Source organism: Hemiscyllium ocellatum, chromosome 11, assembly GCF_020745735.1.
Source record: "Hemiscyllium ocellatum isolate sHemOce1 chromosome 11, sHemOce1.pat.X.cur, whole genome shotgun sequence".
NCBI lineage: Eukaryota > Metazoa > Chordata > Chondrichthyes > Orectolobiformes > Hemiscylliidae > Hemiscyllium > Hemiscyllium ocellatum.
The window spans coordinates 61,959,224-62,061,085 of record NC_083411.1 but is presented as its reverse complement, the minus strand read 5'-3'; the positions used below and the strand labels follow the sequence as shown (position 1 = coordinate 62,061,085).

The following is a 101,862-nucleotide window of genomic DNA, read 5'->3' as shown; positions in this document are numbered from 1 at the left end:
GGGGTATCGTCTTTGAGGGATGGGATGTCTGAAAGCTCAGTGATTGGCTGGTCCTTCCTGAGTGAGTCTGAATACATTAACAATTACATGGCTAGCACAGACCAAGTGGATCTGAAGGGACACATTTGGCACCCATGTAGAAAGTTCTTTACTCATTTGTCTCTTCTGTTTGTGCTCCACAATGCTGACATTTCTGTCAGCTTCAAACATGGTGTATGAGACACTTTTCTTAAAATCCCTAAATGATGCTGTCATTAGTGTGAACTAATGATGTGGAATACAAGGAGGGAGCTCAGTACATGTACCCAGCGTGTACAGTCTGGATAGAATGAAGGGCCAATTAAAACCATTCGCAACCAATGGTGACTCAATGGAAATTTTTATCCACACAGCAAGAAGTTAGGATTGCATATGTATTGCCTGAGAGTGTGGTGGAGGTTACTTTTATTCAAGACATTCAAATGGGAGATCGATCATTGTTTGAAAAGGAAGGAGTTCAGAGCTACTGAGTGGAGGAACTAGGTGAAACTCTAATTTGGATTTTCACAACAGTTTGCATCGTCTCATTCTGTGCTATAATAATTTAGTGATTCTCTGTGCTGTTGCAGACTGGTGCTCAACAAAAAACATTGTGTCTCAGTCCCTGTGTGATTTCTTTCACATGCAGGATATGCTATTGAGTGTCATAGGATGCATCTTCATGAAGTGGGAACCTTCACTGTTGATGTACCTATTTGTGTGTTAAGGGAGCTTTTGGGCCACTTGCATCTACCACTAGTACCAAACACTTTATGGAAGCCAGTAATTGAACAATGCAATTTTCTTCAATGTCATTGGATACCTCTATTGGGCACCCACCTGAAAATCTACCCTCCTAGGAAACAACAGACCAGATAGAGTGAACCCACATATTGTGCCGCTTCCCCACCCCCACCCTTCAACACATACATAAGAATGCCAATGGCAGCCAGCATACCCATTTAAGACATCTCTTAGGGAGTCAATTTACGTCTGGCAAGAAAGGCTGTCCTCAAACCATCCTACCCTGGATTCAATGAGTGGACACTGGGAAGAAGAGAGGCTCTTCATTTTATATATTCCTACTTCAGTCTATGCCTCTGATTCCACCTTATGTAATGGATGAGGTTGGGTTGGGTTGCCCAGAGACCCTGATTGTACCACTAGAAATGGCAGCATTGTTCAACAAGGAGCAGTAAAGTTCTAAAACACATTCAACATTTTCTAGATCCATTATGCAATCTTACTCTGGATGATGGATATTTTGAAGTCATTAATACAACATGGCTGCAGACGTATAATAACACTTGCCTAATTGGATCAGAAATCTCCATTCCTCACCAGGGTCCGTGTGAGCAATACTGGGAGTAAGTACATTGTTGTTTAGTAAGACAGACTTTGATTAATGCTGACAAAAGAAACATTAAGTCAAAACTTCCTGTCTTCCATTCATTCTGAAAATTTGCAAGAAATACTAAAGTGAAGGGAAAATAACAGGAACAAAAAAAAACCCAGAAATTGTTGGAGAAACTCAGCAGGTTTGGTAGCATCTGCAGAGAGAAAGCAGAGTTAATGTTTTGGGTCCAGCAATCTTTCTTCAGAACTGGACCTGAATCATTGACTTTGCTTTCTCCCCATAGATGCTGCCAGACCTGCTGAGTTTCTCCAGAAATTTTTGCTTTTGTTTCAGATTTCCAACATTTGTTTTCTGTTAGTGGAAAATAACAGATGCTGAATGAGAGGTGCATTCCGATTGGTTGACAAGTGAACTCTGATTGGTTGAGTTGTTACACTGAGGGATGTGCCCATTAGAGCTAATTGACATTTATCTGGCAGATTTTGTTTAAATTTAAACCAGGAGGTTGATAGATTGGCCAGAGCATTGTCCGAGTTAATGGCTGTCATCTATTCTGTTCATTTGAATCGGGGCAGAGCTCATACACAGTTTTTCTGACTACAAAGATGATCCCTGTGTCTTCATATACAAAGTTTCCAGTGCATGCAAGTGTGCTACACTGGAAAATCATAATTGTAGCTTTATCCTAAATTTAATGCAAGTGTAATTACATAGAACATAGGAAAGTACAGCATAGAACAGGCCATTTTGCCTACCATGTTGTGCCAAGGTTTAATCCTAATGTAAAATAAAATAACCAAACCTACGCACCCCTCAACTCACTGTTATCCATGTATATGTCCAGCAGTCACTTAAATGTCCCTAATGACTCTGCTTCCACTACCACAACTGGCAATGCATTCCATGCATTCACAACTCTCTGCGTAATGAACCTACCTCTGACGTCTCCTTTATACCTTCCTCCTAAAATCTTAAAACTATGACCCCTTGTGCCAGTCAATCTTGCTCTGGGGAAATCTCTCTGGCTGTTGACTCTATCCATGCCTCTCATGAGGGATATGGCCTCCTCTATATTGGGGTGACAGGCCACCTACTTGCGGAACGTTTCAGAGAACACCTCTGGGACACCTGGACCAACCAACCCAACCACCCCGTGGCTCAACACTTCAACTCCCCCTCCCACTCCACTAAGGACATGCAGGTCCTTGGACTCCTGCATCGCCAGACCATAACAACACGGCGGCTGGAGGAAGAGCGCCTCATCTTCCGCCTAGGAACCCTCCAACCACAAGGGATGAACTCAGATTTCTCCAGTTTCCTCATTTCCCCTCCCCCCACCTTGTCTCAGTCCCAACCCTCAAACTCAGCACCACCTTCCTAACCTGCAATCTTCTTCCTGACCTCTCCGCCCCCACCCCCCACCCCCAACCCGGCCTATCACCCTCACCTTATCACCTTCACCTTAACCTCCTTCCACCTATCGCATTTCCAACAACCCTCCCCCAAGTCCCTCCTTCCTACCTTTTATCTTAGCCAGCTTGGCACACTGTCCTCATTCTTGAAGAAGGGCTCATGCTCGAAACGTCGAATCTCCTGCTCCTTGGATGCTGCCTGTTTGCTGCGCTTTTCCAGCAACACATTTTCAGCTCTGATCTCCAGCATCTGCAGTCCTCACTTTCTCCATGCCTCTCATTACCTTGTATACCTCAATCAGGTCACCTCTCTTCCTCCTAATCTGCAGCGAGAAAAATCCGAGCTTAGTCAACCTCTCTTTGTAAGACAAGCAGCATCTTGGTAAACCTTCTTTGCACCCTCTCCTAAGCCTCTGTATCTTTCCTATAATAGGGCGACCAGAACTGGACACAATATTCCAAGTGTGGTCTCACCAGGGACTTGTAGAACTGCAACAAAACCTCGCGGCTCTTAAACTCGTTCCCCCTGTTAATGAAAGCTAAAACACCACATGCTTTCTTAACAACCTTATCCACTTGGGTGGCAACTTTGAGGGATCTATACACTTGAACACTAAGATCCCTATGTTCCTCCACACTGCCAAGAATCCTGTCATTAATCCTATATTCAGCATTCAAGTTCAACCTTCCCCTTCTAAAATGCATCACTTTGCATTTATCCAGATTGAACTCCATCTACCATTTCTCAGCCCAGCTCTGCATCCTGTCTATGAGGTGTTGCAACCTACAGTAGCCCTCGATACTATCAACAGTACTTCCAACCTTTGTGTCATTTGCAAATTTACTAACCCACCCCTCAACCTCTTCATCCAAATCATTTATAAAATTTACGAAGAACAGAGGTCCAAGAACAGAGCTCTGTGGGACCCCACTCAACATTGACCTCCAGGCAGAATGCTTTCCGTCTACAACCATTCTCTGCCTTCTGTCAGCCAGCCAATTCTGAATCCAGACAACCAAATCTCCCTGTAACCCATACCTCCTAACTTTATGAATGAATCTACCATAGGGAACCTTCTCAAATGCCTTGCTGAAGTCCATATACACCACACCCATTTCTCGACCTTATTAGGATGGAGCTACCGTCCCCGGTGTTCGTTTGAAGGAGAGAAACACTGGATCTGATTCAAAATATAAGCTTTTACTGAGAGAGAGACGTATACAATACAGTGAGATGTTTACTGCTCACTGGAGAAAGCGCCTTCTGATCTATTGTTCTCTTTGTCTAGCTTTTAGCCCCTCGCATCCCAGTGCTACATCCTTATTTGGTAAGAAGCGGTATACTCTAATAGGATTGGTCCCAAAAGTGATAACATTCAGTTACCTCAGTATGAGCTACGTGCAATCTAACACGGTTTCAATGTCCTGTTATCTGTTCACCCTCCCTGGGGCCTCATTATGCCATCAGTGTTTCAGTCTGTTCTTAGTGTAACATAATGGCTTACTGTTGTCTAGTGAAGCTAACAATTTCCAGACTTGCTAATACTACCTTACGTGAGCACTACCTAACAATAAAGTTTCTGAACACAACCTAACCTTAATAATGCTTCCTAACAACCTTCATCGACCTGCTACGTCACCTCCTCAAAGAACTCAATAAGATTTGTGAGGCATAACCTTCCCTTCCCAAAGCCATGTTGACTGCCTTTAATCACACTATGCTTTTCCAAATAGTCATAAATCCTACCCCTCAGAATTCTTTCCAAAACCTTGCTGACCACAGACGTAAGACTGCCTGGCTTGTAATTGCCAGGGATTTCCCTTTTCATTCTGCCATGTTTTATCGCCCACTCTTTTACTCTGCCTGTATCCCTCCAGTCTCTGTGTGTCATCCTCACCATTTGCCTTCCCATCTATTTTCATATCATCCACAAACTTGGCGATAGTCCATTCACTTTCCTCATCAAAGTCATTAATATATTGTAAATAATTGTGGCCGCGGCACTACAGCACTCCATTAGTTATAGGCCATCCTGAAAATGCCCCCATTATCGCAAATCTGTCTTCTATTAGTTAGTCATTCCTCTGCCTGTGCTATTATCCTTCCTCCAACACCACAGGTTCTTATTAACGAGCCAAGTGCATAGTATTGAATGTGTTTTCAAACTCCTCCTCCACAAATGGTGGGATTGTCCTGTGAGAAAGTGAGCACTGCAGATGTTGGAGATCAGAGCTGAAAAATGTGTTGCTGGAAAAGCGCAGCAGGTCAGTCAGCATCAAAGGAGCAGGAAAATCGACGTTTCGGGCATAAGCCCTTCTTCAGGAATCAGATTCCTGAAGAAGGGCTTATGCCCAAAACGTCGATTCTCCTGCTCCTTGGATGCTGCCTGACCTGCTGCGCTTTTCCAGCAACACATTTTTCAGGATTGTCCAGTGAGGAATTTTGTGTGTCTGAATGAGATAATCTTTCATTCTTCTAAACTCTAGATCCTAAAACTACCTCTCTGTTTTAGGAGCAACCGTTTTACACATCTAGCATTTGCCAAGATTTCTGCAAATCTGCCTCAACTTGAAAATAAACAGCATTTTTCCCCAAACCCAAAAGACTTCAGAATCTTCAATCTGAGAGACCAATATACGGCTGTTTATTTTGTTCCCTTGTAATTATTTGAACACTCAGGATTATCCAGTAAACATAATTCAGTTTTAGAATCTCAATTAATATTAAACACTGTATCGTGAATTTGTATTTGCAGGCTGGCTTGGTACAGTTAGAATGTTTTTCTTGGGAACAGTTGAGTGAATTATTGATACGATCCATCAGTCTTTAGGATATATAACATTGAAACATGGCATCACACCAGCACTAAAATTAATATACCACATTATTTATTAGTTCTAAGCAAAACATCTTGTTGGTTTAATATCAGCATCATGTTCGTAACAAAAATAGTAACAATGTGAAACAGTTGACTTCAACTCTTGATCAAACATTGGAGATACCTTGCCCTTTCAGACCTGAAGAGGACTGGGCACTTCCAGGCCTGCCTTAGGGCCTGTAATGTCTGTTTGGAACATACATTGAGGGATTATCTGATCAGTGGCCATTACCTGCAGGGTGCTTGAGAAGTGCCATACTTCAACATTACATTTACATGGTCAATAAATTTACAAGGTTGCTGATCATGCCCATTTTGCAGTATATGAAAGCATAGGAATCTCAACATGTGTACTGACTTCTGAAGGTAGATCTTTGATATATAGGAGTAGAGAACCCCTGGCTGATTTCCCAACTAGAACTCTAGCTAAGGAGATTAATTTGACTGTTCCATTTCAAGTGTAAATTTGAGCATAAGATGGAGCCCATTAAGACATGCCACGAATTTTTTCATGCAGTTGCAGATTCAAATATAGCAAACGCACCCACATTCTGTTTGAATAAGATGTAGAAAGAGAAAAACATAAAGGACATCAAACTTCAGTAACCATTCTCTTATTTAAAAGTAGGACTTATTCTGTAACAACTGAATATTTTTAAAAGCCCTGTATATTGCACTAAATACTCAGATGCATTGAGCACATAGTATCTATGTGTAATAAACAGTACCCTTATGAAAAATATTTTCTCTTTTTTTAACTCAGTCAAGCAGTTTTACACCGTACAAGTTCATTGGATGAGACTGGGGAGATTGTCTGGCATTTAGCCCTCTGTCTGCTTCTAGCCTGGCTGATGGTTGGGGCAGCATTTTTGAAAGGAATCAAATCTTCAGGAAAGGTAAGTGACTGGTGATGAAGACAGTTACAACTACTGACAAAATACAGATTCCCTGTAAGAATAAAACTAGAATTTATGGACTGTTGTGAAGTGCATAGTTTATATCCTTGGTGATGTTAACAGTTCCTGTAAGGTATAGAGAACAGAAAATGAACTAGTGTGTAGTAATCCTTTGTAGCTTCCACAGAGCATGGTTACCCTTTGAGGGGATACAGCCTTGAAGAGGAGCAGATATGACACCTCATGCTGCTCAATCACCTGCCAAGTGTTCAGCCACAAACTGTGTGGGTCCTGCTCTGAACAACACAACAATCAGAGAAATGACGAGGCTGAAATAAGTGTGAAAAAAAGTGTGAAGAACAGTCACAAATTGTAATATCCACAACTGAAATTGAACATAACTAATTTCTAGCCCCAGCAATGCCCCCAAATTCCTGAATGTGTCCCTCATTCTAAGGGTTTCAGTCACTGACACAGGGACTCTGGGGGAAATTCCAATTGCTGCGGAAGGCTGGGCAGGACTGGGGGAAGGGACTGAGCAGATTAGGGTCAGGGTTTTATTTACCATTTGTCTGGATTATTAGAATAGTAAAGAATCATGAAATATGAAGTGTTGCATATATTTGTGAAGTTCTCATCAATTCTCCTGAATACATCTGTCATTTCCCTGAATGTGATTAATTATAAAACTAAAAATAATATTGTAGAATTTAAACTTATTTCCAACATGTAGCTCAGTGTTAAATATCCCCATCATGTAGCCAACTGTCTTCTGATTCACTCTTTGTTTATATTCCTATCAGTTTACAATCAGCTGGATCCAATAAAGTAAATGTTGTACCACTAATACAGGAAAATCTTCCAATTTATTCTCCATTCTCAGGTTGTTTATTTCACTGCAATTATCCCGTATGTGGTTGTGACGATACTCCTGATCCAAGGGGTTACCCTGGAGGGAGCCTCTAAAGGAATTGAATTCTACATCGGAAGCCATTCAGACTTCTCCAAACTGGCTGATGCTCAGGTAAGCTCAACAACAGAATCAATTGAATTTCAAAAATCACTTTGTTTTATTTAACGGTTCCTTGTTTTATTTTGTCTGATTGAGGTATTAAAATTTAGAATTGAAATGTACCTTTCAGTCTTTTGTTTGTATTTGGAAAGATCATTTTGCACATGTTGCGAAAAGCTAGCTGAGACTTTGTGATGAATTGTAATGAGTTAGTTTATTGTTGTAATCATCTTGGTATGAGCAGGAGGGAATCAATGCTCAGGGCTAGGATGATGAGATTAGATACAACTGGATGAGATCGGCAGTGGGATGCAAAGGATTGTTTATTGTCAGTGCCTCTTTCTTTCTGAAATCATGGATTGATTCAGTAATCAGATTTTCAGTTACAATCACTTATGAGACTATGTCATCAATATTTGTTCAATATACATTGGTGGGATATGGGCATTGCTGGCTGGCCAGCATTCATTGCCCATCTCTACTTGCCCTTGAGAACGGCAAAGCTGTGGTAATCCATTTGACAATTCCTGACCTGTTTAATGCCAATGATATTTGGAGTTTATTGAGAAGTGGGAGATGGCATTGTCACAATATCATCTGTACCTGAGATGTGACTACAGAGAGAAAGCAACTGAGCATCTGCTTAACCAAGTAAATTGTTTGATTGCAAAATTAACAGCACATGAACTGTGATAGTGAAGGAAATGTAACTCTCAATGAGTGAACTTAGAGTAGTTCAGAAATAAAATGCAGAATTTTATGCCCTTCCAAATGACAATTTGGGAGCAATGGGACATGAAATTGGGTGGGAAAGCATTAGTTTGTAGCTTCTTGTCACTCATCTATCGTGGTGGCAGAAGATTCATGGATGGATTTTGATGCTCTGCCATTACTTATGGTGTTTAAGTGGCCAATGAATGGCCATTGAAACATCTCCTCCCTGGTTCTGCACCTACTTGTGGAGACCAGGGGACAATCATGAGGAAAAGCGAAATCAAAATCCTGTGAATTCCTATCGGGCTTCCAAGAAGGGGGAATTCATCTAAAGGCATCAACACTTTTTTGAAGGACTCTACTTCATGTAGATGGGAGGACCTGGGGGAGCTGCTGAGAGCTAAGATCCTGCCTTTCAGTTGATCTTCTCCCCCTTCCCCCCCAAACCCTTCTTCCACATCAACAATAATAATGTGACTCTACGCATGTAATAGGTAATTTCACACTGAGCCAAGTTTGTAAATGTCAGGAGATACCATTTTTATAACAGCAGAGTGGTGCATATCAGAGATATTTCTCTGAACCTCTGAGTGCAGTCAGAAATTGCTGTGGAATTTACACATAAATAACAAGGAGCATCTGGAGCCTCACCATTTAAGTATAAGATGGTTTGTTACAAATGTGCACTTAGTTTGACATTCATACCTATTTTAAATCTAATTTAAATCATTTTTGTGATCCAAATTAACCCCAATGTGTGCAGTTTACATTTTGCTTAACAGACTGCAGTGCAGAAAATAGCAATGTCTTTGCAGAAGATCAGATTTTTGGTCCAGTGGGGTTTTATTTCTGCTATGAGTCAATTTTGGAGGGAAAATCTTAAAGTTGGCAGCAAGTAGTCAAAGGAAAATCAAATGATGGCCCTCCTATTAAGTGAGATGGTGTTGATCAGAGCTAGTTTAATTCAGTCAGATCACATTGAGCTGCTGGACTAACTCACACTATGCTTCTTGTGGTCAATGTAGTTTTTCAGTTGAATGAGTTCAAGTGAAATCGTTCAGCGCTGATGAATTCTCCCTTCTATTTATCAGGTCTGGAAAGATGCTGCAACACAAATTTTCTACTCGACATCAGTGGGTTGGGGCAGTTTAATCACATTGTCATCCTACAACAAATTTCACAACAACTGTTACCAAGATACCATCATTGTCTGTGTTGTTAATTGTGCTACGAGTGTGTTTGCGGGATTTATCATCTTCTCCACTCTTGGACACATGGCTCATGTGCAAAACAAGCCCGTTTCAGAGGTTGCACAGTCAGGTAAATACAAAGTTAACCATACTATTCTGCTGCAGGATAGCACATATGTGTCATTTGTTAGACATCGATGGGGTACTAGAGGACACCTGGGCCTGAGTGTAATTTGCCCAAAAGAGCATTGAGTCAATGGGATTAATGGAATGAGAAAGGAACAGAAAAATAATTGAGAATGATAGTAACAGGGCAACAGGCAAACATAAGACAGGTGCTCAGAGAATTCAGTAACAGAAAGATCAACTTTTCCTACATTATTGGAATTGGTGCACAATGAAGTTCTCATGGAATGATTGTGTTTATTAGTGGCTTCTATTTCCGGATTTATTTTGATGTTAAATAAAAGTTGGGTTGATAGCTAGGGAATGGTAGAACAATTATTGCGTGGCAGTGATTAGATTACTGAATAACCTGGGTATCTGTCCAGGGACAACCATGCCAACCACCACCACCTGCCTCCTCCTATTCATTCTCCCAGGATAACTCTGCCATCCTGGAAGCAAGATTTGAGAGATTCAGCAAACCTCTAGTGATTTTGAGATGTACTCCATTTGAACTTGATTTGATACCTTCAGGAAGCCAGTGGTTTGATCCACCATGTTCCTGTTGATAGCGAGTGTTCCATTGTACACCAGCTTGAGTGGCAAGGAAAAACCACCAGCAAGGACAGGTCTGGATATTCCAGTTGTTCTGAACTCCTTGTCACTGCCCTCTTGTTTGACTGAGGCTGGAGGAGTGCATTATCTCCCACTCATCCACTACTCCATTGATAACAGCATGCATGTAAATGTTTTACCCAGTAACCACCTTGGGCAATGATATAACTTAGCTAGAATGGGTTTAAACTTAGAAGATCTATAAACCAGGTTTCTTTGGGAATCCAAGATGGCAGCGACCCAGCAAGTCTGAGTCTACAGTGCTCCTCCCAAGACTTGGGCAAAGTGGGTCGCCCACCCCCACCACACTCACCAAATCATTTAAAATAGTTTTTACTTAATGTAATTAGTTGTTTAGTATTGAATTTAAACAATTTCATCTCCAGTAAAAATGACTAAAGGGGAGCCTGCAGCTCTCAGCAAGCAGGAACCCCTCCCCCACCCTCTCCAGCTGCAGAAGAATTTAAAATGAAGTGCCAGGGGCAATACAAATTCAAAATCCCATATTTCTCTCCATTTATAAGGGCTTTAATCAGAATATATCGTCCAGATTCGTCTTTTATCTGATTTAGGATTTTGAAAGGGAAATTCTTCCGAATAAGAATAACAACTCCCCTGCGTTTTGAGCTAAAAGAAGAAAAAAAGGCCTGATCAAATCCACCCTGTCGTCATTTCAAGTGTTCTTTATCCAATAAGTGTGTCTCCTGTAGGAGAGCTCTATCAACCCTTTCTTTCTTGAGGTTTGATAATATTTTCTTCCTTTTGACTGGTGAATTACTCCCCTTGACATTCCAGGTGCACCACTTAACCGACTGATCAACCATAATCGTCCAGGCAAATCCGAGACCCCTCGGGAGGGGAAACCCTATCCTGAACATCCCGAGCAAAGAGCATATAAAATTCACAAAAATAAAGGCTCTCTAATACACTCACAACAGTAAAATAAAAAACTATTTCGAAATAAAAAAAATATAAACCGTATTTAAATGGAGATTTTCCCCCTTGTTCCCGGGGGTATCACTTCCTTTCCAAAAGTCTATTGTATCCCCTCCAAACCAGTGCCCCACCCTTGACCCAGGCGCTCCTCAATAGGATGAAAAAAATTCAAATATACTACAGAACTAGAGTTAACAGTGAGCACCCTACTCGCCCCACCCCAACCTACACCAACGCCTGGATATATTTGGTAATGTTAATACCATGTATAAACATATATAACTATGAAATTACAACCTCAACAAGTAATAATTAAATATAATAATACAAAATAACAAGGGAAAACAACCCCGCTCCTAGAGACAGGTAAAATAGTATAAGGTAACCACCTCCCCCCACCAACATTAACTAGACCCCCCAGCCTATATATATGTATAAAATAAAAAACACAAGGAGGTGGAGAAAATCGTTAAGTAGAGAACAAATAAATAAATCCCTCTCCCCACCCCCCAAGATAATATTAAACAGTAAGGTAAAAAAATGATTAATATATTAAAAAAAAGGGAGGGTGGGATGTAAACCGGAGTGGGGGGAAAGCAAACCAACATCAATTATCTCTTACAATTTATCTAAGAGAGTCCAAAAATTCCTTGGTCTTTTCCAGCGATCCGAAGTTATACATGGACCCTTTTGGGAAAATGCCAGAAGAATCACCATCCTTAACAGAACTCAGGCTATTCAGCTGAAGATACTTCATAGGGCCCATATAGCACCGGATCGATTGGCAAAATTTAAGGCAGGAACATCTCCAATGTGTCCCAAATGTAAAATAGAGGTGGGCACTTTTGTACATTGCCTATGGACCTGTCATAAGATCCGTAGATATTGGACTAAAGTAGCAACTGCTATGACAGAAATCTTAGGAACGGAAATTAGAGTGGAACTTGTATCTCTCTTTTTGGGCTTTTCGAACTCACCCTCCCTGGATATGCACGGGAAGAGATTATTTTCTATTCTCTCTTTCTATGCAAGGAAAAATATTTTGGTAAACTGGGTGGCTGAGGGCCCCCCTGGACTTTCAATTTGGCACAGATTAGTTATGGAATGTATTCCCCTTGATTTCCTTACAAATATGGTGCACCAAAAGACCAAATTATTCCATAAAATATGGCAGTCCTTCTTGAATTATATAAATACATATATTTCGGCCGTCCTAACAAGGGCTTTTATTTAATTGAAATGGCAAACCTGGCTGGTCCGTGGCCCCTTGGGAGAGGAATCCCACACGAATACGGGTTTTGTTACATATGATGTTAATACATTCCCAGCATGTATCTCAGTACCCAATTTCTGTGTTATCCGTTGGGTTTTTGTTTCTCTTAATTTAATAATGTAAGAGACTTAATTCTGCACTCTGGTTAGTTGTCGGTTAGATTAGTAGTTAGTTGAGTTTTTTTTGTCGGTTTTTTTTGTTAAATTTTGGTTATTATTTATTTAAGATTTAATTGTATATCAATGTTTATGCTTGGGTTTTTTTTATTTTGTAAACTTGTAAAAATGTTAAATTTTCAATAAAAATACCTATAAAAAAACAAGTTTCTTTAAAATTATTGATTCCCATTGAAAGTAGGCACTATTCAACAAATGTACAGAACTGATTTAACATAGTTTCAGAGATGAAATTACTGGCCTTCGACATATCCAGTTCACAATTAAGATGTCACAATCTCACCATTCTGAATTACTGATCTCATGTCCATACATTCATCCTTATATTCAGGGTGTGCCACATGGTATGTTCCAAAAGTAATTGGAATGTCTCAGCTGAGACTTTTTGAATTTGCCTCAACATCAGTGACTATACGGAATTAAATGTAGCAGTGTGTGTTGATTGTACGCAGGACTAATATTATCATTTGTTTTGTATCCATTGTTCAGGGTTTGGTTTGTCCTTTATTGCCTACCCAGAGGCCCTTGCACAGTTGCCATGGGCAACTTTATGGTCCATTTTATTTTTCTTCATGCTGCTCACTTTGGGACTTGACACATTGTTTGCAAGTTTTGGTCAAAATGACATCTTTTAAGTTCAACAATAATGTTACTTAATTTAACCAATCTCTTTCTACTTCTATAAAAGGAACTTATCTAAGCTATTATGTTTGGAACTACTGCTGATGATTGTAATGCATGAGAAAACAATGTTACTCGAGAGTCAAATTCTCCACAATGTCTTAATGAAACCTCAGCTTGGTTGAATGAAGCGTGTTCCAAGTTGTAGGAAAGAAATATTCAGGTCATTGTTACCTAACATCTGGAAGATTTACAGTGGAATTCATGTTTTTTAAAAATCTGCATTCATGTTCAGTCGCTGTTCACAATTTTGTTTTTCTTCATTCATTCATGGGATGAGATCATTGCTGCCTAGGCAGCATTTATTGCCCATCTCTAATTGCCCAGATGGCAGTTAAGAGTCAACCACATTGCAACGGGTCTGGAGCCACATCTAGGCCAGGCCAAGTAAGGATGGCAGCTTCCTTCTCTAAAAGACATTAGGAAATCAGGTCAGCTTTTCCAACAATCAATTCATGGTCATCATTAGATTCTGAATTCCACCAACTGCCGTGGCAGGATTTGAGCCTGGGTCCCTTGGATATAATCTCTGGATTAACAGTCCAACGGTAATACCATTAGGCCATTGCTTCCCCTTTCCTTGTTCTTTCTGTTGTATCATACAACTCATATTTCTGTTTCTGCTGCCAAGTTCTAGGTGTCTCAATATAATAACTATCATTTTTGATGTACATCTAGACCCTTTTCATCAGGAACAGGATTTGTTAAAATGTACTGAGCAGCAATTATGTTGTGATTCAGTTAACAGACTAATCTGGAGGCCTGGATAAATGACCTGGAGACATGAGATCAACCCTCACCTCTATGTCAAAAAAGAACTGCAGATGCTGGAAATCAGAAATTGCAGGAAGAACTCAGCAGGTTTGGCAGCATCTGTAGAGAGGAAGCAGAGTTAATGTTTTGTGTCCAGTGACCCTTCTTCAAAAAACAGCATTCTGAAGTAGGGTCACTGGATCTGAAATGTTAATTCTGCTTTCTCTCCACAGATGCTGCCAAACCTGCAGAGTGTTTCCAATAGTTTCTGGTTGTGTTTCACGTCAGTGTCTGAGGAATTTGAATTCAATCAAATAAACCTGGATGAAATAACATTGCTGTCAGTAATTTTGACTGTAGAGCTATCATTGTGTCAGAAAAACCCATCTGACACCTAATGCCTTTTATAGAAGGAGATTGTGTGTGAGAGACCTTCTTGAAAACCTCAGAACCATAATCATATGTTAGACCCTGGAATCCTTGATGTGCATTTTGCTTCAATGCTTTATGTTATTAAAGAATCTAACAGAATATTTATTGCAGCTCACTGTTATATTCAAACATTATATTCATGTACGCTTCTCGGTGAGTATGAAAGTACTCAATTACAACATGCAGCACAGTTTGTCAGTATGTCATGCTTGAAGTGGCCCAAGTCAAGATAGTTTCTGAGACCTTTCTGCTCTTAAGTCACATAATTATGCAGGGTTTATATAATGTCTTACAGGTTATTATATTAAATAAGATTCCCTACTGTGTGGAAACAGACCCTTTGGCCCAACAGGTACACACCGACCCTCCGAAGAGTAACCCACCCAGACCCATTCTCCTACGTTTACTCCTGACTAATGCACCTAATACTACAGGCATTTTAGCATGGCCAATTCACCTAATTTGCACATCCTTGGATTGTGGGAGGAAACCAAGCATCCGGAGGAAACCCATGCAGACATCACAACCCACACTCATTCCACACAGACAGGCACCCAAGGCTGGAATTGAACCTGGGTCCCTGGCACTGTGAGGCAGCAATGCTAACCACTGAGCAACCTTGCTGCCCCACAGTGCTGTGGTAACATATTAATTGTGAGGCATGAAACAACAAGCCTCTCTGAAATAAAGTGGCAAGCCACTCAGTTGTGGCTCATTGCTCCGATAGGAAAAATAAACCAGATGAACTGCCTGGCATCAGAAACAGCAAAGGTACAATCTTCCCAATCAGTGTTGCAAACTCTTCTGCAATACAATCTGAGAGAGTTCTCCCACACATTGTTGAACTAAATGTCTAATATTGTCATTCCCACTGAATCACAGCCTATAGCCCACATCTCAGAATCTTCTATCACCCACCCTGAGATGGTGAGTTACTTTCAGGAGACATTAGCAAGCCTCCATTTTCCAAACATTGCTCTTATACAATTCTGCCCATAGACAGAGAAATCTCTCCCCATTGGCTCCTTTAGTTCTCTTGGCTGCCATTTCTCTGGTGGTGGATTTATCTAAGACTTGGTATAAATCATTAATTAATCACTGATAACTTTTGTTTTCAGTAGAAACAGTAATAACAAGCCTGCTGGACCAGTTTCCTGAGTTCCTTAGGCCAAAGCATCTTTATCTGACAGCTGGTCTTTGTTTGTTATTTTATTTCCTTGGCCTTCTGTTTGTAACACAGGTAAGTTGTAGCTTAGTCATTTGCTATGTTTCCACATGAGCAATCAACCCTCTCTAGACAAGGATACTCAGTAAAATGAGACACTGTTTCATAAATCACAAAGAATTAAGTTCAGTCTAAAGAAGCTCCCAGCATTTAGAACCCCACTGCTGGTTTGGTTTTGGACCAGGGATGATGATAAAAATGGATAATTGGCAGTCCAGAATAAGAAGAATTAACTGGAGGAGAGCTGACTTCAATGGGCAAAGAATGGAGCTGAGCCAGAGAGACAGGAACAAAATTATGGTGGGAAAAACAGTCACTGAACAAAGGGCTATGTTTAAAATAGACATGATTCAGGTACAATCAAGGTATGTTCCCTCAAAAAGCAAAAGGAGAACAAACAAATGCAGAGCTCTGAGGATGAACAAAGGAGATAGAATACAAAATGAAGAAGAAAAAGTGAGGTTATGATGAGTGTCAAGACAAAAACTTCAAGCAGAACACTAAGGTTCAAAGGGGAAATGAAAAGCATATTGGAGAAGTGAAGGGGGTTTAATAAGAAGATTAAGGTCAGAGGTAAAGCCACCATGGGCCTACTGGGCCACAGAGAGGCGACGAGTGATGGTTTAATGTGAGAATCACCACACCTCAGGGAAGGGGAGAGGTTGATACTTCGTGGTATCTTCAGCTGGTGCAGGAATTGAAACGCACCTCTGACATCTCTCAGCATTTCAAGACAGCTGTCCAGCCAAATGTACTAACTGATGAGAAAGCACTGATGAGAAAGCACTGTCAGCCAAACATATCAAGGAATCCCAAAGTCTTCTATAGGCACATTAATAGCAAAATGAGGAGTTGAGTCAATTAGGGTAAAAAAGGTGGTTTACACAGTGAATCATAGAATCCTATAGTACAGAAGAGGACCTTTGGCCCTCAAGTCTGTACAACCAAAATTATATTAATTCTACATTAATCTCACTTTCCAGCACTTGGCCCACAAGTTGAAATATAGGACATATGGAGACAAGAGACATGACTAAGGTGTTAACTGAATATCTTGCATCTGTCTTTACTAAGGAGATGGAAGCGACACCAGTTATAGTAATGGAGGAGGAAGCTCTATCACGATAAAGATCAATATTCACCAGGAAGAAGTTTTGAGTAGGCAATCAATATTTAAATTGACAAGGTCCAGAAGCAGGTGTCATGCATCCAAGAACATTTAGGGAAGCAAGTGTAGAAATTAAAGCACCACTGACCATAATTTTCCAGCCTTCCCTAAACTCAGGGGAGGTGCTGACTGGTTAGACAATTGCAGACGTTACGCCTTTATTTGTAAAAAAAACCTGTGAAGGTAAGCCCAGCAATGACAGACAATTCAGTTTAACTTCAGTGGTGGATAAAAATCTGGAAACAAATATTAATGACAGAATCAGTTGAGGCATAGATAAATATGTGGGTTAATTCGGAACAGTCAGCGTGGATTTCTAAAAGGCAAATCATGGCTGACAATTCTTGAAGAGGTAATAGAAAGGATCGATGAGGGTAATGTCATTGATGTGGTGTACATGAACCTTCAAAACTCACTTTAAGCAATGTTACACAGCAGACTTATGAAGAAAGTTATAGCTCATGGTATAAAGGAGATAATAGCAGTCTGGATACAAAATTGGCTGGGTGAAATAAAATGGAGAATAGTGATCACCAAATATTTTTTGGGTTGTAGGAAGGCTTGTAATGGAGTTCGCCAGAGATCGGGATTGGAACAAAAACAGAAATTGCTGGTGAAACCCAGAAAGTCTGGCAGCATCTGTAGGGAGAAAGCAGAGTTAATGTTTCAAGTCCAGTGACTCATCATCGAGAAATGGTAACTCCACTTTCTCACCAGAGATGTACCGTAGCTGCTAGGTTTCACCAGCAATTTCTGTTTGTGTTTTTGATTCAGATGTCCAACATCCATAGTTCCTTGTTTTACATCAGTTGTGGGAGCCCTGCTTTTCCTGCTTTATTTGCAGGGTATAGACCTTGTCTTGTAAGGGACAGTTTCAAAGTTTGGAGGTGACATGAACCTTGGAAGGATTGTAAACTCTAAGCAAGAGAGTTGAAAAGTCCACAAGTTCACAGACATGTTGGTGGAGTGAGCAGGTAGCTTCCAGGTAAAGCTCAATGCAAGAAGTTTGAGACGATCCATTTTGGGGAGAGAAAACATTTGTAACGTCAGGGGTGCAGTACTTAAGAAGTGCAGGAGTGGTCTGGGCAGCTTTTCACAGATCATTGAAGATAGTAGGATATGTAGAGAGAGCATATGGTATCCTGGGCTTTAATAATAGAGTTATTAGGGTATAATAGCAAGAAGGTTATGTTGAACTTGTATAAGAAATTTGTTAATCCTCACCAGGTGTGCTGAGCACTGTTGTGAATGCTACAATATTGGAAGGATGTGAACACTTTGGAAGAATGCAGAAGAGATCGACAAAAATGATTCCAAAATGAGAAACTTAATGTATGAGAATACATTGGACAGATTGGGTCATTCTCCTTAGAGAGGAGAGGAGGGGTCAAGAGAAGATGTGACAGACATTGCCAAACTCATATGAGGTCTGAATAGAGTAGATAGGGAGAAACTGTTCCCCTTTGTGAAAGGATCGAGAATGAGATGGCTCAGATTTAAAGCGATTTGCAAATGTAATGAAGAAGATCTTTTTCATGTTCAGGTCTGGAGTGCACAGCTTTGAAATGTGATGGTGAGTCAATTGAGGTATTGGTGATTATTTAATTGGAAAAAGGGTGTGAGGAAGGGGTGTGTGGCAGGAGTCATAATGCTTGCTGGGGAGCAGTGTGGACATAATGGGCTGAATGGCCACCTTCTGTACTGTAACAATCTATGATTCTGTGACTCTTTCTCTTGTTTGTTTGTGGAATGTGAGTATTGCTGGCTAAGAAGACAGTCAACAGGATGTGATTTATCCATTCCCTGCAGCCTTACAGTGCAGTGGGCAGGATAAATTTCCTAATAATGGGGCTCATGCCAATCACCAGCAGGAAGAGGTGCCATCCTTAGCAAGAGTATCCGATTGACCAGCCATTCCACCAGTGTCAGCAGTGCCACAAGCTCAGTGGTGGGCACTGCTGGTACTGCAGGCAAGGCCACATGTGGGACCAAGGAATCTATAAATCCTGGATATTGGGTCGAGGAAGGTTTGTAAATCTTTGGTTGGGATGGATTTTGCAGAGCAGTTGAGCATGATGCTATGTGTAATTGGAGTGCCCCCAAGTTGCCCCCTGAAAACAACACCCTCCCTTCTTTCCTTCCCACCATTTTATGCATGTCTTTATAAACAAAATGTGGATTCCTACCGACTTGCTTTGCAAAATCCATTTCCAACTCTCCACCCTCAGTACCCTTGTCCCTTGATGAAGATTTCCAATTCCTTCCTGAAGGATCATCATTGAGCTGAAATGTTAATCTTATTCATCTCCCTGTTGAATATGTCTGCCCTGTTGAATAATTCTAGAATTTCCTGATTTCCATCTCAACTTTCCAGCACCTGAAATTCTTTGCTTTGTAAATCAACTTTCTTTTGTGCCTGGTGCCTGCTTTAGCTTGGTTGTGGGGAATGCAGTTTTGTAAAGTGCTCTTGCAGGACCCTTGCCGAAGTGGTGAATGTTGAAGGTGTTCCTTGGTGAGTCAATTAAACAGGCAGCATTCTCTTGGATTGTGTCATGCTTTCTGTGTTTCACAAAGTCCATAAGCCTCATCAATTGGATCACAAAACTGTAGAATAGAAATCAGAAGGAATGGTCATCAAACTTTACAGCACTGTGGTCAGACCTTACCTTAACTACTGTGTCCAGTTCTTCCCAACAAGACAGACAGACACATGGATACTGGAGACTGTAATGCTAGGAGCCACAAGACTGACCCCTAGAATTGGGGTTTTGAGTTATGAGGAAAGATTCAAGAAATTGTACTTTTCAGGCTGCAGACCAGTTCATTTTGAGAGGTGATCTTATGCGGTTATAGAATGTGATTTTACTCAGAATATTAAATTTATGAGATTGGAGAGCTTGGTTTAAAATGAGGAAAAGCAATTTGAGAATTTATGTCTGGAATTCTGCAACACATGAAGAATGATTGACACACAGCACTAATTTCTGCATTGAGCAGTGGAGGCTAAAATCTAGAAATCATTGATGAAGCAATCAGACGTTGCAATATCAGGGTGTTCACCAATTATTAACGTCTGTATGAAGATGGAGTGATGACCTTCCTCATCCAGGATAAAGCTGTGGTCTCTATATTTATTGCTGCCTTTAATTCCCACGATCGCAGTAATAAAAAGAAAATATTTTGACTAATGTTGCAGATTTAATTTAATAAAGACGATTGCAATTTGAGCAGAGGGAAAGTTGATGAGGAATATGTGTCATCTGAGAATGTAGTAGAGGTCATGGGAAGGGGAGATATCTAGAGGACTTTTGTGAACATTTCATAAATATCATTAGTACAATGTTCCCAGGAAGTTAAAACAGTGAATAAAATATTGAAAGGCATGGAAAGATCATAATATATAAATCCAGAGAGGTGTTGCACCTGACCGAGATCACATCTGGACAGAATCATAGACTCTCTGCGGTGTGGAAATACCATTTAGCCCATCAAGTCTGCATTGATCCTCTGAAGAGCTGCGCACCCAGAACCAACCTCTACCCTACAACCCTGCGTTCCCCATGGTTAATCCGCCTAGCCTTTGCATCCCTGGACACTATGAACAATTTAGCATGGTCAATCCACCTAATTCACATATTTAAAGTCTGGTTGAAGATTTGTAGCTCGGGTGTCCGTTGTTGTGGTTCTGTTCGCCGAGCTGGAAGTTTTTGCTGCAAACGTTTCGTTCCCTGGCTAGGGAACATCATCAGTGCTATTGGAGCCTCCTGTGAAGCGCTGCTTTGATGTTTCTTCTGGTATTTATAGTGGAAGCGGCAAGAACAAACCACTATAAATACCGGAAGAAACATCAAAGCAGCGCTTCACAGGAGGCTCCAATAGCACTGATGATGTTCCCGAGCCAGGGAACGAAACGTTTGCAGCAAAAACTTCCAGCTCGGCGAACACAACCACAATAATCCACATATCTTTGGACTGTGGAAGGAAACCAGAGCACCTGGAGTAAACCCACACAGACATGGGGAGAACTTATAAACTCCACACAGACAGTCACCCAAGGGTGGAATCAGACTTGCATTCCTGGCATTGTGAGGCAGCACTGCTAACCACTGAGCCACCGTGCTGCTCCATGCAAAATTGATTGTTTATTTCAAAAAAGAAAAATGGAACACAACTAATTCCAGCCCTTCAAGGAATGAGAATAAATCGAGGAAACAGGGTATTTTGCGGTTGAGAAAAGATAAATTCTTAAATCCTTTTAATGTCTATTTTAAAGATTTGAATGTTATGTTTTTTTCCATTTAATGCTTTCTAATTTTCCATTTCATTTTAGGTTGGGATTTATTGGTTACATTTAATGGATTATTTCTGTACTGGATGGATTCTCATTGTAGTTGCTCTGTTGGAACTCATTGGTCTCAGCTGGATCAATGGTGGGTATGACTGGAAAAAAAAATAATTACAATTGAAATGTATTTATGAGAATACTTTCACCTCTTCAGAGAACACTACAAAATCAACACTGGATATTGTGCAGATAACTATAGGGTTTGATCAGTTAGTGAGGATTTAGACTTGAGTCAAATGAATAATGACAGAGGCAAAAGTTTAGGATTATAAAATTCATGAACTAATTTTATTGAACTATGTTTCAAAATCACAAGGCTATGATTCAGATATAACAGGTGAACAACATCATGCATGTCCCACAGTGAAAAGCAAAATTTAGAAACTAATTGACTTGCTATTCAATCATGCCCTCACTTGATAACTACCCCACAGCAACTGAATCCTTCCAATCCAATTAACCTGTGGCATATTTGCCTTCATTGGAAGTGGCATTGATTGTAAGGGTAGGCAAATTATGCTGCAGCTTTATGGAACTTTAGTTAAGTCACACTTGGTGTATTACATACAGTTCTGGTCACCACAGTAGCAGATGGATGTGGATGCTTAGGAAACGTTTACCAGGATGTTGCAGGGTATGGCGATTTTAGCTATGAAGAACATTTAGACAGACTGGGTTTGTTTTCATTGGAATATGAAAGGTTGAGGGGTGACTTGATAGAAGTTTAGAAGATTGTGATGGCATGGATTGAGTGGAAGGGAAGAGGTTTTTTTTCCCAGGGTGGAGGGATCAATGACTAGGGGACACACTTTCAAGGTGTGGGGGGATGTTTCGAAGTGATCTACAAGGCATGTTTTTCACACAAAGGGTGGTGAGTGCCTGGAACATGCCTGCTAGAGGAGATGGTAGAAGTAGACACAATAGCAGCATTCAAGAAGCACCTGGACAAATACATGAATAGGAAGGGAATAGAGGGATACAGATCCTGTTCGTGAGGACAGTTTTATTATGGAAGAGCAAAATGTGTAAGCGCAGGCTTAGAGGGCCGATAGGCCTATTTCTATACAGTTGTGTTCTTTGTCCATTCTGACTGTTTCAAAACCCCCAAATATTCCCTTCCACCTTCATAACAGAAGCATCACATGGGTAGATTCTTAACATTGTTTCAAGACTTCTCACTTCCCTGACCACAATGATGATCCTACAGAATCAGGAGATTCCCTTAATGAGATTGTTCCTGTGAGTGTCTTGATCATCATAGAGATTAGGAACATTAATATGCTTCCTGATCCTTTATCTTGGGACACAGGAATAAGAGTAGGCCATTCAGTCCATCCAACCTGTTTCCTTATTTAATACCATCATGGTCAGACAACACTCCAATGTCTTTTATCTGTGCTATCCATATCCATTCATTCCATTGGACAAGTTTCTTGATCATTTTCTTGCCCTTATGGTGCCCTAAGAATACAGCCAAGGGAATACTATTTACTGATTACCTGTTTACAGGAATTAACATTAGCCATTGTTTCCATTCCCTTAACTATTGTTCACACAAAGATCAGGCTCATCAATTCTAAAGTGATGAATGCAATTTCTTAGCCGATATTTTACATTTCCAGATTTTGGGAGACCAGGCATTGGCTGGAAGCTGTACACCAGGATCAGGCAGATGTCCCAACACACTGGCTATATGGGAATTGCCTGGGAATGTATGATACTCATGGAAATACCCAGTGTCAAAAATCCTCTGAATAAGTTCCAACTCTGAGTTAGAGACAGAGACTTCAGAAAGTTCTGACTGACTTATAATTACCCAGGAAATGTTAGAAGGATTAAAATCTGCTCTCATTATAAAAATGACTCCCTCAATCATTCACGTTGACCTGACAATGAATAACATTAACAGTCTCCCACCAAGTCATTCACCTGTGACATCACTTCCCATGGGCATGTGACCACCCACCACTCTCTATTCCAGACAACACACACCTCTCATCTCCACTATCAAACACTCCCAACTCCATACCTGACCAGATCCAAATCTTCCACAACCCTGCTTCACAACCAACATGACTTCACCACATCATCAATCCCCACTCATTGGCACCTTTGGCCTCAACCTGCCACCTCACTTCATCTCCCATTTACCTTGAACACTTGTCTTCTCGAAACAGTGTGAGAGTTCCTTCAAGACCTTTAAATCTTGGAGTACAGATAATCGATTTGGTGATAGGGAACACTCTGTTCATCCAATTTGAAATCTTCAGCAATCCTTTCTCTGTTTAACCTGTTCATCAATGCCACCTGTACAAGATGAACTTCAACAGAAAATAAGCTGCCCTGAAGACAGGACAGTGTGAGTGATGGTGTCTCTCTGCTTCCTTGCCATTCACAGGGATAAACAGATTCATCAAGGACATTGAGATGATGATTGGGAAAAGGAATTGGCTTTTCTGGCTCTGGTGGAGAGCTTGTTGGATTCTGATCTCTCCGTGCATTTTAACCGTAAGGAGATGTTACATCTTTGAGTGATTTAAGCTGAATGTAAAAATGTACAGTAAGTCCCTTTCATCATGTTACTGATTTTACTTTCTGTGTTTATTTCATTCAAGCAATCTTAGTCTGGTCCTTAACAACATTTGCCCCTCCTACATATGGACCAGTTGAATACTCTGTCTGGTCAATAGCGCTGGGCTGGTGTATGATCATCTTGTGTATTATGTGGGTACCCATAATAGCCGTGGTGAGAGTTGTCCAAGCTGAGGGCCCCACCTTGTGGCAGGTGAGGAAATGTTTGAAAGATCAGGAAACAGTTTCTGTGACAACCTCTCAGACTCCTACTTTACAGCAACTTTTAGTAATACAGTGCCTCTACTGCTATATTATATCCCACTGTACTCCCAAGAAGTGTCATAAAGTAAAATCTTACACCAAACCTCACGACAAATTACACAGTAGAAGAACAGAAGCTTGGCTGAACCAGTCGGTGTGAAGATATGTTGAGAAGGAGAAAAGAGAAATAGAGAAGTCTAATAGTGAATATGTAACCACTGGTGATTGTCATTAAAATGCATTTGGTTTACTAATGTCCTTCACGAAAGGACATAATTGATTCTTACCTATTTTGAGAGCAAACAAAACATCCGACATCAACCTAAGCACCAGACAGGACAAACGCAGCCTTGCCGACACTGTGATGTCCTCCTTATTTACATCTGGGGACTTGTTGCTTAATCGGAATAGCCTCTCCTATCTCTGCAACATGCACCATTAGGCTAATACTTCCCAGGTTATTTCCTCATATCTCCCCATGTGATAGTAATGCTCTTTCAGGTAATTTCAATTTTTCTCAGGAAGATAACCCAATCATTTATCCCAATTTTTGACAACTTCCTCATTGTCCCATTTAATTTGAGGAATGTCCAATTCAGAAGCCTCTGAACTTGGCTCTTCCTTCTGTGCTGTAATCATTAACACCTTCTCTTGCTTTCCTTCCCTGTCAAAATATCTTTTGAGTATCCCACAAGACACACTCTGTGAGAGGTCCATCTCAAGTAGTTTACCTCACTCAATGTCCTTTTGATTTTATAAGTTCCACTAAATCCTGCTTTTAAAGGTTCACCTATTACTGGAAGTACCACAATACCTTATCCCTGATAGCAAAATAGCGATATTTTGATTTCTTATTCCACTTGCTGAGTCATTGTGAGCTGTGGTACTTTTAAATGCTGTTGAGTCAACTCGCTAGCTCAATTTAATCATTCTCTAAAATTTGACACAAAGTCCAAATGGGTGGTCTCTGAATTCTGACATATTAATTTCTCCTTAATCAATTTTAGTGGTCCTCTCACTTCATGTCCAAAAACTAATTCAAATAGACTGAATTAGGTGGATTCATTTGGTACATCTCTGATCATAAAAAGAACAACCAAATTCCCTTATTCCAATCATCTGGATAATCCTGACTATAAGCCCTCAACATGGTCTTTAGTGTTCAATGCCATCTTTCTAACGCTTCCTGCGATTCTGGATGGTACGCAGTAGATTTGAATTGTTTTATGTCTAAACTGTCCATAACTTCCTTAAATAGTTTGGATGTGAAGTTTGACCCTTGATTTGACTGTATCTCTGTTGGTAGTCTGTATCTAGTGAAAACTTTGAGTAATTCCTCTACAATCCTTTTAGCTGTGATATTGTGTAATGGAACAGCCTCTTGAAATCTTGTCGATGTATACATTATTGTTAACAAATATTGGTTCCCACTTTTTGTTTGTGGTAGGGGACCTACTCAATCAATTAAGACTCTGGTAAAAAGTTCCTCAAAATCTGGAATAGGTATTAAAGTTACAGGTTTTATTACCATCGGTGGTTTTCCAATCACTTGACATGCATGACATAGCTGGCAAAATTCAACTACATTCTTGTGCAGTCCAGTAAAAATGTCTTTGTATTTTAGCTTGTGTTTTCCTCACTTCTAAATGGCCTCCAAGTGGTGATTCATGTGCCACCTGCAACATTTCCTTTCTATACCCCACTGGCAATACAATTTGATGAATCTCTGCCCGTTTCTCATCTGCTTGAATATGTGATGGTCTCTGTTTCCTAATTAAGACATCATTTTTCAGGTAATAGCACACAGGGATAAATTCAGACTCCTTCTCTGTATATGCCTTTTGATACAATTGCTTTAAGTTTTCATCTTTCTGCTGAACCTCAATGAGTTTTGCACAGGTAAAGATATTTGCATGATTATTTATTTATTCCTGTTTTATCTTAACTAACTGATCGAATACAGTCTCTGCTAATGCCACTTCAGATTTCTTATCTGTACCCTTTGATCTCTCCTCCTTCAACTGGTGACTCTGTGACCTCATTACTACACAAACAGGGAAGATTCCCAAGTAAGATTCTTGCAGTGCTTTAGTTGCTTGAGTATCCACAGGTCTTTCAACTACAGTAGGCAGCACACCTACCAGTGAATCAGCTGTATCATTCACAAGGACAAATTGTTTTCCTGGAACCGATACTTTGTCCAGTACTCCTATACACATTCTCCACTCTTTTCTAGTCACTCTAGCATCATTTTACATAATTGAGCACTTTTTGTCTCACCATGAACTCTTGTTACCAGTAACTTTTCTGGCAATAGTCCTTCAGGAGTATATTCCTCCACATCCTTCAGCATCACAGACTGAGAGAATCCTGTGTCCCTTAATATTATAACCTCTTTACTTGCTACTCTAACATGAATAAACTTTACCTTTTCAGGTATATTTTTAAAGCAGATCTGGCATTTCTTCCTTAACCAACCTCTGATCAGCTTGTGCACTCTGATGCAGCTTTCTAGCTCCCACTGTTACCACTCCAACAACACTTCCAGGGTTATCCTGCTTTCCCATGCCTGGCTTTCCTGTGCTTTTCCTAGCCCACCAACACTGTGATTTCATGTGATCTACTTTATTGCAATAAAAACACTGGAGCTTTTACCTTCTTCGTCCCCTTCTGGGGTTTCCTTTTTACGCTGTGATAAGGTCTCCTTATGATCTTCACTGAGATCTATCTCACCCTTTCCACAGGAGGATTTCTCTTTTCCCCAACTTCTATTCCTCATGGATTGAAATTGATGCAGGAAGTCAGACCGTGATTTATGGACCAACTCATAATCATCAGCCACTTCAATTGCTAAGCTTGCCATTTTTAACTCTCTGCTCTGCCAAATGAATTTGCACTATGTCAGGCAGTGAATTTTTAAACTCCTCCAAAATAATTGTCTCTCTAAGGGTATTGTAAGTTTGTTCTATTTTTAAAGCTCGTATCCACCTACCAAAATTACTTTGTTTAATTCTTTCAAACTCAATATAAGTTTGACCAGGGTTCCTCCTTAGATTCTTTAAACGTCTATAGGCTTTCTGGTACCAATTCATATGCGCTTAAGATTGATTCTTTTCCCTACTCATACTCCCCAGATACCTGCTCTGATAGCGATGTGAATTCCTCACGAGGTCAACCCACAAGTTTGGTTTGGATCAACAAAACCCACGCACTGACTGGCCATTGCATTTGTTTAGATTCTTTTTCAAATGAAATGACAAGGGCTTCCACATTCTTCTCATTAAATTTAGGCCTTGTTTGAACATACTTAAACAGTTTCTCACTAGGCTTCTGACTGCCAGGGGCTTGCTCATCCTCACTCTCTTCCTCACTAAACCTACCTTCAGCCTGCATCTCCATCCTTTTGTGCTGACTTCCCTTTTTAAGTGTCAATTTCTAAAGTTCAATCTCTTTGCTTTTTCTTTCTCTTCTGCTAGAGTTTTTCATTATCTTTCTTTCTCTGTGGCTAAAGCCCTTAATGTGTTTGCTTTTTCTCTCTCTTCTGATTTTAATTGTAATTCAAACTGTTTCATTTCTGCTGCCCTTTCCTTATCTCTCCCCTCTAACTCAAGCTGCTTCATTTACAATCGAATTCTTGCCATCTCTACAGATCCTGATAGTGTTTCCAGCAAATTTGAATACTGAGCTACTGCTGAATTCATCTCATCTTTCCTCACATTAGGAGGTAAATTCAACCCTAGCTTGTCTATTAATTCCTGCAGTTTGGTCTTATCTGCCTTTTGCAAAACCCCCGAGGTCACTTCTTCCACCTCCAGGACCTCCTTGGTGATTGAAAGAGCCATTGCCATCCGAACACGGTTTAAACCAACCAAATCAACACCCGAAATAAAAGACACTAGCAACTACCACTCGCTGTTTAAATCCCGCAAAAAGCCCCCGGTCTGTCATGGACTAGGTCTGACTGTAACTTTGCTATTTGTTTAATGAGGTGTACAGTGGATATTCCTGGAGTACATCAGCTTGGTCAACTGCCAGGTTTTAAACAAACAAAATTTATTTGCAAAATTATAAAATGAACTACAAGGAACAGAAAACAGAATACCCGATAACTTATCCTATCCAAACCCTACCTAAGGATGCTGTTCTGAAAATTCTTGCAACAATCCCAGTACACAGATCCCTAAGCACAAACAGCAAACAATGGCACAGGCAGCATACAGTTCAAAGTCAGAAGGGCAGAAGGACAGAGAGAAGGCTTCCAGTTTCCCCCATGACTCTACTCCCTCCCGTACTGAACTGAAGAGCTAGAGAGCTGGCCACGTCCCCTTGACAAGACCAAGTTTTCAAAAGGTCTTTCAAGCTTTTGATCTGAAGCAGTATTTGTTTGGGGAAACAACAAGGCCCCAGTGAACCATTCAAAGTTCAGGCACGATGGAGCCTGGCCAATTATCCCCTCTCTAAAAAAAACTCAAGGGCAAACTAACTTGTACCAGACCATTACTGTGACAATTGTTGGGGGCTTATAATCCAATCCAATCAAAGTGATCACCCCTTTCTTATTTTTAGTTCATCCATATAGCTAGACAATCACCCAGGAATATTCTGTCTAAGTACAAGTTGAATTCCCTAATCAAAAACATCATTCCCTCACCTCTCTTGTGCACCTTTTTATCCTTCCGATAGCATCAACATGCCAAGCATTAAGCTGCCAGTTATCATCCTCCCTCAGCCAAATTTCTGCAAAGGGTATGATATCCCAGTCCCATGTTCCTATCCATACCCTACGTACATCTGCCTTACCTGTCAGTCCTCTTGCGTTGAAATAAATGTGTTTAATTCATTATTTTTCCTCATAGCCCGCCATGCTCTTGCCTGCCTTGTTTATTGAACTTTCTCCCTTTATCTTCTGTATCAGTTCTCAACCTTTTCTCTTTTCTCATTGTTGCTCCCATCCTTGACCCCCCATCACGGATTAAGAAAATGCAGTCAGAGAGGAGAAGGGGATTATTAAGCAAGAGAGGGGTCAGAAGGGATTTACCAGGATGTGGCCAGGTATGGAAGGTTTGAGTTATAAAGAAAGGCTGAAACGTTTTTTCACTGGAGCGTAGGAGGTTGAGAGGTGACCTGATATAGGTTTATAAAATAATGAGAGGTATAGATAGAGTTGATGGTAGTTGTCTTTTCCATAAGATGGGGAATTTCAAGACTAGGGGGACATTTTTAAGGAGAAAGTGAGGACTGCAGATGCTGGAGATCAGAGCTGAAAATGTGTTGCTGGAAAAGCGCAGCAGGTCAGGCAGCATTCAAGGAGCAGGAGAGTCGATGTTTCGGGCAATTTTTAAGGTGAGCAGTGAGAAGAGAGAGATTTGAACAAGATATGAGGCAATTTTTTTACACCAAGAGTAGTTTGTGTGTGGACTTACTGAGAAATGATGGATGTGGGTACAATTACAGCATTTAAAAGATATTTTGATGGATACGTGAATAGGAAAGTTTTGGAGGGATATGAGCCAAGACCAGGCAGGTGAGACTAACTTAGTTTGGGATTATGTTCAGCATGGACAGGTTAAACCAAAGTGTTTCCATGCTGTATGAGTCTATGACTCTATGACCAATCAGAAAGAGGCTGGCAAGAAGTCAGGAAAGCTCCAGAGTGCATTGCGATCCGGAACAGATTAGTGTTGGATCACCACATTTATTTCTGGAGAAGGTGGGACGTACAAGTGTTCTGGTTTTCTGAAGGTATTGCTGAATGTGATGGTGGGATTTAAAACTAATTTTTGCAGGGGTCTGGGATACTAAATGGAGGTTCAGTAAAGGTTAATGTACTGAAAAGTATTGAAGAACCCACCATTGCAATGCAGAAATTCGTGCAAATATATTCAAGTTAGTGCAGAATGGAGTGTGGCAAAGATGGATGGTATTTTTTAATGCAAGGAGTCTTGTGAGTAAGGCAGAGGAGTTGTGCGTGTTTATTAATGTATGAGGATCTAATATCATTGCTATCACAGAGATGGTTGTGGTTGAGGAAAGAACATGATTGTCAGCACAATATTCTGGGTTATAGAATCTTCAGGTGAGATAGGGGAGATGGGTGAGGGTGTAAAAGAGCTGGTGTCACCACATTGATCAGGGAGTCAGTTACTCCAGTAAGCAGGAATAATATCTTAAAACAAACACAAACAATGCTGCAGAACACAGAAGGTCTGGCAGAATCAATAGAGAGATAAACAGAGTTAATTAGTTGAGTCCAGTACAAGGCTTCTTCAGAGTTGAAAGTTGTAGGAAAATGGGCCTTTATACTTTTGTCAGAGACAGAGGAGGGTGTAGGGGCCAGAGGATCAGTGCAAAAGACAGGGGGCAGCAGCAGCAAGAGAGAACAGCTCCTTCGGGTGATTGATGGCGGTTGCAGCTGCCATGGTGATCGGTCTTCCTGTGTTTTTTTTGTTTCTGCATGGGAGTCGGTTGGGGCAGGGCCCCATGCAGTCCCAGATACTTGGCTGGCTCTGGCTCTAGCACTGAGGTCACAGATGAGGCCTGAGCCAGGATCCCGATGACTGGTGGCAGCTTCACAGGGAGAGCAGTAGGTAGGAGATCAGGCCCATGGCTCCAGCTCAGACATAGAGGCTTGTGGGAGACGTGGCAATGGCAGGGGTGGGTCCATAATTAAGAACTCAGAGCCCAATGACAAGACCCTGGAGCCCGTTACAAAGACCCTGGCTGATGTTAAGCAGTGAATGGAGGAGGAGCGGAGGGTATTAAGAAGAAGAGGGAAAGATGAACTCAAAAGCAGTAAAATTTTGCATTAAACTCAGTCTTTCAAGATGACGCTGAATGTGGTGACACATTGCATTTTGCACAAGAGAATACACTTTTTGTTGTATTTTTGTATGCAATCATCACTCTTCCAAACCCACTGGTGTTTGTGATTCAGCCAAAAGATCATGCACCTAGCAAAGCTTCTAATGATCCAGCCAGATGGCTAAGCTGACCAGTAAATAACATTTGAAAGCAATGGAAGTTTTTCAGTAATTAGCTCTGGATCTCACACTGAGAGAGCCCTATCTAATCATACAATTCAGAATATTGCTTTACCCTATCAATAACCTACTCCAATACAGATGAAGACTTTTGAATATTAATGTGCTGCTCTTTCAATTGGTGACTTGCTGATTGTCAGAGGCAACAGTGTAGGAACCATACTATTTAATAGTTACTTAACTTTTCCAACTATAGAACTATTACACCTCACTTTAGTAAGCATAGTTATAATTTAGGCGATAACATTTCATGATGGAATGCTAAGAAAGCAATACAGATTTACTTCTGTCTTATAATCTTCTAACTTTAAACATTTGGTTAGAGGTGAGACTGCCAGATCAATGGACAAGCACTCATGTTTTTCCCAAATCCATGTACATTTCATCTTATATAGGGATTACAAAACTGCAGCCACACATTCAAAACTAATTAAAATTTCATTACGTAAAATGAACTCGGGTAGCAGGGGATGACAATTATATTTCTAATATGGGAGAAGACCCGTTCATTTTTAGAAGAAATCTTAGATAGCTTTTCTTTGGCTGAAGTTCAACTTGGTTTGGATTCACTTGGAAGCTATTCCTTTTAAAACCAGCGCTTTGCCCAAACCCTGAGGACAGGGAATGAATGCCCTTTGATTGTAACTGTTCTGAAAACAAATCATTTAACTCAATAGAAATGTTTAGTGTGGAAATTGAATGATTAGCTAAGTAGAGTTACACCTGTTATGAAACACAGTAAGAGGCTGACTTCTGACTCAACAAGAATAATCCATTCATGAGAAGTTGAAGGACTTTTGGCCAAAAGGAGTGTCCTCATTTTACTTCCAATTCTTGTGCAAGTGGAAGAATAGTTCATTGATGTCTGAAAATGGACCGAAGGCATTTATTTCGGTTCTTACTGAATGACAATCGGCCAAACCCTCCACAGGATACGGTGAGTATTTCAACAAAACAAAACAGTAAAAATCCATGTAAGACAATTTGAGATACTGTTGATTTGTAGATTTTGGTCATTGTGAATTGTAGACTCTCTGTGGACATCTGGCTGTTTCTAACCTGACAGACATTGCTGCTAAATAGAGAACTGCACCATTTTCCGATAGTTGTGGGAGTGGTGACTATACATTTCACTTGAGATCTAGTCTGAGAAAGATTAATGTCTGAGCTTGCCATTTCAATTCTTTCTCCCAGGATACCGCCAATGAACATGGTGCTGTGGGTGATGAGAATGTGGAACGGGGTAACTGGTCTTCGAAGACTGATTACCTGCTCTCAATGATTGGTTATGCAGTGGGTTTTGGGAATGTTTGGAGATTTCCTTACCTGGCTTACAAAAATGGAGGAGGTATGGTAGAGAAATTAAAAATATCGGAGAGTAAGAAAGGCAGAACTAAATGGATCGATTTGTTGACTTATCCTGAAAATTGTAGTTCAGTAAATAACAAATGTTTATTGCACTAAAAATGATATAGTAAATAATGCAGAGTTAAACAATTTCAATGTGAACTGGTAAATTCAATCCCACAGCTAACAAGTTTGACTACTATTTTCTTATGAAGAGAGAGATATGTCAAGGTAATAGTTTAAAATTAGCAATGTGATGCATCAAATATATGCTATTTATAAACCAAAGTAAATGGTTCATTTATTAATTTGCAATGTATTTTCAACTGATATTGTTTAGAATGCGAGCCATCCACCTCAGATATATTTACTGCACAATGTGTGAAATCCTCAGAAGAGCAGGCTCCTCAGTCAGGCCCTGTGTTCAGGTTTGTACATTATCATCAAAACTGCTCAAATCAGGACTCTTCACAACCCACACCATTGGATTGATGGAAACCAAGCGCAAATGTATAAGAAATGTCACAACATGGCTGTGTAAAGTGACCTGAAAAGATATCTGATTGTGTTAGAGAGTGAAATTCACAAAACGGGAATTTGGACATTCGTAGAAATTTCAGGGTAAATTTTAATCCACCCACATAGTGTAAGCATGGAGTTTCACTTGAAAATTGAAATCCTTTCCGCTATTTTCCAGGTGCATTCCTTATTCCCTATTCTGTCATGCTGACCCTTGTTGGGATACCATTGTTTTTCTTGGAGTGTTCCTTTGGTCAGTTTGCCAGCCTTGGGCCTGTTGCAGTGTGGAGGGCTGTGCCTATGTTACAAGGTGAATGTTTATTTTATCGATACAGTCGCAGCAAATTCGGAAAAGTAATAGTGTTGATTTAATAAATAATAATAAACCTCCCTTATCTGACAAAGGTTAAAGCAAAGCTTGTGAAGTAATGTTGCACTCTGATCTGCCATACACGTTATTAGATGTGGTACATGCTGTCTATTGGTTTTTGGCTCAGAGTTTGTCAGGTTTTTTTTAAAAAATGATGAATTGAAACCCAGGATTCGGGACCTAACACAGCAGAGTGACATCACTGGTAAGGCATAAGTTCATTGGTTGATAATAGCTACTAACATGACTATTATTGGCTACTTTCAGGTTGAAGGTAAATAAGGGAAATATTTAAGGTTACAAATTAAAAGATCAGTTGGAATTTTTTGAAAAAAAACAAATTAAGAACTTTTTAAATAAAATCGAGATGTAGGGCTAGACAATATCTTGTAACTGCATGAAATTGGAGTTGATGGACCCTACTGAGGAGCTGAAAATGTGTTGCTGGAAAAGCGCAGCAGGTCAGGCTGCATCCAAGGAGCAGGAGAATCGACGTTTCGGGCATGAGCCCTTCTTCAGGAATGAGAAGAGTGTGCCAAGCAGGCTAAGATAAAAGGTAGGGAGGAGGGACTTGGGGGAGGGGTGTTGGAAGTGCGATAGATGGAAGGAGGTTAAGGTGAGGGTGATAGGTTGGAGTGGGGTTTGTGGCGGAGAGGTCAGGAAGAAGATTGCAGGTTAGGAAGGTGGTGCTGAGTTCGAGGGTTGGGACTGAGACAAGGTGGGGGAGGGGAAATGAGGAAACTGGAGAAATCTGAGTTCATCCCTTATGGTTGGAGGGTCCCTAGGCAGAAGATGAGGCACTCTTCCTCCAGCCATCGTGTTGCTATGGTCTGGTGATGGAGGAGTCCAAGGACCTGCATGTCCTTGGCGGAGTGGGAGGGGGAGTTGAAGTGTTGAGCCACGGGGTGGTTGGATTGGTTGGTCCGGGTGTCCCAGAGGTGTTCTCTGAAATGTTCCGCAAGTAGGCGGCCTGTCTCCCCAATATAGAGGAGGCCACATCGGGTGCAGCGGATGCAGCAAATGATGTGTGTGGAGGTGCAGGTGAATTTGTGGCAGATATGGAAGGATCCCTTGGGGCCTTGAAGGGAAGTAAGGGGGGAGGTGTAGGTGCAAGTTTTGCATTTCTTGCAGTTGCAGGGGAAAGTACTGGGAGTGGAGGTTGGGTTGGTGGGGGGTGTGGACCTGACGAGGGAGTCACGGAGGGAGTGGTCTTTTCGGAACGCTGATAGGGGAGGGGAGGGAAATATATCCCTGGTGGTGGGGTCCGTTTGGAGGTGGCGGAAATGATGACGGATGATATGAGGTTCAATGTGACCACATCTGTGACAAGTGTTGGTTTCTCTTGTGTATGACCTGTCCTTCTTTGCATGTGGCTGCATCAAGCTGTGTGTAGCTCCTCAGTACACAAACACTAAATCTGACTATGTACTGAGGTTCTACTTGTCCCTGGTGTTGAGAAGGATGGGACTGGTCTTGTTGCTGCAGACTGCTCCAAGGAATTTTACTATTCCATATCGCTTTTCCTTTGTGAAGAATTTCAAAACACTTTTCATCACAGGTCTATTAGGAAGAGGTCAGTATGTAGCATCCTCAAGACCCTGTTGGAAAAGGACAGGTGAGTCAGCAGACTGTCAAAGTCATTTCGCAGAATGCCTCATCGCCAGAATTTTCCAACAAGCACCATGACATCACTTGGCTCATGGTGAGAAGGGCAGTACCTGTGAGATTCTTCACGTACGCCTGGATTGTCTGCGCCACTGCATGTTGCCTACAAATCGGTTTAAGGAGGGGGAGTTTGTGACTGTCTCACATCTCCTGCTGGAATATGCCTTTGCAAAGAGAGACTGGAGAGAGATGCCACAACTGTGTCACTCGCCCATCTCCACTGACTTGCAGCTGTCTGCACTGGACCCGCTGTTATAGGAGTCACCATTCTTCAGGCACCATCTCATCACTGCTGGGCCCATTTCAATGCTGCCTCCAATACTGGGTAGACTGTTGGGCCCCACAACCAAGAGTTCCCACTCCGGGCCTCCCGTGATTCCAGCCAGGAGTCTCCTGCTCCGCTGATGCCTTGGTGACACCAGGTGTCCCCGCTCTGGGCCTACTGCGAGCCGGAGTGCCTCATTCCACTGACAGGCCAGTCTGCTGGTGTGCCAAGATTCCCACTCCAGCCACCGTCCTCCAATATGCCAGCACTGGCACCTTAAAGAGTCCATCACCTCCGTCTCCGATTGCTGGAGGAGCAGGGGAATGTCCTTGCTACCATCACTGCCACCTCCAATTACCGGAAGGCTGTCACCACTCCGTGTAAAGCCTGCTCTTGTTGCCTCTGACCAACCCACCAAAGAAACGAGAAATGAAAAGAAAAAAAATCAAGAGAGAGCAGAAATTAAAAGATTTTTAAAACGTAGCTGGAAGTGGATGAGCTCTAGATAAGAGTCTGCATGCAGCCCTGCTACACTGTCGCCATCTTGGAAAATTGAGGGTTTGCAGAGCAAAAATGACCCTGACGAGAGTTATGTCCAGGCCTCCCAGCAGCAGTCAGGATATGGGTCAGAAAATAAATCAGGAGGTAGAAAAGGCATGTAAAAAATGATGCACAATTGCAGTAATCATGGGAGTCTTCAATATACAACTGGACGAGGAAAATCAGGTTGGTAGGGGATCCAATAAAAAAGGGATTTGCAGAATGTCTACGAGGTGATTTGTTGGAGCAACTTGTGATAGAGCCCTCCAGGGGACAGGCAATTCTGGATTTGGTGCTGTGTAATGAGGTAAACTCGATTAAGGAGCTTAAGGTGAATGATCCATCGGGGGCAGTGGCCATAATATGATAAAATTCACCCTTCAGTTTGAAATGGAAGAGCAGGAATCTGGTGTAAGATCTTTACAATTGAGTCAATGCAACCAGAAAGCCATGAGGGAGGGGCTGAGCTGAGTTGATTGGAAGGGGACCATAACAGGGAGGACGGTAGAGCAGCAATAGCAGGAGTTTCTGGAGGTAGTTTGAGGGGCAAAACAGAAATTCATCCCAAGGAAGAAGAAACATAGTAAAGGGAGGATGAGGCAACCACGGCAGACAAGGGAAGTCAGGAATAGCATCAAATCAAAAGGAAAAGCATCCAATGTGGTGAAAATTAGTGGGAAGTCTGGAAATTTGGAGGCAGTTAAAAACTAGCAGAGGATACTTACAAAAGCAATAAGGGGGAAGAAGATGAAATCTGACGATAAGCAGATTGTAATATAAAAGAAGATTGCAAGAGTTGCTTTAGATGCATAAAAGGTCAGAAAGAGGTGAGAGTGGACATTGGACCATTAGAAAATGAGGCTGGGGAAGTAGTAATGGGGAACAAAGAAATGGTGAAGAAAGTGAATAGGGACTTTGCATCAGTCTTCACTGGTGGGAGGCACCATTAGTGTGCCAGGATGTCAAGAGTCAGGAGGCAGAGGTGAGTGTAGGGGCCATTCCTGTGGGGAAGGTGCTGGGGAAGCTGCAAGGTCTGTAGGTGAGTAATTCAGCTGGGTCAGATGGACTACACCCCAGGATCCTGAAGGTGATAGCTGAGGAGATTGTACAGGCATTGTTGGTGAACATTCAGGAATCACTGGAGTCAAGGAAGTTGCCAGACAACTGGAAAATGGTTAATGTAACATCCCTGTTTCGGAAGGTATGGAGGCAGAAGGGAGGAAACTATAAGCCGGTTAGTCTGACCTTGATCATTTATAAGATTTTACAGTCCATTATTAAGGATGAGATTGTGGAGGGTTTGGAAGTGCATGGTAAAGTAGGGCTGAGTTAGCACAGCTTCATCGAGGGTAGGTCATGTCTGACAAGTTTGTTAGAATTCTTTAAGGTGGTAATGAGCAGGTCAGATGAAGGAGAACCAATGGATGTGATCTATTTGAATTTCCAGAAGGCCTAAAATCAGGAGCCATGTATGAAGCTGCTAAATGGGATAAGAGCCGGTGGTGTTAGGGGCAAGGTCCTGACATGGTTAGATTAGTGTGGAAATAGGCCCTTTGGCCCAAAGAGTCTACACTGACCCTCCAAACAGTAACCCATCCAGACATGGATAGAGGATTGGCTGACTGGCAGAGGGCAGAGATTAGGGATAAATTCACCAGTTCCACAAGGACTGTTGGGACCACAACATTATACATTAACAATCTGGACAAAGGGACTGGGGGCATCGTTGCTACGTTTGCAGTTGTCGCAAAGATTGGTAGAGGGACAGGAAGGGCTGAGGAAGTGGGAAGGCTGCAGAAGTACTTACAGTAGTGAGGAGAGTGGGCAAAGAAATGGCAGATGGAATACAGGATGGGAAATTGTGAGAGTTATGCAATTTGGTAAGAAGAATAGAAACAAAGACTATTTTCAAATTGGGGAAAGGCTTTGGAAAACCGAAACATAAAGGGTAGGAGTTTAGGATTCCCTTAAAGTTAACATGCAGGTTCAGTTGGCAGGTAGGAAGGCAAATACAGCGTTAACATTCATTTCAAGAGGGTTAGGATATAAGAGCAGAGATGTGCTACTGAGGTTCTATAAGGCTCTGGTCAGACGGCATTTGAAATATATGAAAATGTTTGGACCCCATGTCTCAGAGAGGATGTTCTGGCCTTGGAGGGGTCCAGAGGAGGTTTACAAGAATGATCCCAGGGATGAAGGGATTGTCAAATGAGGAACAGTTAAGGACTCAAAGGAGCCTAGGAGGATTTACAGAATAATGACATTTACAGAATAATGAAATTTACAGAATAATGAATGGTCTGATTGGGTAAACCTGGAGAAGATGTTTCCACTAGTAGGAGAGACTGGGACATGAGGGAACAACCTCAAGCTGAAGGGACAACTCATCAGAACTGAGATAAAGAGGAATGTCCACAGCCAGAGGGTGGTGACTCTGTGGAACTCATTGATGCAGCAGGTTGTGGAGGCCAAGTCATTGAGTATACTCAAGACAGAGATAGATAGGTTCTTGGTGGTAAGGGGTTCAAGAGTTATGAGGAGAACTCAAGAGAATGAGGTTCAAAAAATATATCAGCCATGACTGAATGGCAGAGCAGACTCAGTGGGATGAATGGCCTAATTCTGCTCCTATATCTTATGACCTTATGGCCTAAGACTGGGCATGTGTGATTATCACCACTCACAATGATAATGGTGTCCTAAAGAATTAGTGAGAGGGCATATAAAGGTGAAGACAAGGAGCATCATTCTTGTAATCTAGACAAAGAACTATAACATAATTAACATTTCCTGTTTAATACAAAAAGCCTTTGAAATCTTTACTGTTGGACACTGAATGTTGAAGCAGCCAACATAATCGATTAAACAAAACCGATATTTCCCCAAAGGTGTGGTCAGCCAGGGCAGTCTCCCTGTTCTGTCCTGTGCTCACTGAAAGAAAATCCAATTTGGTTGAATGACCAGCCAAATGCATGTCAAATACATTATTTTAAATCAATAATTCACAAACCAGACTCCCCTGTTCTTTCTTCTGTTTTCAGGTGTGGGGATTGCTATGATGCTTCTGATTACAATGTCCAACATTTCGTACAACTGCATCGTTGGCTACAGTCTATACTACCTGTTTGCTTCCTTCCAATCACCCCTACCATGGGCAGACTGCTTCAGTTGGTGGGGAGCAGATGAAACATGCAGCAGGACCCCCAAAGGTACAGTGTTAGCTTCTACTGGGGAAAGTGTACACACTGACTGTTCATTGTTCATTCTGTCAGTCTGAGTGAGGGAGAGAGATGAACAATAGTTTCAGTGACCATCCTCATTGTGGCCATACAGCAGAAAGACTCGGATAGAAAGCAGCAGCAGGAATCATGGCACTGAGTCACTGGAATAGCAGGACAGTCAGTCAGAAATAAATAGTGAAACATCAGAATTTAACAGTCTTTCACATGTCTCACGTTTACTTTCACCTTGTCAATAAGTCTGTGTTGTGTTCTTTCTGACTGCGTTCATTGTTTGTATCTCTCTCCATCCCTGTATTGTGTCTCACACTGACTCCCTTCTCTGTCTGTTACTGTGTTTTTTGCAGCTATCATTTTCTTAACTTATTCTCTTTCTCTGAGTTTTTCCAAATATCGATCATCTCACATATATTTCTTACACAGTCTGACTCTAAGACACACAGAGTTTTTGTTGCAATTATTTAAATGTCTCATCTCTTTAATTTCATCTCATCTTCCACAATAACACTATTTAACTCAGGATGTCTCATGTCACTATCAAAGGTTCATGTTGTGTGAATTGACAAAACTTAATGTGAAATCTTGATGTGAGTCAAGTTGAAATTTCTGAAACAGAGGACAAAATACTTCAGCTTTGAAAGAAAATCTACTTTTCAATAAACTGGGATTGTGGGTGTTCCCCTGACCATACTGTACAGACTGGGGCTGTGGGGGATCCTGGACATCAACTACAGTCTGCACAATATGGTGATAAATCACCCACAGTCCCAGTCTGTACAATACAGTCAGGGATCACCCACAGTCCCAGTCTGGACAATACTGTCAGGGATCATCCACAGTGCCAGTCTGTACAATACAGTCAGGGATCACCCACAGTCCCAGTCTGTACAATACAGTCAGGGATCACCCACAGTCCCAGTCTGTACAATACAGTCAGGGATCACCCACAGTCCTAGTCTATACAATACAGTCAGGGATACACCTACAGTCCCAGTCTGTACAATACTGTCAGGGATACACCTACAGTCCCAGCTTGGACAATACAGTCAGAGATCATCCACAATCCCAGTCTGCACAATACAGTCAGGGATACACCCACAGTCCTAGTCTGTACAATACGGTCAGGGATCACCTACAGTCCCAGTCTGTACAATACAGTCAGGGATCACTCACAGTCCCAGTCTGTACAATACAGTCAGGAATCACCCACAGTCCCAGAGTGTACAATACTGTCAGGGATCATCCACAGTGCCAGTCTGTACAATACAGTCAGGGATCACTCACAGTCCCAGAGTGTACAATACTGTCAGGGATCATCCACAGTGCCAGTCTGTACAATACAGTCAGGGATCACTCACAGTCCCAGTCTGTACAATACAATCAGGAATCACCCACAGTCCCAGAGTGTACAATACTGTCAGGGATCATCCACACTGCCAGTCTGTACAATACAGTCCGGGATCATCCACAGTGCCAGTCTGTACAATACAGTCAGGGATCACCCACAGTCCCAGCCTATATAATACATTCAGGGATCACCCACAGTCCCAGCCTGTATAATACAGTCAGGGATACACCCACAGTCCTAGTCTGTACAATACAGTCAGGGATCACCCACAGTCCCAGTCTGTACAATATACTCAGGGATCACCCATAGTCCCAGTCTGTACAATACAGTCAGGAATCACCCACAATACCAGCCTGGACAATACAGTCAGGGATCACCCACAGTCCCAGTCTGTACAATACAATCAGGGATCACTCACAGTCCCAGAGTGTACAATACTGTCAGGGATCATCCACAGTGGCAGAGTGTACAATACAGTCAGGGATCACCCACAGTCCCAGTCTGTACAATACAGTCAGGGATACACCCACAGTCCCAGTCTGTACAATATTGTCAGGGATCACCGACAGTCCCAGAGTGTACAATGCAGTCAGGGATCATCCACAGTCCCAGAGTGTACAATGCAGTCAGGGATCATCCACAGTCCTGTATTTTTGCATTGAAGAGCTTCATATCTTTATTCCAAAAAAAAACTCTCGAAATTTTAGGACATTTCCATTATCCAATATTCCAGAAGAATAGAACTCAGTTTTTCTCTGCCTCAGACGAAGTGATGGAAGCTGGTACAATTAAAACATTTAAAAGTTAGCTGGATGTGTATATGAATGTGAAGGGTTGAGATGGATACGGGCCAAATGTTGGCAAATCGGACTAGATTAATTTCGGATATGTTTTTTAGCATGGACAAGTTGGACTGAAAGGTCTGTTCCTGTGCTGTACATCTCTCTGACTCGATGACTCTTGATGTTATTTGTTCCATTTAGTATTTCAAAATCCGTGACAAAGTCATCTTTTTAGTTTTTAATTTATAAAGAATAGAATCATTGTCTGTCTAATACCATACAGTTAGGGACATCTATCAACACCCAGAAGACATGGATTTTCCATTATACACCCACAGAATTCAGTGATGGAAGTCCTTATCTCCATAGGCTAGGACTCATTCAAGTCGCGATCAATTTCCACATCTTCTACTTCAGAATTTGGAATGTTACATCTTGCCAAAAATAATTCAGATATGAAGAAGTTATTTTTGAGCTAAAATTACAATGTAATTTTTGAAAACAGTTGTTTCATCTTATCCTTGAGATTTATGTTATTTGAAATTTCATTTTTACATTGCTAGTTTCTGAAAGTGAATTGATAAGAGTACATTCAACAATGTGGTTCATCTGGGCTCAGAGTAATTATGGATGTCCGTAAGATCATAAGACCATAAGATATAGGAGCAGAATTAAGCCAATTGTCCCATCAGGTATGCTCCACTATTCGATCATCACTGATATGTTTCTCAAACTCATTCTTCTGCCTTCTCCCTGTAATGCTTGATCACCTTACCAATTAAGAACTATTTTATCTCTGCCTTAAATTCACCCAATGACTTGGCCTCCACAGCCCTCTGTAGCAATGAGTTCCATAGATTCATCACTCTCTGGCTGAAGAAATTTCTCCTCACCTCAGTTCAAAAGGGTTATCCCTCCACTCTGAGACTGTGCCCTAGGATCCTGGCCTCTCCTATGCATGGAAACAACTTCTCCACATCTACTCTATCCAGGCCTGTCAGTATTCTTAAAATTTCACTGAGATACACCCTCAAGGAAAGACACAGAGTCCTCAACTGCTCATCATGTGATAAGCCCTTCATCCCCAGGATCATTCTTGTAAACCTCCTCTGAATCTCTTCCAATGCCAGCACATCCTTCCTTAGATACAGGGCACAAAACAGCTCACAATATTCCAAATGAGGCCAGACCAAAGCTTTACACAGACTCGACAGTACATCCCTGTTCTTGAGTTCTAGCTCTCTTGAAGTGAGTTGCATTTGCCTTCATAACTGCCAATGAAACTTGCATGTTAACCTTAAGGGAATCCTGAACCAAGACTCTCAAGACCATGTGTACTTCAGATTTCTGAAGCCTTTCCCCATTTAGAAAATAGTCTATGCTTCTATTCTTCCGACCAAAGTGCACTTCCTCACACTTTTCCACATTGTATTCCATCTGCCACTTCTTTGCCCACTCTCTTAATCTCTGTAAGCCTTCTATAACCTCCTCACTTCCTCACCACTACCTGTCCCTTCACTTAGCTTGTCTCATCTGCAAACTTAGCAACAATGCCCTTAGCTCCTTCATCCAGATTGTTAATGTATAATGTGAAGGTCCCAACACTGATACCTGCAGAACTCCACTAGTCACCGGCTGCAATACCCAAAAAAGCCCCTTTATCACCACTCTCTATCTTCTGCCAGGCAGCCAATCCTCTATCCATGCCAGTACTATGCCCCAAATGCCATGTGCTCTTATCTTATTTAACAGCATCCTGCTTCAGTCACCAATCAGCTCAAAGGCTTTTAAAATTAAATGCATCATAAACAAAATATAAATGCATTCTTTTTGTGTGTAACCACAGCTAGAGAAGGAGATCTTCTTTATGAAAATCCTCCACCTCACTAAGAAAGCTTCAGTACAATCAATAATTAACAATCTGCTCTGAAAACCCTGCACATGGTTTCACAGCTGTGACACCCTGCCCCCAACTTCCTCTGGAAATGTGATATCACCCCCAGTTCTCTGCCGATATGAAACTTGTCCCCACCCTCCCATTCACTGTTACCATTGGACTCCATCCCCCTCCACCAATGTTGTTGCTACTGGAACCGACCAACAAGACTGCTCCCTTCCCCCCAAAAATTCTCCTATCATCCTCAAGTTACCCTCAACACTGGACTATTTAGCAAACTCCATTGGTATCCTGCACCATGGCATCGTACCCACTTGGCACCCTACACCTCCTCAGCTGGCACCTTATCCACCTGGCAACCTGTCACCCTGCTCCTATCCACATGGAATTTTACATAGCTCTCGATTTGCATATCTGCACCCTACCTACATGCACCCTATTTAGCTGGCACCCTTTTCCTATCAGTTTAGCACCTTCCCTCCCTGCACCCTAACACACATTTATGTTATGAACTTCCTGTTTGACAGCAGCTGTCAGGAACATTAAAATGTGAGAAGACAGCAGTTGTGAAAAGGGGTTTTGCTTTCCCCTGGCAGGCTCTGTGCTGTGAAAGCACTGTCAGATTGAAAATGTGGCTCCCCATTTCTGAGAGAGCCCTGAGTTGAATCTACCGCTCAGAACTGTGGAGCTCCATTCATTCATTTTGTAAAACAAGGAGTGGTGTAGCAAGGTATGTGAGACTCTCCTTCCCTGGATAATCCAGCCCATTATAATCCTTAAAGTCTTCTCCAATAACTACTAGTGAATACTTTTGAAGTAACTTTTTATATACAGTACCATTTTAATTTGGTTTTCTAATTACTTTTATGCAGACTTTTATCCAACAAGAGATTAAGCAGATTGAGCACCAGAGCAGGACTGTGCTGAGAGTGAGTGCACGGACTGTACCTCTGTGTTCTGATCTATGCATAACCTTACCCATGTAATCAAAAGGATGAACTAATTCAGTCAGAGTGAAACAGTGACCCTGGTTATATTGAAATGGAATGCAAAATTGATGTATAATACTGAAACATATTTTCCAGAGACTCTCTGCAATCTCACTCTGACTGATGGATATTTTGAAATCGTTAATATAACACAGCTGCAGGAAAACAATGGATCTTGTCCAAATGGATCAGAAATCTCCAATCCTCACCAGGGCCCGAGTGAGCAATACTGGGAGTAAGTACCTTTCTGCAGATAGCTGCACCACTAACCTACACAGTTGGGCCAGTAACTCCTCTTGGGTTGGTTAGTTTGTTTATATGTGTTTAATGAGAGAGAAGTCGTTTCATTTTGATTGAGGTATTATTTACATTGCACACTTGTTACAAAATGGCATCATGGAAAGGAAACTTTTACTATTTAATAATCCTCTGGTTTCTAAGCATTGTAACTTTGACAATATTTATAAAGCAAAACACTTTTCTTTGTTTTCTTGCTCTTCAAGGATAATATTCATGACCAGAATTCTTAAACATGAAATGGTTAGAATCATGTGTGACTGATGTTCATTTCTCTGCTTTTAATTGTAATAAGTTATTATTTTAACACACAGTCCTGGGACTGGATTTAGATTAACTGTCTGGAGGTAGATACCATGTGTAGGAAGATGAAGGAGCTGAATTCATTGGAAGACATAGTGACTAAACCAGATAGGTTTCACAGTGCATTGTGAAGCAGTCAGTGAAACATTGTCAGAAACAGCTCTGCAGGGAATCTCCGAGTAAAAAGTGAGGTCTGCAGATGCTGGAGATCACAGCAGAAAATGTGTTGCTGGTTAAAGCACAGCAGGTCAGGCAGCATCCTGTTCCATGGATGCTGCCTGACCTGCTGTGCTTTAACCAGCAACACATTTTCAGCTGCAGGGAATCTCATCAACTTGTTTGAACAAAGCTTTACATTGAAAAATATCAATACACACGAGGAAAAAAATGTCATACAGAATTTCAAACTTCAAATTTATTTCTGAGTGCAAGAATCAAAGCTTCTATAAATCAAAAATTAATTTAGATATTACACAACTCTGTTTGTTAAATACATTGATGCACTATGTCTAAAAACATCTGTGTGTAATGAAGAGTGTCCTAACTTACTACATGTTTTTGTTCTTATTTTCTGTAGTAAAGCAGTTTTACGCCGTTCCAGTTCAATGGATGAGCCTGGGGAGGTAATCTGGTATTTAGCCCTCTGTCTGCTTCTTGCCTGGCTATTTGTTGGGGCAGCATTATCAAAAGGAATCAAATCTTCAGGAAAGGTAAATGATTGGTGATAAATAGAGTTAAAACTCGTGACAAAGTAACTGTAAAGCTAGAAACGATAAATAATTTGTGAAGTGTCTGGTTTATCTCCCAGGTGATGTTAACAGTGTCTCTATGGGAAATGGGAGATTCATAATTCATCAACACTTCAGGCCTGAGGGAGATCTGAAGAACGTTCTCCTGAGGGAAAGAACAGCAACTTCCCCAAACCCCTGCAATGTGTCCCTCATTCTAAGGGTTCACTCACTGATACTGGAATTCTGGATGAATTTCCAATTGCTGTGGAAGGCTGAGGAAGGATTGGGGGTTGGGGGGGGGATTGGGGGTGGGGGGGGGAGTGGTGTCGGTGATGGGGAAGGATTGAACATGATAGGATCAGGATTTTATTAGAGTGAAATGAGATTTGTCTGGACATGAGGATGGGACTGAGACCTGAGGAACAATCATTAGGTAAAAACAATAAAATGCTGGTAATGCTCAACAGCTTGTGAAGCACCTGACAAGACAAACCGAGCTAATCTTTCACTTCCATGGACTTTCATCTGACCGAGAGAAATAAATAGCAGTTTAAGAGGTTTCTTAAGACAATGGACATGGGGAATATGGTTCGGTGAATAAAAGGAAGATTCTGTGATAGGTTGGTGGACAACAGAGGTTTAGTAACAAAGCTCTGACCTTCATCCCCGTTGTATTGTTGGATAGGTTCCAAACCAAAGAGCAAATGTAATTTTAAGGCTGTTAGAAGAATCACAACATGTAACATTCCAGTGTAATGTGCCTTTAGTAGTTATTAATGTTGAAGGAATATGTTGTAACAGCTGTGGGTGGAATCTGTTAGTGACATGAGCAGCCTTTGCTAAGGTGAGATTTAATGCAGAATCAGGTGAGAAATCTCATAAGGTCCAATTTGACGTCAGGAACAACTTGCTGTGTCTTTTATGTACCTACCCAGTGAGGAGGTGAGCTTCTTGGGTAAGAATTACCTTTGAGTAAAAAGTGAGGTTTGCAGATGCTGGAGATCAGAGCTGAAAATGTGTTGCTGGTTAAAGCACAGCAGGTCAGGCAGCATCCAAGGAACAGGAAATTCGACGTTTCAGGCCAGAGCCCTTCATCAGGAATGAGGAGAGTGTGCCAGGCAGGCTAAGATAAAAGGTAGGGAGGAGGGACTTGGGGCGATGGAGATGTGATAGGTGGAAGGAGATCAAGGTGAGGGTGATAGGCCGGAGTGGGGTGGGGGCGGAGAGGTCAGGAAGAAGATTGCAGGTTAGGAGGGCGGTGCTGAGTTCGAGGGAATCGACTGAGACAAGGTGGGGGGAGGGGAAATGAGGAAACTGGAGAAATCTTATCTTCACGATCCTTATCTTCACGATGGACATCCAGTCCCTGTACACCTCCATCGCCCATCACGAAGGACTCAAAGGCCTCCGCTTCTTCCTTTCCCGCCGCACCAACCAGTAACCTTCCACTGACACCCTCCTTCGACTGACTGAACTGGTCCTCACCCTGAATAACTTCTCTTTCCAATCCTCCCACTTCCTCCAAACTAAAGGAGTTGCCATGGGCACCCGCATGGGCCCCAGCTATGCCTGTTCCTTCGTAGGATATGTGGAACAGTCCATCTTCCGCAACTACACTGGCACCACCCACCACCTTTTCCTCCGCTACATCGATGACTGTATCGGCGCTGCCTCATGCTCCCACGAGGAGGTTGAACAGTTCATCAACTTTACCAACACTTTCCATCCCGACCTCAAATTCACCTGGACTGTCTCAGACTCCTCCCTCTCCTTCCTAGACCTTTCCATTTCTATCTCGGGCAACCGACTCAACACAGACATCTACTAAAAACTGACTGATTCCCACAGCTACCTGGACTACACCTTCTCCCACCCTGCCCCCTGTAAAAACGCTATCCCATATTCCCAATTCCTTCATCTCCGCCGCATCTGCTCCCAGGAGGACCAGTTCCAATACCATACAGCCCAGATGGCCTCCTTCTTCAAGGACCGTAGATTCCCCCCGGACGTGATCGACGATGCCCTCCACCGCACCTCCTCCACTTCCCGCTCCTCTGCCCTTGAGCCCCGCCCCTCCAACCGCCACCAAGACAGAACCCCGCTGGTTCTCAACTACCACCCCACCAACCTCCGTATACAGCGTATCATCCGCCGTCATTTCCGCCACCTCCAAACGGACCCCACCACCAGGGATATATTTCCCTCCCCATCCCTATCAGCGTTCCGCAAAGACCACTCCCATTGTGACTCCCTCGTCAGGTCCACACCTCCCACCAACCCAACCTCCACTCCCAGCACCTTCCCCTGCAACCGCAGGAAGTGCAAAACTTGCGCCCACACCTCCTCCCTTACTTCTCTCCAAGGCCCCAAGGGATCCTTCCATATCCGCCACAAATTCACCTGCACCTCCACACACATCATCTATTGCATCCACTGCACCCGATGTGGCCTGGTCTATATTGGAGAGATGGGCCGCCTACTTGCGGAACACTTCAGGGAACACCTCTGGGACGCCCGGACCAACCAACCCAACCACCCCGTGGCTCAACACTTTAACTCTCCCTCCCACTCCACCGAGGACATGCAGGTCCTTGGACTCCTCCATCGCCAGAACATAACAACACGACGGTTGGAGGAAGAGCGCCTCATCTTCCGCCTGGGAACCCTCCAACCACAAGGAATAAACTCAGAGTTCTCCAGTTTCTTCATTTCCCCTCCCCCCACCTTGTCTCAGTCGATTCCCTCGAACTCAGCACTGCCCTCCTAAGCTGCAATCTTCTTCCTGACCTCTCCGCCCCCACCCCACTCCGGCCTATCACCCTCACCTTGACCTCCTTCCACCTATCACATCTCCATCGCTCCTCCCACAAGTCCCTCCTCCCTACCTTTCATCTTAGCCTGCCTGGCACACTCTCCTCATTCCTGATGAAGGGCTCTGGCCCGAAACGTCGAATTTCCTGTTCCTTGGATGCTGCCTGACCTGCTGTGCTTTAACCAGCAACACATTTTCACCTAAGAATTACCTTTAACTGATTCTTTTCATCGTGTAATTTCTGTTATTATGTCTGAAGACCTGTGTCCCCTTAAGAAGGGTTCCCGATCGGTCAAAGGAATCGACAAATGCGGTCTATTCAAAAAACAAGGGTCATTAGTTGATTCAGTTAAGGTACCTTGATGCAATTCTATCCAGCAACACAGAGATTGAAGCTTCTGTGTTCTGGGGAAAAGTTGCGCAATTACATTTGAAAATTACATATTATTTACATGTTTTTAAAGAAATAGTACAGTCTTAATTACAAGAAAGACCAATCACATATGATTTACAGCGAATTAATCTAATGATATTTTCTGGGAAAGGATTCTTAACTACAAAAAAATGTCCAATCAATTGTAATATGGTGATATGATTGAAGACAGGCTAATCCAATGGTATTTCCTTTAAGAAGGATATCTAATTTACGTAAATTGTCATGCCATGTATTAGTTCAACGTTTGTTCAAATGGTCAATTAATGTATCAGTGTTTATCTTATGAAAACTCTATTGTCCTCATCTTTCAACTGCAAGTTAATTCTGCAAATCAGCAGTATGTTCAGCAGTATGATTCACAGGCCATTTTATAGTATTCTTTTAAATCGAGAAACCATTTTGTTGTAATAAAAATCTTCATATTTTGTTGCCTAAATTCAAATTTTAGATCCTCATGTCTATAGGTTTAGCAGTGTTTAAATAAGCACATTTAACAAGGTATCACAAAACAAAGTCTCAACATGCAAACCCTGTGAACTAGATGAAAACGCAATCCTTGTGTACATCCTCCATGTTACTATTCCTCTTCAGTTTGTCATCTGTTCCCTTCGATGCATTGATGAGAATCCATTTAATTTGCCATTTGGTTGGATAATATTGTCTTTATTCCAAGGTGAATGATGTATAAAAGTAGGCAAAACTTGCTACAAAGGTACAGCAGCTACTGTTTTGGTCTCCTTAGTTAGGGGGTATATTTGTATTGGAGAAAGTTCAGTGAACATCTTTGTATTAATTCTTTTGAAAATATAAGTTTGAGCCTGTACTCACAGGAATTTAGGAGACCGAGAAATGATCTTCAAAGATTTCGAATGGTCTTAGAAAGCTTGACCTTCTCAGAGAATCTCGAACAGGGAGCACAGTTACAAAATAAGGTTCTCCAAATGAGGTAGAGATGAAGTGGAATTTTTAATCTTTCAAATACTCTTCCTCCGAAAGCAGTAGAGGTCAGTCCATTGAATATATTCAAGGCAGAGTTTGACAAATTGTTGATGTACAAGAGAGTCAAAGGTTCTGGAGAGGGCAAGTGTCAGGGTGATCAGGCAGAATCTTATTGCATGGTGGGGCCACATGGCCTTGTACTGCTTCAAGATTTTATTTACTTTTTTTGTACCAGTAATACAGGAAAATCTAACAAGGTGCTCTCCATGCTCAGGTGGTTTATTTCACTGCGACATTCCCTTACGTGGTTCTGACCATACTCCTGATCCGAGGGGTTACCCTGGAGGGAGCTTCTAAAGGAATTGAATTCTACATCGGAAGCCAGTCAGACTTCTCCAGACTGGCTGATGCTGAGGTAAATACAGCAATATGAATGATTGAGTCTCATTAGTATTTTTAGTTGAATCGATTCGTGCCTCAGCACATGTACTTTGTTAGCTTGTCATCATTGATTTAAACTGAAAATGTGTTGCTGAAAAAGCGCAGCAGGTCAGGCAGCATCCAAGGAGCAGGAGAATTGACGTTCCTGAAGAAGGGCTCATGCCCGAATCGTCGATTCTCCTGCTCGTTGGATGCTGCCTGACCTGCTGCACTTTTCCAGCAACACATTTTCAGCTCTGATCTGCAGCATCTGCAGTCCTCACTTTCATCATTGATTTAAAATCAATGTATTGCTTTTGAGTCCTTAATTCAATTCTTGGAAATTTTTAACAAAGCTTGTGATGAATTCAAAGAGTCAGTTTAAGGTCTATATCATCCTGCCATTAACAGGAAAGAAGGTCAGGGCATCAGCTATGATGGACGAGAGGATCGAAATTGATGAGGAATTATGATAGGGATTGGGATGCAATAGAATTCTTCCTTCATGCCTCCTCCTTTCTGAAATCTTGGAAATGATTTAGGAGTTTCAGGTGAAATGCCTCATTGACCTACAAAGCAAATACTGACCCACATTTTGCTGTATCAGGGCAATAGAAAGAGCCACTCTTGATGAGCCTTGTCCTTATCCATTCTATGTCAATGATATTTGGTTCTGCAAGTACCTGGAAGTGGGAGATGGAAATGAAAGAACATTGTCTATATCTGAAATCTACATTGGAGTGAACATTGGAAAGCAACTGATTATATCTTGAACCAGTCAGATTATCGTACTTGGAATATAACAATGCAAGGACTGAGACAGAAAAGGAAGTGTAAGTTTGAGTGGGTGACTTCCAAGCTGTGATTCCATTCTTCCAGTAGGTAGTTTAAGTGCCAGAAATTGTGACGGGCAGTAAGTAAATGCTTGGCACGTCATTAAAAGGCTATTTCAATGTCATGTTTCTTGAAACAAATCTCCGAGGTGATTCAGTCAACAGCATAAGGACAGAAACATCATGGAGCCCAGTGAATGCAAATAGGCAGACTAGGCAATACCACATTTGTGAAGCTGACAGTGTCCTCATGCATACTGGATAATGATGGCTGGAATTTTGTATTCAGTCCAAAGATACAGCAGTCTTTGTGAATAGACAATGGTGAACACTATTTATTGCTTAATTTTTCTGACAGGAATTGGATTTTGATTTCCATTTAAATCATTTAACCATTGTTTACATAATCCTAGAAATTACAGTGTAATTTTACTGGTTCCTGTTGATATTAAGCTACTGTGATATTATTACAATATGAAAGTGATCATTATTTATGGTAAAAGGTGTTCTTTGTTGTTACTTTCACGAAAAGAATGGAATTAACTATGGTCAGTACAATACTGCAAGTGAGTCAGTCACTGAAAACCATGGCTGGTGAAAGTGTATACAGTCACGTCTTCGATAGTGCAGTAGTCACGTTCCGTGTGACCCTGCGCTATGCAAGAATCACGCAATACAAGGAGCACTTACAGTGTTGCCAATGTAATCATGTTCTAGCCAACATACTTTTTGAAATTTTGCACTTTAGAAAAGCGTCCCCAATCGTCAATCACGGTACAGGTAATTTGTGTTAATGAAACGTTCATTATACCAGAAAGACCTGTGTCAGATATCCCAGAGGAAATTTAACTGTAAATAATCGACTGTAGTGATGACTGTTCTGTTTAAGAAGAGTTACTGTTGACCAGAGGGAGCTACTTTGCTCAGTTCACCATGGATTAACCACACGAGTTCTCATTATCTTCACAATTAATGTCGTTAATCTGTTGTACATGTTTGTGTTTCATTTCCCTCCAGACATCTATTCTATTTTGTATTTACCAGGTCTGGAAAGATGCTGCGACTCAAATTTTCTTTTCTATCTCAGTGGGTTGGGGCACTTTAGTAGCATTGTCGTCTTACAACAAGTTCCACAATAACTGCTACAGAGATACCATCATTGTCTGTGTTGTTAATTGTGCTATGAGTGTGTTTGCTGGATTTGTCATCTTCTCCATCCTGGGACACATGGCTCACATACAAGATAAGCCCGTTTCAGAGGTTGCCCAGTCAGGTAAACTAGAGCTGTTAAAATTGTCAAGGGTCAGACAGCTTTAATGTTCTCTCTGAAGTGATTCAACCCAACATTCCAGTGATTCCAGTGTCCAGACACAATAATCAATCCTCAGATCCAAACTGATAGCCAGGCTCTGAAGACACATTGCCATGATGTTTGGTTTATACTGGACAGGGATTGGAGCTGAATAATGCAATGGTATGCCCAGGGTTGAACCCTAGCTCTTAAAAGTGAGCTTTTGAAATAATCACAGAATAGTAAATTTCAAAAGCACTCAGTTAACATTATAATCCGCTGTAAGATTTGCTATTTACCTTAGAATTACATTTCATATGAGCCACATTTTATATTTAAGAAGAAAATTTTGAATGAATTCCATAATATTGTGCTTTTAGGTGAATCAGAGACAGTTTTTATTTATTGACGATTAGTTACTGATCATATTATGTGCTCAAATATTCAATTTGACAGTGGTACATTTTAAAAAATGTTTAATATGAAGAGCAAGAAACATGGAAATGTTCTGTGCTAAGCCACTTGTATCGGTTGATGATGCTGTGATAAGTAATTAATGACCAAGTAAAGTTACAATAAAACACAGTTCACACATTCTGATTACTCCAATAGTCTGAGCACTGAGTGGTTTGACAGCCTGAATGGAGGCAGGAACATAGGAACAGGGGTAGGCCACTCAGTCTGAGTAGTTTGCCTCACTACTCCATGTAATAATGAAGGATCAAACATTTCGATGTTTTTTACTCATTCCATTCCCTGACCTTGTACACCACTGAGAATCAGAAATATAATAATCTCAATCTTAAATCTACTCAAATCTTGACCTCCACAGCCCTCTGTGCTGGACAATTCCAATGTTTCACAACACTCTGAATAAACTAATTTCTTGTCAGCTTGGCCCTCAGTGGCATCCCCCTTAGTTTTAAATTATGGCCGCTGGTTTTAGATTCTGCAGACAGAGGAAATATCTTACCTGCAGCTACTCTGTTGTTCTCTTTAACTACGTTGTAAGTTTCAATGCAATTGCCTCTCATTCTACGAAACTCTAGAGAGTAAGGCCCAGTTTTCCCAATCTTTCTTCATCGGACAGTTCTACCATTCCAGGAGCAAGTCTGCTGAACATTTGTTGCACTCCCTCTATGCAATGACATCTTTCCTGAGAAAAAATGACCAAACTGTGCACAGTTTCCAGGTGTGGCCTAACCAAGCTGCTATACAACTGAAACAAGACTTCACTATCCCTGTACTCAAATCCTCTTGCAATAAAGGATGACATTCCATGAGGCTTCCTAATAGCTTGCTGCACACACATGGTAACCCTCAGTGACTTAGCACCAAGGAGACTGAGGTCTCTTTGTACAACTACACTTTACAATCCCCAACCATTTAAGAAACACTCTAAATTATCCGTTCAATTATTTCTCCCCATTCCCTACTCTCCAACATTATTCCCTGTTTTAAAATGCCAGTTTCACCAATATATTAGAGAGATTCTTTTTTGCTTAGATTGCAAATGTCACTCTGAACTCAGTGTTCACTGCTTCTAAATATTATAATTTCTGAATTGAAAGTGATTAGTATTACAAATATATAATAACTAATGTTTTTTATTGTAAACACATATCCGCACAACTTTGGTGACATGAATAGTTTTGCAAATGTTGGCTAATATTGGCAACTGTAATAAATTAAATGAAATGAATGTCAACAACAAGTTAATAGCAACATTCATTGTGTCATTTCAATTCTATTCACTGTTCAGGTTTCGGTTTGGTCTTCATTGCCTACCCAGAGGCCCTTGCACAGTTACCGTGGGCACCATTATGGTCTGTTTCATTTTTCTTCATGCTGCTCACTCTGGGAGTTGACACACAGTTTGCAGGTTTAGGTAAAAATGGCATTGCATCACTTAAAAAAATCATTTCTTTTGAAGAAATTATGACAGTGTTGGGCAAAAAAGTGCTGTTGGTGATGTTAGTGGACAAACGCACAACATTTCTTTGTAGCAATTGTTCCCTTATTGTCTGAAAGAAGAATGCAGCTATTTGTCTTAAATGATTAGCACCTGCATCAAAATAAAAATTGGGGAAAAGTTGCATCGGCATCCAAATGATTTCACAATACAATTTGCACTAACAGCGATGGTGAGGGAAGGCATCATAGAAGATCAAAATGTGAGTTGGAGTAAATGAGAGAGATGAGGTTCAGTGTTATTAGTAAGTAAGAACGGAGAGTGTATGAGCAAATATTAAAAGAGAAAGACAAACCAGTAGAACTTATTAGCGAAAGCATGCAGCATTCAGAGTTAAGTTGATAAGCTGACAACACAAATAGAGACCAGTCACACCACCTGGTGAATACTATTGAAATGTGGTTGCAGGAAGATCAGTACTGGGAGTGAAATGTCCTAGGGTAATGAGTATTCCAAAGGGATAGGCAAGTAGGAATAGGAGGTGGAGTTGTTTTATTGGTTAAGGGAGTTATCAAGGTGCATTAAGAAAAGATATACGAACTAAGATGTTGAATCAATATGGGTGGAAATAAAAGGCAAGGGAAGAAACCCCTATGTAGGAATAATTTACAGATTCTCAAACAGTACTTCCAAAGTAGGGCTTAGTATAAATGAGGCAGTAATGAGGGCTTATGAGCCAGCCACAACAGAAATTATGGGTGATTTGTACATAGATATTGATTGGATTCATCAACTTGGCAAGGGTAGTATTGAAGGAAGATTCATAGAGTGTCTGAGGGATTCTTTCTTATGGCAACGTGTCATGGAACCAACTGGCTGCTTCACATTTGGTATTGTGTAATGAGGAAGGATTGGTAAATGATCATGTAGTTAAGGATCATCTTGGAAGGTGTGATCACAACCTTCTATAGTTTCAAATTCAGATGGCAAGAGTGAAGACAGAGTCATATACAGGAGTTTTAATGTTGGCCAAAAGTCATTATACAGGCCTGAGAAAGCAGTTGGCCCTGGGGGACTGAGGAAAAATATTAAAGGAGCAGGACATTTGAATAATGGTGGCAAATGCTCAATGAGTTACTAAATATCTGTCAATTAAAGTATATTCCTGAGAGGAAAAGGAATTATAGAAAGGTAAAAGATAATCCATGGCTTACCAAGGAGGTCGAGGATAACATAAAGACAAAAACTAGGGCATATCATACTGCAAATGTTTGAGACACTCTGGAGAATCAGGAGATCAATAAAAGGAAACTAGCAGAAACCATAAGCTCTGACACCAAAAGCTTCTATAAGTATATAAAAAGGAAGAGAGTAGTGAAAGTAAATGGTGGCCCTTTAGAGGGTGGAAATGGTGAGGTAATTATGGGAAACTCAGAAATGGCAGAGGCACTAAACCAGTATTTTGTGTCTTTTTGCAGTGGAAGATTATAATTTCTTCCCAAAATCTGCAGTTACTATAGAGGAACTTGGTGAAATTACTAGGGAAAAGGTATTAAGTAAACTGATGGGATTAAAGGCAGATTAGTCCCCAGGACCTGATGGCCTGCACCCTAAGGCAGCAGAGTTAGTGGATATATTAGTTACTACATTCCAAAGTTTCCTCGATTCTGGAAAGGTGCCAGTGATTTGGAAACACTTTAATGTGAAGCCTGTATTTGAAAAAAGAGATAGGCAAATCATGGAAAATTGTAGATCAATTAGTTTGACCTCGGTCGTGAGGAAGTTGCTGGAGTCAATAATAAGGGAGAGAACTGACCACTTGGAACAACAAAGCTCAATTCCCCAGTGGCAGCATGGTTTCATACAGGACAAGTTGAACTTGACAAAATTGTTGGAATTTCTGAGGATGTAACTATCAAGTTGGATAATGGGGACACAGTGGATGTGTTATATCTAGACCTCCAGAAGACATTGATAAGGTGCTGCATTAAGACTGATACAAAAGGTTAGACCGGAGGGTGTTTGGGGTAGAGTATTGGTTCGGATAGAGGATTAGTTGACTGACAGAAAGCAGAGGGGCGGGATAAATGGGTCCTTCTGGTGAACTGTAACTATTGGGGTAGCACAGGGTTCAATCCTCTGACATCAACTGTTGACAATCTATATCAATGAGCTGCCAGGAGGGACAGAATGTAACAAAACAAAATTCACAGCTAGAGAATGAACTAGAATCTGGCAGATGGAATTTAACGTGGATAGGTGCGAGGTTACATATTTTGGCAAGAATAATGAAAGAGCAAATTATTAATTAAATCAGAAGCAGATTCAAAGTGCCTCAGTGTAGAGGGATCTGGGTGTCCTTGTGTATGAATCACAGAAAGTGGGTATGTAGGGGCTGCATATAATAAGAAAGGCAAGTGGAATCTTGGCATTTATTGCAAAAGAACTGGTTTATAAAAGTAATGTTGTCACAATTGTATGAGATGATGTTGAGACCATACTTGGAGTATTGTATCCAGTTCTGGTTTCTTTACTTGAGGAAGGATGTGGTGGCATTAAAAGCAGTTCCGAGGAGGTTCTCCAGGTTGATTCAAGGGATGAAAGGGCTGTCATATGAGGAACAATTGAATACGTTGGACTTGTACTCGCTGGAGATCAGAAGAATGAGGGATGATCTGATTGACACACATAAAATGCTCAAGGGGATTGATAAGGTAGATGTGGAACAGATATTCCTCCTTGTCGGACAGTCTTGAACAAGAGGTCATAGATATAGCCTGAGAGGAAGTAGGTTCAAAACTGGGGTGAGGAGAAACTATTTCTCTGACAGGGTTGTGAATCTGTGGATCTCACTGCCCCAGAGTGCAGAAGAGGCAGAATCAATCAACAAATTCAAGAAAGAAATAGATATGTTTTGATGAAAAATGGGACAAAGGGCTGTGGGAAACAGGCAGGAATTGCGACCACAATAAGAACAGCCATGAATGTGACAAATGGTAGAGTGGGTTTGAAGGGCTGAATTGTCCACTCGCTCCTAATTTCTATGTTCCTCTGCCCAATAGCTATTGTGGTGATTTTCAATCTCAGATGTTAATGTTCTATATCTTTTCTTTGCTCTCATGCCTAGAATTTATCTTTTCGTTGAGACAGATCTTGCTGTTCAAGAGATGGGGATTTAGGGAGCAGGATGGTCAGCAAACTTATTCACTCATGTTGAAACTCACTCATGTTGAAACTCACTCATGTTGAAACACCCTACGTGATATTTGAGGATAACGATGATGCAGTTTTCCTCTGCATCAGAGCAACAGGAAAAATACAACTGGGGGAAAAATACATATCTCAGAGCCAGAAAAATGGATGCAGAAACCTTTTACTCCAGGGCTTTGGTGTGTCCAGTGATGTTTTGTCCTGTCATTGTGCAAGTTATTAATTAATGTCTTCATTTGACATTTTCTTCCATTAGAAACAGTTATGACAGCCCTGCAAGACCAGTTCCCTACATTGGTCCAATCAAAGCGCCTTCTTCTGACAGCTGGTGTTTGTTCATTATTTTATCTGCTTGGCCTTCTATGTGTGACACAGGTAGGTTGTATTTCAGTGGTATCAGCTGTTTTCACATGTACTCAGTAACTGTAAAAGGTGATCAAATTCACAGGATGAAAAAATAAAGAAGGCATTAGTGTTCTGGTCCTTTCTTTTTGCAGTTGTTTAATGTTGTGTAGTGATCATGTCATATTGATATCTTGCTGTGATTCTGAGTTTATTCTCAGATAATCCACTCTTACAATAGGACTGGGAAACAGGACCACGGTTCAGTTTATTATGTCATAAAATTGCTCAGCAGACACATTCGTTATCGCGGTTAGTTGTTACAGGGAAGCATAGCTGCTCTCCCTTCGCAATATGTACTGCACACTGAACAAGTCTATAGCTGTCAGTGACATGTATTATATCAAGGTTATATGCTCATCAGCATGTTCTTCTTCAAATGATATTACTATATTCCTATAACATACATGAATGAAAATAAATATGTCTCAGACTGGTTGTGAGAACTATCACTCCAAAAATAGGTCACTGTGCTTAGGAGTTTAAGAATTGAACTGTTTAAGACTTTAAGTGGTTGTACAATGAATCAATAATTTAATAATCCTTCCAGATCTCATGATCTTCTTTCTGTCCTGTGATCTAGATTTATCAACTGACTGTTCTTGGCTCACTGATATTTTGGTGACTTTCCTTTTGTTAAAGAGGAGATTATTTTCATGGTTGCGTTCAACATTTTCATTCCCTGAGTTTACCTCTGGTGGTGTTCTGTGCACAGTCAGAATGCTCAATGTTAGAATGTTGTACAATTCCCCAAATTATTTTCTATTCCTCTTTCTCATTGTTCCATTAGATATTGTGACTCCTTGGGTTTAAGGCTCACTGCACTTTCTGAGTACTTCTGTGGGTGACCATGTTCCCTGGATGGGATGTATGATTCAAACCTTTTACCACTCTCACAAACTAGATAATTCCACACCCAGATGTCAAATGAGTGCTGTTTTTATTCTGCCTGAATGTTCAAGATGTTTATCCCATATTTACAGGAAATTGGACTGTTCATGACTTGGCAAATGTGTCCTGACTTGCTTTTTAATGTGATTGTTGCTGGTAATAGAAAGCCCATACCTAGACGTATTGTTATGAAGTGTGACATGGCAATATGGAGATGGTGTCCAGTTGCTCATTTCATGACGGATGGCTGAATAGTATGAACCATTTCATTCAGCAAAAATATTGGGTCTGGGATAATGTGGTGAGGCTGTCACATGATTTAGACCCCATGTAGTACACATCCAAGGTATCCTAGGTCCATAAAATATTTATCAGTGCAGTATGATCCAATTTCAGATATTTTCTCCAGGTACACAATGCACTTTATACTTATGGTGATTACCATGGGTGTAGTTGAGTAATCCTTCCAATGTCTGGTGGTTGGAAAATTGGAATATTACTCAGTGACTTGGTGAAAATTGTCACCGTGGATGGTAAGTAAATCTGTTACAAGCTTCAACCAAAGATATATTGGAATCTTGTGAGGGTAGAGAAATTTTTTTTCTGTTGATGTGGTGGCTGACTTTGACATGCCTGATACACCCTCACAGTCTTCTCGATTTTTCTGTTGTGAACTGAGCAATACACAGTGAGCTGTACAGGGGCCTTTTTCACCCTATGCCCATATGCCCCTGGTATAATGAGGCAATAGAGTTTACTAAAGAGCTTCAGCTACAAGCATCTGTTTATGTTTGAAAAGCATGCCTCTTGAGGGTCCCTGGCTCATCCTTGTCTGGCTAAATCCCTTGGAGCACATCTGGCACGTTTTGTATCCCATCAGGCCGGACTTTGATAATAACTTTCCAAAATGCCCTCAGTTGTGAATCATTCATTGTCTTTTTTCTTACTGTTGACCAATATTCATCTGGATTGATATTGATGATGTTTTCTTATGTAATTTTTTTGTAAGTGCAGCCAAACAGCCATTGTCTAATTTGGCGTTGGTACACCTCTCATTGTGTCTGAAGTAGCCCAGATTGTAACAAATATCAAAGTGGTTTATGTCAAATCATTTTCAATGTTTTGTTCCTACAATGAATCATTTACTAAACTGGTACATATGGAAATTTGTGATAGTGCATACCAGAAGAAATGTTTTCTGTCCTATGTTCAAACAGTTAGATTGTTATTATGATAGAATATTGGATCCAAAAGCAATGAATTTACCATTATGTATGCCCCAACACTGTTTTGACAAGGTCAGGCCCAGTGGGAGGGATGACATGGATGAAGGTGCTCAGGCCCGAAAAATATTGAACTTGATATCGAGTCCTGACAACTGCAGGGACCCCAAATGGAAATGGGATGCTGACCAGAGTTTCCAGATGACCTTGGGCTCCTTTCATCGCAGCTAACCCATTTTCACTCACTAATGGTCCCCATAAGCAACTTTTCTTTCGCCCAGGCTCAACAGTATCCATTCCTTTGTCTGCCCAACAAGTGTTCTCTCTTTGTGTGGGCTCCATCTCCACCTGTTGTTCACTCCGTTCTCCCAATCCCTGTCTTCAGTGTATATCCCATCTTTTCCTAGCTACAATGAGTTCTGAAGAAGGATCACTGGTCCTGAAATGTTGACTCTGCTTTCTCTCCACAGAAGCTGTCTGACCTGCTGAGTTTCTCTGGCAAATTTTGTTCTTGTTTCAGATTTCCAGCATCCTCATTCCTTTGCTTTTAGAATTCCGCAGGTGGCAGAACAGCCTGATCCCTATGCCCTTAACTTCCAGATACATGTACCTGTGAATGCTCCTGCATGGCTGTATGTGGAATACTCTCTGCTTCCCACCAGCTCCACCACCATTGTCACTGTTGGTGCACCCAAGTGCTTCTCTCTGAGAGAAATTATGTTTGAGACACGGAATTGTTCATTCACTTTTAATCTGTAGCAAAAATTTCCCTTCATTGCCAAGCCTTCAAATGAGGCCTTGTGCAATCCTATTCTTCAATTTCTGTTTCTGTTGGGTATAATTGCGTTGTGCAGGAAGAGATCTTGAACCCTTCCCATTATAGTGCACATTCTCTGCTAGCCCTCTGTATGAGCCAGTTAAGAGAAAGATGCGGCCGTTAATGTTTCCTTTGATTTGTTCACACTCTACCCTCCTCCTCTACATTATATATCCTCCCCACCTCTCCTAGCCTTCTCCCTTTTCACCGATGTTCCTTCTGTTTCTCTTCAGTCTCCTCCTGTGATGATCAGCTCCTCCACTATCCCCTATGATATTCCTGCTTATCCACCACCACCACACTGTTTTCTTTTGGCTCAGTTGGCTGGATGGTTGGTTTTAATGAGAGTGATGCTGGAAAAGCACAGCCGGTCAGGCAGCATCTGAGGAGCAGGAGAGTTGATGTTTCGACCATAAGCTCTTTAACAGGAAGATGATTCCAGCACCACATCTGTAGTCCTCACTTTCTCCTGGATGGCTGATTTACAATGGGGGGGGGGGCGGCGGGGGGGGGGGGGGGGGCACCAACAACACAGGTTCAACTTCTGCATTGACTGAGGTTACCAACAAACAATAAAAATGTGAATTAAGAAGATTGATAATCCAACCATCAATAAATCGTTTTGGAGGTTTGACAACTCATTCTGACCTGGTGATTGTATACCGATTTGAAGAGAAGTGTGTTATTTTCAGTTGCTCTTGACTGGTAACTCAGTTGCCTTGATGTTAGATGCTGCAACTCAGCATCATGTCATGATCATCAGATCAGAATTTTCTCCCTCACTGTCTGCAAACATGCTTAGCTTAGCCTAGCCTTAGGGGAGACAATGGCCTACTGGTATTATCGGTAGACTGTTAATCCAGAGATCCAGGGAATGTTTTGGGAATCCAGGTTTGAATCCTGCAACGGCAGATGGTATAATTTGAATTCAATAGACTCTGGAATTAAGAGTCTAATGAATTCAAATGAATCCATTGTTGATTGTTAGAAACACCCCTTTGGTTCACTAATGTCCTTTACGGAAGGAAACTTCAATTATTACTTGGTCGGGCCGACATGAGAAAGTGAGGACTTCAGATGCTGGAGATTAGAGTCAATAAGTGTGGCGCTGGAAAAGCACGGCTGGTCAGACAGCATCTGAGGGGCAGTAGAGTCGACGTTTTTAGCTTAAGCTCTTAATCAGAAATGACGAGCTTGCGCTCAAAACGTCAACTCTCTCTTTTCGCAGCAGAGAGCGGCGGGAGCTGGGTGGACGTTCAGGCGGAGCGCAAAGTCGGTCGGGAAGGTAAGTGATTTGCTATTAGAGTGGGTGTGTTAAGAACCTAAATTAAGAGTCCACAGGCTTGCTACAAAACAAGGGTCTAAGGAAGTTTTTAATCGAAGAGTGAGGCTTCAGCTCAGGAGTCTTTGAAAAGGAGGTTGATTGAAGTGATTACGCCACAGTTGAAGAGGGTGAAGACATGACTGCCCAGCTGGTTCAGTGCTCTATGTGCTTGATGTGAGAGGTCAACGACTCTGGTGTGTCTGACTCGTACATGTGCGGAAAGTGTGTGCACATTCAGCTATTGACCGAGCATATTGCAGCGCTGATGAAAGAACTCGAGGACCTTAGGCTCATCCAAGGGAATGAGATCTTTCTGGACAAGACCTTCAGCGAGGTTATTACACCAATCATGCCAGAAGAGAGCAGAAGAGAGCAGACGATGAGGAAGGCAGAGAGGAGACAGGTGCAAGAGACCCCGGGAGAAGTACCTGTCAGGAACAAGTTGAAGCTGTTGGAAACAGTGAAGACTGATGACACTGCCAGTCCGCGAGGCGGCCAGGTGTGTCAATCAAAAGTTGGCGCAGAGGCAGAGCGGAAGAGTCGGACATCGCATAGAGCCGTGGTAATAGGGGACTCCATCGTGAGAGGAACTGACCGGGGTTTTTGTGGCAGCAGACGGGATTTAAAGATGGTGTGTTGTCTTCCTGGTGCCAGGGTGAAAGACATCGCGGACAGAGTGCAGGAAATCCTCAAGGACGAGGGTGAAGAGCCAGAGGTGGTGGTACATGTCGGCACAAATGATGTCGGGAAGAAGAGGAGGCACATACTACAGCGGGACTTTGGAGAACGAGGAAGAAGGCTGAAAAGCAGGACGTCCAAGGTGGTTATCTCTGGTTTGCTTCCAGTTCCTCGGGCTGGTGAGGCCAGAAACAAGGAGATAATGGACTTGAATGTGTGGTTGGGGAACTGGTGCAGGAAGCAAGGATTTAAGTTCTTGAATCACTGGGGTACATTTTGTGGCAAACATAAATTCTACAAGAGAGACGGTTTGCACCTTAACAGGTTAGGGATCAGCATTCTGGCAGGCAGGTTTTCTACTGCAACACCGCTACATTTAAACTAAGTAGCGGGGGGGAGGGGACAAACTGGATGTACAAAAAGGAAGTTGAAGGAAAAGTTAGAACAAGAGAAGTCAAGAAAGACAACTGTATCAATGAGGCAGAAAATTCAAAAAGGGATCATGCTGTAAGGTTGAGTGGAATAGGGGTTGATGGGAAGGGTGAGAGCAGTAACAAATTAAAAATGCTGTATATGAACGCACGAAGCATTAGAAATAAGATGGATGAGCTTGAGGCTCTTTTGGAAATTGGCAGATACGATATTGTGGGGATAACTGAGACGTGGCTTCAAGTGGACAGGGCCTGGGAAATGAATATTCAAGGCTACACGTGCTATCGTAAGGACAGACTGACGGGCAGAGGGGGTGGAGTGGCCTTGTTGGAAAGGGACGATATTCAGTCCCTTGCGCGGGGGGACCTAGAGTCAGGGGATGTAGAGTCAGTGTGGATAGAGCTGCGAAATACTAAGGGTAAAACGACCCTCTTGGGAGTCATCTACAGGCCCCCAAACAGTAGTCTGGATGTCGGATGTAAGTTGAATCAGGAGCTGAAATTGACCTGTGGTAAAGATGTTACTACAGTTGTTATGGGGAATGTTAACATGCAGGTAGACTGGGAGAATCAGGATGGTATTGGACCTCAAGAAAGAGACTTTATGGAGTGCTTCAGAGATGGATTCTTAGAGCAGCTGGTGCTGGAGCCGACCAGGGAGAAGGCAATTCTGGATCTAGTATTGTGTAATTAACCAGAATTGGTCAGAGACCTCGAAGTGAAGGAGCCATTGGGAAGTAGTGACCATAATACATTAAGTTTCAATCTGCAATTTGAGAGGGAGAGGGTACAGTCGGAAGTGACAGTACTTCTGTTGAATAAAGGGAACTATGGAGCTATGAGGGAAGAGCTGGCCAAAGTTCAATGGTGCAATACCTTAGCAGGGATGACCGTGGTGGAACAATGGCAGATATTTCTGTGTATAATGCAGAAGTTGCAGGATCAGTTCATTCCTAAAAGGAAGAAAGATCCCAGGAGGAGGCATGGGTGGCCGTGGCTGACGAGGGAAGTTAAGAAACATATAAAGTTAAAAGAGAAAAAGTATAACATAGCAAAGATAAGTGGGAAAACAGAGGACTGGGAAGCTTTTAAAGAACAACAGAGGATTACTAAGAAGGAAATACGCAGAGGAAAAATGAGATACGAAGGTAAACTGGCCAATAATATAAAGGAGGATAGTAAAAGCTTTTTCAAGTATGTGCAAGGCAAAAAAATGGTTAGGACTAAAATTGGGCCCTTGAAGACAGAAACAGGGGAATATATTACAGGGAACAAAGAAATGGCAGAAGAATTAAATGGGTACTTCAGATCTGTGTTCACTGGGGAAGACACAAGACTGGGGAAGACCCTGAGGTAGCAGTGACCGAAGGACCTGAACTTAAGGGAATCTGTATTTGCCAGGATTTGGTGTTGGAGAGACTGTTAGGTCTGAAGGTTGATAAGTCCCCGGGGCCTGATGGTCTACATCCCAGGGTACTGAAGGAGGTGGCTCGGGAAATCGTGGATGCGTTGGTGATTATTTTCCAGAATTCGATAGATTCGGGATCGGTACCTGAGGATTGGAGACTGGCTAATGTTATACCACTTTTTAAGAAAGGTGGGAGAGAGAAAGCAGGAAATTATAGACCAGTTAGTCTGACCTCAGTGGTGGGAAAGATGCTGGAGTCTATTATAAAGGATGAGATTACGGCACATCTGGATAGTAGTAACAGGATAGGACAGAGTCAGCATGGATTTATGAAGGGGAAATCGTGCTTGACTAATCTTCTGGAGTTTTTTGAGGATGTAACTCTGAAGATGGATAAGGGAGATCCAGTAGATGTAATGTACCTGGACTTTCAGAAAGCTTTTGATAAAGTTCCACATAGGAGGTTAGTGAGTAAACTTAGGGCGCATGGTATTGGGGGCAAAGTACTAGATTGGATTGAAAATTGGTTGGCTGATAGGAAACAAAGGGTAGTGATAAACGGCTCCATTTCGGAATGGCAGGCAGTGACCAGTGGGGTACCGCAAGGATCCGTGTGGGACCGCAGCTTTTTACAATATATGTTAATGATATAGAAGATGGCATCAGCGATAACATTAGCAAGTTTGCTGATGATACAAAGCTGGGTGGCAGGGTGAAATGTGATGAGGATGTTAGGAGATTACAGGGTGACCTGGACAAGTTAGGTGAGTGGGCAGATGCATGGCAGATGCAGTTTAATGTGGATAATGTATGGTTATCCACTTTGGTGGCAAGAACAGGAAGGCAGATTACTACCTCAATGGAATTAATTTAGGTAAAGGGGCAGTACAGAGAGATCTGGGTGTTCTTGTACACCAGTCAATGAAGGCAAGCATGCAGGTACAGCAGGTAGTGAAGAAAGCTAATAGCATGCTGGCCTTCATAACAAGAGGGATTGAGTACAGAAGCAAAGAGGTGCTTCTGCAGCTGTACAGGGCCCTGGTGAGACCACACCTGGAGTACTGTGTGCAGTTCTGGTCGCCAAATTTGAGGAAAGACATTCTGGCTATTGAGGGAGTGCAGCGTAGGTTCACAAGGTCAATTCCTGGAATGGAGGGATTACCTTACACTGAAAGACTGAAGCGACTGGGCTTGTATACCCTTGAGTTTAGAAGACTGAGAGGGGATATGATTGAGACGTATAAGATTATGAAAGGATTGGACACTCTGGCAGCAGGAAACATGTTTCCGCTGATGGGTGAGTGCCGAACCAGAGGACACAGCTTAAAAATACGGGGTAGACCATTTAGGACAGAGATGAGGAGAAACTTCTTCACCCAGAGAGTGGTGGCTGTGTGGAATGCTCTACCCAAGAGGGCAGTGGAGGCCCAGTCTCTGGATTCATTTAAGAAAGAGTTGGATAGAGCTCTCAAAGATAGTGGAATCAAGGGTTATGGAGATAAGGCAGGAAGCGGATACTGATTAGGAATGATCATATTGAATGGTGGTGCAGGCTCGAAGGGCTGAATGGCCTACTCCTGCACCTATTGTCTATTGTCTATTGTCTCCTGCTCCTTGGATGCTGCCTGACCAGCTGTGCTTTTCCAGCACCACACCTTTTGACTCTATGACTGGGTTAGAAAATATAAATCTTTTATTCAAAAAGAAAGAAATACAGAGCAGTTAACTTACTATCTATCATAAGTAAAATGTTAGCAATTATTATTAAGGAATTTGTGGCATGACAATGTAGGTTTTGAAGTAGTCAAATAGAGCCAGTACGGTCTTGTGAAGGGAGAGAACATATTTCACCAATTTGTTAGAATTATTTCAGAAATAATATGAGTGTTTGGATAATGGGGAAATGGTGGATGTACTTTTTCTTATATTTCCAGAGGCATTTGATAAAGTGTCACATTAATATTTATTGTAGAACATAGGAGCTCATGGTACAGGGGTTAGCATATTGACATGGACAGAAAATTAGCTGGCTAATAGTAAACAGAGAGTCAGCACAAATGTGGTTTTTTTTCAGGTTCTCATGATGTAACAAGTGGCGTGCCTCAGGGTCAATTCTGGCATTTGAATGATTTACAATTTACATCAATGACATAGATGAAGCAGTAGAAGACACAGTTACCAAAGTTGCTGATGACATAAAATTGGAAAGTAATTTTCAAGGAAGACATAAGGGGGCTATAAAAAGAGAAAGATGGTTTAAGTCGGTGGGCAAAGATGTAGCAAATGGAGTATAATGTAGGAAAACATGAAGTGTTTCCCTTTTAGCAGGAAGAATAAAAAATAAAACATCATATCAAAATGATTAGAGATTGCAGAACTCTGAGAGACAGAAGGATGCGTGACAATCAAAAGTTACTGTGCAGATGCAGCATATAGAGTCATAGAGATGTATAGCATGGAAACAGACCCTTTAGTCCAATCTGTCCATGCTGACCAGATATCCCAACCCAATCTAGTCCAACCTGCCAGCACCCAGCCCATATCCCTCCAAACCCTTCCTTTCATATACCCATCCAATTGCCTTCTGAATGTTGCAATTGTACCAGCCTCCACCACTTCCTCTGGTAGCTCATTCCATACACGTACTACCCTCTGTGTGGAAAAAAGTTGCCCCTTAGGTCTCTATTATATCTTTCCCCTCTCACCCTAAACCTAGGCCCTCCAGTTCTGGACTCCCTGACCCCAGGGAACTTTGTCTATTTATCCTATCTATGCCCCTCATAATTTTGTACACCTCTATAAGATCACCCCTCAGCCTCCGACGTGCCAAGGAAAACAGCCCCAGCCTGTTCAACCTCTCCCTATAGCTCAAATCCTCCAACCCTGGCAACATCCTTGTAAATCTTTTCTGAACCCTTTCATATTTCACAACGATGGCACAGTGGTTAGCACTGCTGCCTCACAGCGCCAGAGACCCGGGTTCAATTCCCGCCTCAGGTGACTCTCTGTGTGGAGTTTGCACATTCTCCCCGTGTCTGTGTGGGTTTCCTCCGGGTGCGCCGGTTTCCTCCCACAATCCAAAAATGTGCAAGTTAGGTGAATTGGCCAAGTTAAATTGCCCATAGTGTTAGATGAAGGGGTAAATGTAGGGGAATGGGTCTGAGTGGGTTGCGCTTCGGCGGATCGGTGTGGACTTGTTGGGCCGAAGGGCTTGTTTCCACACTGTAAATAATCTAATCTAATCTTTCCAATAGGAAGGAGACTAGAATTGCACACAATATTTCAACAGTGGTCTAACCAATGTCCTGTACAGCCGCATCATGACCTTCTAACTCCTGTACTCAATACTCTAACCAATAAAGGAAAGCATACCAAATGCCTTCTTCACGATCCTATCTACCAGCGATTCCACTCCAAGGTCTCTTTGTTCAGTAACACTCCCTCTGCCCTTACCATTAAGCATATAAGTCCTAAGATTTGCTTTCCCAAAATGCAGCACCTCGCATTTATCTGAATTAAACTCCATCTGTCACTTCTCAGCCCATTGGCCCATCTGATCAAGATCCTGTTGTAATCTGAGGTAACCTTCTTCGCTGTCCACTACACCTCCAATTTTGGTGTCATCTGCAAATTTACTAACTGTACCTCTTACGCTCACATCCAAATCATTTATATAAATGACAAAAAGTAGAGGACCCAGCAGCAATCCTTGTGGCACTCCACTGGTCACAGGCCTCCAGTCTGAAAAACAACCCTCCAATATATTTAGGAAAAACGAAGAGTGTGCTGCTGGAAAAGCACAGCAGATCAGGCAGAATCCAACGAGCAGGAAAATCAATGTTTTGGGTATGAGACCTTCATCAGGAGTGAGGCTGGTGGCCCAAGAGGGCTGACAGATAAATGAGAGAAGGAGTGGGCTGGGGGTAAGGTAGCTGAGAATGCGATAGGTAGATGAAGTTGGGGGTGAAGGCGATAGGTCAGAGAGGAGGATGGAGTAGATAGGTGGGAAGGAAGATGGACAGGTAGGACAGGTCAAGAGGGTGGTGTCCAGTTGGAAAGTTGCATCTGGGATAAGGTGGGGGGAGGGAAAATGAGGAAACTGGTGAAATCCACATTGATCCTATGTGGTTGGAGGGTCCCAATGTGGAAGATGAGGCATTCTTCCTCCAGGCATCGGGTGGTTAGGGTTTGGCGGTGGAGGAGGCCCAGGCCTTGCATGTCCTTAGTGAATGGGGAGTTAAAGTGTTCGGCAATGGGGCAATGGGATTGTTTGAGCGTGTGTCCTGGAGATGCCCTCTGAAACGTTCTGCAAACTGGAGTTCTGTCTCCCCGATGTAGAGGAGACCACATTGGGAGCAACAGACATAGTAGATGATGTGTGTGGAAGTGCAGATAAATCTCTGACAGATGTGGAAGGCTCCTTTGGGGCCTTGGACGGAGGTAAGTGGGGAGGCGTGGGTGGAGTTTTGCAATTCTTTTGGTGGCAGGGGAAGGTGCCAGGATAGGAGGGTGGGTTGGTGGGGGCATGGACTGAACAAGGGAGTTGCAGAAGGAATGGTCTTTATGGACCATGGATAGGGGTGGGGAGGGAGATATATTACCTAGTGCATTCTCAGCTATCCTCCCCCCCAGCCTCATCCCTCTCCCATTTATCTCTCAGCCCCCTTGGCCCACAAGCCTCATTCCTGATGAAGGGCTTATGCCCAAAACATCAACTCTCCTGCTCCTCAGATGCTGCCTGACTGGCTGTGTTTTTCCAGCACCGCACTCTTCAACTTTGATCTCCAGCATTTGCAGTCCTCACCTATATATTTGGGAAAGCTAATATAACTTTATCATTTGCTGCAAGGCTGAGTGGATACAAAAGTAGAGATGTTAAGCTTCAGTTATACAGTGCACTGATGGTTCCATAATGTGAGAGTCTGTATACAGTATTGCTTGTATTATGGAAAGAAGGACGCAAATATATTCAAAGCAATTCATAACAGCGGTAACCTTATTAAATTATGTGGAGGTGCCAGTGTTGGACTAGGATGTACAAAGTTGAAAATCACATATCACCAGGTTATAGTCCAACAGGTTCTTTTGGAAGCACTAGCTTTCAAAAGTTTGCTTTGAATTCTATGTCATACGATCTTATACTCCATAACCACCTGATGAAGGAGCGGCGGTCAGAAAGCTAGTGCTTCCAAATAAACCTGTTGGATCATAACCTGGTGTGTGATTTTAACCTTATTAAATGGTGGAGTAAGCCCCAGGGACAGGATGGCCTACTCCTGAGCCATGTTCCCTTATTCAGATATTTGTGTTGAATGGGAATGTAGTTCAGATACTGAGTGGGGAGAGTTGGTAATTTCACAAATCCCATTAATGCAATGTTCCCAGGCAGTTAAAACTGGAGGCAAAGAGTTAAGATGTACATGAGGGGTCATGATGTCTAAATCTAGGATGTATTTAGATTAGATTAGATTACTTACAATGTGGAAACAGGCCCTTCGGCCCAACAAGTCCACACCAACCCTCCGAAGAGCAACCCACCCAGACCCATTCCCCTACACCTAACACTACAGACAATTTAGCATGGCCAACTCACCTAACCTGCACATTTTTGGAGTGTGGGAGGAAACCAGAACACCCGGAGAGTGCTCACGCAGACACAGGGAGAATGTGCAAACTCCACACAGACAGTTGCCTGAGGCGGGAATTGAACCTGGGTCTCTGGCGCTGTGAGGCAGTAGTGCTAACTACTGAGCCACCATGCCGCCCATAGGGTCATAAAGTCAGAGATGTACAGCACAGAAACAGATCCTTCATCCATGGTATCAGATATCCTAAATTAATGTAGTCTTATTTGCCAGCATTGGGCCCATATCACTCTAGACTATTCCTATTTATATATCCATCCAAAAGCCTTTTAAATGTTGTAATTATACCAGCCTCCAAAACTTCCATACACACACCACCTTCTGCATGAAACTGCGCCCCAAGGTCTCTTTGTTCAACAACGCTCCCCAGGACCTTAACATTAAGTGTATAAATTCTGCCCTAACTTACTTTTCGAAAATGCAGCACCTCACATTTATCTAAATTAAACCCCATCTGTCACTCCTCAGCCCATTGGCCCAGCTGATCAAGGTCCAATTGGACTCTGAGGTAACCTCTTCACTTATTTGATCACGTGAGATCACATTTGGAACACTGCAGGTAAGTTCTGATCTCCCCATTTCAAAAATGACTTTCGAGTGAGAATGGAGAAGAGGGAACAGCAACATAATTGAATCCCACACACAAATGAATGAGGGAATATTGAGCATCGAGTTAGAATTGTGTTGGAACAGTTCTGAAGATGAGTTGTACCAGACTGGAATCAATATGTTAGTTTCTTTCTCCACAGATACTGCCAGACCTGCTGATTTTTTCCAGGAATTTCTGTGTTTGTTTCAGATTTCCAGCATCTGTAGTATTTTGCTTTAGTTATGATGTGGAAGTGACAATGTTGGACTGGAGTGGACAATTTCAGAAGCTATACGATGTCAGGCTATAATCCAACAGGTTTATTTGAAATCAGAAGCTTTCAGAGCACTGCTCCTTCATCATCTGATGAAGAAGCTTGTGATTTCAAATAAATCTGTTGGAATATAACCTGACATTGTGACTTCTGAATTTGCTTTAGTTAGAATTGTGCTTTTATTATAAGCACTTACATGTATACATTTTTCAAATCTCATCAAAGTCTGAATTTGAAAGTAAGAGTACGCTCATTTTCCTGTGTAACATTTTTGAATTTTCCATTTAATTTTAGGCTGGGATTTACTGGCTAAATTTATTGGATCATTACGTTACGGACTGGATTCTCGTTATAACAGCTCTCCTGCAACTCATCGGTCTCAGCTGGATCTATGGTCAGTCAATCATAAAAGAGACCGAATCAAATAAACAGATTAAATTTAAAGTACTTTGTGAAAATTAAGGTTTCTTTAATAAAATCAGACCAAATGAATCAGATGCTGGCAGACGTGTATCAGAATTCACTTGCTCTTCCTGACAATGAAACCTAATTGGTTCCAGAAACCAGCATGAAACACACAACATCATTTTTTGCATCCTTCACTCAGGATCCACTTGTTTTTGCTGGATTTCAGCCAATTTTACTACAGTCATCGTCTTGTTAATTGCTGATACTTGTATTATTGCACAAATCCAAGATCACATAGGGAGTTTATCTTTCTGCTGTTAGATTGCTTCACAAATATGTGATGTACAAAGGTTCCTGACTGACCTTCAGTAGCAGTGATAATATTAGCAGCCAGCTTGCAGTTACTGTATGTTTGTTGTATGTAGTGAGGCAGCACAGACCCTAGACTGTGTAAGTATGAGTTTTATAGCAATATAAGTACTTAAGACAATGAGACCATAAGACAAAGGAGTTGAAGTAGGCCATTCACCCCACTGATTTTGCGCCACCATTCAATGAGGTCATGGCTGATTTGACTATCCTTCACTCCACTTTCCTACCATTTCCCCACAATGTTTGATTCCTTTCCTGATTTACAATCTATCTTACATGAATAGACTTATATACCTAGCCTCAACAGCACTCTGTGGTAAAAAGAATACCACTGCACTCTAAGAGCAAAAAGTCTTCCTCATCTCTGTCTTAAATATGTAACCTCTTGGTTCTCAGGAGATGCCTTCTGGTCCCAGACTCTAGCATAAGTGAAAACAGCCTCTATTCCTATATCTGATCAAGCACAATCGTTAACAATCATATACTTTTCAAAATAGATTGCCTCTTATTCCACGAAATTCAAAAGAGCTCAAGCCCAAACTACTTGAACACTCCTGAAAACAAAATCTCTCCATATCCGAAATTAATCTCATGAACCTTCTTTGGACTGCCTCCAAAGCCAATATTTTTTTTGAGGGGGAGATGATGACCTGATGATATAATCGCTGGATTGTTAACCCAGGTACTGCCTTAGGGATCCAGGCTCGAATCCCATCATGGCAAATGGTGCAATTTGAATCATAAAATCTCTGCAATGTGGAAGCGGGCCATTTGGCCCAATGAGTGCACACCAACTCTTTGATGAGCATCCTACCCAGACCCAGACCCCTACCCTATCCCCGTAATCATGCATTTCCCATGCCTAACCAGCCTAGCCTGCACATCCGTGGACATTATAGAGGAAATTAGCACGGCCAGTCCAACCAAGCTGCATAACTTTGGACTGTGGGAGGAAACTGGAGCACCTGGAGGAAACCCATACAGACATGGGGAGAATGTGCAAAATCCACACAGACAGCCACCTGAGGCTGGATTTGAACCCAGGTCCGTGGTGCTGTGAGGCAACATTGCTCACCACTGAATCACTGTGCTGCCCCGTTTTATTGAATTCAATAAAAATCTAGAATTAAGAGTCCAATTATGACCTTGAATCAATGTCAATGATTGAAAAAACCCCTCTGGTTTGCTAATGTCCTTCAGGGAAAGAAACTGCTATCCTTACCTGGTCTGGACAACATGTGACTCTGGACACATAGCAGTATGGTTGACTCTTAACTGCTCTCTGGGATGGACGATAAATTCTACTGAGCCAGTGGCATCCTCATCCCATGGAGGAATAGAAACTGTTCCGAATATTCCAGCCATGGTCTCACTAGTGCCTTGAACATTTATAACAAAGCTTACCTATTTTTGTATTCTGTTTGCTTTGAAATAAAGGCCAACTATCCATTTTCCTTCCCTCATACCCATAAAATTTAAAGGCCAGGCTTTTCAGATTTATGCACAAGGAACCCCAAATCCTTCTGTGCTGCAGCTTTCTGCAGTCTTTTCAGTCAAATAATATTCAACTCCTCTATTCCTCCCGCCAAAGTGTATTACTCACATTTTTCCACTTTATATTCTACCTGGCTAGTTTTTGTTCTTTCACATAACCTGTTGTATCTCTCAATAGAATCTTTGTGTCATCCTCACCAAATGCCCTCCCACCTATTTTTGTGATCTGGAAACTTGGTGATTGTATATTTACTTTCTTCATTCCAGTCATAATCGAGGCCCTAGCTCTAATCTCTGTGATACAGTTGCAGGTTGCCATCCTGAAAATGTCCCCACTTTGGGCGGCACAGTGGCCCAGTGGTTAGCACTGCTACCTCACAATAATTCTGTGTTGTTTTGTATCTTGAGGACCACAATAGCACAGAATTACTGAGCTGAAACCAATAGCTGAGTTCTGTAGCCATGAAGATGGCCTCAACCACGATCTTGGTTACAAGTCGTCCTACATGTGACCCCATTACACTGTTCTGTACCTGTAAGATCTTCCTTACTGTCCAGTTTTGACACCATCACCTTGATAACTTATTATGATCTCTCTACCTTATTTAATGTGTCCAGTTTTGGATTAGTACTTGTTACTTTGGTTAGACCCTCGGCGTGTGACTCTTATACCTACCATGTTATTCCAGTCATTTGGTTTGTCTCCAGAACTACCTTATTTTTAATATTTTGTAATTATCTCTCTTCCTTAATGAATCAGATTATAGATCATCCCTTCACCTGCTATTCAGCTGTTGACACTTTATTCACACCATCTGACACTCTTGATCACCTGCAGAGACCTATTATTCAGTCTGTCAACACTCCACTCACACCACGTGTATGATATTTTGATCTCTCTGATTATAAACTCTGTGTCTGTGTGCTTCTCTTTACTTCACCTGACGAAGGGGCAGTGCTCCGAAAGCATTTGATTTCAAATAAACCTTTTGGACTATAATGTGGTGCCATGTGACTTCTGACCTTGTCCACCCAGGCCAACACTGGCAGCTCCATATGTTGTGGTTACAACTTCATTAAAAGCCCGTTAAGTATCCATACAAACACTGTCAGTCTAGAACAGCCCTACAGTGTTACTTATATTGATCCCAGACATAGCAGGCAGGCAGGGGGAAGGAGTGTCCTGCCTGATGGGTAGGGATCTAAAGGTTCTACTGCATAGTGTGGTGTTGAGGTGGGATTTCTTCTTACCCCTGGATTGGTAAGATCAGGGCATGACATGACAACCTGGTCCGAGGTTGCCACCTGGATCAGTGCAATCTCAGCCATCTGGAGGAATACCCAGCAGTGAAAGAAGGAAGTCAATGATCTTCTCCACTTTGCCAGTAAGTGCTACCATGTTTGTTATCTCACCCTCACCGTAACTCTCTTGCTATACCCACCTTCCACTGAGTCTCATGCCCTACCAATCTCACTACAGCTTGCAATCTGTCCCCCTCCGCTCACTCACACCTACCCCAATCCCAGACACCATTAATCCTGCAGTCCCTCTGCACTGCTTGTTCACTCAGGATACCTCCCAGCTGCACCTACAGTAACAATTGGGACACGTCCTTTCATCTCCATTAATACCTGCCTCTGTCTCATTTCAGGAAGTAAGCAGCCCACAGTAGAGCAGAAAGACTCAAGCCAGGTGGTGGGCTGACCTTCATTCAGTTCCTAACCCCTTACGTGGAGTAAACACTAATGTTGACCACCCTGAGCAGCTGGTTGCCCATGTCTAAGCACATGGAATTGGTATCAGAGACTGCCCATGACTTACTGTGCCAGCACCCCATTATACCCTCCTTGATTTGACAGAGTCCTGTTGACAACCACAATAAGATTCCTTCCTTTGTGTCTGCACTAAATGGCAAGGAGCGACTGGAATAATATCCCTGGCTGAGGTAGCAAACACACAAAGGCAAAAGGCAAGGCAAGGGAGAGGTGTTGTGAGCATCCAGGCCAGCTCAGAATGAGTGAGAATTGGGACAGCAAGTGACCAGCCTGGAGATGCAGCCTGGGTTCATGCTCTTGGGTGTGCTGGCCGAGGCATTACAATGATAGTCACTGGGGCAGACTGTGGTGCAGTACTGAAGTGTAGAAATTTTCTGAGATGGCCCAGCAAGATATTAGAGACTGGCACATATCAGATCCAATACCATGAATGTAAAGTGTATGTGGCTGGCATCCTTGGAGTATTCTCTGAGACCTCAGTGCCTAATATTTAGGTCATTTGGAGCAGGTAACAAGCTGAATTCACGAGATCCCCACTCTAATCTCCAGGTCAAGTTTTCTCAATGTTGAGCTTGTTAGGTGAGTTTAAGATAGGAAGCTGAATATTAGTTAGGCGTGTTGTACCATTAGCTTGCTGCTTAATAGGGAATAATCCCATTAATTAGGAACTCATCACTGCTGAGTGACAGATTCAGCTCATTGCTTACTGAAAGAATAAAAAAAAATATGGTCTTCCCGACATCAGAATTGCTACAGTTCTCATCCAATTCTCGAATAAACCTTGCCAAGCTCACATCATCCAGATCCCGACAAGATACTGCTGTTGATCTTCTATCAGCTCACCAATTCACTATCCATGGTCATACTGTACACCCAGCACAATGGGCTCTCAGGTTATTAAGGAGCCTCATGTGTGGTACTATATCAAATGTTTGAGCTGATCCAATATAACTGGATTTCTTTAGGAATCCAGCAGCACCCACATGCTACAGTTGCAACATATCACTGAAGTGGTCATCTCTATTGCATTTAACTCAATGGTGTATTTTATAAGTTTTAATTAATTACACTTATACCCCTGTTCTTTACATTGGAAACACCCCACTCTTTACCCTTCATTGGTTTCTATCAGTATTAATCGTATCCCTAACAAGTGATTTGTAATAAGATTAGAGAAAATTAGCCTATTTTTGCTGTTGTTCACATGTTTCTATATTTAGGGTTTGTTATGAACTCTTCACTTTCATATTTTACAAGTCCTTAGCAGAAATAGACCCATTCAGCCCCTCAAGCCTGCTCCACCATCAATACGGTCATGATTGATCTGTTTGTGTTTCAAATTCCAAGTTACCTTCATCGCCCAAGAAGAACTCATTCCAGGAAAAGCTTATGTTTCCAATTTGTGCTGGGATGGACAGACCCTTGTTCCCAAAATGGGAGAGAAAGATCAATCAGTTGGTGACAAGAATCAATTTCCTTATCCTGTTTGAAATCTGGAGCAATCCCTTCTCTGGGTTAACCTGTTCATCAGTGCCACCCTGTACAAGATGAACTTCAACAGTAAACAAGCTGCCCTAAAGACAGGACAGAGTGAGTGATGGTGTCTCTCTTCTTCCTTGTTGTTCACAGGGACAAACAGATTCATCAAGGACATTGAGATGATGATTGGGGAAAGGACTTGGCTCTTCTGGCTGTGGTGGAGAATGTGTTGGATTCTGATCTCTCCGTGTTTGGCTGGTGGTAAGAAGCTGTTACACATTATTTTGATTTAAACTGAAAATACCCAATCTCTCATTCTGTTTCTGATTTAGTTTTGTATCTTATCCACATTCAGGCAGTCTTAATCTGGTCCTTGACAACATTTGCCCCACTAAGATATGGATCTGTTGAATACCCTGTCTGGTCAGGAGCACTGGGCTGGTGTATGACCATCTTCTGTATTATGTGGATCCCCATCATGGCTGTGGTGAGAGTTGTCCAAGCTGAGGGCCCCACCTTGTGGCAGGTGAGGGACGCTTTGAAATCTTTTAAAGATTAAGGAACAGAGAACATAAAATTAGGTTTTGGATCATGATAGATGCAATGCAAAGCATATTGTTTCAAAGTCAAAATGTCTTTTTGTTGTCCTTTCACTTATGCTCAGTTCAGTCCACCGTGATACCATCTTGGTTCAGGCACTAAAGCTGGAGTGGACTGGAAGTAGTATCTGTGAATGTTTGAATATACAACTAAAAGAAAGTGGATCGGTTAGCTCAGTTGGTTGGATGGGTGAGTTGGTGATGCTGAGTGATGCCAATCCCTGTACCAGCTGAGGTTACTGTGATGAACTCTCCTTCTGGAACTCTCCCCTTGATCCTCAGGTTAAACCACCATCAATCACCTCGCTCTCTGTTGAGAGAGCAGCCCTGTGATCTGATAGGACTATGGTTATTTCAATGTTACAAAAAAACATAATTTATCACATTTATGCAATTAAATCAAAGATAGGTTTTAAAATAATAAAAGAATTGCACTATTGGAACACATCACAAATATGAACATATCAGTGTGTTGCAATACCTTGGAAAATGCAGGTCACCTTAATTTAACAAATATAAACAAAAGGTCCACTAAACTCTATATTTTGTATTTCAGTCATGGATCACAGATTGTTAGGTTGATTTCATTAAATTCTCAATCAATTCATACACTATTTATGCACCTTACAAAGTTGGAGTTTGGACTGTTTCAAAACTATCTCTCAGTTTCAGAATGGTGTCTTCTGCATTGCAGATCTTTACGTTTGTCTGGTTGTAATAACAAGTAGTGGCATTAGGTGGTGGGATTCAGTAGTTTTCGAATAAAGTCCACGTGGAACATTTCCTGGTTTCAGTACAGGTTTGTCAAGATCAATCTCACATTTTGTTTCTTCATGCTTTCAATGAGAGAAAAGGCAGGGAGACAGTGAGTTTTGAGGAAGGAATTCCAAAGTCCCATAATTCAGCAACTGAGGGGCCATCTACTAATGGTCAAACTATTTAAACAGCAAGGGTTCAAAATGCTTGATTTAGACAACCACACATGTCACAGAGATTTCCAGGAAAGGGTGAGCCAAGACAATGGAAAGATTTGGAAACAAGCAGGAGAATGTTAAACTTGAGTACTTACTTAAGCAGGAGCCAATATGAATTAGTGAGAAAGGAATGATCGATGATCAGGACTTGATGTAATTAAGAGCACAGATTTGAATTATTAAGTTCACAGAGGGTCGGATTTGGGAGGTCAGCTGAGTTGTTACTTGAATAGGAGAAAGTGAGGACTGCAGATGCTGGAGGTCAGAGTCAAGAGTGTGGTGCTGGAAAAGCACAGCTGGTCAGGCAGCATCCAAGGAGCAGAGAATTAATGTTTCGGGCTAAAGCCGTGATGAAGGGCTTTAGCCAAAAATGTCGATTCTCCTGCTCCTTGGATGCTGCCTGACCTGCTGTGCTTTTCCAACATCAAACTCTCGATTTGCTATTTGAATAGCCAAGTGCCAATGGCATGACTGCATGGGTGTGGATTTTTGCAACAGAGGATTTCTGTAACTACAGAGGAATCGAATCAGATTATGCAGGCAAAAATATATGGTTTTAGTGGTGTTACGAAAATGTTGTCAGAAGCTCATTTCAGCATCAAATACAGATCAAAACAAATCGTCACAAGTAGGGTGATAAAGAAAGTTTATGGCGTACTTGCCGTTATTGCTCAGGGAACTGAGTACAAGAATCAGGAGGTCATGTTACAGCTTTATAAGACTTTGCTTAGGCTGCATGACGACTATTGCGTTTAATTCTAGTCGCCACATTACAAGAAGGATGTGGAGGCTTTGGAGAGGGTGTAGAAGAGGTTTACCAGGATGAGGCTTGGATTAGAGGGTATGAGCTCTAAGGAGAGGCTAGAAAAACTCAGGTTGTTTTCTCTGGAGCGGCTGATAGAAGCCTACAAAATTATGAGATGGATAGATAGGGTTGACAGTCAGAATCTTTTTCCCCCCCACAGTTCAAAAATACTAAGAGAAGCATTTAAGGTGAGAGGGCAAAAGTTCAAAGGAGATGTGAGGGGCAAGTTTTTTTACACAAAGAGTGTCAGGAGTCTGGAACAGGCTGCCGGGGTGGGGGTGGAGGCAGATATGATAAAGGCATTTAGGAACTTTTAATTAAAGACATGAATATGCAAGGAATGAAGGGATGTGAACCAATGGCAGGCAGAAGAAAATAGTTTAATTTTGCATCATGTTCGGTACAATATTGTGGACTGAAGGATTAGTGTCTGTACCGTACTGTTCTATATAAGACCAAGGTTATGATTTGTCTGTCTCAACTACACAAAGTTCACAGAATCTGAGTTGTTATGGTGCAGAAAGAAGCCATTCAGCCCATCATGCCTGTACCAGCCCTCTGAATGCGCAGAAGGCCTTAGTATTATTCCCCCGGCTTTTTCCCATAACCCTGGACATTATTCCCATTTCAGTGATTATCCAGCGCTGTCTCTAGTACACCGAATGATTCTGCAATAAAAGATCAAAACAATGGCACTTTTAAAAGGAGGATGACAGACAAAGGCAGTGACCACAGGGTCAGAGAAAGACTGACCCTGCTGTCTGACACAGCAGTGAATCTGCACTATCACTGCTTTTGCTGTTTGAGTTCATGTATCTCTGGACATTAGAGTGCATTTAGGAAAATTTAACAAACAGTGAAATTCACAGCTGACCTTAGAGGAACCTGTGTGGGTGAGCTCACAGCACAGGAACAGACATGTGCATAGTTTGTACTTGTAATCTTGCTGTAAATCTACAGTAGTGAATAGAGTGGATTCTTTCTTAATTATATCTTTTATTGAGATCGGTCTGTTGATTAAATTTTAAAAATATAAACCATAGGTACTAAGTTAGCATGGAGCAGTGTTTTTTTTTAAGAGCAAAAAGATGGTGCTATTTTCTGGGTCTGTAGATTGTGAAGGAGCAACGATGACCTTTAGTTGAGTGAGGTGCTCTTCCTATCAGATGTGGGAGTTTAGGGAGCATTTCCATGTTACTGATGGTTACTTCTGCAGGAAGTGTCTTTGATTGTGAATCCTATCAGATCGCATGGTTAGAGGCAATAAGGAATTTACAAGAGCTAGGGAATATGACGGGTGGCAGTTATAGGAAGCGAGAAAAGCCGCAGAAACATTCAGGTAGATGGGTTAACTCCAGGAAAATTAGGATGGGTAGGCAGGTAGTACAGGAGTCTTCTGTGGCTGTCCCCATCTCACACAAGTATGCTGTTTTGGAAAATGTAGGGGGTGATGGACTTTCCGGGGAATGTAGCACGAACAGCCAAATTTCTGGTCCGGAGACTGGTTCTCAATGTAATGAGGGGTACGTCAGGTTCCAAGAGATCAATTGTGAGAGGGGACTTTCTAGTCAGAGGCATAGACAGACACTTCTGGGGCCAACAGTGAAAAATCAGAATGGTGTGTTGCCAGGATCAAGGATATGTTGGAGAGAGTGCCGAATGTTCTCAAGGGGGAGAGGGACCAGCAGGAGGTCATTGTACACTTTGGAACTAATGAAGGGAAAAGGATGAGATTCTAAAGGGACAATATAGAAGCTTAGGCAGGAATTCAAGAGGAGGTTCTCTAGGGTAGCAATATGTGGAATAACCCTGGTACTACAAGCTAATGAGGGTATGAATAGAAGGAAAGAGCAGATGAATGTGTGGCTGAGGAGATAGTGCAGGGGAGAAGGGTTTACATTAATGGATCAATGAAATCTCTCCTGGGGTAGAAGTGACCTCCACAAGAAGGATGGATTGCACCTGAATTGGAAGGGGATGAATATACTGGCAGGGAAAATTGCTTCAGCTGCTCAGGAGGATTTAAACTAGTAAGGTGGGGGTGAGGGTGGGGATGGGGGTGTGGGGGGGTGGGGGTGAGGTGGAATAGTGGGACCCAGGGAAATAGTGAAAGGTAACTAGTTAAAGCAGGCAAGAACAAAGCAGAAAACAACTACAGGTTGGTCTGATAAATTAAACTGTAATTATTTCAATTCAAGAGAGCTAACGGGGAAGGCATGGTTAGGAATATCGGACTGGGATGTCATTGCAATTACAGAGATGTGGCTCAGAGATGGACAGGATTGGCAGCTTAATGTTCCAGGATACAAATCCTATAGGAAGGATAGAAAGGGGGGCAAGAGAGGAGGGGGAGTGGCATTTTTGATAAAGGATAGCATAACTGCTCTACTGAGGCAGGATATTCCTGGGAGTACATCCAGGGACGTTATTTGGGAGGAATTGAGAAATAAGAAACGGATGATCACCTTATGGGATTGTATTATAAACCCCACCAATAGTCAGTGGGAAATTAAGAAACAAATTTGTAAGGAGATCTCAGCTATCTGTAAGAATAATAGAGTTGATATGGTAGGGGATTTTAACTTAGACTGGGACTGCCATCGTATCAAGGGTTTTGATGGAGAGGAATTTGTTAAGTGTGCTGAAAAAAATCTTCTGATTCAGTATGTGGATGTACTGACTAGAGAGGTGCAAAACTTGACTTACTCTTGGGAAATAAGGCAGGGCAGATGACTGAGGTGTCAGTGGGCGAGCACTTTGGAGCCAGCGACCATAATTCTATTCGTTTTAAAATAGTGATAGAAAAGAATAGACTGAATCTAAAAGTTGAAGTTCGAAATTGGAGAAAGGCCAATTTTGATGGTATTAGGCAAGAACTTTCAAAAGCTGATCGTGGGCAGATGTTTGCAGGTAAAGGTACAGCTGGAAAATGGAAAGTCTTCAGAAATGAGATAATGAGAATCCAGAAATAGTATATTCCCGTTAGGGCGAAAAGAAAGGTTGGTAGGTATAGGGAATGTTGATGACTACAGATGTTAAGGTTTTGGTTATGAAGAAGAAGAAAGCATATGTCAGGTATTGACAGCAGAGTTCGAAGGAATCCTTAGAGTATAGAGGCAGTAGGAGTATACTTAAGAGGGAAATCAGAAGGGCAAAAAGGGACATGAGATAGCAATGGCAAATAGGTTTAAGAAAAATCCAAAGGGATTTTATAAATACATTGAGGACAAAAGTGCAGCTAGGGAGAGAATAGAGCCCCTCAATGATCAGCAAGGAGGCCTGTGTGTGGAGCTGCAGGAGATGGGGAAGATACTAAACAAGTATTTTACATCAGTGTTTACTGTGAAGAAAGACATGGAAGATATAGAATGTAGGGAAATAGATGGTGACATCTTGAAAAATGTCCATATTGAAGAAGAGGTGGTACTGGATGTCTTGAAATGCATAAAAGTGGATAAATTCCCAGGATCTAATCAAGTCTACCTAAGAACTCTGTGGGAAGCTAGAGAAATGATTGCTGAGATATTTGTATCATCGATAGTCACAGGTGAGGTGCTGGAAGACTGGAGGTTGGCTAACGTGGTGCCACTATTTAAGAAAGGTGGTAAGGACAAGCCACGGAACTATATTTCAGAGAGCCTGACATCGGTGGTGGGCAAGTTGTTGGAGGGAATCCTGAGGGACAGGATTTATATGTATTTGGAAAGGCAAATACTGATTAGGGATAATTATAATGGCTTTGTGCGTGGGAAATCATGTCTCACAAACTTGATTGAGTTTTTTTGAAGAAGTAACAAAGCAGATTGATGAGGGCAGAGCGGTGGACGTGATCTATATGGACTTCAATAATGTGTTCAACAAGGTTCCTCATTGAATACTGATTAGCAAGGTTAGATCTCGTGGAATACAGGGAGAACTAGCTATTTGGATACGGAACTGGCTCAAAGGTAGAAGACAGAGGGTGGTGATGGAGAGTTGCTTTTCAGACTGGAGGCCTGTGACCAATGGTGTGCCACAAGGATCGGTGCATTTTGTCATTTATGTTTTGGTAAGGCAAATCAGAGCAGGACTTGTACACTTGTTGGGAAGGTCGTGGGGGGAGTGGGTGTGGGGGGGGGGGGGGGGGGGGGGGGGGGGGGAGGTGGTTTGCTGAACAAAGAGACCTTGAGGTACAGGTTCATAGTTCCTTGGACGTGGAGTCACAATTAGATAGGATAGTGAAGAAGATGTCTTGAATGCTTTCCTTTATTGGTCACAGCATTGAAATAGGAGTTGGGAGGCCATGTTGTGGCTGCCCAGGACATTAGTTTGGCCACTTTTGGAATATCATATGCAATTCTGGTTTCCCTCCTATTGGAAGGATGTTGTGAAACTTGAAAGGGTTCAGAAAAAAATTACTATGATGTTGCCAGGGTTGGAGGATTGAGTTTCAGGGAGAGGCTGAATAGGCTGGGGCTGTTTTCCCTGGAGCGTTGGAGGCTGAAGGGTGACCTTCTCGAGATTTATAAAATCATGAGGGGCTTGGATAGGGTAAATAGACAAGGTCTTTTCCCTGGAGTGGGACAGCACAGGTTTAGGGTGAGAGGGGAAAAATTTAAAAGGGATGTAAGGGGTAACTTTTTCATGCGGAGGGTAATCCGTATTTTGAATGAGCTGCCAGAGGAAGTGGCAGAGGCTGGTACAATTGCAACATTTAAAAGGCATCTGGATGTGTCTATGATTAGGAAGGGTTTTGAGGGAAATGGGCCAAATGCCGGCAAATGGGACTAGATTAGGTTGGGATATCTGACCAGCATGGACGATTGGACTGAAGGGTCTGTTTCTGTGCTGTACATCTCTATGACTCTATTTGCTACTTTTGCAAATCAATCAAAACATCAAGGTCTAAACAGCACAGATTTAATGAGATTGAGCTAATTGTTCCTGTTTGCTCTGCCCAGACCTCTCATTATTCTGTGAACTTTAGTGAAATCCCCCTCAGCCTCTTCCTCTCCATGGCGTGAAATTCCACATTCTCTAATCAAAACCTGGCAGTTAATTGTCAATCAGCATTAGTGGGTGCATTCTCCACGGCAACATCTCTGCCAATCAGAATTCATTTAGCAAGCAATCAATAGTCTCCTTTCAGATGACAGAATTTACATTTCACCTTGAATTGGTTGGGATTCTTGCAAAATGTCCCAATAAATGCAGGACAAAAGGATTTGACAAAATGTGTCTTTTCTCAACAATACATCTAAAGGATTATTTGATAAACTATTCTGTAACCCTTATCATTAATGCTAGTCAGTCTACATCATTTGCTTCTCTGCAAGTATTTCTAATGTAAACAGTGTTCGGTTTTCGGGTTTTGCCCAATTCACCAAGAATTTCTGTTTTTCGTTTCTTAATTCAGCTTACACTGTGGTATCTCTTCCCAATGAAAAGCTGCTCTGTGACATCATTACAGGATACTAAACCCCTAATGCAATGGTTAGGAGGTTGGTCTTTGAGGTTGTTGTAAACAGCAAGTTCTTACAGTCCTGCACTAGTAGGCAGGAGGGCCCATACAGTCTCCTCGTTTGCCACCGTGCCGCCTTGTATGTTGCTGTATAACAAAGCTGCTACTGTGTATAGCTGTGCAGGAGGATTTTCTCATGCTTATGTTATCAAAATAGATGATTCACACCTTGTTTGCAAGTGTAATGAATGGGTCCCCCTTCTTTTAGATTGGATTAAATTCACTACGGTGTGGAAACAGGCCCTTCGGCCCAACAAGTCCACACTGACCCTCCAAAGAGAAACCCACCCAGACCCATTCCCCTACATTCACCCCTTACTAATGCACCTCACACTACTGGCAATTTAGCAAGGCCAATTCTCCTAACCTGCACATCTTTGGATCATTGGATTGGATCATACCCTCTGACCATCTCCCCATTCAGGGTCCTCCTTGCCAATTTATTCCCAAAGAGTTAATCACTCTGGCAAATCCCTGCTGGGTCACTTAGCACAAAACTGGCCATTCACAAGCAGCCATGTTGCTTCTTCTGTTCTCTATCAGTACCCCTTACATTACTGTCCATTTACTCTATGACCTCCTCAAAACTTTCTACGAGTTTGGTCAAACAAACTTTTCCCTTTGACATTCAAGCCAACTATTCATAGCTACTATATATGTCCTGCTCTTCTTTCTCTACTAAGGATTCCATTATTTATTCTTGCACTGATGCAAATGGATTGATTTATCATTGCTTGAAAGGGGTCAGGAAAGATTTACAAGAATGTTGCCAGGGTTGGAGGGTTTGAACTATAGGGAAAGGCTGAATAGGCTGGGGCTGCTTTTCCTGGAGTGTCAAAGGCGGAGGGGTGACCTTCTAGAGATTTATAAAATTAAGAGGGGCATGGATAGGATAAATAGGCAAAGTCTTTTCTCTGGGTTGGAGGGAGTTCACGACTAGAGGGCATAGGTTTAGGGTGAGAGGGAAAAGATATAAAAGGGACCTAAGGGACAACTTTTCACAAGGAGGATGGTGTGGGTATGGAATGAGCTGCCAGAGGTAGTGGTGGAGGTGAATACAGTTATAGCATTTAAAAGGCATCTGGATGGGTATCTGAATAGGAAGGGTTTAGAGGGATACAGGCCAAGTGATGGTAAATGGGATAGATGAGGTTAGGATATCTGGGCATGGACGAGTTGGACTGAAGGGTCTGTTTCCTTGCTGTATATCTCTATGATTCTATGACATGCTATGTTTTAAATATAGGCATTATTTTAGCTTTCTAAAACTGGATCTCTGCCACAACTCCATTTCTGAATGAATTAATAAAAACCTTATCCCAAGATTATTTCAAAATATATGGATGCAATTGATCTAGACTGGAATTGGAAGGGGACCTATATCCTGATGGGGACATTAGCTAGTGCTACTCAGGAGGTGTAAGACCCATAAAGGATTTGTTTGGGTGGATAGATGGGTTGGGGGTAGTGGGAGGTTTTGAGCATGCAAAGAGGTAATGAGAAAAGAGATAAGGTGAAGGCTGGTACAGTTGAGAGGAGGAGCAACTCAAATAGTCAAGGCAGGCATGAGCAAGGCAAAGAACAAGGTTAGTCTGATGAATGAGACTACATTTATTTCAAAGCAAGAGGCCTGACAGGTAAAGCTGATGACCTTGGGCATGGTTGGGAACATGGGAATAGGATATCATAGCTATTACAGGGACACAGCTCCGTGAAGGGCAGGACTGGCAGCTTAATGTTCCAGGGTATAGATGCTGTAGGAAGGATAGAAAGGAGGACAAGAAAGGAAGGGAAGTGGTGTTGTAGTACAGGCTAAAATTACAGGTGTACCTCGGGAGAGTATTCCTGGGAGTAATGAGGTCAAAGTCAAGTGGTCCTGATGGAACTCAAACTTTCAGTGACTAGATTATTGCTAAGCAAGAGAACTGCTTGATAGCATTGTTGATGATACCTTCCGGCACTTTATTGATAATTGAGAAAAGACTGATAAGGTTTTAATTGGCCATTTTCAATTTGTTCTGCTATTTGTGTGGGACATATCTGGGCACTTTTCCATGTTGGCAGACACATGCTAGTGTTGCATTTGTACTGGAACAGCATGGCCGGGCTATTGCAAATTCTTGACTATGTCTTCAGTAATATTACTAAATTCTTTTCAAAACCCATAGCCTTTGCCCTATCCAATGCCTTAATGCATTTCTTGATATATCATGTGGAGTGAACTGAATTGGCTGAAGTACAGCATCTGTGAGATCTGCGGAGGAGGCCAAGATAGATCATCCACTCGATATATCAGGCTGATGGTTTGGCAAATGCCTCAATCTTGTCTTCTGCATTGATGTGTTGGGCTCCACCCATCATTAAGGATGGGTGTATTTATGAAATCTCTTACTCCAGTGAATTGTTTATTTGGCCATCACCATTCAGGATTGTTTTGGTAGGCTAGCAGCGCTTAGATCTGAGCCTTTTTATCACATAGTCTGTTATTATACATAACGTGTTGTTAGCCACTAACAGTCTCCATTACCAGCTATTCATCCTCCTAGCCTGACTGTTATACACTCCCTCACCTGTCCAACTATCCTTTTCTGTCTTTGGCCTCTATGCGCACCTATTGTTTACTCCTTACTGCCTCGTCCAACTTTTTCCTAGTTGTCATCAGTTCTGAGGAAGAGTCACTGGACCCAAAACGTTAACTCTGATTTCTCTCAATAGGTGCTGCAAGATCTGCTGAGCTTTTGCAGCAATTTATGTTTTTGTATCGATTTGATTCATTGGTTATGGAATTCCTTAACTCTGTCTATCAATTGCTGCTGATGCTGTTTAGCAAACAAGTAGTCTTCTTTTGTAGCTTCACCAGGTTGATGACTTGGTTTTGGCTCCTGTCATGTCCAACTGCACTCTTCATTGAACTAGGATTAATTGATGGAATTGGCTGAGGCAGGGTAATGTTGGACCATGAGTTTGCAGGTTGTGTTGAAATACAACTCTGCAAATATAGCTCGCAACACCTCATAGATGGCCAGTCTTGTGTTGCTAGATCCATTCAAAGTATATCCAATTAACATGATTGTAATGGCACACAACATGATGGAACATATCCTCAATGTGAAGATGGGACTTTGTCTCCTCATGGACTGTGGGATGGTCACTCCTAATGATACTGTCGTGGTCAAGGATACCTGTAGAAGGCAGTTTGGTGTGGATGGATTGAGTATGTTTTTCACTCTTATTGACTTCATTGGAACATTTGCAGACCCTATCTAGCAGCTATATATTTTAGCTCTTGGCCACCCTTAGTGCTTACTCAAGGTAATGTTCAATGTGTATAAGTATTGATTCATCAGCTGGGGGGCAGTGAGTCAAGGGAGGGTGTGGTATGCGATAATCAGCTGGAGTTGTCCATGCCCATGTCTAAAGCGATTTCGTTTTACTTCATTGCATTCGGCATCAATGTTGATATCTCCCAAGGCAACTGCCTTCTAACTGTATGTCCCTGCTTTCATGACAGTTGGTTGGTCCAGCTGCTGGAACAGGTCATACCAGAGATGGTGATGACATTGTTTGGGATATTTTGTGCAATGCATGATGCCATGAGTATGACTATCAGTTTGACCAGTCTCTGAGACAGCTCTCCCAATTTTAACACTAGCCTCAGAAGTAAATAAGGAAGACTTCACAGAATTGACAAGGCTGAGACTGCCATTGTCATTTCTGGTGCCTTAGCCCATCTAGCTTCACTTCTTATTTGAGACTTTCTACCAATTGATACGAGTGAGTGATTTGCTAAACTATTTTGAGGGCAGTTACGAGTCAAGTACATTGTTGCATTTACACATTGGCCAGACCAGATAAGGGTGATATTTTTCTATCTTTAAAGGGCATTAGTAGTGGTTTCATGTCAACATTAGTGACTTTCAATTTTATATTTAAATGAAAACTCAGATTTCAGCATCTGTCAAGAAGGAATTTGAATCCAAGCCCCCAGAATATTACCTGGCCCCTGGTTCCATGACCTCAGTAACAATGTCACAAGTCCATTTCTTTCCCCAAGTTGTTGTTGCAATCTTGGGACAGTAGGAAGATGATCTATCTAAGGGCAATTGTATCTGCAAAAGCAAATTACAAGAGTCCATGAGGAAAATTAACGAATAAACATCTACCTGGATGCTTAAAGGAATGAACAAGAATACAAATCAGATCAGATTTGGTCCAAGGTGTTACTTGCATTGATCTACTTCTGCTATTAGATAGATCCCAGGACTTCAATGTATGTTCACAATGGAATAGTAGCAACCAGTCTCTGATAGTGGCAATAGACATAAGAGATACTAAAGGTAAGGACAGAGGGTGAGAACAGGAACTGGATTTTCAGGTTGAGCAGATAGGGACTGAGATTGAAAGCATGAGTAAGGTTAGGAGTAAAGGTGGGAGACAAGCCTGGCAGCCAGGCAGAAGCCAGGCTGGGAGCAAGACTGAGGCAAGACAGGAGGCAGATCGAGTGTGAGAAGAAGCTAAACTCCCCACTATTGGCAATAGACATGAGGGATTTTAACAATAAGTACAGAGACTGGGAATAGAGTTGGGACTGAAGAGGATCTTGATGGATAAGTCAGGAGCTGGAGTGTTGGCAGAAAGGTTGTGGGAAGAGGGAAGCCACCAAATGGGAATGAAGTTAGAGTAAAATGTGCAATGTTGAAGGGATATATTGGCATAATTTTATTAACACAACATGAGAAATATGTAAAGGAGTAGACCTTATAGGCCATTGAGCCTATTTTGTTATTTAATACAACCATCACTGATCTTGGAGTGTGACTTCACTTCTCTGCCTGCTTCCCATATCTCCATATTCTCAAGAGACTAAATATGTCTATGTCTGTCTTAAATTTATTCAACAATGGAGATAACTTAATGCCCTGCAGCAGAGGATTACTAAGATTCACAACCCTTGGATTGAAGAACAACCATTTGATGAAGATGTTAAAGCAAAAACAATGTTAACAACATCCATAGGAGCTTACTATATTTCATGAGTGCAAGAACGGATACACTTCCGAAACTGGATCAGGGTTACACTGCTTAAACAACTCAACAAGAATTCAGACTGCTGCTAGTCACAATGAGTCACTTTCCCATCATGGCTGAGTAGAGAATTATCTGCAAGGATTTATTAAACCAAATTCCAGCAAAACATCTTCAGTACAAAGTATGCATGGAGGAGCAAAGTGAAGAATGATAAAATGCTAATTAACCAAGTATTTCTGAAAATCTAGAGCACAGACCAACATGACTTTATGGAAGACTATGGGTTTAAATTTGATATGTTTTCAAGTAAAGCCTCAGATTTTAAATGGAGGTACTGTATTTATTGTACCTCCAATAATAAATAGTTCATTTAGATAGCATCAATAAAATCTTCAGTAGAGAATTGGCTGGTTGGTTAAAAAGAGAACACATTCAAAACTGCATCATTTTACTGCCAAGAGCAATTAGGGAGCATGGTATATAACAGAATTTTAAGAGCACTTGTGATAGCTGAATCACTCTTGCCTAAAAACATAATTGTGACTCTTTGATGATTTTTGACAGATAATATATTAGCAATGTGACAGAAAATATTAAGGAAAACAATTGGCTCTCCCATCATTTCAATTAATTCAGTAAAAATGTAATTGCTGCATCATTGCTTCAATCCAAAGCAATGGATATCACACTAAATTAAAAAAAATAGTTAACTGATTAACACAATCTATCATCTGAATCTGAAATCACTATTAAAGATCCATATTATTTGTTGTTAGTGTTTCAGTCAATTTATGACATGGGCTGAAATTGTAGTTGGCTTGCTGCTGTAGTCTCTTCCTCTACCACCATGAGACCATCACTCCTTCCCCATTAGCTGCATGTAATACAGCAAGGCATGATCCCTGGAAGATAGTTCCTCATGTATTGCTTTGAAACTGCTCCTTGGGGCTGTTTAAATAAAAAACAAATCTTTTATGGCATGTGAGTGTCACTGGCAAGACCAATATTTATTGTTCATTTCCAATTGTCCTTGAGAAAGTAGTGGTGATCTGACTTCTTGAACTGCTGCAATCCCTGTAATGTAAATATAGCCACAGGGTGATAAGAAATGATTTGTGATTTTAACCTGGCCATGGTGAAGAAATGGTGATATAGGTTAAAGTCAGAAGTGGTATGGATTTGGAGGGAACTTGCTGGTGAGGGTGTTCAAATGGGATTGTCCTTGTTCATCTAGGTGATGGAAGTTGCTGGTAGACATGTGTGTTTGGAAGATGTCATTGCAGGATCAGTTTTGAGTTGCTGCAATGCAAGTTGTAGTTGATACACTTCTCACTCTACTCCTGTGCATTGATGGTGGAAGGAGTTAATATTTAAGCTGGGAGATGGTGCACCAATCAAGTGACTTGCTTTGACCTGGATAGTATTGAGTTGCTTGAATGATATCAAAGTTCATCCAGACAAGTAGGGAGTATTTCATTACAGCCCTGACTTGTGCCTTGTAGATAGTGGACAGGATATGTGGAATTATTTACCACAGAATTCTCAACCGCTGCCCTGCTCTTGTAGCAATGGTATTTTAATTGCTGCTCCACTTAAATTTCTAGGTGTTGAAGGCTGGGTTTCAGTGATGATGATGCCATTGGATACTACGGGGCATAGGTTAAACTTTCTCTTGCTGGAGACTTCCATTGCATGGTACTGGAGTGTCAATAATGTTACCTAGCCACATACTAGGCCTAGTTTAAATATGTTCGAGGAGAAAGTGAGGTCTGCAGATGCTGGAGATCAGAGCTGAAAATGTGTTGCTGGAAAAGTGCAGCAGGTCAGGCAGCATCCAAGGAACAGGAAATTCGACGTTTCCTGATGAAGGGCTTATGCCCGAAACGTCAAATTTCCTGTTCCTTGGATGCTGCCTGACCTGCTGCACTTTTCCACCAACACATTTTCAGCTAGTTTAAATATGTTCAGATCTTGCATATGGACATGATCTGCTTCAATACCTGAAGAGTCATGAATGGTATTGATATTACACAATTATCAACGAACATCCCATTTAAGATTTTGTGATGAAGACAAACTGATTGATGAAGTAATTGAAGGTGGTTGGACATGCTGATCTCATAGAGTGATAGCTTGGTGTTAAGATACTTAGACTCCAACAACCATCCTTCTTTGTGTTATGTTAACTCCAACCAATGGATAGCTCCCCCTAATTTACAGTTTCTTTCAATTTTGCTAGGGTTTCTTGATTCAGTCAATTTCTCCTTTGATGTCAAGAACATGTACCCTTTCTTCACCTTTGAAATACAGTCCTTTTGTACCTAGTTGGGCCAAGTCTGTAATGAGGTCTGGAGTTGAGTGGTCCCGGTGAACCCAAACTATGTATCAGTGAGTAAATAACACTTCTTTCACTTTACTGATGATTAAGATGAAACTAATAGGAAGGTAATTGACCAGATTGAAATTTTCCTGATTTTTCACATTTGGTCAATTTTCCACATTGATGGATAGTTGGCAGTTTTCCAACTGCACTGGAACTACTTATCTCAGGCTAGTTCAGGAACAAGTCTTCTGGACTACAGTGGGGTGTTGCCAGGGCTTATTGTCTTTGTTGCATTCATTGCCTTCAGTCATTTCTTGATTGCTAAGGATCTTGATGGCTAAGGATTGCCATTACCATGCTAGAACCTTCTGCAGGCCAAAGCTGAGATGACTCATCCACACAGTACTTCTGACTAAAGTTGGTTACAAATTGTTTTGCCTTGTCCTTTTCACTAACGTTCTGGCCTCCTCCATCATTGTGGGTGTGAATGCTAGTGAACCATCGTACTTTGGTTGCGTACATAATTGCCCACCAATGTTCACCGCCAGCTGTAGCAGGACACAAGAACTTTGGTCTGAGCTGGGAAGTAGTAGAAATGCTCCTGAGCGTCTTCCAGAAGGAAACCTTGTAGAAATCTCCTCTTTTCTGACATCAGAACAGGGTTTTTAGTACCATCTTCAATCCTATTAACATGATCTTTCATTAAAATTTTCATATTTCAATTTATAAGCTGTGAGCATTCTGATTATGTGTTATGAGAACACACAGCATAAAGTGTGTGATATTTGGAGTGTGATTTTCATGTGTTATGTCTGGGATATTGACATACAGTAATACATCACAGATGAATCTCCAATGATGGTGCACATTCTAAGTCAAACTTGTACCTCTTCTTGCCAGCAAATTATATCACGAGGAAATATCCAGTTATGCATTCATTGTAGCAAAAAAAATGCATTCACTTTGAAATTCTTGAAATTAATGTTGGTTCCAAGTAAAGTCAGTCGGTAAATCAAACAATTAGCTTTGTTTCCTGAATAGGTCAATTATGAAATTGCTTTTATCAGGCTTGATTTTTTTACCCAAGATCTGTGATAGAGTGGCCAAAAAATTGATGGAGACTTTCCATCACAATCTCGCTCCAGCCCACACTGCTTTAAATTTTCGAAGGCTCTGCTCCAACATGTCAACAGCATTTGACCATCCCACCATGCCAATGAGCTTGTGGAGTAGGGACATTAGATTTCCTGCCTTCTGGTTCCATTTCTGTTAAGGAACCACACAATGAATGGGGGTTCAGAAGGCCTGCTAGTTCACTGCTTGAAGAGAGGCAACCCAACTGGTATTCTGTCTGCCACCACAAATATTCATAACCTCAAAGCTTATGTCCTACCTAAAATGTTATCTTAGGGGTACGTTGGGGGTTGTCTTAAATGAACTTCCTACTTTAGTAGTATTGCAGTGGATATACCATTGCAATATCATCCCATTTTCATGGGAACAACCGGAATTTTCACCTCGAATCTTACCACCACAAGTTGCAATCTCATGTGCTGTACTCACAGCAGGCTTGGTAGCAAGTAGAAATCCTACAGGAATCCTATTACTGTTGTAATCTTATCTCAAAAGGAAAATCACTTGATTGTGTCTGCTGTATTTTTGTTCTTGGATATAAGAAGAGTAGACAGACATTTTATTAATGAATTAAGAAAGAGAACAGGGAGACAAAGTCCATAGATCTTGCATGCACCAGCTCTTTAAACAAGTATCATTACCTAGTGCCAATCTGCTGCTGTACACCCATACCCTTATACATTGTTTTATTCCAAATAATCATCTAATCTCTTAACTGAATCCCACCCACTTCCAGGCAGTACATTCCAAACCTTCAATACTCAATGAGTGAAGAAAGCTTTTCCTGACTTCACCTTTGCTTCTTTTGCAATCACTTTAATCGATGTGCTTCTGATCTTGTTCCTTTTATGAATGGAAACAATTTTCCCTGATCTCCTCTTAGCTTTCTTTTCCCTTCGGAGAATAATCCAAACTTCTTCAATCTATCCTTATAACCGAAGTCACTCATCCTTGGAGCCATTCTTGTCAACTATTTCTGTGTTATCTCTAATGTGTTTTTCACTTCCTTCCTATAATATGTCACCCAAAATTGTAATAAATAATGTAAATCTTCCTGTTTACATACTTTGGTTGGAGATGTGGATGATATGGAAATATGTAGAATAAATAATGTCATAGAAGACAATTTTAAATGTCAATGTCAGACAGACGTTGCTGGAGAAACTCACAAGGTTTGGCGGCATCTGTAGACGGAAAGCAGAGTTAATGTTTCAGGACCACTGAAGATGGGTCATTGCCTCAATAGAAGTTTTCAAAACATCAATGAACTGTAGATGGTGAAAATCTGAAACACAAGCAGAAACGGAAATTGCTGGAGAAACTCAGCAGGTCTGGCAGAATCTTTGGAGACAACACAGAGTTAACATTTCAGGTAGGCTGAAGAAAGCTTGTTGGAGCTGAAATGTTAACTCTGTGTTGCCTCTACAGTTGCTGCCAGTCCTGCTGACTTCCTCCAGCAATTTCGGTTTCTGTTTTTGTTTCAGTTTTCCAGCACTTGCAGTTCATTGTTGCTTCAAAAAATTCATTGAGACAGATTTGAATGAAAACCAATCAGTTGTGACCATTTTTGCACAATTAGCTTAGATCAAGTGTGACAGAGGAGAGATTACTGTCTAAAATGCTACATTTGAATAATTAAAAGGGAATGCAGATAAGCTATTCTTATACCATGAGAGATAGATGCTTAATCCAAAATATTGTGTTAGGTTTCTCAACAATAAAGTAAACAGCTGGCAGACTACAGCGATGACTTGTATTCACATCCAAACAGTTAATTCGGCTGTTTAATTCTTAAGTCTTAAAATGACTCAATATAGTGTCAGTCCGTGCTCTACTTATTGAATAACTCTCCATAAATGGAAAAATAATTACTTTGAAGAATGAGTTGAGGCAGAATTCTGTCATTGTGTTAAATGATCTAAGAGAGCTATTTGCATCTTTATTCTTTCTTTCACGATTTTGAGACCTCCCAATATACCTTATAATTGGTAAAACATATTTAAAGGATATCTAATGTTGTATTTTATGTTCAGCAAGGTCCCACAAATAACAATGAGATAGAGATCAGTGATATTTATTGGGTTAGTAGAGATTCTGTGAAGTCCCTTTTGTTCATAATGAGCTCCCCAACATTGCTCCGAGGATCATGGTGCAATGGTGAGAGAAGTAGTTCATGACATATAAATGACAGAAAGCCTGAGTCCAAAACCCACCGTAGCAATTTCCAGTACAGGGTGGAAACAAATGGTCAGCAACCTCTCCGCAGGAGACAAGAGGAGAAAAATGTCATTGTTTCGCTGCCAAATTATAAATGTATTTTCAAGTAGAATGTAGTCCTTAATTGCTTAGAATGACCTGTGCAGAATGGACACTTGCAGGAGGTTGTGGAGTGAGTCAGGCACCAGCTTTTTGCTACTTCACTATAACTAAACTTTACATCTCTAAAAAAGCAAGTGGAAAATTGGGAGAAAAATACAAAACCAATTTGAACAAATGTTAGCGTGATTAAGAGCTTTAAGGATGTTAAATTATTCAATTTTCTTGGACAAACCAACTTTGTTTAGGAATTAATTAATTTGGCATTGGTTGGGAAACCAAAATTACCGAGACAAGTTTGTCGCCTTGAGATTTTATTGAGCTCGATTATGTACAGCAGTGTTTTCTGGCACATATGCTGTCAGTCTGGCAATTTCACAGTGAACTGCCTTTTACTTTGTGCCGCAAGAGGCTAGCTAGACCTTTAGCAAATTCTGTCAAGATGTACTACTATTTCACAAATGTCTTACTTAAAATGCCTTAGGCAATAGCTTTCAAAGTTCTTGAACAAAACTAGAATGTTTCATGAGAATAGTTACCAACATTGGAAATAAGGATTGCTTTGTTCAATGCTTTGATCTGAATCTAGAAAATGGACTTATGTAACATCCAGGAAGTTTGGGTTCAAGGTGGAAAGTTCATTTAAGTACATCATTATTGTAGAACCACATTCGTTTTGTTGGCAATCGTATTTCTAGCCATATCAGGCAATTAACTACATTGCTACACATGCTTTTATTTTTATGGATACAATTTTGAATTATGTTGACAAAGATTACTATGGGACTAGTTTAGTTTGGGAACATGGTCAGCATGGACTAGTTGGACCAAAGACTCTGTTTCCATGCTGTATGACTCTATAACTCTGTATTATTCTTATGTATAAATTGACGTTGAAGCATCATTCAGCTTTTTGTAATTCAGTAAAATATGTATATTTGGGTTCATTGCTGACCCTGCTTCCAATACCTTCATTAAAATAAAAACTTGTGTACCAATGTAATTAATTGTCTGATATAGCTAGAAATATGATTTTCTATAAAACTAATGTGGTTCTACAATATTAATCAATTTGAATGGATAAGGACTGCATTCTTCATGCAGATGTAACATACTTCTTAATTGTATATAAAATTATATGGGCCCAGATTTTTGAAATCAGCAATGATGCTGAATATGTTTAATCCATAAAGATTTTTGGAACCAAAGCTTTTACGATTTTTCAACCAGAAATTCTAAGTTTGACTGAAGAATCCAAAATGAGTGCTGACATCAGCAAGCAAATCATCAGATACTGCCTTATAGAGGTTTACAAAATTATGAGAGACATGGATGGGGTAAATAGGCAAAGTCTTTTCTGGGGTTGGGGAGTCCAGAACTAGAGGGCATAGGTTTAGGGTGAGAGGGGAAAGATGTAAAAGAGACCTACGGGGCAACCTTTTCACACAGAGGGTGGTGCGTGAATGGAATGAGCTGATAGAAGTGGTGGAGGCTGGTATAAATACAACATTTAAGAAGCATTTGGATGGGTATATGAATAGGAAGGTTTGGAGGGATATGGGCCAGGTGCTGGCAGGTGGGACTAGATTGGGTTGGGATATCTGGTCTTCATGGACGGGTTGGACTGGAGGGTTTGTTTCCATGCTGTACATCTCTATGACTCTATGAGATACAAGCCATGATTGGAGGTGCCGGTGTTGGAATGTTAAAAAACACCAGGTTATAGTTTAACAGGTGTATTTGGAAACACTAGCTTTTGGAGCACCACTCCTTCATCAGGTGGTTGTGGAATTTAAGATCGTAGGACATAGAATTTATAGCAAATTTATAGTGATGTAACTGAAATTATATATTGAAAAAGTCATGGATTGTTTGTTAAGTCTCTCATCTTTTAGAATGACCATGTTGGTTTCAGAACTTTGGAACAGCACTCCGAAAGCTAGTGTTTCCAAATAAATCTGTTGGACCATAACCTGGTGTTGTGTGATTTTTACCATCAGATACAAGAATTACATATGGACATGTGAATGTACAAATTCACAGCAGGATTAGGCAGCTCAGCCCTCTGATTTTGTTGTGTTGTTCAATAGACCATGGCTGATTTGAATATTCCCCATTCTGCCTACAACTTACAATCTTCACCACCTTGCTTCTCGAGTATCTATTTACCCCATCTTAAAGATATTCAAGGACTCAGCTTTCACCATCTTGTGAAGCTGCAAGTTCTAATGACTCACAAATCTCGAGAGAAAAAAAAGCTTATCTCTGTTTTAAATGGATGATCCCTTATTTGTAAATAGTGTCCCCAGTTTAGATTCTCCCACAAGCAGCAACATCCTTTGCGTACCCATCCTATTAAGACCCCTCAGGACTTTATGTTCCAATCAAGTTGGCAGGAGACTGAATGGTTAGCACTACTGCCTCACAGTGCCAGGGGTCTGGGTTTGATTCCAGTCTCAGGTGACTGTCTGTGTGGTGTTTGCACATTCTCCCTGTGTCTGTGTGTGCTTCCTCCCACAATCCAAAGATGTGTGAGTTAGGTGTATTGGCATGCTAAAGTTGACTATGGATGTGTAGGTTAGGTGCATTAGTCAGGGATAAATGTAAAGTAATAGGGTAGGGGAATGGGTTTGGGTAGGATACTCTTCAGAGGGTCAGTATGGACTTGTTGGATCTCTTTCTTGTCTAAACTCCAGCTGATAGAAGCCTAAGCTATCCAATTTTTTCTCATACAAACTTGGGCATTCCAGCTATTGGTTCAGTAAGCCCTTTCTGACTGCTCCTTCATTAAAAATAAGCAGATCAATCCAAAAGACAGTAATCCTGATGTGGCCTCACCAAATGCTCAGGATCATTGAAGCATAATCTTCCTACTTTGTATTCATTTTCCCTTGCAATAGATTTCCTAATTAGTTGCTGCACCTGCATTATAAAATTATGTGATTCATGCAATGTACATACTGAAATCCCTTTGTATCTCAGATGTATCTGCAGTATCTTACCATTCAGATAATATGCTTCTTTTCCATTCCTCATGCCAAAATGGACAATTTCATCTTTTCTAGCAATATGCTTCATTTCCAGATCTTTGCCTACACAATTAATCTATTTGTATCTCTTCATAGCCTCCTTATTACCTCTTCACAACTTATTTTTGAATCATAGAATCCCTACAGCGCAGAAAGAGGTCATTTGGCCCATCAAGTCCACACTGATCCTTCATAGAGCATCCCACCCATTGCTGTAACCCACATGAAGTTTTTACCATGGCTAAACCGTATCCTGCACATACCTAGACACTAAAAGGCCAATTTTTAGCATGGCAAATCCATCTAACCTGCACATCTTTGGACTATGGGAGGAAATTTGAGTACTTGGAGGAAACCCATGCAGGCATGGGACAACATGCAAATTCCACACAGATAGGCACCCAAGGCTGAAAATGAGTCCCTGGTGCTGTGAGGCAGCAGTGCTAACCACTGTGCCACTCTTTCCCTACCTACCTTTGTGTCATCAGCAAATTTAGCAACCATGCTTACAGTTCCTTTATCATTTATATAAACTGTAAAATACTGAGGCTTCAGCTCTGATCCATATTGCATATCACTCATTACATCTTACTAATCAGATAATGATCCATTTATGTCTATTTTTTGTTTTCTGTTAGTCAATCTTCTATCCATGCTGATATGTTACCAACGATACCATGAGCCTTTATTTTTGTGAATAACCTTTGATATGAACTCTTATCAAATGTCTCTACGTTTAGTATGTCTACTGGTTCTTCCATATTTACAACACAATCTCCTTATCAATTGTTTAAACATGACTTCCTTTTATAATAAATCATGTTTACTCTGTCTGTTTAGCATAACTTTCTAAGTGCCATACTATAAAACCTTTAATAATAGCTTCTAACACCTTCCCAATGACAGATGATAAGCTAAGTAGTGTATAACTTAATAGCATCCTCTCTTTGTACCCTTCCCTGTTTGAATAAAGAAGTTCCATTCAGAACATTCCAACCTGTTGGAATCTTTACCAAAATCTAGGGATCATGCAATATTTAAATCTGATGCATCAACTATCTCACTAGCCATTTCTTTTAAGACTCAGGATAAAGTCTGTTAGGACTCGTGGATTGTCAACCCATAGCTCTAACGACTTATTCAGTACCACCTTCCTGGTCATTTTTAAAAAAAAATTTCCCCACTCTGGGGTGTTACTTTGTTTTTCGTGAAATGCCTGATCAAATCATTTGTCAACTCCTTATTTTGCATTATTAACTTACTAGGCTTACCTTATATATTACCTGTGCTCACATCATAAATACTTTTCCTTTTTAAAGTGTCCGTAGAAACTTCCTATTTTCTGTAATATTTCTAGCTAACTTTGAATGTTAGCTTGGATGATTGTTTTACAATACACAATGATGTCACCAGCATGAGTTCAATTCCTGCACAAGCTGAAGTTAACAAGACGGACTCTCCTTCTAAACCTCTCCCTTCACCTGAGGCATAATAACTCTTAGGCTAAACCACTATAATTCACATTCTCTCTTTCTCTCTCTCTCTCATGAGAGAGCAGCCTTATGGGTCTGATAAGAATATGTAATTTTTAGCTCATTTTAAATTTCCCTCTTTAAACTAATTTTTAAAAATACTCTGCCCAATCTTCTGTCCTGTCACTCATCTCTGATTATTTTATGATTGCTTGATGCTAATAGAGGCTTCTAACACAGAAGGAGACTATGTGTCCTCACCAACAAAGTCAGAAATTACCGGAAAAGCAAGACCATGTGATCTCACCTGTGGCAAGAGAATATTTGACAATTATTGCCTGGGTCCTTGATACTTGCTCCTTTGCCAGGCTCAACAGCTGGAATAGATTTCATTTGGGCTTGCAAACTTATCCACTTTTCAAGTTGCTAACTCTGCTATTACTTGATGTGGAGGTGCCAGTGTTGGACTGGGGTGGACAAAGTCAAATGACACCATGTTATAGTTCAACAGGTTTATTTGAAATCATAGAAGTTTCATTAACACAGCTCCTTTGTCAGGTGCTAGTACCTGTTCCCTCACTCTCTATGTTAATTTCTTCTAATATTTCACTGTCCTCCACCCTAATGTGTATTTGTGTCATTCTTTCCATCAGAAAGACTGATGTAAAGTATTTATTGAGAACATTAGCCATGACTTCCAGATTATCTGTATGATCCCTAAAGCATCCTTTTCTTTTCCTAGCTATTCTCTTGTTTTAATACAGTTAAGAAAACATTTGAGTTTCCCTCCATTCTACTTGCCAATGCTTCCTCATGCACTCTATTTGCATTCCTAATTTATTTTCTAAAAGCTCTCTGTGCCTTTTATATTCCTTTAGGGAGCTCTTGCTGTCTGCTATAAGCGTCTCTTTTTAAAAAAAATCCTAACATTTATGTCCCATGATATCCTGGGTTCTCCAGTCTTGGGACCATGCTTTGTCTTTATGGGAACATACTTGGCCTGTACTCTCTCACTATTTTTTGCTTGAATGCTTCTCACATAGTTTTGTCTGCAAGTAACTGCTCCAAGTTCACTTTGGTCAAATTTTATCATAGCTTAGTAAAGTTATCTGTGCAGTTTAGAACTTTTATACTCAGCCCATTCTTATCTTTTTCCATAACCAGCCTACATATAACTGAGTTGTGGTCACTATCTCCAAAATGCTCTCCTATTTATATGCCTACTGCCTGCCTGGTTCGTATACAAATATTAGGCTCAGAACTGTTCTCTCTTCTGTTGGTCTGTCGAGGTACTTTTGGAGGTAATTTGGGAATATTTCTCCCTCCCTGCCACTCACGTTAAAACAATCCTCTTTAATATTTGCATAGTTGAATTCCTCTAACATTGCTGCATTTTTTCTTACACTTCTCTGAAATTCAATTATACATCTGATCCTCTCTCCACACCTGACTGATTGGTAACCCATATCTGAACAATCTGTTTGCTCCACCCTTCTTTCTGATTGTAATATATCTGTTATGTATTGTTTAAATATCCTTTGATGGAATGCCACTGCACCTCCATTAACCTATGCATCAGCCTTATTTGCCAGTTCACTTCAGTTAGCTTTATGTTCATGTCCTCATAATTGCAACTATTTGAATTTAAGATACTCATCTTGAACCAGCCATATTTTCCTCAAACTGAGTGTAAAATTCAATCATATTATGGTCAATGCCACCTCGGGCTGCCTTCAATATGAAGTCATTAATTAATCCTATCTCATTGACAATATCAGATAAATGTTGCATGGTCTCCAGATGGATCTAGAAAGTCCTGTTCCAAGTAACTACTATGAAAATATTTGGACAAATCTTCATCTAGGAACTTTGTCCATTTCAACCATTTTGGTTGACATGTAGATTAAAAGTCCCCATGATTATCATCTCACTTTTTTGATAAGCTCACTATATATTTTTCATACTCCATTCAGCATGTAGTTACTGATAGTGCAAACCATTCCACAAGTAACTTCATGCATTGATCCTTTCAGCTGTCTACTCAAACTGCTTCTCGAAGGTTGGAGGATGGACGAAGGTTGCCATGCACACTCCAAAAGTGGGAATTAAACAAGTTTTTATAAAAAGAGGTTACAACAAGAGTAAGGTTAACACCTTACAAGCTGGTACTGCAAAACACATTGCGGCAGACATGAATCTAGAGA

General features: G+C 41.4%; 2 protein-coding genes across 2 annotated transcripts in view; both read left to right on the top strand.

Moving 5' to 3' along the window:
- LOC132820033 (sodium- and chloride-dependent neutral and basic amino acid transporter B(0+)-like) overlaps positions 1-24,026 on the top strand; it is a gene marked incomplete at its 3' end in the record, with an annotated part of 68,896 nt that extends 44,870 nt beyond the window's left edge. Inside the window, exons 9-13 of the mRNA XM_060831954.1 lie at positions 13,133-13,258; positions 15,631-15,749; positions 21,233-21,332; positions 23,646-23,765; positions 23,863-24,026. Coding sequence (XP_060687937.1) covers positions 13,133-13,258; positions 15,631-15,749; positions 21,233-21,332; positions 23,646-23,765; positions 23,863-24,026 — 629 coding nt within the window. The remainder of the gene's footprint in view (positions 1-13,132; positions 13,259-15,630; positions 15,750-21,232; positions 21,333-23,645; positions 23,766-23,862) is intronic.
- Positions 24,027-31,993: 7,967 nt separating this feature from the next.
- On the top strand, positions 31,994-83,859 carry LOC132820032 (sodium- and chloride-dependent neutral and basic amino acid transporter B(0+)-like). Its single transcript, XM_060831953.1, has 14 exons — positions 31,994-32,059; positions 32,317-32,470; positions 33,167-33,298; positions 38,870-39,037; positions 44,180-44,318; positions 45,261-45,393; positions 49,876-50,016; positions 51,899-52,127; positions 53,908-54,033; positions 57,524-57,642; positions 71,244-71,343; positions 76,629-76,727; positions 76,811-77,004; positions 83,797-83,859. The coding sequence occupies exons 1-14, from the start codon at positions 31,994-31,996 to the stop codon at positions 83,857-83,859; spliced, it is 1,863 nt and encodes a 620-aa protein (XP_060687936.1).
- The last annotated feature ends 18,003 nt before the right edge of the window (positions 83,860-101,862 follow it).

Bases quoted from the DNA above. Each gene is read 5' to 3' on its own strand.
- LOC132820032 (XM_060831953.1), top strand. From the start codon at position 31,994: ATGGACCGAAGGCATTTATTTCGGTTCTTACTGAATGACAATCGGCCA. The intron at 39,038-44,179 runs GTACAGTGTTAG...CATATTTTCCAG, and splicing joins ATGCAGCAGGACCCCCAAAG to AGACTCTCTGCAATCTCACT. The intron at 57,643-71,243 runs GTAGGTTGTATT...ATTTAATTTTAG, and splicing joins GCCTTCTATGTGTGACACAG to GCTGGGATTTACTGGCTAAA.